General features: G+C 47.7%; 1 protein-coding gene across 5 annotated transcripts; it reads right to left on the bottom strand.

The window, feature by feature from the left end:
* Nucleotides 1–8322: 8322 nt before the first annotated feature.
* Nucleotides 8323–104061, bottom strand: MYT1 (myelin transcription factor 1). Of its 5 annotated transcripts, none has more exons than XM_090065013.1 (24): nucleotides 103932–104061; nucleotides 71372–71469; nucleotides 60007–60061; nucleotides 58099–58129; nucleotides 53659–53721; nucleotides 52612–52859; nucleotides 50979–51842; nucleotides 48499–48633; nucleotides 46953–47043; nucleotides 43977–44090; nucleotides 42217–42431; nucleotides 39403–39608; nucleotides 37280–37549; nucleotides 35280–35434; nucleotides 33428–33526; nucleotides 31417–31479; nucleotides 31146–31214; nucleotides 25211–25273; nucleotides 24580–24663; nucleotides 17143–17364; nucleotides 16464–16555; nucleotides 14248–14351; nucleotides 13135–13278; nucleotides 8323–11321 (listed from the first exon to the last, which is right to left on the bottom strand). In XM_090065013.1, exons 1-24 carry the CDS (start codon nucleotides 103954–103956, stop codon nucleotides 11181–11183), a joined length of 3651 nt encoding a protein of 1216 aa, XP_089921139.1. In that variant the 5' UTR covers nucleotides 103957–104061; the 3' UTR covers nucleotides 8323–11180. The 5 variants fall into 5 exon arrangements, with proteins under 5 accessions (XP_089921139.1, XP_089921143.1, XP_089921141.1 ...); XM_090065017.1 differs by lacking the exon at nucleotides 103932–104061 and adding an exon at nucleotides 98547–98658; XM_090065015.1 differs by lacking the exon at nucleotides 33428–33526.
* Between the last annotated feature and the right edge of the window lie 40118 nt (nucleotides 104062–144179).

Genomic DNA, 144179 nt, shown 5'->3' on the forward strand with positions numbered 1-144179 from the left:
TTGCCGTTGCAATCCATACCAGACATAGACATTTAATAATCTGGCCAGTCCACAGTGAGCATGTTAAGCAATTAAATAACATAAATCTAGAAGCTAGATTAATAAACAGTCTAGTCTGTCTCGAGCAGTCTACGGGGTGGAGAGCTAGAACTGTAAAATATTTATTACTGGCAGGGGGATGGAGTCATTAATTTAATAACTACCCTTGCTTGGGCTCTTGCCGTGGTTAGCAGCCTGAAGGTTACAGAAGATTAGGTGGGAAAACTTACTGCTTCCCTACTGGGAAGTGCCTTTCCCATGAAGACTGGAGTCCAGCTCCCATCTGTCACCCCATTACACTCCTCTTAGCTGCTGAATACATTAGCCCGCTGCTTATCAAAATAAAACACAACCAAATTTCTGCTGTCCACATGGTGACATTCTGAGCAATTTAATGAGGATGCAGTCCTTTGTGTGTGATACCAATCCAAACAGCTGTAGAGATGAATGCAAAAATCTTTGTTAATGCTCTCCGATTTCTCAGAACATCTGTTCCACAATCAACACAGAACCAGTACGAACCAGGAGATCAAGACGAATTCACTCGTCGCCTTTCCGGCTGCTCCGAAAAGTCTTGCCGCAACTTCTTCTGCGATGCCTCCGGGGGAGGGGAGAGGGGGGAGGCATCGCATTTTTGGGAAGAGGAACATGGACATGAGCACGGTCCCCGCTGCGATCAGTTATTGGGGAAGCTTTTAGGATCCGAACCAGGACTTCAAAAAAGAAGCATTTTTTTTTTTTAGATACTCACTATGGACAGGCTCCTCTGATTAGTATTCTTTCCTTCTGACCGCTACAATCTGCAGCTGCGCTGCAATATGTGAGACTGTCTGTAAGCCTGGTGCATATTTCACCGTTATCTCCATCAGGGAACAACACATCTCAGCCAGGCACGAGTAATGTATGTCATGTAGTGCCATCCTAAGCCATGCCGGGGGGGAAAAAAATTACATGCGAGACAAGCAGAAGAGTCAGAGCTGTGACATGGTTGGATGTAAACGCCTGCATAATCTGTTTCCTGCATTTATGGAGTTGTATCCGCTACTTCCCTTTACGAGTCAGGAGTTATTGAACTTGTTATACACCACCTTCTGCTATTGATCCTGCTTTGCAATCTGGACAGACTCCAGGGGCATTTAACCTGTTTCTCTATGATTGAATAGAAGCAGAAGAAACAGCACTTAGTTGCATAGAAGGCGTTAAGCGGTTCAAGCTGCTTCTTGCAAGCGTTGTGCTGAAGGCGCCTCCTGAAAGACGCGGAGTAGGAAGCAGCTGAATCGGCAGCTTCTCCAGGAGGCTGGTTACTCCTGTTTCACGGTGTGGGGAGGCTTCCTATATTCATCCTGCCAGAGGACATCTCTTATATCTTGGGATCCCGAAGGGCATGAGATCAGGCAGCGGTAGTGATCCCCAAGGCCAGAGCGCATGCCGAGTCAAAGCAAAACCCCAAGAGCAAGATTGAGAACAGAGCAAGAGCTGGATTGCACCCCTAGAAGAAAGACCTGGTGGAGTAGGTACTGTGTCCTGTACTCAGCTGCAGGATTTGGGCACACATGGGGTGGGAGCAAGTGCCTGGGATGTGTTTCTCAGTGGCACATCAGGTCTGTGCAGAGGGCAAGGTAGCAAAACCTGTGAAGTGGACCTCCATCTGATGGGCATGGGGTTGAGCCACGACTAGGGGCGTTATTGAAAGGTTGGCAGCTTTCCTGTGGGTTTTCTGAAAATCACAGCTGAGGGACTTGTGGAAAGCAAAAACAAAAAACAACTCCTCAGAGGTGGAAGAAAATCTCATTTGATAGCACTTGGAAAGCACCTCCAGAAGCCCATCACATCCGGTGAAAAATGCTCGGGCTGGGAGCGGCTGAGTAAATATTGACAAATGGAGCATACCAGTTTGGCAGGAGAGTGGAGGGGCGTTCACTCATCATTGCCTTTTAACAATTAGCTGCCTCCATTTGCTCCTCCATCTAACAATGTTGATGGTTAATGGTTTATTGATGTGTGCCGGAGCCCCCGCTTGCTGACACGCACCTTTTCCATTGCATCCTTGCAGCAAAACATCCACTCTCATCGCTGCCTTTCTGCTCTCTCGTCCTAAACATGTTGGGGAAGGCATAAGAGCTCTCCTAAGCACACCTATAAACTTACAGTGTACCATCTTAAACCAATTCAATTCCCTTCCCAGCGATAAAGGAAGCCAGTTCAGAGAAGATAACATCTCACAATGATGGCTCCCAAAGCTGCCATTTAACACAAATCTAACCATTCTATTATGCAGCAGAGCCAATTCGTTAAGAAAGGACAAGCTAGCATGTCTATTAGCTCTATCATCATAATCAAATATTGGCACAATAAACTGCTTGGCAGTGCAAAGTCTGTCTAAAAAAACTGGAAACCCTAAAACAATTATATGCCCTTCAAAAAACAAAAAAAAACAAACCAAAAAAAAGCACCCAGCCAATTTGCATGAACAATTAGATGCTACTTTTTGAAACACGCCACCGTTTACTGACGCAATTAAAACCCAATAAGTCCGGTCCTTGCAGCTCAGCCGCCTCGGGATCCCGGCAACTCCTCACGCGGAAGTGCTCTGCAGAGGTCTTTTCTCAGGAGACGTCGGCATTCAAGATCGTGCCTCGTTGCTACAGACCAGGGATCACCAGAGGGCTAAGCCTGTTTTAAACATCTCGACTAGAGACCGCTGCCTCGTTGGCGGAAAGGCAGTGCATTAGCTTTGTATTGATTGACTTCGCCCCGCACAGCTGTGCAGAAACTTTCCCCTCCGTGTATACACACCAAACCAAAGTATTGCGAGGCATGGCCGGACACAGGAGGTCTGTGCCAACGCCAGCGTAGCGTGGGTACGCCAAAGAGGCAGGCATTATAGCTCAAGAGCTTGGGGTTTTTCCCCCTTCTGCAGAGTCCTGCTTTAGCCCTCAAGGCCAACCAACATGGCCATTATCTTGTCAGGCCCCCTGCCCCGGTAAGATGGTATCCTAAGCCCTTGACGCAACAGCCAGTGCTCCTCTGAGGATTGCCGTTGATGTTTTTGGAAGAAATGAGGCTAGATATATGCACCCAACAACTCACAGATGAGTTATAGCAAGTGGCATGACGGAGGGAAAGGATGTTTTGGGGATCCTGCTTTGCAGAAAACCCGGTTGGTTTTCTTTCACGTAGCTTCACGCAGCCTGCTCCAACGATTGCACCCCAGGCCTTTCGGACAGCGGTGCATCTTGCCTCTCGTAGTGTCCCCCTCTGCGGCTGGGCGAGGAGCTTGGGACGCTCACTCGGATTCCTCTTGAACATCCAGTTTTAGCTCATAACCCATCCCTGAGGGACTCTTACTTCCTGACCGGCTACACATAAGCAAACTTTCTGGGGCTGACAAGCCAAGGACAAGGCAACACCTCCCAGTCCAAGCTCTCTGTGATGCTAAGCCCTCAAAACTGGAAGATTTGTTACCCTTGCACACAACTACGGGGTCACCATAAAGGCGCTGCATCACATCCTCTCCAGTATCTCTGACAGGCTGCGCTGTGTAGTTTAATGGCTCCCAATAGCTCTCCCTATCCCTTTGTCGTTCACTGATTGCGGGAGACTGCAGGCCTCGGGTTCAATGGGCCTTATCAGCCCATGCCTTTCACTTTTAAATGGATCTGACATCTCTGTAACGTGTCTGCCAAGGGGTGCGGGAGCAGGGCAGGAAAGCGAAGCAGCCGCACAGTGTGCGCCTCAAACCTGACCACACCCAAAGCAGAGATTTTGGGAAGCGGATCCGAGCAAAGCAGCCGTGCCAGAAACCTAGACTAGCGCAGTAACACGAGCTAAAAGGCCAGGTTTGACACACCACTGATGGCAGGGCCAACCCTCCCTATGAGGGCTCTCTTTTTTCTCCCCTGGATCCCTTTCTAAACCTCAGGCAGGTTCAGCTAATCCTGGACCATGAGGCTATTTGAATACCCTGTCTGGAAGCAGGCAGCTCGTTCAGCTATGAGCACCTGACACAGAGGATGAAGTTACCTTTAGTGCTGACTGCCTCGTCTCCAGCATTTTTCAAGGAGTCATCATTTATTTTATTTACTTGTCTGCCTTATTCCTGCCGCTTTTGTCGATGCCTGTTTCTCTTCCAGACCAACCCCCGCCTGGGAAGCAAACACTTCAGCAAAAGGCCCCTCCGAGTTTGGCAATACGCTTCCTCTCTAAAATGATCATTTCTCCTCGTGTTTCTCTGCCAAACTCCCTGTGCCGCAGCTGCAATTTAGTCAAGGGTGACGGTGGGGTTCATTCCTATTCCCTGCCCTGTTCTCCACCCAGACGCTCAGGACTGTCCATCTGATTTAAGGCAAGGTGGCTTTAAGGTGGATTAGGTTGCATTAAACATGCGTGGATAGTTATCCGGAATTAAACTGGCCTTGATTTCCTTCTGCTTGCTTCACTTTAGAAGAAGCCTGAAAAACAGGGAGCATAGTATTTTCCACAAACCATTCAAGCACAAAAAATGGGGTCTAAGAATAGGATTTGGGGGGTAAGGGTGGCGGGAAAGTCACTCTATCTTGGTCTAACGCTCTTCACTTGGAACTTACTGGGAGTTTTACCAGCCATTCCAGTGGATTTCAGGTTAAATCAATATTATGAGCTTCATTTGCTTGTTGAAATGTGGGTTTGAAATCCTGGTCTGTTGAAGTCAATGAGAGCTTCTCCTCTGACTTCAGTAGAAGCAGGATCAGAATTGTTACGGACACAAATTTTAATTTTCCATTGCAGAAGGAAATGAGCAGTCACAAAAATGACAGCTTTGTTTGAGGCCCTCTGTAGACGAATTTTTAATTACATTTATTTATTTATTGTCTTTTCTTTCTACATGATGAACCCAAAAGCTATATCTGTGTGTATATGTATATCTATACCTATATCTATATAAATAAATAAGTATTTTTATAAATAAAAGTGTAGGCCACATAAAAAGTATATATAAAAAGTTTAGGCACCCTTGTTCTGTGATACTATAGACCCAAATATATACATGCCTATATATGCATATACATATGTACATATATACATATATATACATACACATACACACGCATATACATACATACATACACATATATACAGACATATACAGATATATATACATATACATTTCTATTTAGATCTACGTATCTATATCTATATCTTGATATCCAGATATCTCTTTCTCTCTCTATATATAAAGAGATATCTAGCTATCTAGATATAGATATATAGATCTAAATATAGATATATATATATATTTGGGTCTATAGTATATATTCCTTCCAAACAAGGTGGCCTAAACTCTTTTCTTGCTTGTTCTGGTTCTTCTACCTGAAATCTGAGGAGCTGTCTACCTTTATTTTGGTAGAGAGTCCTCTGGGCGCAATGGTGATTATGACAAAAGTCTGAAAACAAAGAATAAAGGGCATGGTTGCTCCAGCTATTATAACTTTTTGTTGTTGCTTTATTTAATACCTATTTAACTGAAACATAGGCTTTGGGGAATAATCACTCTGCTAAAGTTTCAAATACCCCAGGTCCCTGGACGTGAAGGATACAACTTCAGTTTTGATTCCCATGACCTTTAAGGCCTTCAGGATAGAGGGAGGGGAAAGCAAAAAATTCTAAAGGTTTAACTCACCTAAAATAACATTTTTTTTCATCTCTTGCAATGCTACAAAACTCCCAAACATGCACATTATTCCAGTTACTTTTAAAGAGAATTATACATGTTAACAATTCTCCAGTCAATGTTTCCAGTCCCAGAAGCCTAAAAGACTTGACAGCCATAATTACAAAACATTTTGCCCATGAAAAGCTTAGTTTTCCCATTAAGACAGTCTGTGAGGACACCAAATCATAAGCAAATGAAGAAGTACTTTAAAACAAACCTCCTCCAACCTCTCAAGATTAACATCAGAGAAGAAACAGCAAGGTTTATTCGAAACCCGACTAGATATTTACCTTTGTTCAAAGGAATCTGGATTTTGGGTATTGCTCTCTGGCTTGCTGTGGATAACCTAAGTGAAGAATCAGGGAATCAGCTTTTCAGTGTTGCATAAGTAGCTCACCTGTGTCCAACAGGAAGAAAAAAACCACGTCCTAGGATGGTTTCCTTCCCAAGCTTGTGTAGAGTATTTGGGATGTAGCTTTTCAGTCAAATCCAGTAAGACTCTTCCCCTTTCAGAGTCCAAAACAATCTTCTGCCCGTCTCCAAATTCAGGCGTTGCTGAAGAATTTGCTCCCCAGATCAGTAGCCTCTCTCTTAATCTCTGCCAATTCAAACACCTATTGTTTCTCCAAAGTCTGTAGTCATCCACCCCTGTTGAAAGAACAGTTAAATGGCTTTCCTCCTACTATCCCCAGGCTCTCTGGCCAGGGTCCTCTAGGAAAGTGCCAGCACCAACATTAGTTCTGCACCCCATATTCCAGTACTTTACAGTACCCCAAAGTTTCTTCCTCTTGCTTGTCCCTCTGCAGACATCCTCTGATCCTCTGTTTGTGAGATTTCTTAGTCACATCACTGAGAAAAAGCTAGCTCAGGTCACCGTGAAGACATGCCACCTGAGCTTGACCCTCAAAGGGTGTGTCTACACGTGCATTTAATTGCAACTAAATTTAATGAGCAGTAAGCTAATGCGCATTATGCGACTTTTGGCAGGTGTCTACATGTGCAAGGACTTGGCAATAAAGTTAGTGCCAAGCCCCTACAGCCCTCTAATGTGCCCATAGTGGCTGGGCAGACCTGGCACTAAAGTTAGTACTGGGTCACATCTACACGTGTGTTAATGTGCTTTAACTAATCACAACCAAATTTGATACCTGCATTTGCAGGTATCAAATGTAGGCATCATTAGCCTAATTTCACCATTTTAATGTGCATTAAAGATGTGCACTTGTAGACACGTCTGTAATGTGCATTAATGCATCTCATGTAGATGTGCCCAAACATGCCGCTCTGGTCCATGTGGGCTGCCTTCTAAATTGGAAGCAAGTGTAGCTGTATCTGTGTGCCACTTCTACTGGGCTTGCACTGCTGAGTGGCAGGGCCAATTAGCCAGCTCCCATACTAATAAGCCTGCCCACATTGCTATGACAACATGGCTATACCATTTCTGAGTTTGGAGGTAACTTGTCTGGTGTGTTTGAGGGCACAGCCTGGCGCAGTTAGTTTGCCAGGTAGACGCGGGTTTGAAGACCCAGGTGGTATCGGGGAACATTAGGAAGAATTCTGGAGTTTTCCTGCCTTAATAAAATCAAGACCTCCAGAGTCATCCATGCATTTTCCTTAAAAATAAAATCCACATGTCAGTTAGGGCCTAATCATGCCAGCTTTCATGCCCATAATTGCTTTACTCTTTCAAATAGATTGCTCTATTCCAATAACTTTGGGCCCAGTATCAGCTGCTTACATCCTGAAGACCTGGACACCCCTGTTTGCTTTCTCTGTGTGGATGGGCTAATGAATGAGGGCATACTCCAGTGCCTGCTGACAGCAGTGAGAGTCCTGGCCTTCACTTTGACAGGCACTGGATAACACCCTGAGTTTCTCTGGGAGAAGATCAACTGCTGTGACAGCAAGTTTTGATCAAATACTAGGGGATCTTTGAGGAAAGTGGACTTCAGGTTTCCGACTAACTGATTCCCTTGGGAGACGGGAGCCTAAGAGTATACTAGTCCGACTGGGGAATTACAGCATCCCATACACTGTTTCTTCATGTCCAGTCAAAAAAAAACCTAGCTCAAGCTGGAAGGACAAGTCAAAACTGCTGTGCCCTTATTCTTGTAACAGGGCTCTTTCACAATGGGATAAATACATGTTTTTGCTTGTGATGCACGCTGTTCCCTTAAGGCAGCTTCAATGCCCATTATTTTTGTGTACCTACCTCCCTGTTAACAAGCAACTGTAATGACTTGGCTTCAGCTCACTGCACTGAAACCATTAACCCTATAGAAGTGACACAGTTGCAATAAGCAGCACTCTTAATAAGCATTACACTAAGGCAATACTTGATTTCAACAGGGAGTCGGGAATCTTACATGCTTGATTACAGTCTGAATCTTCCGGCACCTAAATACCTTTGAAAATCTGAGCCTAATGCCTCTAGCTGGAAGTCAGAACGGACTCCTGCATTCGGTGGACTGGATGCAGAGGGCATACATCATGCACGCTGAATTGGGGGTTTATCCATACATTGGAAGAAAGCAATAGGAAAATGTCAGGGATACTAGCCGTATCTTTAAGAAAGACCATGGGAACTAAAATCACAAACAGAACTGGGTTTTTATTATGAAAGAATCCTGCAGATACATAAAGGAAGTCCTCTCTGCAGAATACATTTCCTGAGGAAAGTAGATCACAGTATTCATTTGTCACAGAATAACATGTAGCCTGCTATAACTTTCAATGTGACTCTTTATTATTTAAATATGAACAGTATTCCTTCACATAAACAAGTACTCAGTCATCACATAATCGACACACAAACGACAAAATAAATATACAACAAGAGCACAGTTCATTTTGACTTAAATATTAAATAAATAATAAATACAGAATTTTCATTTACTGTTATCAGTGCCTGAAACAATGAGTGAAAAAAGGAAAAGAACAAAAGAACAAAAAATGTCTCTTTCCCCCATTTGCCCCCCCTCAAAAAAACAAACAAAAAATTATCAAAACGCCTCAGTTATAAAATATCTTTAAAAAAATTCCCATTGTTAAAAGAATAAATAACAAAATATATAAAAAATAACTCGGTTGCATCAAAATTACAAGTAGGAGTTGTAGATAAGGGTTTTTTCCTCCTCTTTTTTTTTTTTTTTTTTTTTGGAATATCATCTTTATGGTCAAAAGGTGTTGCTTTTTTATTTTTTGCTGCTTTTTTATATATTTTTTTCCCCATGGTGCGGTGTCCAGTTTAAAATAAGTATAAAATTAATAAATAAAAAAGTTAAATAAATAGCAAAAGAGTTAACATAAGGTGTTGTGGATATAAATTACATACATCTTGCCAAAATTAAATAATTTACAGGATAATTAAACTAACTACTTTTTTTCCCCCCTTTTCTCTTCCAGGAAGTGCAATTTCTCTACTTTTAAATACTAACTGAATTGCAGTCACAATCAATTTGGATTCTATTTACATGTTAAGAACATTGTGTTTTTAACACATCAAATTAATCTTTTTCCTCTTTTTTTTTTTTAAAAAAAATTTGCACTTGGAATGGGTTCTAAAAATAAGTGAACTCATAGGGTCTGATCCTGCAAACACTTAAGTCTGTAAATACATTTCCTCACATGAACTTCCCTTTTGACTTGAAAGGGGCTACTCTACAGCAGTAAAACTGCTCATGTCCTTCAAAGCTTTATCCAACATCCACTGGAATCAATGGACATCTTTCCATTGACTTCTCTGGACTTTGGATTGTACCTTTAACGTTTGCAGGACTGGGCTCATCATAAGACCATATTCTTCGCTTTAATCTTGGTCGGCGAAATCCCCTCCAACCTCCCTACCTCAGTGGAAATGATATCGAAAGTAGAGGGGTTGTGCATCCAACACTCGAATTCTAAGGGGCTTTCACCTCTATCACCTCCAGAAGTGTTATCACCAGGCTGATATAAAGGTCCGGATGAGAGTCAATGCTTGAATGAGCTGAGCTAAAGATCTGTATGGTGCTGGGATAGATTGTGGTCATCCTTGTAGTACCTCTTTCTTCCTCCTCACCTTTTCAAAACTACCTTAATTGCCATGCCCTACCATGTTGGCCACGGGGAGGGAAGAGGTGCTAGAGATCAGTTTTTGCAAAGACATTCATGGCGTTGTAATTGGTTTAAGTGCACAGTGGGCCTTCATGTACCGAACTGCTTAAATAAGACTTCTTTGGAAGGATACCCAACCCGAACGCTTTGTGTGTGTGTGTGTGTGTGTGTGTGTGTGTGTGTGTGTGTGTGTGTGTGTGTGTGTGTGTGTGTGTGTGTGTGTGGAATGACACATTGCAGGAAAGAAAAAAATGCAGAAAAAGCAAAATCAAACCAAAAGGAAAGCCCTTTGCCACGTAGACATCTGTAAGAAATCAGCCACGGCTCATGGTAGATAAGCACTTTGCTGGCATCAGTTAATATCATTTCTTGTTTGCTCACGTTACGACCTTTCCACTGGCAGCACTGCACCACTGCAAGGATGACCACAATAACGAAAAGAAACAGAACTGTCAGCAAATAGACTTCCAAAAACTCATAGATACTGGACCATGACACATTTAGAATTCTTCTGTATGAAATATCTGGTATTGGTCTATTCATAATACCTATTCTCATATTTAAGACAGACAAAGGAATACTGTAGTTGCAAACTCCAAAAGCTTCCCTGAGAACCTTTTTTTTTTTCAATGCGCTTTCCACTGGAGATCCAGAACTGCTCTTCAGATTTCTTTCAGAAAATAAAAATAAGCTACTTTATAATACTTAAGAGTTCTCACACCCAGTGCGTGTCTGAATACCATGGGGTGGGAGGCCCAGCAGAGGTTCAGATTTACAGGTAGCCGGCAGCTCCGGCTTCGCACGAATAATAACATATAACATAATTTGTGTGCACGTAGGTGATCTGGACATACGACCACCGACAGCAGGAGGGTTTAAGCCAGTCGTAGTCTAGCCTTGAATCAGACAAGCCCTGTTCCTCTAACCGGTTTAACGCTCAGATTAACTCTGCAAGAGCGCCTTCTTCCTCACCAGCAACACATGGCCACTCAGGAAAGGGCTTGTTCTTCGCAGGCTACCATGCCCCGCAGCCAATTTAACCCTCTCGTCTTTGATCCTCACCTACCCCATGGAACGGGGAGAAAAATCCCGTTCTTCTGCAAGGAGGTCCAAGTAAACGATAACATTTTGAGTTCAGTTCAGTTCTGCTTCTTGTAAATGGCCTCTTGGTTCAATTTTGGTCCTTTTTGTTTTTCATTCATCAAACAAGTTGCACAACTTGCTAAACCTGAATACTCGGAGTGAAAGTTCCATCTTCGTACAGTCTCTTTGCGTGTGGGTGCGTGCGTGCGTGCGTGTCTGTGTGTGTATGAATGTGTACGCGCGTGTGTGGGTGTGTGTATTTTGTCCCACGGCATTAAACCTGGATGCCCTTGACAGCCTGTTTAATGCTTTCTAGCAGGTCCTTGTTCTCAGGGTTCTGGTAGCACTCCTGATTGGTATACATGTCAGTAAGGGTATTCACGTATGCGTCGAAGTTCTGTTCGCTGATTGGCTCCTGGATCCGACAAAAACAAAACAAAACAAAACAAATGCTGTTGTTAATAGCGGGAGACGGGAGGGAAAAAAGCCTGGTATTTGTGGGGCGTGCTGAGGCTGGGAACAGATGTCACGTTTGTCCCTCGGTAAGTTGAGCCTGTGTTTGTTGCAGAACAGAAATAAAGCAGGATTGGCATGCACACACATGACCCTTCTCACCAGGGTTTAGCGAGTTACCACTTTTCTGCCACTGTCAGTGACACAGTCCTGGGATAACTGCACAGCTGTACTTTGCAGTATCCTGGGATAAACCGTTACCACCGCTTAGCTGCGAAACTTTTTTAGGATTTATCCTGGGACAGTGGACACCAATGTCTGCACAATTGCACTCTGTCCTGGGATAAAACTATTGATCTAGGGATAAAGGCAATATCTGTTAGTGCCTTGAGATGCATATCTGGTAGTATTCAGCATGATGTGGAGCTGAATAACATCAGGCAAGACCACAGCCTCATTGTGCCAGGAGGTGTGCATACAGGATAGGTGTACACCTCATCCCCAGCGGGTCTAAAACCCCACATCTCCCACCCATCTAGAGATGCAACAGCTGATGGTGGATAATTAAGCGTGCTCAAATTAAAACCAGGCATAAGCCTTTGCAGGCCTTGCACAAACAAGACAAACAGTAGTTGGATGGAGAGAGACACAGAGAGGCCAAGTGACTGCCTGGAGATTACACAGTGGATGGGGGGCCAAATCAGGACCCCGGTCTCCCAAGTCCCAGTCTCACGCTTTGTCATCCCTTTGATACAGATGTTGAGTGTGGAAGGTAAGCCTCTTAACCCCCTCAATAAAGAGAGCAGGTGAAATACAAGGCGGAGGGAGGGAAAAGAACTGGAATATGACGCGTGTGCAATTCTGCCGGACATTATTTGAATTGGAGCTGGTTGAAGCCTTTAAAAAGACATATATATTTGCCGGCTGGTTTGTTTGAATTCCCCTCTCCTGTCACAAATCTCATACCCTTTCAGGTACTCAGGAGAGCTCAGCAAATGCTGCCAAAAATACTCATCAAAGACATTGTTTGAAGAGCAATTAGTATTATTCAGCCAGCTCAAATTTAAATACAAACCTGGGTGAAATCTGGAAAGTCCACGGTATGTGCAAGTGGACAGCTTTTGTCTCTGCTCCCAACACATGACACGCATGCATGCATGGACACACACACACACACGAACACGCCCCGGTTTAAACAATAGTAATTAAGTTTCTGGGAGTAGAGAGACAGTAATTAAAAGCCCCTTCCGGTTTTCCTATTTTAATGTAGTCTTTTCATTTTGCAGTAATACTATGGCAACATGCTGTGTGCTGTTAGACCTTGTTAAATTAAACAAAATACATGCTCTTTAAGCATGCTATTCTGTGGCTGCCAGCTATTCAAAACTGAATTGAAGCTACCTGCCTTATAATAGGAGCTGTATGATCTCCCTGAATTTGAAATCTAATCCCTCCTGATCTCCACTTGTGCTATCGTAGTCTAAAAGGCACTGTGTGGCCTTGATAAAGTTCCTATTTTCTGATTTAACTACTGGATGTAATGAGACAGAACAATAGATGCAAGGGGAGATCAGCGGAAAATGACAACAAAAGGGAAATACAATATAGGCTTCAGAGATACGATAACGGTCCTGATGTTATAAAAGACAGATGTGTGTAGAGAGAGAAGGTGATCTCTAGGCATTTCTCCTAATTGTGAGCCCCATCAAAAAATGGGTTTTATATTGCTCATCTGATCACAGCGATTGGGATCAAACGCTCGAAAAGCTCCTTACCATGTGTGGAAGGCGAATATTGGCAAGACTTTGGATGAGAGCCTGGCTCAACCCTGAGAGCTCCAAGAACAGGGCTTCGTTTTGTTCCTCGATGATTTTGTTTTCCTCCTCGATGTTCTTGAGGTTCTTCTCCATGGTGGATATCTGCAAGGCAAGACGCACAACTTTGCTATGAACCTTCTCCTTCAACCTCGCTCCCCTTTTTGATATGCACTACTTCGGACAGAAAATGTCAGCCAGCCCTATTTTTATTGATGAAAGATGGGTTTTCAAATCAATGAATGCTTTCATTGAAAGCATCAGCTGCCCAGAAGAAGGTTTGGCTTTTCCAGCAGAAAACGGAAAAGCTATTTTTAGTCAGTTTTCATCTGAAAAGTTTCGGTTTGTGATGAAAAGTCAACATTTTGATTTGAAACATGGCAAGCCTTATAAGAAAAACCATTTCCCAGTCAGTCCTAAAGTGCTCTCTGAAGTCTTCTGATGGGTTACCGTGACCCCTCAGGGTTACTGATGTAGGAGAACCATTCCTTCTCTTCTCATGGACCTAAGAGACGTTACTGTGATTATCTGGGCAAGGTTCTTTGAGTCATGGGCAACTGGTGCTTCCCGAGCCTGGGGGGACGTCACCAGATCATAAACCGGGGGGGATCCCCAGCAGCCAATCATTTGACCAGGGGTCCCCCAGCAGGTGATTGCCAAACCCAAAATCACCAGTGGCAAAACCGGACATGCACTTTCAGTTTCATGGCTAGTGTTTCCAGGGGGTGCAAATGCACCCACGTGCACCCCCTATGCATTGCCAATGCTTTGAGTAAATGTGATATATTTTATTAGACCAACTGAGTAGTTGGGAAAAAGTTCTTAGCAAGCTTTCAGGTGTGGTCATCTTTCTTCAGGCTTTCACATGGCTACAACCAAAAACCCAGTAACGTGTGAATTATTTACACACTTGGGGATCCAGCAGAAGACAATGGAGGGAGATTCTGCCTTCTGTTGAAGTCATGTCAGACTGCTTTTTAAATCTGCTCTGAAGGGTCAACTGAGGATTCCCTCCAGTAATTTTTGGCTAACGCCCTATGGCTCAGAGCTTGGTAAAAGTGCACGCACACAAACCTGCGACTGCAGTTTCACCATGGCTGCTTCCATCTCAGAGTTGGACTCATTCAGTTCACTGATCTCCTTGTTCAACTGCTTAATTTCTTCATCGTTCTCTAGAACTGCAAGAGAGGAGCTGCAGTCAGTCACGGTTTGCTTAGAGTCCTAGGGTGCGTCTACACGTGCACAATTACTGCGCAGTAACCGCAATGACTGTGCAGTACAGGTGCACGCCTACACGTGCACTTGGACTGTGCAGTAAGCATCATGACTTACACCAACATGAGTGTAAATTATATACCCGCATCATGCGGGTATCAAATTTATGCCCGATTAGTTATTGCACAGTAATGCAGGTGTAGATGCCTTACTGTGCAGTAACACTGCGTGTGGACTGATTTGGGACTAACTGTAGTCCCAAATCAGTCCACACGCAGCATTAATGTGCTTTAATGCCTGCATATGTAGATGCCGGCCTACTCCTGCTTAGTGCAAAGTAAATTTAAGCTGGCGTAAATGCACATGTAGACAGGCCCGCAGAAGAGGAAATGGTAATGGCAGTCCAGTCTTTCCTGGTGAGCACAAGGCACTGGCTTTGGGACCCCTTTCTTGTTTGTGGACTCCTCAGTTCTGATAAGGTTCATGCTCTTCCTCATACCACAACCAGTGTGAGTGCACAGATGGTTTTACAAATTCCATATCATCGCATGTACAGATCCGCAACCAAAGAATAGGCCATCTCAGCTGGAGTCTACCACAAATCCTGCAGAGCTGACTGATGTACCAAGCATGTGCATTGGTGAGAAAATGCATGGGGCAGAAAATGAAGCAATTTCTAAACCAGTGCAGAAATGAGTTGCATCCAAATCCTCCCCCATAAAAAACCAAAACCAGAAGTAGTTTAATGTAATAATTGAGCTGAGTTAGATGTTAAAATGAAAAAAAAAAAAACCCCACCCCAAAACATACCACCACTCAACTTCCACCTCATAAATATTTTTGGGAATCCGTATGTGAAAAATCTGCAAGGATTTCATGGAAATGTCAGTGAATTCTTGACATGTTCATGAATTTTGACTTTTTAAATCTGAAAACGCTCTATAGAAGTTCATTATTTATTATTTGACACTTCTCCCCACCCCACTCCCTACTTTCAATAATCTAATCAGAAAACAGCAAAGATACCACAAGATTGGGACAACCAGCTGCATAACAAGAGAATGAATAGTCAGACCGGACAGTTGGCTAGCAGCTGACAGGTGGTAATTATTTGTTGAAGCTCTCTGCTTGCCACTTCTGTTGGGTGTAGAGTCTCAAAACTAAGGATTGGTGTGTTTAAAAACAAAGAGGGATTTAATTCATAACAAATACCATTCACCATATATGCCCCTGGTCATGTATTGAAGAGTCAAATTTGTAGCAAACCCAAGAACCCTTCTAATCTGTGAACAAAACAACTCAAATGAGGCTTGGCAAGTTATTTTTAAATGACATTTTAGGACAATGATCTCTGTAACTTTGACATGGGTATGAAAACAACCCCCGCTTCCCAAATTGGGGTAAAACTCCACTTTTAATCAGATAAAAACATGAGTGGAAATAGAAATAATAGCAGGGGTGAATTTACATATATTGATGAGTGCCTGCTAGCGATGGGACAGTCAATGAAAATAAGAGCTCAACGTGATGCATATGCATAGCTCAGTACAAAGTCTAAATCGGGCAGATATGCAAAGATACGATCAGCATGTGGCAGGGATTATTTGCGAGAGAAGTAGGGCTACTACCAGAGCAAAACAAAAGTTACACGTTGATGGGAAAATTGTATAATTATTGGAGACAGGAAAATGCTAGTTAGTCCATAACGGATATACCAAATGTTCCTGTTATTTGCTAAATAAATTGTATGTCAAATTATGCATCAAATAAGGTTCTGTCAGCCTTGTCTTTACAGGTAGTTCACCTGAGGTCAACAGCATTGCTTGTATGAGAAAGCACTACTCAAGTTAAGAACAAGTGCTAAAAGTGGCACCCAAAGGATTGATGGCTGGTCGAATGCTATTAGTTTACTTCATTTAACTGATAACAAGAACATTTGACAAAAGACCTGGTATTGAGACTCACTGCATTAATCATATGGTAATAATAATAATACAGCATGGATTGAATGCATAAACAATATTCAGTTTATCAATACATCTGTGAGAGAAGATGACCACAGACAAGACCCTTACCATCACTGGTCTTGAATTTAGTGTTGAGAATTTCATCCCCTGAGAGTTTTCCTTTCTTCCCAGCAAAAGTAGCTCTTGGACACCCTGACAAACTAAAAGGCAAGTAAAAATGGGTTTCACAAATGCTCTGTTACCTATAGTTGTTTATGGACCCACCAAGAGTTCACACCATTTAGGAGAGTTGCACTATAATAGCTTCTAAAAGCATTCTCCAGTGCACGTTAAAAGGCGAAGTCGCTTTATGTATAATGCTACTAAAACCCTCATTTGTGACATAAAAAGCTGTTTTCAATGAGCGAAGATTAGGGAATGCCAAAGTCTTAATGGAATGGGCATAACAAGACTGCTGGATAACCGTCTAAAAAAGCCATTTCTCAGTATTAAAACTCTGCCCTGACACATTGATTTAACATCACTGAACAGTCTTTTTTCGTGACCTGCCCCGAGTTGGATTTCACCATTTCCAAGCAAAAGGGCTGCACATTTTTTTGGGAGATGCTTTTCCAGTTGACGGGCAACTGGCCAAGAACCAAGGCCGTAAGTATGAATTTTTGGCCTCTTTTGGTTCCTGGAAAGTCTGAACACTTTTAGCCCACCTGCTCCATGCAGGATGGGAAGGAAAGAAAACACCGAGGCAACACGACAACACAGATTTCCCTGCCATGCACCTGGGTATTACCTTCTGTGAGTGAGGAAGCTTCCATTGGCATGGCCCGAGCCATCACAGCCCGGGGTCGGACAAGTCGGCCCCTCATTCTTCAGCGATTTCCAGGAGAACGACAAACCATTGAGAGATCCTTCCTTCTGCCTGCGGGCTGCGAGCGGGCATCCCGACGCACTGCGGTGTGAAGCATATTTGCCGCTGATGTGTCCCAGCCCGACACAACCTGGAACTGGACACCTGATTGCAGGGAAGCGCAGAGAGTTAGAAGATGGTTTTCTCAGTGGGGGCAGATGACAGGACAAGGAGCAATGGGCTCAAGTTGCAGCAAGGGAAGTTGAGGTTGGATATTAGGAAAAATGTTCTCACTAGGAGGTTAGCAAAACATTGGAGCAGGTGACCCAGAGAGTTTGTGGACTCTCCGTCCTTGGAGGTGTCTAAGACCCAACTAGGCAAAGCCCTGGCTGGGATGATGTAGTTGAGGCTGGTCCTGCTCTGAGCAGGGGGTTGGACTCGATGTACCCTCCCAAGGTCCCTTCCCACCCTCATTGTCTATGACTCTATAAGATGAGAATCGGAGGATTTCCAGGGTGCAAAGCCCTTTGCCAGGAGATCAGCGGTGGGAAAAACCAAGAGAGGGCTGGCAGGGGGCACGCCAAAGCCAGGATTTCTCATCTGAATTGGGTCTTTTAGCTCACGAGAGCTCTGTGCTCATGGCTCCAACCCCATTGATCCCAGCTGAGGATCTGCCCCAGAGCACATACCAATACAACCACTCAGGATGTTTCAAAGGGGCATTGCTGGGTGTCCTTACACCTCACAGCCCAGGTCTGAGACTCCCAAGGCAATTCACCTCCCTCAGAGCTTCTGTTTCAGGCTCTCTGCAGACCCAGGCAGATTTGCCTACATCAGTTCCCTTCAGTCAAGGCTTCTAAACATTTCCCCACAACCGAGGCCTAGACACTGACTTATTCTTTTTGAAGTGAAAGATGAGGTTGTCCCCTAAATATCTGACTCCAGAAGGTGGACCTTTAGGCAGAGGTAGCAAGTGTCTTGGTCTCCCTCTGCCATGCTTAATCCTTTTCTGAGTCCGGGTTCAACACTATTGTGCTTTATGGTCTTCCCCTGTAACCCAGAGCCTGCCTGCGAGTTCAACCGCCCCAGCACATAACACCATAGTGTTTCACTCCTTTTTTCTTCAAGGGGCAAAGAGTAACAGGGGTGGGACCTAAACAAGGCATAAATAAGGGAGGGTTTCCACCCAGCGGGAATGTCGGATAAGAACTGCAATGGATGGTGGGCAAAGGGCGGTGGCGATTGTTTAGCATCACAACTGCAGCAGAAACAACCCCAAATGCAAAGGCTTTGGAAATGGCCTGAAAAACTTGCACACCTGGGCTGAGAAAGGGGGGAACAGGACAGAAAGATGCGTCAGACTGGGATAAAAAAGACTCGTCTGCAATTCATCGGGCTTCTGCTTTTAGTGACCCAGAACTTCAGTTTAAATAAACGTCAGTGTTCGTTTCAATCGGCTGGTCTCGTGTGTTTGTTGAAAGAGAAATGCAAAAGGGCTGGATTATGAAATATCCCCTTAACGACGGTGGGAAATCTTGCCAAGTGCTTTGCAACCGCTCTTGTGTGGATGCAACTACGGAAGCCAGGTGAAATTTTCATCCTTGCATTTTGCTCCTCATTTTTTTTTTTTTATTTAATAAAACTCCTTGTAGACTTTTAGGTGAATCAGGGGCTGCCCCAAGAGCAGTTAAGCTAGCGTGAAAATGGGAGGAAGTTCTGAGTTTAATTATTCAGATCAGCAACATTTTGTTACTGAGACGGTGAGGAAGAGACAAAACGTGGGGCGAAGAGGGACACAGGAAAAAAGGAGCCTTTTTACTCAAGTGGGGGCATGCTCCCCAAATACAGTCACTACCACCTCCAGGCCTCCTCCTTGCTCACTCACGGGTGGGAAGCAGACGACAAAGAGTTACCTGGTATCTTAGCTATCAGTGATGATGCTGACAGGCAGAAATTCAGGATGAAGAGTTTGATTAACAGATACTGAGAAGCTAATATTATGTGCCAAGACCTTTTTAGGTTAGCAGCTTAGCCCTGACTTTCATTTCTGGGCCTCTGTTGCCACGTCCAACTAAATCCCACCTGAGTGCATTCCCATCCCATCCCCCGGTATTATAGTACCGGGGACAAAAGTGTGTAATGTTGGAGAGTGGAAGCCACATTTGTAGATGAGTCTGGCTAGGAGGAGAGTTGTTGGACGGGGAGGAAGAAATGAGTGATATGTGTTGTGCCTCTATGGAGCTTGTAAATGGGCAGATCCCTTGAGAGAACATTAGAAATTTAAGAAAAAAGGAACAGCTGGGAAATTCAAAATTAAAACCGGGGTGGGGGGAGACAAATCAAAAGCTAAACCATGAAGAGATATGGAAATGCACAGCAAAGGGCACATAAATACTCTTGCTCCACTTCTAAAAACAACCAAGAACAAGGTCACGACCTTGCCCTAAACCATGCCTGCATTCATAACTTGAAAGATAGAGAAGGCATCACACTGGAGTAGCTCACTTCTGGGGGAAGACCCGGGCAATTGTTTTACCCAGTGACAGCAAACCAGGCCTGGTGGTGGTTGTCACAAAATCCAGAGCACGAATTCGGGGGGAAACACTACTCTGTGCTTGGGATTTACAGCTTGGCAAACATGAAACATCACTCTTATTTGCTCTGTATAGCAGGAAGGGGGAAAAAAAGGCTTTTCCTTGGAATCAGTCACCTACCCCAACTTCTTGCATGGGGTCTGACTGCAGGATCAGGGCCGGATTGTCCTATGTCTTTATGTTCAGCAGTAAAGATATATTCCATGCGTGCATTTATGCATGCACTTACACACGCACACACATGAACATACGGCCAAAGGTAATAAAGATGGGTGTTTCTGCAGTGTGATTCCATCGGCCATCTCTCAGCCCACGTTTGAGGCCAGCAATCGAGCTCGGGAGGTAGGGTTTTTGGAGTGGAATTGCTGACACAACTGCACTAATTGACGTGTGGATGAGTGCCACCATAAAACAGGAAAAGCTTTCCCTCCCCACCCTCAAGCTCCCTGGCTAATGGCATGCTAAATAAATTCCATCATTCAACAAAACCTGGTGTATCTATTAAGGTTTCTGCTGTGGTTTGCATTTGTTTAAAGATGCTAGTCAATTATAAATACAGTTAAAAGTTTATTACTTGAGGGAGGATGCCCTGTAAAAAAAAATTAAAAAAAAAAAAGGTAAGAAATGGCAGAGCTAACCCTTCCACCTCTATATATTGACGTGAAAGAAATGAGGGAATTCAAGCGTTCCCATCCAAACACCCTCTACGCTGTTCCTGAACATCACAATTTGCACCTCACCAACGACATGATTACCCTTATTATTTCTGTTTTGTGTAGAAAGAAGTTGGCAGCGGAGGGGGGCAGCCACACGCCCAGGTTTTTTCCCCCCGCCTCCCCCAAGATCATTTGAAAAATGCTGATCTCTTATTTTAATCAGCTGCAAATGCAGCACAATTCACTTATAATATCCCTGCCAGCAGGATCCTCACTAAATTCATAACATCATTGCTTTTATATGATCACAAGCAAATTACTAAATCCTCAGGAGTAAAAAGAGGATAAAAAAGAAAGCGAGAGAATGAAACCAACCCCATCATTTAGTATGCAGCCTTTATGTCCCAGCCGTTACATATTTTACACTGTTAATTTAACTTTCATTACACTTTTATTGTAAAAAATAAACCAGAGACTTATTGTGCAAAACAGCTGGCTTGGACTTCCCTCCCCCCCTTTCGCTGAAGGGTTATAATGGCTGATCAATTAGGCAGCGATTCTCTGCTGTTTTCTTTAGACGCCGGGGTTAGGCTGAAGGTTGAGGTGATCTGCTCCATCACATCTGTACTAAATTACTTGAAGGATGAGCAACAAAACAACAGGGACTAAATTACTTTCTCCTCGGTGGCAACGTGAAAAACTCGGACCGGTTCCAAGTGGCTTTTGGTACGCAGATGGAGTAATGGAATTACAGTTAAGCCTCTTTAATGCAAACCTGCTGGGACCTTCACCAGAGCGTACCTTGTTATGGAAGACAAAATGCTAACTTCCCAAGGACTAGGGGAACTCAGCAACAAAGGGATCATTTCATCTCATTGCTGCCTTGCCCTCGAGTCCGCTCAGCTGGGCTTTCTCCAGCCTTAATTGCCGTTCCCACTTGTTAATAATTGAGGGCCTGATATTGCTGGCCGTGCAGCGGGGTAGGGCTGAATCGCACCTTGCTTTACACCTGGCACCGCTGCCTTGGACCTGCCTGGAGGTCGGGTGCTCCCCTTCCCAACCAGATGATGGACAGCGCCTGGGGAAAGCCTCATCTCCCTTCACCTCCTGCAGCATGGCAAGCCTGGGGTAGTACTTTGGTATTGCTCTGAACTAAGTGCAATAGCAACCTGCCTGGAAGAGCAAGGGGTCTGGGGGGCTGAGTTCGGAGGCAGCACCTGGCCCCATTGCTGGAAGGCTATCCATGTTGGCCACCTTGCTGGGAAGAGGAGCTGTCTTACTCAAAAGATGAGTTTGCAGGAGAAGCATGAAGTCCTATGGTGTTATTTCTCAGCAGGCAGGACATAAAACAGTAAAAAAATCAGCACCTGAGCCAAGGGGGAGCAGGAAGGATCCCCGAGCTGCTTTGCAGGGCCTGGCACTAAATCTTTACTCTGCCTCACACCCCTGCCCTGAGAGCATCCCACATACAGCCAAGAGCCAACTTGAAAGGGCCCGCAATTCTGCACAACACACTTTTCTATCGAAAAAAATCAAAGATTGGTCCAGACCAAATCCTTTTGCAAGGATGGACAGGTTTTCAAAGGGGGAAAGAGTTGAAACAAATCATTGCAGCTTCATAGCATCTACAGGGCCAGAACGACTACCATTGCAGCATGTTTTGGAGCCGTTATCAATCACTTCATTTTAACTTTGATGCATCTTAAAATATTCATTTTGGTAAGGAGTCTAGGTATTATAATGCCATTTGTATTGTAATAATATCAATATTGGGAGAAACAAGAATCGTCATATGCAAACTTGAAAAGAAGCATTTTACTTTGTTGAAATGGCATTTTTATCTTAGTGAAGGCAAAAGTGTTGGCCTAGAACAAGGTGGTATTGGTTTTGAGAGTCCAGAATTGACATTTTGGGGACTTTTTGTTTCCCGTGAAAGTTTACCTTTTTTTTTGGCTCAGTTATAGAAGGTTCGTCTCCACCTTCAACCCCTTCCCTGCAAACTCTTATTACTCTTTTTTTTTAAAATGATGTCTGCTGTAGTCTATACAGGTATTTATATCCGCTTTGGATGCACTGGCTAGAGCTGCCTATAGACACATTCTGCTTTGCATCCTGTGCAAACTTTCCACAGCCCTCCTTCATTTAAAGGTCCCATGTCTTTACTCATGCAGCTTCCTCCTTATCTTAGCAGTCCTGGCTCTAACTAAGAGAAAGTCAACATTTAGACCCAGTGGGACACCCAGTTTTCCTGACTGCCAGTTTTGCTAACAGGAACAATACTGAGGAAGCCAGCACTTTGGCAGCACTTTTCACGTCTCTCCCTGTGCCACCGGTTAATGGCACAACATTATGTCTTCCTTCTTTTTCCCCTAGCAATTTAGAACATTTTAGTCCAAAAGGATTTTTTTTCCTGTAGATTCTAGAGGAGGTTGCTTAAATTTTAATAAACTCCGCTAACTCCTGCTAATTACCGCACAGCTCATTTAACACACAGACTTCCCTTCCTGTAGACTGAAGACTAAAAATGGAGCAGATGGCTCAAATATCATCTGGTTGGATTTTTTTTTTTTAAATGTCCTTTCTATCAGTTATTGCATCTCTGTTTAGAGTAGACACCCACTGGCAAGTACCAATGTGCCTTCTCCCCTTCTCATGCTGTAACACTGCAGAGTACTCGAGGTACTTTATGGCCCCATATTTTTGCATGTGCTGCTAAGCAGGGGGTACAAATGGCTAATTTATCTACCCAAATGAAAGGTAAATATCCCCTATTTAGGAGGGGAAAAAAATCACTTGCAATCTGTCAGTCCTCCCCTCAGGGTCAAACTTTGCACCACAAGAGGAGAAACGCTGACACTCAGCCCAACAAACAATAGACCCATTTCGGGAAACTGTTTAGAATTAGACAAATTGTTTTAGTTAATGTACAGAATTAGCAGCCTCAGCTATTCATGAATCATGAATGTGGCCTAAGAGCTAAGAAGCTCGAATAAAATCAGATAAATTAGAAAGCAAAGAAGCAAGATGGAAAGAAAGAAATCGGGTGCTTTTTGTTTGTCTTTGGTTTTGAGGTTCACCCAACGGTGCACCTGGGGGGGTTGGGTTTTTCCAGCCCTTTCGCTGCAAGAAGGTTTTGAACCAAAGGACCCTGTTTCTGGAACAGCCAGTAGTGGAGGCAAAATATCCAACTAGTTTTGAAACACAGCATAATAGAGATGTGAACACGAGATGACACTGCTGCCTGCAACAGCATCACTGATAACCAAGACTCTTCCTTGCAGTCCTGTGACTAGAAATGTCCTTTGAAAAGCAATGACATCTGATAGTCTTCCCTAATCAAATGCATCCAGTTGAAGCTTTAACAAACCCTAAACCAACTACAAGGAAAGCAAATGAATGAGCAACAGCAAAAAAAACCAAAAAAACCACCCCCTTTTCTGCCTTCCAGGGGCATCCTGCTAATAGCTGTGAGCGTTAGTAACCCAAGACTTGAGAAAATAATCTGTGGTGAGGTTTGCAATGTGTTGCAAACTTCCTTGCAATCATGTTTCTCCACCTTTGTACCTCCTGGTTTGAGTGAAAAGACGGGAGGGCTCCGAATGCCAGGTCTGCAGATATGGTACCCACAAGAAAGAGTCAAACTACCGACAGTTCCCATTCAGTGCAGTCATGGGCCCCTGCCCCATTAGCCCCCAGTACAAATCTTGGGAGTTGAAGATACTCAGCCACACACATGGGTTGCTGAGAGCCATGCATGAAGGACACCGAGCACGAGTCCAGAGAAACATCTTCAACAGCAGTTTTAATTCCCTGAAGGATCAAGAGGGCATGCGGCAGGATGCTCAGAGAGCCAGCTGATTTGCTGAGGATGTAACCTTCAGATTTGGAGAATACCAAAAGTACTGCAAATGGCCCATTTCCCCTACAAAATGTTAGCACGCTTACGGATTTGGGGGACGAACAGGCATGAAAAAGGCAAAATTAAAATGGCACGTCAAGCCTTCGCCGCGGTATTTCAATACCAACAAAGGCCTGATCTTGCGAAGTGTAGCCAGGGCAGATCGACTCCGACTGGCAGGGGCCGCGTGGAAAGCAACCCGCACCCTGCAAAGACGGACTCACAAACTTACTTCATGAGCTCCGGGTCTTCTTTGTCGTCTTTCGTGGGGGTTATCTTGATTCCACTTTTCTTGGCACGAGGGCAGCCTGACAGGCTAGGTTGGAAAAGAGAAAAAAGGCCTGTCTCACTTGCAGAAGTACAGCATCGTCGATATATCTCTGTCTTGAATTTACCAGAGTGTTTTGATCTCCCTCATTTTGCAGCCTCACATCATGAGAAGAAGCGGGGGGGGTGGGGGGCATGTTGAGGGAGATGGATAGTAATTAATGGTGTCTAGATAAGAAGGGATCTGCTAACAGACCGCGATGTTTAATGGAATTGTTGAAAAGGAGGCTCAGATCTCCTCTGTTAATGTTCTAAAGTGATAATAGAAGTCATAAATAGGTAGGATTATTAACAGGAACATTGCAGCAGCCCAATTCTGACCCTTTGTCTTTTTATTCTAGTGCAGAGAGCTTCTAATCAGATGCTGGAGACATCAAAAAACGAGTCAGATTAAAGAGATGAAAATAGGCTTTTCGGTTGTCGGTAACAATAATGTTTTATTCAGAACTTTATCATTCTGCCCATTGGAGGGGGGGGGCAGGGGGAGATGTGGGCATGGGGGGCGGGAGGGGGAAGCATTTCAGGCAAGACCTTACCTCCGATGCGATGCATAATTTCCTGTTATGTGACCAGAGCCATCACAACCAGGAGTTGGGCACCTGGGGAGGAACGAGAAACAATGCTAAGCAGGGGCTTGAGGCTGGCAGATTGAAGCATCCAAGTTGGAGAGCAACAAACTGAATAGCGTTTCCTTTCACTCCCCCCCCAACCTACCCCCACCCCCGAGAAAATAGTTCAGTATAATACCCAGTCCAAGTTATTCACACCACAAACCCAAGCAGCAGTGGTTTGAAAAATGACGTCTATTTAAACGCCAGTACAGTGAAAGGCTCTAGCTCGCTGGCAAAAGCAAAGAAAAACCCCTTTCCGCAGGTAAGGGCATGGCCACAAAACACAGATGTCAGCTGAACACATACGTGGATGCGTGCGGTGCAGGGGGGCAGGCAGGGAGGAGGACAAAGAGGGTCAGGTAGATGTTGCAGGATCAAAATGAGGGACCTGGAAGGAGACCGTGGACCTCTTGGGCACCCTCCTCCCACCCTTGGGGGAAAAAATGTCAGGGATCAGCCATAGAAACCCTGCCTGGATGAAGGACCAGCAAGGGACCTTGCAGCCATGGAGAACTGTGCTAGCGAGCTCCTTCCCCAGGGACAGCCGTCCCGGCTAACGTCAGAGGGAGGATGGAGAGAGCACTCCTAGCTGAACCCTAGGAGGGTAGGCCTAAGGGCAAAAGACTTGCGCCTTGCATTCAGGAAGGGGTCATGGAGCTCGGGGATGCACCGAGGTACCAATGGATGATTAATGAAAGAGACGGGGAATGAAAGATTCAAGAGGAGTGACATGCATGAGGATGGGGTGCAGACAACACCCAGGAAGGAATCCAGGGAGTCAGCGGGTGCTGCCCAGAGGAGCCCTAACGAGGAATGACAAGGCCGTCCGGTCACGGAAAAGCACCCGCCAGGGACACCCTCCTCCTGGGTGGGGGTATGACCAGCCGGGCGAGAGCTCGGAGCAGATGGATGAGGTGCTCTCAGCCAAGGACAGACAGCTCTGGAGACCGCAGCCCTCTGGACAGAAAACAGGTCTTGCAAAGGTTTCCCTGTGCAGATTCCCCTGGACCGTCGCATCTGAGCACCTCACTCGAGTCCCCTGCCTTAGCCTCCCAATGCTGCTACAAGGGAGAGAAATAGCTTTCCCCCATTGTACAGATGAGGAATTGAGGCACAAAGGAGTCAAGTGATTTGCCACCAGTAACAAAGGAAGTCTGTGTCAGAGCAAAGACGACTGTCCTTATTCCTAGTTGCAGGGACATTTTGTAGAGATGATTGTGTGGGTCCCTTCCCTCTAGGAGCCAGGACGAGGGCCACCAAATCTTTTCATGCTGGCACCATTTTCTTTTAACGTGCAAAACCCGCAATGCCTTTGTGTTCTCCTGCTCATTATAACGACAAATATTTGGCATATATTTCAGGTCAGTTCATCTCCTGAACGTGCATCATCCTGCATTCTTGTATGCGGATGACATTAAAGCGCAGATGAAATAATATTCCCCACATGTCTGTGATCATTTAAAATGTCACCAAAGCTGGCATTGGTTTAAAATATTCCATTACCAAGCAAGAGAGAAAATAACGGAGCCAGTTGAGCACCGAGTAATTAAGGCCATAGATGCAGAGAAAGGTGCTGGAATATGAAGTATGAGGAGCATAAAGATCTGCTGCGGATGTTGTAAGCAATGCTGCAGAAATAAAAGTTGTCATGGGGACACACATGAGAGATGCGAGGCGAGGTGCTTTCATAGGGCAAGTGCTGTACCTCCAAGCCAGCCTGCAAATTAGCTAACACAGGTTGGGAGTCAAGTGCTGCGTGTCTGCGTGAGGGTTTTGCTGTGACTATGCAAAATGAATGGCAGAAGGTTTGTCATTCATTTCAAGGGGAGGGTGAATACGAGAGGCGGAGAAAGAGGGCATGCCCCTTTGCAAACAGCCGTTCTATTACCCCAAGACTTCAGCTGTCCCTGAGCTGGAAGTCTCTGCCGTTTCTGGCTCCCCAGGGCAGGTGAGCACTATGACACATCTAGATCTGCCTCAAGGAGCCGTAATCCTCATTAGCACTGCTCCATACTCCCCTTACATTAGAAGAAGCTCGTGTGCCGGTTAAATTCAGAGCAGCTCTGCTTGTGCACACAAAGAGCCATCCTTAACAACCAGGTCTAGAAAGGGCTGCCCTCTGGTACAAGGGGTCAGACCTGGTCTTGCAGAGCTGGATGCTGGGCCAAGAGCTCCTTTTCCCTGCAGGGCTAGCAAAGGTAGAGCGTGTTCCCAGGAAATGTGTCTGAGTAAAGGACAGGGCTGCAGCCTATTTAGACCAAAGCCAATTTAGTGCACAATTATTGCACCATATTATTACATTTTTGCATGATTCATAGATTCATAGATGTTAGGGTCAGAAGGGACTTCAATAGATCATCGAGTCCGACCCCCTGCCTAGACAAGTGCATATAATTATCGCACTTATTGTAAGTGGGGTGGGCTCCAAACCCAGCAGCCTCATAAATGTCCCACTGGAAGAGGCGGACAAGGTTCTTGGGGTAAATGTGATCTCTTTTATTAGACCAATTCAGAAGTTGGAAAAAATGTTCGTTGCAAGCTTTGGGGCACAACTAAGCTAGCCTGAAAGCTTGCAAAGAACGTTTTTTCCAACTATTGAGTTGGTCTAATAAAAGAGATCACATTTACCCCAAGAACCTTGTCCGCCTGTGTCCTTAGACCAACACGGCTACAAACAACTTCTCCAACCCTGGGGGAGGGAAAGAGGAGTTACCAGGACCTTGTCAGGTGTCCAAATCCCTTTGACAGCTTTCACACGACCAGCCCCCCATCTAATGCTTAGATCATATACATTTTTTTTAATTCAAAAGCACATCTCTCTCTTTGTAGTTCTGGCATTGCAATGAAAAAGAAAAAAAAAAGAAGAAAACACTAGCTTCTAATTCCTTCCTGTCTTTCAGTACCTTTGAAAGTGGCGGAGGGAAAGATTTGATTTTTATTTTTAATTATCTGTAGACAAATCATCCTGACAGGGACCTTGTAGTGGATGTTCCAGCCTGCAGCAATTTTTTTTTTATATATATATCTGAGATATTAACCCCTGAAATAGAATTTGTAATGGAAGTGCTGACACAGCTTTATCTGGAGTTGGGCAAAAAAGTGCCACTAAAATATCAGCATTACCTCTGAAACCTGTTTCTCAGATATATGCGCAACCAGGCACATCACCAAAGTAAAAGAATTAACATTAGGAGGTTTTGTTCTGGCCAAGATGCTTCTCTTCTATATTATAATTCATTGCACATTGTTAGCATCGTGACCCCTATAATTTTGGAAGCCCAAGGAATAAAAGTGTTTGCAATTAAATGCAGTTTTAAAAACTCCTGTACTCACACATTTGTTAGCTGTGGAGGTATGATCTAGTAGCCAGACCTTGGGCTGGTGTGCAAAGTCCAAGGGGATGTGGCATTAAATAAAAGATGTTGTGAAGAATTCTTGTTCAAAAACTGCCTAGAAGGCACATCTAATTATACTTAGTCCTGATCTTGTATACCGCTTTGCATCTACAGAGCGGTGCATTAACTTTAATCCTTCTCTGTGATGCAGGTATTGCACCCGACGCTTTATATGGCCATTTCCATTTATAGCACCAGCTCAAACTAGAGGGCCAATGTCAGAGGCAAATGTCAAGACAAGAGGAACACATGGAATAAAAGGCAAAAAAAAAAAAGAAAGAAAAGAAACATGCACACACAAAAAAAGGAACAAAACTTTTTGCAAAGTTTGAATCTGATTCAGTTCAATGTTTCAGATCTTATTTTATCCAAACTGCTTCTTGCTCATCCCTATGTCACGACAGAAAAATAGCTTGGTAGGGGAACACATTTCAGTCCAAGGCAGTTCTGCCATAAACAGCTCTGGTTGGAATAGGAAGGACACCTTGCTTCTCTGCTAAAGGGTTTCTGCTAAGACTCAGTATTTTGTCAACTAGCCTGTTCAGAGGTGTTTAGGCAGGTGAGGCACAAAGCTGATGAGAAAGGCAGACCATCCTGCATGAGGGCGGGGAGGAAGAGCCAGGGGCCCTGCCCAAGACGGAATAAGGGGCTTCCAGGGAATTACAAGAACAAGCCTTCACCCCCACTTCTCCTGACTTGTGCAATGCCTGATCTGCAGATGGAGGAGGCGTCACGGGAGAGTGCAGCACAGGAACACACGACCGTGCCAGGCCAGCTCGGGTCTTGAGAGCAGAGGAGTCATGGCAGGAAAACCTTGGCCACAGCATAGGCGCACACAGCCCCACACAGGTGGGTTGAACCCATGCTGAATCCCACCCCGCTGCACCTTCTCTGCTATCAGGAGCCCAGGGACTCTCAGGGCCTTGATGCACGTGCAAGTGATGTATCTAACTGGGGTTTCGACTTAGACATACTCCCTCTCTACAGAGTGGGTAGACACTCCTTCCTTCATGCATGTTATGTACCTCATAGTGAGTTGAAAACTTCACCCTTCCTCCGAAAACCAGGTCTCACTCTTTTGGGAGGTGGGCTGAGATGCGTCCCTGGACTGGGCGTCAGGAAGCCTGGCTTCTCTTCTTCCAGGGCCCGGCTTTGCCACCTTAGTACAAGTGACCGCCACTTTTTTGCTCCCCCTACCACGCCTGCCTCTTCTGTTAGCTCTTCTGAGCCCGTGCAATGGGGCTCTCATGTCAGGTGGGGCTTAAGCTGTCATGAGTCCATTACTTAAATGGAAATGAACTTATTTTTATCAGTCATAGCCAGCAACGTCTCTTGCTTAGTTTGCAGAAAGCTGTTGCTAAGGCTGAATCCGATGTGAAAAATCACCCCATAAGAAAGCACATGTATTGGGTTGTTTCCATGAAACAAATATTAAATCATGATTCAGAAGTCCCTACCCTACCCCTAGCCCAATGGGGGTGTTGGGGGTTTTTTTGGAGGGGGAAGAAAAAAACTCCTGCTACTTTAAAGGAAAATATTTCTCAAGTCTAGCCTAAATTTTCCTGAGGGGAGGGAAATTAGGACAATGAACTGAGAAGCTCTTCTATGACATTAAGAGCCTTATTAAAGGTTACAAGCCAGTCCCTTCGCTGACACAAAATTTGCAGTGGTGCCATCAAGGTTAACGACAAGATGCAGAGAAAACGTATCCAGCGGGGAAGCATACTTGAACGCCAGCTTCAAACTTGGGATGCGTATAGGTAGGCAAAGCCAATCTTAATTCAAATGAAATATTATGGGTCAGTCAATGGACTTGAATGGACCTCGGCTGCTGAAACATGACCCGATGAATGGTCAGACATAGCTTCCCTCACTCGTCTAAATCAAAAACCTGGTGAAATGAATGGACATATCCCCCACTAGATACGGAGCATCACCTGAAATGTAGCATGCAATTAGGTTGCCAGGTTTCTTCCAAAGAGCCAGCTCTCTTTTGATAGTTGTGGGTAACAAGTACTTGATTAGCTGAGTCTCCACACAGCGCATCATTAAGGAATGTGCTTTATCTGGGTCAGTATTAATTGATGGCGCTATATCAATGTTTCATGACAAAGATGATAATGTTACAACACGGGCTATGGGAGGTCAGGAAGAGACACCAAGTGCAAAGAGAACTATAACCAGTAAAAATCTGCCCGGGGTTAAAAAAAAACCCAACCCCAATATCTGGTGATCTACCTAAGATGTCACCTTCCAGAATGAGACTTTCCTAGAATCGGTGCACTTCTATTAACCTTCCTCCTTCCTCCCCACACTCCGGGAATAGGTTTGTCTCCCTTCCTGGTGACCCACACAGGCAGATTTTGACCGGCTTTTTTTCCAAAGGAGGGGACAGGGGGAGAGAAGAGGCATGAGCATAGCACGAGGGGAAAAAAAATGGAGACTGAAGGTTAGCGCAAACATACTTGAGATCAGCAGAGTGGGCAGCCATGAGGTTTCTGAGGCTCTTGTCAGCAAGAGGACAACCAGAAAGGCTGAAAGAGAAGAGATGGAATATCTGGATAAGCCAAAAAAAAAAAAAAAAGAAGAAAAAAGAGAGAAATTGAGAGAGATAGAGGAGGGGATTGGGGATGGGGGAAGGAAGGTAGGGAGGAAATAGAACCAAACCATCCACACCATTAAAAAAAAAAAGAGAGAGTCTTAAGAGTCAGACACTGGCATTTTAGGTCAACAAACCTGCGGTGAGAGGCATAGTTTCCCGTGATGTGTCCGCTGCCATCACAGCCTGGGGTAGGGCAACTGAACAACAAGAACAACAACAAAAAAGATGACAAGAGATGTAAAAGCCAGAAAGAAATGAATTCATCCAAAAGATTCATGCACCTGTCAGGACACTGGAAATCTTCCTCCCTTCAAAAAACTAAATCTGCGGCTGGCGAGGGGGCCAGGCCTCTGCAGGGAAGTCAACCCCTGGCGCCTTCTGGATTTCGGCCACACAACTGGGCCTCGGTCTTGGTATTTGCTTATTGTGTTAGCAGCCAGAAGGGATATGCACAAATAAACCTTTTCTTCCTGTGTTTGGGAAAGGGAGGACTTTTGTGGCTCTCAAGGACATTTTTGGCAAAAATGAGACAGAAGAGTATAAAAGATTGTCTTTGTTTATCCAAAAAAAGAAAGAAAGAAGAAGAAGAAGAAGAAGAAGAAGAAGAAGAAGAAGAAGAACATCCAGAATGGTGGCATCAGTGGGAAGCCAACTTTATGGACCCAGGGCTGTCAACTCTCCTGATATTTTTTCCCCATCTATCTTTCGGTAATTAATCCCAGCTGCTGGAATCAAGTTGTGGCCCAAGAACCTCAGCTCTCATGAGAAAGGGAAGTGTCTAACTTTGGGCAGCAGAGAAGAGTTTGAAACCTGAGCCTGAAATGCTCCAGCACCAAAGAGCAAATAGCTTCGTCGTTCCATGTCATGAGTTTTAACCTAATCTCATGATTTGGGGGGCTGGACTCAGGATTTTTGAACACTTGGTGTCAGAGAGACGGTGGGCTGATGGCTTATCCTAGCATGGTGTTATATCTGTCTCCCTCCCCCTGTTTCCAAGGGAATTTATAGGCAACGGAAAAGGGCGATATCTTCATGGTATTCCAGGGGCACAACCCAGGCTACCATGCTATAGCACAGCAGTGCTGGAATTCAACATCTGGATTCAGGACTTTACATAGGAACGGTTACTACTCTGGACTGAACCCCACGGCAGGGGTTTGCAAGGTGGGGCAGGAGTTGCAAGAAGTTGTTGCCCCCCGTCCCATTGTCCCATAGAAGGGCAAACAGCGCAAGAGCCACACTGCCAAGGCCAGATCCAGATTTGCCAAGGGGGAAGTGAGATGGCCCCGTCCCCTGTCCGCATGATTAGTGCAATGAGGCCAAGCAGCAGGATACAAAAAAACAGTGACTTTGGAAGGGGTAAGAGATCCCTCCCTAGCACACGGCTGGGCGAAGAAGCAGCTGGCTTCCAGGGTGCCACGGGGGAGGAATGCGACTTCTTTCCCCCTGGTCGGTTGAAGCATGGGGGCCTCTAAAGGTCAGCCCGGTTCCTTCAGGGGCATTGTTTTACTTCGTGACCCCCACTGCAAACAATAGAAAGAGCCTTGCAAGGGACTTGGGTGTGGAGTTTGCTTCCTTCCTGAACTAATGGAAAAACTGCCCCTGTGCCTCCAAAGAGAGAGATGCAAGATCTGCTTCCCAGGGCATAACCCTCAGCCATGCCGCGGGCACGGTGCCAGCCTCAGCACTCCTGTAGCGTGGCACCTCTCCCCACCCACCCACAACGTGACTTTTCCAGGCACAGGACGGCTCTCAATTTAGACGCTGGCCTTATGACGTGCTATTCGTCATCGCTCCAAATTTGTGGCCTAATCCAATCCCTCACGCCCAAGTGGAACGGCTCGGGCATCCCCACCCCACCCCGCCGCAGGGACAACGCACCCAGCCCCACGTCTTGCGTCACCGTGGGGGGTCCAACATTGGGGAATGCAGGAAGCAGCAGGAAGGGTCCAGAGAGAGGGTTGCAAAGCATGATATCTCGGGAGGGGTGGTGGAAAGTAGAAATAGCAAGAATGAAAGCTGGGGGAGGAGGGGGCAGAAGGGGGTGTCAGTCCTCCTCCCCCCCGGTATGAAAACACATAACCCACATCAATACACAGTGCACAGGAACTGGAGAGTTTCTTGATACTAGGGCAGGAAAGCTACCTCATAGTTTGTCCATGCGGGTGGTCCTGGAAATCCTGTTTCTGATGCCCCACAAAACAACTTGTTTTATACCCTCTGCTGTTGTTGCCTCCACTCCCTCTGCATTGTGGGACAAGGGGCACATGCAAAGATTACTCACACCAAGATACAGTCAGGAAAGAAAAATATCAACCTCAAGCCCCTCTCACAGTAACAAAAGAAAATAATCCCTGAAACGATCATTAGCTTGCAGATCTTCAAAGGACAATATTTCATAGATTTCATAGGCATTCGGGCTGGAAGGGACCTCGGGAGATCATCGGGTCCAGCCCCCGGCCCAGCTGGGGTCAGATCAGTCCAGCAATCGCTGTTTATTGGGACTTAGCGGTGACTTCGCACACAATGAAACGCGCTGTCGTGTGACACCAGAACTGGCTACGCACAAAGCAGAACGGTGGGGCAGCTCCCCAGATACTGGCCATCGGTACCTGGAGGTGGTACAAGGGCCCCAAGGACTCAGATAGCTCCGATGAGCACGTTTGACCCTGAATTGCCTGCGGCTCATTGAAGATCAAAGTGGATGGGTCAAAAGGGACATGAAGGCCTGGTGTGGGAAGCAAGTCAAGTGCTTCCCAGAACACCTCTCTTTCCAGCTTGGGATTGCCAAAGGTCAGGCAGACCTCAAGTCATCACTGCTGCTCACACCAATTCTGAAAAAAGCCTTCAAAGCTTTGCACAAAAGGGACCGGTTTGTCTCTTGCCCAGCTAGGGAAGATTATTTTACTCTTCCTCTGGCTCGGTGGGGCTCCTGAGCAGCTCTCTATCCCTTCCAGCATCCTACATTCCCCTTCAAGCTTTCCAATTTGCCTAGCCAAACAACAAGCTAGGTCGCAACATGTCAGCAGATCAAAGTCCTGCTACCCATCCGGTGGAAAGGGCAGAATTATGGTTGGAGATACGACGAGGAATAGCAGACCCACTGAGAAGTCAAACTGGCCTTGGGAGGGGGCCTCTACAGCTTGCATTTAAATATTGAACTTTAGCGCTCTATTGATCAAATCTAGGTCCAGTGTGCAAAGTTTGGGTCAGGATAGGAATTTGCTCTTTGATCCAAGGATCACCACAGATCCTGGCTTCTACCTCATCTTATCATTGAAAGGGGATCCAGTTACAAAGCGCTGATCCAGAATTGGGTACAAATTTTGCTTAGGTCTGGAATCGGGTTTGTGTCCCTCGCAAGCTGGGATTGCAATGCAGGGCAGTTGCATTGTGCCGGTACTAGACATTTCAGGGTCTCCTGTGCTTCTTTCAAGGGGGCTGTAGTCAATGAACTGCCTGAAAAGCAAAGCAAAACCGGCCCATTATCTGAGGACGACTGCCAGATTGCCTTCTTACCGGCTTCCCAACTATGGGTTTGGTGTGCCTTGCTTGTGAGCAACCCCTAGGAGGTATCGAACTCCCTTGACCACCACTGGCTTCAAGGGATAAGAGTGCGTCAGGCAGGGGGAGGCAGGAAAACAGGCAATCTCTTTTCCTTTGCACCAGCATTCATTTTAAAGGGAAACACCCTCAAGCATTATATTTTTATGGCTGCTTTCATGATTCCTGGAACTGAACCCGCGAGTGTGTTCTTTTAACCATTGCACTGCTTCAGGAAAACCCTATGGGATGTCATCATAGCCAGCTGAAGTGGGCAGTGGATGAGGCTTTTCTTTAAGCTCTTAAGTGTTTGGAATAAATAAGATCACTGAAGTAAGAAACAATGCTCAACCCTCCATGTTTCCAAAGGACTTCCCCCTGCCCACCCCTCCCGGGTATCCCAAACACAACAGACGTTTTGCTTTGGCTTCCCAGTCAGGGAGAGGGGACTTACGTTAGCAGATCCTTCTTGATGTCCTTGGAGAGGAATTTAAGCTTGAAGTTGGACAAGGTGACTTCCCCGGGGTATTTCCGTTCCTCAAAGTTTTCCTCCGAGACCTCTTGCTCATCTGCTTCGGAGGAGGCGAAAGAGTTGGGTGCAGGCTCTGACTGTAAGAAATCATCAGGGGAAACATTTTAATGGATCCTCAGGCCACAGGCCATGCTACAGGACCAGCACAGCTTATCCTGTCTAAAAACTACTACGGGTCCCATCACTCTGGTATGTGAGTGCCCCCCAGTTTTGAAGGGGTAAAGGTTGTAGCCGTGTCGGTCTAAAAATACAAGCAGTCAGTGTGCTAGAGGCAATATCTTTTATTAGACTACAAGATATCACTTCTAGCACACGGACTCCCAGTCTTGAATGTGTTTATCCTCCCCTCACCCATGGGGTGAAGAATTGCATTGTCCCCCTCATTTTAGAAACAGGGGGCACACAGAGATACAATCCCTTGGCCAACATCACTCTATGGAGTAGGGAGGTGAACCTGAATCCCCTATGGCCCAGACTGGTGATCTAACCACTGAACCACCCTCCTGCTCAGGTGGTCCAGCAACCTGATACCTGGCTCAGGCCCTGGACCCACTGACTGCTCATCAGCAGGGATCCTGGTTTTCTCTGATTTAAAAAAGTCCCTAATTTTCAGTTAAATTATATATACCTATACATATATCTAGATATATCTAAATATATCTATATAGATATCCTAATTTTCAGTTAAATTATATATACCTATACATATATCTAGATAAAGCTAAATATATCTATATAGATATCCTAATTTTCAGTTAAATTATATATACACATACATATATCTAGATATATCTAAATATATCTATATAGATATATCTAGATATACCTAGATAGATATCTATATCTATCTAGATCTAGATACATATCTATCTATCTAGCTCTAGATAAATTATACATACATACATATCTATCTAGATCTAGATCTAGATAGATAGATATGTATGTATGTATAATTTAACATACTACATTGCATAACATGCAACACTGTAGTATACATACGTATATACATACATTTCTCTCTATATATCTATATATATCTCGATATATGTATATGTGTATCTGCTTCTGTTTTCCCAGCTGGACAAATCCTTCTGGGCAGGGCACTGGACCGATGTGAAGAAGAAATAGGGAAAAACAATGGCTTCCAATCTGGGTCCTATAAAATTCTTCCTTGTAGGAAGGTGAAGAGCCACACAGTGGAGGATCTTCCAGTCCTATCTTAACCACCCCCCTCATTTCATCTCTGCCCTGCCATGGAAAGACCTCACACAAAAAAACATTTCTGGGCCATGTATGGGGAGGTCACCTTGGTCGAGCTGCATCCCCCTTCCCTTCCCAGCCCTGCAGAACTGCCCTGCTTTCATCTTGGTAGCCAAGGAAGAAAGAACAGGATCCATCCCCCACCTCCCCAGGGATAGATGCTAATGCTGGGTATTAATAATTCATTACAAACCATCCTGGGTACATGGCAGGGCTGCCATTAATGCAAATGATCTGCAAAGAAGTTGAAAGCAACTGGTAAACACGGAACAATCGAAGGACTGGATCCTCCTTTGAGAGGATGTTCACCAGCTCAAGGAGGTCCAGAGTAACCTGTCCTTGGTATGGGAGTTATTACAGTACAGGGAGGCTCAACCTCTGGCCCATGGGTTTCTCCACAAGTTAAAAAATGTTACAGCGGGGTGTTATAAAGCGTTCCCACTACCTTGGTGAGTGAGGCTAAGTCTAGACTACCTCCAAAGGGTCCCCCACAGCCCCAAACGTAGGAATGAAGCATTGAGGTAGGGACCCCAGGTGCTGCTCCTGGGATGTCCACCTCACTTCCACCATGATGCATGTAGAGCAGAAGAGGGTAGGTGGGCAGGGACCACAGTGGCAGTGCAGACACATCCTAAAAGGGTCAAGTGCGTGGTGCCACTCACCTCTTCCGGCTCCTCCTCTCGCTGGCGATTTGGTTTCGTGTAGTCGATGGGGCCATCCCACTCATCCTGACGGGAGGTCTGACTGGACTGCGGGGAGGTCATGGTGCTGCTTGTGGCACTGGTGCTGTTTTGGCGTTGGGACACATCTGGGGACTTCACGCTGGGACTGCTGCTGCAGCTGCTGCTGCTGGGAAAGGTGCTCTCCCGCTTGCGGTGCTTGTTCATGCTCAAGTCCAGAGTCCCGTTCTCATCCACCTCAATGTCCATAGACTGAAATATTGGAGGCAACATCCCCAGTTAGCCACAGCACTCAGCTCCCTAAGCAAATCTTTTCCTGCTGAGGGTGGGAAGGTCCCTAAGCCATACGGAGCATGTGGCATGAGCATGTCATACTCTTCGCACAATCAGTGGGAAGGTATGGAGCAGAAGGGGATAAGCTTTTGCAAATGCATTCAGCAATGCCCCCTGTGAATACTCCCCTGCACCGAAAGCAACATAAGTGCCTGCTTGGAAGCGACACTGGTCTCAGAGGAGTCGCTTGCAGTCACGTGTCTCCCTGCCATACTCTGCAAACTCCGTGGGGCAATCCTAGAGACTGGCTTCTATTCCAGGTTAAAAAGCAAGGACACTTTTCTTCAGGGGGAAAAAAAGGTCAAAATGCACATCACATACATCAGAGCTGTAGCCAAGCTAAGCATGCACTTTTTCCCTGATTTTCAGTACGGATCTCATCCTGCCAGATGCTGAGTGATTTCTGGTTAGTGCAAAGCACTCTTAATGTCATGCATACAAACACCCATTCCCATTAAGAAGAGACTCTGTGCCTTGTAGTTTCAGGCCCCATGCGATGCCAAGGTCCAACGATATCAATGCCATTTAGGCTGTGGGTAGGCTTGGGTGGGAATTTTCTATCAAACTACTTTGGATAGAAAATGATTTTTTAAAACGGGCATTTTTCCATGGGAGGGAACATTATTTTTGCGGATGACTTCCTGCCACTGTCCCCCACCCCCTCCCATCCCCATTCTGGGAAAACCTACACGAACTGTTTAGGGTTACTCTGACACTCTCTATCCACCTGAGCAGTGGCAGTGCCCCATGGGAGTTGCAGTACAGAAGTCTTGTCTAAATTGGCTGTAGCCCTGGGTTGCACTATATTGCCCACAATGCACCAGACTCTGGTATTTCTGACTTGGGAGTGTTCAAAACGTCTTGCTCGATGAACAGTTCTGATATTTCTTCCCGATTCAGGATGAAACTATCAAGCTACTGACACTGCCAGGAGGGCAGAAATGTCCACATGTGACTAGGTGAGAACTAACCCTGTTTTGTAGCTTGAATCAGAGAATCGTAGAAAATGAGGGCGGGAAGGGACCTCAGGGGTCACATCTAGTGCAGCCCCCTGCTCCAACCAGCCCCAACTACATCATCCCAGCCAAAGCTTTGTCTGCCCCGGTCTTAAAAACCTCCAAGGATGGAGACTCCCCCAGCTCCCTGAGTAACCTGTTCTAGTGCTTTACTACCTCCTGTAGTAAGAAAGTTTTTCCTAATATCTAACCTAAACTTCTCTTGCTGCGACTTGAGCCCATTGCTCCTTCTGTCACCTGCCACCATGGAGGACAGTCCAGCTCCATCCTCTTTGCAACCCCCCTGCAGGGAGCTGAAGGCTGCTATTCAATCCCCCCTCAGCCTTCTCCAGATTAAATAAGCCCAGTTCCCTCCGCCTCTCCTCACAAGTCCTGTCCCCCAGCCCCCAAACTATTTTTGTTGCTCTCCACTGGACTCTGTCCACTGTGTCCACCTCCTCTCTGTAGTGGGGGGCCCAAAACTGGACACAGGACTCCAGAGGTGTCAACTAGAGGGGAGGAATCACTTCCCTCGATCTGCTGGCAATGCTCCTACCAATGCAGCCCAGGATGCCATTAACCTTCTTGGCACCAAGGACACACCACTGGCTCCTGTCCAGCTTCTTGTCCCCTGTCCCCCCAGGTCCTTTTCTGCAAAGCTGCTGCCCAGCCACCTGAAGGGCTTCTCTGAGCATCTCTCCTATTGGTACGGGCTTTCCTGTTGCTTCCTGGCAGTCGATTCCTCCACCCCTTCGCACGTCGAGGCGCTCAGCTCACCTTGCTGGGGGCATCCTGCTGCTTGGTACTGAGGTTTTCTGGCATTTCCCAGCAGCGAGTGGAGAGATTTAGGATGGCAGTGGCGGCCATATGCGCGGCCTCAGCGTCATGGGAGTAGTCGAAGCCTGTCGAGGAAGATGAAGTGCTCTTCACGTAACTACTAGAAGGGCTGTGGCTGGGGGAAGAGGCCTTTGGAAAAGATTTGGCTGCACAAAAAAAAAAGGGGGGGAACAAAACAACCGATATGTAAAACTTCCACAAGCAAGAATCATAGAGGCGTCAGAAGCCATGGACCTCTTTACCTTTGCACATTGCAAGGACGATGGCTAGTCTCGTTAGAAACTTGGAAGCTAATTCAGTGCCCAAGGAAACAAAAGAGATAAAAACAGTGCAGGCTCCAGCCAAAAACTTTAGTGCCCATCTGCTAACTTAAAGGTCTATATAATTATTAACTGGCAGTGCTGCAAAGTTCCCAGGACGCTACACTACCCCTCCTTTATGTTCTGGCGCTATGCTGAGGATGTCAAAGGGGGAAAACACAATGACTCTTCCAAGGTTTTTTGTTGGGTTTTTTTTTAATACATACTCCTTACGAGTTATTTTCAGAGCAGATTAATGTCATGATTTCATGTGTCATAGAGGAAAACCTGCAATTTTTTCAAATTAAATTTTAACAGCCAAAACAGCCATAAAATATGAGTTTCTGATGAGGGCACCAGTGACATATGGCAGTCCTGACAAGTGGCGCAGCGGTTAAACATATAGGAGTAACGGCTATATTAAATCACCTGGAATGGGTGACAGACTGTACGTGACCACTTCACACCGTACTTCACTATACATTGCACCGGACACGGGTCTGATCCTGTCCATGCATAATGAAGGTAGTGAAATGCAAGGAGGTTCAGCGTCTCCCGGTGCAAAATAGGGGCCCAAAGCCTGCAGTCAGATCCACCCCAGAGGACTGCGCTGTATTCACATCATGCGACTCAAAGGGAGCTCATGGTTGTACAGATTCAGCACAGAGCTGAATTGATGGGCCAGGCCTTGAAGTTCTTAGTTAATTTGGGTCCTGCCCTTACTTAGCAAGAAGCCCCATTGACCTGAGGGCTTGTTTTACTCCAGTCACATCCGTTGGACCCCCATGTTGTAAAACCACTTGACAACCTTGGAGGAAGATACTATCGTAAAGTGATTTTGGCATTACCGGGATGAGCTCTAAATAGAAGACATTCTCAACTGCTAATCTTCTCCAGGACTGCTTTCCTCCTCATTGTGGGCACGCATAATGCCTATTGACATTAATGGTGGTTATATGAACACATCCAAGCGAGCATAAATCCCTCCGGATGAAGATCTCTTTAAAGTAAGTTCTCAGTGAAAGGAACAGATTTCCCTACTATGATTGGCAATCATATTAATCTCGTTGCTTTGATTAACTCATTGGAGGCTTGCCCAAATAGTTATTCTTGTGCATTTTATAAAAGGGGGGGGGTCCAGTTTAATCCATGTCCATCAGTGGGGTCCGTGTATTTGCAAGCACAACATGACAATATCTCAAACGGGGAGATGCCAATTTTAATTTCACACTGTAGACTCAGCGATGCTTTTCCATTTCATAAGTATTTCTAGCACTAATGGACTCGCAATCAGCAAATTAGTCAAATAAGTGATGAGAAGAAATAGGAAGGATTATCCTAGTGGGTTTGCTGGAATTATTTTTGTCAGTACAATTACCCTGAAAATTCTTTGCTAATATTGCAAATAACACAATCTATTCAGCAGGAGAATCACTTGTGCTGGGAAACAAATTACTTTTCCATCAACCCTAACCCAGGATGACAGTGGCAGTTGTGCTCTCTGGCCTCCATCCAATTTCATTGTCTGATCCTTTACAGATTTAGTACTGTAATAAAAGGGAGCGTCCATTGTACTGCAACAACCGGGATGCTTTCAAGCATGAGTACTTTTTAGAGAGCAGCTGTGTCAGGATTAACCAGGACTCTGAAAGTGGGATTAGCTACAAAGAGAAAGGCCTCTTGAGGCTGCTGACTTCTGCAAACTGGTTTCCTAAATCTTTTTCTTTTTCTGCCTTTTTTTTTTGGTGCTTTAAAAGATAGATTCATCTTGCATGCGTGCAGGCTAATGGAGTAGGGACATTACACAGCCAAGCTCTATTATTCTCCTCTGGCTGGTAACAGCACAGGTATAATACAGGCTGTCTTCGTTTAGTCCGCCATGCACACTGCAACTCCCACACCTAAAAGTCCATCTGCTGAGGGCTTATTTTATCATTTCATTTTGCTCCTATGTCTAAGTCAGGGGCCTCTTTTTTTGCAGCCACTCTGCTCCATCATAGGAGATGCTCAACAGATAAGAGGGGCAGGTAGATAAGGTATTAGACTGTGCATAGAAGGCATATGATCGATGGATAATATACATGGTGCATAGAAGAGAATAGATAAGCCAAGTAGATAGAACAGGTAATACGTACAATAAAGAAGAGTGAAAACGTAAGCCATTTAGTTGCACAATAGAGTCCTAGAGGTGACCTACAAACGAAGTGGAGCCCATGGAGTAACTTCTAGTTAGAGACATTTCTCAAGAGCATGCACCCAGGCCTGGATGCCATCCATCCTAAAGGGGAAACCAAAGAGGTTGCCCTTTATGCATAGCCACCTATGACCATGCTCTTTCCATTCTCCCCACCCAAACCAACACTCCCAAAGGCCTCCGTCCATATCCCTTGGCAAGCGGTACGGAGGAGAGCACGGAAAGCACTCAGAACCAACGCCCTCACTGGGCCCAACTTACATTTAAAGGCTTTAGGTGAGGTTTCGCTAGTCTGTATCTTTGGGGCAAGCATGCGTTTGCCAAAAACCTGAGCATCAAAACTTGCATAATCGAAGGTGACCTTGGAGTACTTCTCCAGCTCCTTGGCCAGGTTGGCTCGAGGGGTGGCTGGGACCATGTTGGGCCGGTAGCTCCCATACTGAGGAATCTCCAGCTGCTTCACAAAGCACATAGGCCTGGGGACAACAGACACGCACAGATCAGCACGGCTTTCCTTTGCTTTTCTTATCTCATTAAGTGATTCCTAATGAAAGCACAAAGCCATTTTTCCCCCCTCCCTAGAGAGTAGTTTGCAAATATTACCCCAGAAACACAGCAGAAGCCTTCCTTGATAATGCCAATCAGGGATTCTCATAGAGATATACACTTCTTGGGAACATTGTGATCTCTCTCCCTTCAGATGTGCAAGATCAGAATTGGACTCCGTGCTTGCAAAATGGGGCCTGGAGTCTCTTTCCAGGTGCGATCCATGCGTGGGGCACTGTGATATTAATTGCATAAATAAGAAGGCAGCATCTCACTCTGGGAAACCTGTCTTTGCTTGTGCTCTTCCAGCAGAGAGAGAGAGAGAGAAAAAACACCCTTGGTTTCTCCTTTCTTTTGGGAGAGCAGGAAAAAAAACCTGCCAAAACCCATAGGACCCAAGTTCCCCTCAAGTCACCTCTGTGGTTTAACTCTATAGGAAGCATGAAATGTTTGCTTGCCGGGATTAAAAGGAGGGCAGAGTCCTGCCCCGAAAGCCCTACATCTGCTCTGCTGTCTGTAGTGGATCAATTTATCTTGCATACCTATTGTATATAAATTGCTCATTATTATTCTCCTTCTCTTGACCTCCTTGCACTAGATATTTCTAGGAGCGTGAACTCCTTGGAGCATGGATTGTCCTTCTTGTGTGTTTGCAAAGTGCCTAGCACCTAGCAAGCCGGCCCAGAAATGTAATAACTAACAAAACTAAATGGCCTTTTTTTCCCCCCCAAAGGTGCTGAGCTCTCACAACCCCAGTGACTTGGGCACTCAGCAGTTTTGCAAACCTTGAGGCTTTGCCAGCCTGTTGTACATCAAGGTTTGAAGGGCTTGTACCGCTGTCTTGCCCTCATGCTCTCCTTGTAAAATAACTAACCATATTACAAGCCATCTGTAGCCTCATGAATCACCTAAACTGTGTCGGCAAGGATTTATCAGGGACATCCTTAGTATTGGACAGCCCTTATCCCAGGCAGGTCTGACAGAAGCAAAGGGAAGAGAGAAAGAAAAATCATTTGAAAATCATTAGAGTCTAACGAGTCTACTCCTAAAAATCCCGGAAAGAAAAGGAGGTGCACTGGGATAAAACTGCAATGGCGTGATCTTTAAGGGGTTTTAAAAATCCCACCCTCCTACTTATAATGCTAATATAATAGCCTTCATTCTTAGGCAGTTTGCATTGTAGTATAATCAGCACAAGTGCCTTTTGCTGCACTGTTAAAACCCTTTGGCCTGTAGCCTCAGCATTAATTGATGCTACAGAAGCAATTCATTGTCCTGGATGCCCTCCCTGGAATCATCAATTCAATATCTCCCCACCTTAGAGAGACCTATGCTAGTCATAACAGGCATCAGCAGTATCAAGATACAGGCAGACATGGACGGGTTGTGACTGTTTTCTTTATGGCAATAGATTAGGGGAAAAGGAGCTCGGAAGAAGCACTATTGCACATGATTTTATTTCCAATGCAGCTTACCTGAGTATCCGGTCAGAATTGGAGCTGCTTTTAGAGGGGTCTCCAGACTGTGTTTGTTGCTTTTCGTGAGATTTGGCTAATTTTTCAGCAGCGGCAATAGGGCAACCGGATAAACTGTATAATAATTAGAAGAGAAAGAAAGGGAAACTAAGCATGAGGGACTAGCAAGAATGTCTCCATCCACTTCACAGACCAGGCTTTGCACTGAGCCCACAAAAAAAATCACGTCTAGTTATTTTTTTGACTTTTGACAAGTGGCAAAGCCTTGAGGCACCAAAAGCGATAGCGCTCCGAGATGATGGTTCGTCACCATTCAGAGAACTTGGGTATGGAGAAAGCAGCTCGATCCACTGGGCCAAGTTCAGCAAAAGGCTAGCAAGGGAAGGACTGCTCTTTGGTGCTTTGGGAAAGAGCCTAATGAACGTATGACATGTTTGTTCCTTACCCAGTCTTGTTTCTAGCTTTTCTTCTTTAAACCAAACTTATCTATGGGCAATTTCTATGGAAGAATCGCACTTTGGAGATGTGCAGTCACATCATGATTCCCTTGGATGAGGTGGGGCTGGACTGGGACCACAGCTTCAAAATATGGGCCTTTTAAGTCACAGCCCTCAACAGGGCCTGGGGCGGATAGGCATGGAAAAGGGAAGCAGTCTCCCTTTGGGCTGCTCTGGGCACATGAGATGGATGGCACAGCTGTTGCAAAGCGGGTGATGGAGGCAGGATCCTTTCTGGAGTCCTGTTGGCCAAGGGGTGGTAGGAAGAGGAGCAGGACAAGTAGTCCCTGTGCTCCTCACCATGCAGAGACCATAGGGGCTGCTACAAAGGATGCAGAAGAGGGTCTGCTTACTCTCCAGTCTGCCCTTGCAAGGTTTTACAGGGCCCACTGCCCACCTGAGCTATCCAAATTCTTAAATGGACGAAGCAGGGGTCCTGGTTTGGGCAGGCCGAGATGCTAAAGGCTCTTCACTGCTAAATGATCCTAGGCTCCTCTTGTTTGTGGAAGCTCCTAGGCACTTCTGCAAGATCCCTTCTTGGTAGATGTGCAGGTGGGGCCACCATGGGAGAGGGTTGGGACTGGGGTAGACGGCCAGTTGGCTGACACTTGATGACCCCTTCCTTTACAGCTGCAGGGTCAATGGGTGCAATGTACTCCAGAGAGAGTCACACAAGCATAGCTTTGGGGGCCAGCTCCTGTCGAAGCTGTTGTGACCAAGGGGGGGTCGAGTCAGTGGGCCAAGGCACCAGTGTAGAGGCACACGGCCTCCATAAAGATGCTCTCTGTCACTATTTTGAGGGATACCGGGGCTGGGGAGAGGTGGCATCCTGACCTATCGATTGCGGTCTCCCTGCCCCTTCCTAATCTGTGGGACTCTCTGGCAAGGGTTTGTCCCCTCTGAAAGGGGCACTGTATCCTCCACATGCATGTGGTCCTCAGCAGTCAAAACTCCCCGCTGCCTTCTGCCATGTGAGCATTCGTTTAGGAGAGATGCTGATCGCGCTGGCTTGAGCAGGCGTCACACAGTCCGGCACTCCGCCGTTGTCCCCTAACACCGCACCGGGCCCGAGACCCTCAGGCCCAGCCTACGTCACCCCTGCCATTCCCAGCACCGGTCCCTCCGGAGCAGAGGTCATTCTAGGACCCTCAGGTGCATTGCCAGCAAGTCAGCCTTTGCATTCAAGCCACTGGATCCAAAGCTAGTCCATTAACTCGGCTCCAAATCACCTAGCCCCTAGGCTGCACTGCTGCAATCAGTGCAAACAGCACACAACTGGCATTTCCTCGTATTCCCTCTCTGTGACTTGTGGGGAACCTGAACAGGAACTTCTCTCCCACCTGTTGCTGCGTTTTAAAGACACTGGGTTTCTTTTCTGTGCAGCTGTCGGGAACCGTAGATCAGCACACCCTCCTGGTGGCCACTGGCTGCTGCTAGACTTCAGGCCAAATTGGTCTCCTTAATTAAAGCAAGCAGATCTCTCTCATTTGCTCCCACCTATCAGGAGGCATTCATCAGCTCAATTTATTTCATGACTTCCACGCAACGCCTGAATAAGTACTTAAGAAAACTCACCTAGCGCCCGCAAATGAATTATCATTTACGAGTCTGTCACTCTCTGTATGTCCATTACAGTCAAATGATTTGACCAGCATGGTCTTAAGGTTGATCTGGAGAACCACAGCACTCCATCACACAGCCTATATTCTGGGAGGAAACAGCACATGCATTTCTGGCTTCTTGGAGATCCTCCTGCCTGGTTTTAAGTGGCCTGACGGTGGCCTTCCCTCACCCGCCTGTCCCTTCCTTTGCAGGGCTGACTTGCATAGTTAAACTTCTCAATAGAAGAACAAGGAGGTCAAAAACCATTTCAGATCTCCAAACACGCACCAGCACCCCTCCCTTCATTAGGTTTGCTGAGATCCCTCTTCTGGCTGGCTCTATGGGACGGAAAATCCTCATTCCCCGAGGCCCGGGATTGAAGTGAGCAGAGCTGATCTCACAAGACATCTCACGACGTCTGTTCACAAGAGTCCCGGGCCATCGAAACACAACGTAACCCTTGCTTGGCCTCCTATCTCAGCCTCGTATCTTCATCTGGCCCCAAACAACACCTCCACGAACCCCCTCAGCTCAATGCAGTCAACTCAATACCGGTGCCTTGAGCATGAGCAGACAAGGTTCGGGTAAACCCAAAATCTTGTATTAGACCGACTCAAACAGTTGACATGAAGTTGTCGTTCCAAACCTAGAAGCACTGCTCTGCCTTCATGCCCGTCTCCCTTTGATATCTGAGGGGCTCGCCCATTTCCAGATTTTTTTTTTTGTGGTTATAGCCATCCGTAGTTAACCTGTTTTCATTATACCGGATCTCCGTGCAACGTGCATTATGCAAGAATAAAACCAGTGCCATTTTTTGCTGTTTGCCCTGATGACATTTTAGCCCCTGCTGTTACCGATTAGAACGGGAAGTAAGTACCTTCTGTGTGTGTTGCGATTGCTGTTCACGTGACCCTGTCCTGTGCAGCCTGGTGTTGGGCATTTTAACACATTCTCGTGCATAGCCAAGACTTTGTAGCGAGAAGGGGAAGGGAAGAAGGGAGGGAAGTAAAAACAACTTGATAAAAACAGAGTGAAAAAGACAAATAATCAAGTCTCAACACCGGCTCCCTAGAAATCAGTGAATATGAAACACTGTAATTAGAATTTGTCTGCATATAGAAGAGAGCTACAAGCCAGCACTGCTCAGGTCAGCACTTGATTAGCATCTCTGCACACAGCTTGGGCTTTCTGCCTTGCTAGCTGATTGCTATCCACTCCCCCAGCCCGCTCCCTCCCTCCCTTTGGAGCCCTGCCTACCCATTTCAGGTAGTTTTAAGTGATTGGAGTTATCTCTCTGCTTTTATCCTTAGGACTAGTCTTGGTTTGATTTTTTAAAATTTTAATCTTCAGGATTATGGCTTCCTGCAGCGCTGACCTTAAAAGTAAAGAAAAGCATTTGCTTTGCAAGCCTTTAGAAAGCTTGCTTGCTATTTTTTTCTTCTTCTTTTTTTTTGCATTTGAGCTTGTATGACGATAACTAGACTTTCTCCTTGTTTCCTGCAGTTTTGTGTTTATAGCAGGTCTGCAACCTTTGAAATTAGAGATAAGGCAGAGTTTTTCTCCCTTCCCCTCCCCTGTTATCCTAGTATCATTAACACACAATATTGAATTTTTATTTATGTGCACAGAGAAGTCTATTTAAGATGTTGGTACCAATAGGCATAAAATATATATTTTTAAAAACAGTGTCATAATGAAAACTATTTTCTGCAGCGTACATGACTCTTTCCAGAGCATATTGTGATTGTTAAGGCAATGCGTGGTTAAAAAAAAAAGAACATTGACTGTATTATAGGTATCATTTAGCTACTCTTTCTGCTCTACAACAAAAAATTAAATTCTGATCATGGTGGAGAGATTTCCATCCTTTTGCCCTCTTCCCAAGCTGAAAAAAAAAATCCCTATGGAATTTAGTACGGGGTGAAACCAATATGTTAAGTATAAAAAAAAAATAAAACATTCAAAAAACCTGTAGAAGTTAATAGAGAATAAGATCCTTGCTACAGGCTGTATTTTCAAACCACCTTACAGAGTCCAATAGAAGGGGTATAATTCTCTGGAGGATGCTTCCAAAACCTGTTCAAAGGCTTTTATTTTCTATTAAATTCTATACGGTTTTCCTATAACGGCAGTTCTAGCTTTGGTCAATGTAAGGGTAGTGTAGCCAAGACCTCTATGCATAATAAAAGGGGTTGTAACTGTGCCCTGCACTGCTTGAAATTGGACTGTGCTCTTCAAGGGAAAGCCACCCATGTACAGAGGGCCAGTTCATAGCTCATTTCCCCATCCATAGGGCTTCTGTTGGATTTTAGAGGTGCATTGACTTTGCCACGGCTCTTCTGCACAGGCATAACTTTTACCCTGAAAGAAGCCTGCACAGATTAGTCTGGCTAGCCCTCATTGCACAGTGTGGACATACTCACTTTCTGGAGGGATCCTGTCTTTGTGTGGGCAACCGGACAGGCTGCGATGGTGAGGGTAGAGTCCTGTGACGTGACCGGTGCCATCACAGCCCGGAGTTGGACATTTGATCTCTCGTTTCTCAGGTCTCGAGGGGTCTAAGGAATAAAAGGGGAGGAACAAGGGAGACAACATTAGGCCGGCAATTCCAGCAACTGCGTGCAAAATCACAAGGGACTGGGATGTCATCAAGCCATGACATAACAGGCTAAGTAGTAACACCCCATGTCCATTTACCTTGTGACAAATTATTTCTGGATCTATAACCTAGACTACATCTACTTTAGGGATGACTTACTGCTACAGGAAGGCTGGTAAAGTATACCAGCAGAGTCTACTGTGGACACAGCCACACCAGCAAAGTGCGACTGACTCTGGGTTATTGCCCCTTTGCTCCTGTGCAGGTGAACACATGTTTTTGCTGGTATAACCACATTTATGCTAGGCCTTGACTGGGACAGCTGTGTCAGTGAGGGCTCATACTTCTTCAGGCCCCGGACTGACAAAGCTATCCCAGAAGATTACACAGTAAAGAAACAGGAAGCTTATGCCAATTTAATTATATCAGTATGGTTAAAATGAGCAAAACTCTCCCAGCAGGAATGCAGTTATATCAGTAGAAAAAATGGCCAGCCTGGTAGAGCTTGCTCTGGTAAGCTATAACAATATGAAACACGGATATAATGGGCAAGTCTACATGTACACTTTAATGCGCATTACCCTATTTTAATGAGCATTAAAGCATCTAAGAAGTGTGTTTTAGCTAATGCACATTAATATAAGCTCACACTCATCTTTCTAGTACCTCACAATGAAAGGCACTTTTACATATGCTCTGGGGGTGAGGAGCAGCTGCTCTAACTAAAATACTGTCACATCTCATGTATCAGCGTAACCTCACTGAAAAATGGCAGTGGGGGCACTTGAACTAATACTCATTTGACGAGCTTTAGTTCAAGTGCCCCCACCACCGTTGTAAAGCATGGGGACACTGATAGATGAGATGCGGGAAGCTGCTGGAGCACAGTAATTCCAGTGCATTGGACCAGCCTCTGAGCTCGTGTATAGGCACCCGGAGGCACTAGATTTAAAGTGCATTACCTAAAGCGCACCAATTGAACAGGTAGAGGCACCCAATGATACCAGTACAAGATACCATTATAGTTGCATCCACCATAGGGTTGACACAAGCAGGGATGTGATCTGGTACTGATATAGTTATACCTGACTCAGGATTACCAGAATAGCTTTTCTAGTCTAGCTTGGCTCTTGGAAACAATGCAATGGGATACTTCCCCTGCCTTCACATGGGCTGAGATGTTTTAAGCTGACTAAGAGAATCAGCCACAACATTTCTGGCTGAGATAAATAAGCGGAAGGCAGAGTAGATTTGAACTTTATAGACTAATTAATCTCGCTCTCTCTCTTTCTTTCTCTCTCCCTCTCTCTCTATCTCTAGACAGAGGGGATTTAGACACACCATTCTTATTAAGCTTGTGATATGTGTGTGTGAGTGAATCTTACACATGAGCTTTAATGTGCAGTAGCCTATTCTACTGTGCATTAAAGCATCACATCAAAAACAGTGCTAATCCACTAATGCACAGTAAAATGAATCTACTGTGTATTAAGCATCACTAAAAAGGCATTCATTTTTGCTACTGCACATTAGGGTAGTCTAATGTGCCTTTATGTAGTACCTCATATCAGAAGTACTAAACTTAATGTACAGTAGCAAAAGTACATTAATGAACATGTAGAGGTGCCCTGTATGTATTATATATGTGTGTGTATTGCATTTATCTATCTAATTTATATATATATATGGATAAATTAGATAAATAGATAGATGCAATACATACACACACACATACATATATATATGTGTGTGTGCATGTGTGTCTATATCTATCTATCTATCCATCTATCTATCTATCTATCTAGCTATATAAAATGTATCCATTATATATACAAGGGTGCAGGTTGTAGCCGTGTTGGTCTAGGGACATAGGCAGACAAGGTTCTTTGGGTGAATCTGGTATCTTTTATTAGACCAACTTAAATAGTTGGAAAACAATTATTAAGCAAGCTTTCGGGTTCAAAAAAACAACTACTGAAACTTCCTTAGCCTGATGAAGTGTTTTTGAACCCGAAAGCTTGCTTAATAATTGTTTTCCAACTATTTAAGTTGGTCTAATAAAAGATATCAGATTCACCCAAAGAACCTTGTCTCCATTATATATATATATAATATATATAAATAGATAAATGCATATATATCACAACCTTAATAAGAACAGTATGGCTAAAAACCCTCTTTGGGCTCTGAAAAATCCCAGTGTCCAATTTCCTCGGGACGCTCAGCAGTTCCAAAGCCGAGGCTCTTTCACAGACAAAGTCTTTTCTGGAGAGAGATGTATGGAAGGCCATTCACATGCCCCACCTTTGCCGTAGTAGTTTTTTCGGATGGCATCCATAGATTTGTTTTGTTTCTCATCCACCTGGAAGTGCTTCACGTGCTCTCCCGGCAGGCGGCTGGGCTCCCTCACGATCTTCACCTGCTCGGCCTTCAGCGCGATGGCCTGTTCCAGCAGCCCCAGGTTCCCTCTGGTCATCATGTCATACATTTCGGACTCGTCGGTCACCGCTGATTTCTGGGAGCGCGCGTCGTCGTCTTTGTCATCGTCCGACCTGACCTCCACGATGACCGAGTACTCAGGCTTCGGGCTCAGCCGCCCTTCACAGTGGGTTTTCTGGGAGTCCTGAGAAGTGTGAGGCGTTTCTTCGCAGATCACTTCAGGCGCCATCTCCTCCTCCTCCTCCTCTTCCTCGTCCTCCTCCTCTTCCTCCTCCTCCTCTTCCTCCTCATCGTCGTCGTCGTCCTCCTCTTCATCATCATCCTCTTCTGCTTCTGCTTGCATGGCCTTTTGCAACGGGCAGGACTCCTCGCAGTTTCCATCATCCCGATGCTCGGAGCACAGCTCGCTGCTGCGTTCGCTGGTGACCTCGATAACCTCCTCCGCATCCTCCGTCTGGATGATAATCTCCTTGTCACACTCCTCTTCCATCACCTCCTCTCCTGCTCCTTCGCGGACCAGGTGAACTACATTCCCAGGAGGCTTGGAGACCTGCAGGTCCCTTTCAGGCAGCTGTCCTTCTATTGCAAGGGTTTCTTCTGCTATTTGGCCTAGGTTTAGGAGAGAGTTGGCAATTATTTCTTGATAGCTGCTGTAGTTGGCCTTGCTGGGGCCAGATGTACTGGGAGCTGCATTTTGTCCATAGTGAGATGATTTTGCTGGGCTTTTTGCTGGAAGATAAAAAAAAAGGACGGAAATTATATAAACAGCTCTGTCTTCTTTAAGCTTAATTGAAGCCAGACTCTTGATGGCACAGTGTGATTTAATGCATTTGGTAACTGCAAGTAAAAAAAAAAAAAGTGGAGGGTAGGATTTCCATTTGAAATCTATTCCCACCAATGAGATGAACATCACCAGCCCATACTTATTTCTCCCACCGCACCATCCAAAGTCATCGGCTACACATATTTTGCACATTGCCTGCAGGGGTAGTTGTGTGCTCGAGAGTCCCACACGGGATCCTGATGTGAACTCTCTCCATAAAGAGGATCCCAAGATACATAACTAGATTCACAGGGAGCAAAGAGGCTAGGATCCCAGGGCTGACGTTCTGCCCTAGGTTGTATGCACGCTCCTGCCCAAAGAAGATGAGTGAATATGGGTGTAAGGGCCTAATCCTGTGCCAATGAAGCACTCCAAAGTTTTAGGCTGCCTTCCCCTCATGCTGCCAGACAGAGATGCTTGGCTATGCTTTTCATGGTCACTCCCCATTAAGTGCCACTAATAAAAGCACTCTCATTTTGGAAGATGCTGGAGACAATCTGCAAACAGCCCTTCTCAGATGAAACCCCGCTTTCCTGTTGTTCTTCCGCTGAATCTCATAATCGCAGAACCCATCCTGTACATAATTTAGAGCAGCTATAACTCTTGATTATTAACACTGGTTGCCCTTTATCCACCAGTTAAAATACAGCTCTGCAATCAATAATGACAAAGCACCTTCTGTTGGCTCGGGGCTACGGGTCTCCTCCTGTTCGGTTGTCTCTGCCTCTTCCTCCTCCAAAGTCCCCTCTGATTCATCGGTGCCAGACTCTTCCTTCACCTCGGTCTCCTCACTCCCATCACTGTCGACATTGTAGCCTTCGTCGAGGGCCAGTTTGAGGGGATGGGATTTCCTCTTGGACACCAAGTGCTCGGCCTCGGCATCCTGAAGTTTCCTCTTCTTTGCTAGAGGGCAGCTTTGTAAACTACAGGAAGGGCAAAGAGACAAGAATATTGGTGGCGACGTGAGAAACAGGTCTCAAAGCTCTCAGATCCAGGCATTTTAATCAGCAAAGCAAGGCAAGTAATCATGCAAAATGTAGGCAATGCACCAAAAGGCTGCTTTCCCCCATCCTAGCTCCATGGACTGAGCTGAAGACCTGACCTACAATCTCTGCACTGTACTCCTTCTCCCCTGAAGCAACTCCCTTAGCAATGAACCATCTCGTACCACTTTGACCAGCTTTTGCTCTGCTGTCAATGGAAGCCCACCGGACCAGATGAAGCCATTTAGCCCAAGGGCTGCTTGTACCTGCCCTTGCAATTCATGCAAGTCCTGCTTCCTCCTACCCTGGACATTGTTACAAGCTAAAGACCATTCATGGCTTCCCGTTATAAATCTATACCCGGTCTTTAGGGCCAGCCATTGTGACATATATAACCCACTGGCACCTTACATCCAGATTTCTCCAGTACAATACACAGATGAAAGTATTAAAACTGGAATGGACTCCAAGCTGACGTACTGTTATTCATGCCCCCACCCACGTACACACGCATGAAGTATGTGTAGGAATTAATAAGCTCCCATGGAGCAACCCAGTCTCTTCCTTTCTGCATGGCTTGGGATGATGGCGAAGCTTTTTTGAGACTGGATCCTGCTCCCTGTTGTAGTCAAGGAAAGGAGCAGAGCTTGGCCCCCACAAATCAGTTGGCCTGTGCTGTCATGCACACCTTCCTATATTTGGGGTCCATAGGCTGGAAATCTTCCAGAGCAAACCTTACCTTCTGTGCCTTGCATACTTTCCCCGGATATGTCCTGAGCCATTGCAGCCTGGGGTTGGGCAGCTTGAGAGGGAAACAACCAACCGTCAAGAGCAAATTTTAATTGAAAGCACGTAAAACGGTGGAGAGTTAAAAAGAATCTGCGTGGAAGGAACAAACGCTGCACAAGGGAAGATAATTTCCTTTAAATAGTACATCCCCTCCCTTTGAATTCCAACCACGGAGGGCAGGAGGGTGGCTTTGCAGTTTGCTAAAAATTAATGAAATGACTCACCCCATTTAATTAAATGAACGGTTCATTATAGTTTTATGAGTATGTTTAATTAAAGATTTGCATGTGTAAGAGCAAGCTTTTTTTAAAACCAGGCAACTACTGTACTCTGCCTCCCACTGCCAATCTTCAGTAGTTCTTTCTTTATTTTTTATTAGTGCAAAAAAAAATAATATAAACGTGGCTTTTTCTTTCGCTGTCTGGTTTGTTAGACAAATGATGTTTCTTGCTGCAATGAATGGCTGCTCCATTGACAAATCCAGGCTGACACGGACCTGGGAAACCCTGTGTTGGGTGCTGCTAGAGCAGGTTGGAGGGGTTCACTAGCTCCCTGCACTGGCTGCTTGTCAGAAGAATAGGTAATTGTGTTAGCTTTGGGCTTCTCCTAACATCCCTGAGTACCACTCAGGCCTTTTAATGACCTTGTAGCATCACAGCACTTCATTCCTGGGGTGTGATGTTCCCTTGTGTAAGGGTAAAATTCACAGAAATACAAATAATTAGTCCAGTCCCCAGGATAAACACCTGTACATCCAGGCTCAGCAAAGGACCCTGGTTGCTGTTGTTCTCCACCTAGCCTTTAAAGGTTTTGGTGGGAGAGGTGGAGCTATATCACGGAAAACTATTAAAAAACCCATTGTTGCAAGGGATCAGCACGGGAATCAAATCGAAAGTCTGCTTGTAGGGAGGTAAAATGTCAGGATCTTCCTTTGATCGTTTATTTTCTAGATCAAGAAAATGAAGTAGATGCAATGGGTCTGCACTTCAGTAAAGACTTTGATCTGGTGCCACGTGGAAGACCGTCAGCTCAGATGGAGAAGGCAGGATTTGCTACCAAAAACTTATGGTGGGTAAACGATGGGTAATGCTGGAAGGAAAATCACCCAGGGCAGGAACAGGTGCCGGGGTCATATCACCCCAGCCAAATATCTGTCCGGCCTCCTCTTGAAGAGCCCCCAAGGTTGGAGAAAAGTACAAGTTAGAGGGAGGTCGCTAGTGAATTTAAAGAATCGGTCTCGGGAACAATATTATTTAATAATTTTCACCAGTGACCTTTGGCACGAGAAGTCAGGAGTGTGCCGATGAGAGCAGTCGTCAGTTTGGAGAAGGGACAGGAAGAGCAGGGTGACCTTGAGGACCGGAGTAATAGAAACGGGATGAAATTCAATAGCACAAAGCGCAAGGCCATGTTCCTAGTGTCCAATGCGATTTTCTGCTATCAGAAGGGGGCTCATTAGTTGCAAATGGCTGAGGTGGAAAAGGACCTGAGTGTACTAGTCTATCATAAGATGACTGAGACGCTGATCTGATACGGCCATGAAAACAGCAAACACCGGCTTAAGACACATGAAATGGGGTACTTCCATTAAAGACAGGGAAGTACTCTTAGACGCCTGTGATACCTCCTCTACGATGCTACGTGCCATACGGGGCACCTGGTCAAGAAAGATGCAAGCCAGGACAGATGCTGAGAAGGGCAACCGGTGTGCCCAAGGGAATAGAGAGCCTGTCTCATGGGAAGAGGTAAAAGGCCCAGCAAAATGAAGGCTGAGAGGCTGTGACTGCTGGATAACTTCTCAGGGGGTCTGGTCTATCTGGTCCCTTCTAGTCCTATCCCTTGAATGCACGTCTAAGGCACCCCATGGCATGCTGGACCTCACTAGCAAGACCCTATGGTTTTAAAAGATTTGTGCAGGGAGAGTGCAACACTGCCCTGCTGGTATAGGGGGCTGCAAAGAGAAGCTGCAACAAGAGACTCAACCCCTGATGCCTTAAATAACCCTTGGGAGGCCTTGGACCAGCCTCCCATGCCAGCCTTGTGATGCAAAACCCGCAGCATTGCCACGTGCCGTAACCTGCTGCTCACGATCCGCCTCAAAGCCGAGACCCGCTTCTTCCTGCGATCGAGTGGGAGGATGCCCTTTAGTTTCCTCGCTCTTGTGACGTGCACGCTCTCCAGGCAAAACCACACCTATCCTGGCATTCCTCCTCTGAATGAATGGGCCTGCGTCTGAGCGAGAGGCTTGAAGATCATACATAAAAAAGATCTCTTCCCGCTAATGTACATAATTGGAAGAGCGGCTCCCCCCGCTTCTCCTTTTTCTGATGATCTTAAAGTCTATTTAATTTTAATTGCTCTCAGTCATGACTGAGATAGCTCTGTACCGAGCAGCCCCAGACACACTTTAAGTGACTGCACACAGAGATGCAGAGCAGTGTTTACACTAGTAGCAACTTGCATGGAAAAAAAAAGGCTTATTCAGTACAAAACAAGAGCTGCTCTGATGAAGATGTTACAGCCATTTCTAAGCTTTGCTGAATCAATTCCCTTTTTAATGGGGAAAATTGCAACCTATGGTTTAAAACAGAGGGCGTGGAGAAGGTAGAAGGTGGGGGTCTAAAGGAAGGACGGATCCTGGATATTTCCATTTTGCATATAGCCCAAGAGAGATTAAATAGTGCCCATGGTCCAGAGGAGTCCCCAGCACTTTCTAAAATACCTATTCATTGCATCTCGGCTTCAAACTTCTGTTTGCAAAACTTCCCAGGATGGATGTGCCTAATATTTTGGCAGGGGCTGCATATATGGATGGCTTTCATGGTTTATTAATGCTTCCCCTTCCTTGCAATATTCATGGCCACATTTTCTCTCCGCTGCTCCGATACTTGTCTAAAAGGCTTCTGATTGTCATGCAGACGGTGCCCCGCTTCCAATTAGTCGATTAATCGTCCAGTTAATCAGGCAATTAGGTGACAGCTGCAGAGATGGCTTTTGTGGAGCACTCTGTGCTGCCCCTTAAATATGTCACCTGCTTCAATTACCACCTCCGCTCAAGTGTTCAGCAATAAAAGTTGGAGAAGGGGAATGCCCAGTGCTCTCTGCTCCGCGCTCTCAAGAGTAATAGGGGAGCGGAGGAGCAGAGGCGCCATGGGATTGGCAGAGTTCAGGTCCAATTACTCTTTGACACAGCAAGCTTTCCAGCAGAGACCGCGAGGAAATGCAGCCCCTGCCATTAGCACACACCCAGGCTGAAGCAGCCTACCTTTTGCACAAGCCCCTGTGTGTAGGGTTGAAAGGAGAGCTTAGCAATCCAGGAGCCTGTCACGGATAATGAGACGCTTTGCCCCGGTTCCTTCTGCGGCTGCAAGGAGCAGGCCCGTCCCCTTGCAGGAGTGATCACGGGAGGTCCTGAGGCTCGTTGGAGTCCAGGACTAAGAGGCTGAAGAGCGGGGCAGGGACTGTATCTGCAAGAATCGTACCCTGTACCTAAGGGGGATACCTCACATTAAAGCCTTCCCTGTAAAGGCTGCGGGAATGATTAAGGGCCTGGAGGACAAACCTGATGAGGGAAGACTAAGGGACCTGGGACTGCTCAGCCTGGGGAGGAGAAGATGGAGGGGGGACTTGATGGCTGTCTAGAAGTATGTCAAAGTGGGGATACTGGGAGCTGGAAGGAAAAAATGTTCGCTAAGGCACCCCAAGGGAGGACCAGGAGCAATGGCCATAAACTGCTAGAGGATGGTTTCAGGTTGGATGCAAGGAAGAGCTGCTTTATGGTAAGGGGGGGCCAGAATCTGGACTGGACTTCCCAAAGGGGTGGTGCAGTGCCCAACCTTGGAGGTCTTCAAGGAGGAGACTGGACAGACACTTTGATCCCAGCAATATCTCTGCCCAGTGCAGGGGGGCTTGGACTTGATCTTTCAAAGCCCCTTCCAGCCCTTCATTTCTATGCCAAACTCCAGGAACAGGGGCGGGGAGGGAGGAGGGAAGTGGCAAGGCAGGGGAAGGAAACAGAGCAGGGGAAGAGCACACATGATGGGCAACGCTGCTTTTATGGGCAACACCACTTTGGGCAGCAGTCCTTTTGGAGGGCTCGGCCCCCCCTCGATCCTGGGCAGCTGAGACGAAGCAGGCCGCGAGCTGCCGCTTGGGACTTCAGGGGCTGCAGGAGGGGACTGCAACGCAGCTACCGTCCCGTACGGTTTCCTTCCCTTTCCCCGTGTCCACGATGGACAGAAAAGGGGCCTACAGGCCAGGTTTAGGATCCAGCCTGATAATATGTTTGCCCCAACATAGGGCTTCCCATAGCCTGTGTTTCCCTCTGGGAAGAGCCACCTCCCCTGTCCTCCGCCGCCAGGTGATGGGGTTGAGACGAAACTTTTCTTACCTCACCTCCTGTCCGATGAGTTCCGTGGGCACTGAGCGCGGAGGCAGGAGCCGGGAAGGGAAATAAAACACGAGGCAGTCAACACGACACCGCCCAGACACTCCAGAGGCAAGTCACCCATTGTCCCGGACCGTAACACAGGCAAATCTACAGCAAATAGACAAGCACGCCCTCTCTGCTGCCCCGAGCCTGCGGACGCTCATGCCTGTGCCCAATTTCGAACACGTCCAAGCGAAGCACGTATGCACTTAAGCTTCAGGGCAATAACAAAAAAACAGTTGCTTTCCATATGTGCATATTCAGGATCCAGACCACAGGACGCAAGAACTGGATCCTGAATATGCATGTATGGAAAGCAACGATCGAGTTTTCTTCATTTGGGGCAACGTGTCTATGCTTAAATGGGCTAATTTGCATTCTTCCAGTTTCTTTGCAGAGTCCCTTTTGCTCCAATCGCTGTTTTCCCCTCCTAGTGCAAACATAAATACCCTTATTTTTCTCCCCTCTAAGCAGACTGCGCTCATGAGGGAGCTATGCGCCGTGTTCAGCTGCACAATAGTTCGTGGGCTAATTGAATTGTGATGTCGATGCTCTGCAGCTTTCCAGGATGATTTTTCCTATCTGAATAATATGATTCTATGGTAATAACACGGAACAGTATTTTTAGTTTCTTAACTAGAAACTGGTGTCCAGCCAGGAAGCCAAACAATTGGGGAGGAGGAACCACACATGCTAAGTTTGCACAGGCTAAAAGGCATTGCATGTTTGCTCAATTTGTTTGAGCTAATTGGGTTTCTGGGGAACCAGATCTCAATGGAATGACTCACAACTTCAACAAACTGGAGGCAATCGTAAGGAGCGTGGTGTATTCAACAAATTACCTTTTCACATCAGGAGACCTGGATTTAAATGCCGTTAAGGCAGCTTGCAAGTGAGAAAATAAGTAGAATCAGGCTGGTCTGATTATAGTCCTGAGGGGCATTATAGAGACGACAAAAACAAAACAAAATGCAAAAAAAAATAAAATTAAAAAAAGGGGGGAAAAATCCTCACAACCCACATCTTCTGGCACCATTCGGCATTAGTTGACTGTAGCTGGGTTTTGTTTTTTTTTTAAAGAGATGAAAATGATTACAAGGACAAGGAGAGAGGTAGAGGTCAGGACAAAGTGGGGCCCGGTGGCACAGCTGCGTGGATGAAGTTGCATAATACCTGCTCACATCACACTACACTTTAGCTAGTCCTATTAATTCCTCCCTTTCAATGACCTTTAAAATGCATCAGATCCACAGACACCAACAAGGGAGAAAGAAAATAGGGGGGGGGAAGGAAAAAAAAAAACACAACCCGTGATCTGTAATCATTATTCAAGGTGGCGATGGTATATGGGCTAACACCGTGCGCCACGTATTACAGCACCTTTCTTGCACAGAGAAAAGGCAGCTAGAGGATGAAATATAAGTTGTTGTTTTGTTTAAAGATGGAAAATAAATAGCAATCAAGCTTTGAATCAACCAGTCATTTGTCCTCCCGTCCCTGCTGTGAGACAGCCCTGTTTGCTTCTGCAGCATGCACTCACTCTGCCAGGCAGTCTCAGATGTACAACTTCAAAGCCTCTAGCAGAGCATACATGATGAAAGCCTTTGGAGCTGATCTGAGGCTATCACTTTTCTGATGCCTATAAAATGAAGCATGCAAGGTGGGGTTTCTGTGTTGTGGGGGTGGGGAATAAAACACGATGTGGGGCTGCAAGCATTTGTGGTCGGGACTGATCTTTTTGTAGCTGTGCACTGATCTCACGGCGAGGACCGGGCGGCGGCAGGAGAAGGGGAGTCGTGGTTGTGGCTTGGAAGAATGAGATGCTGGACCTGAAGACGGGCCCGCCAGCGCGGATAACAAGCTGCTCACCTCGGATAGATTTCGACCGTGTGCGCGCTCTCTTATCGTCATTTTCTAAACTCATCTGGAAGCAAACAGCAAAAGCGTCAGCGTTAAAAAGTCTCCAGGAAAACGCGGCACTGGGAAAAAAAACAAGTTGCTCAACATAAGTGACCTGGGTTTAGGGAGCCAGGAAGGCTACCACGGTTTCTTTTTGAGAATGATCCACATTGCGGTACTGTTTTAAAATCAGGCCATGCCAGGTTGATTTTCATGGGATGGTGTTTCAGAGCTTCCTTTTTATGACACGAAGGCTTAACGAGAACATAGCCGCTCTCATGCTTTAGCGATGGAAAGGTCGAAATTCTGGCCTTCTTGAAATCAGTCCTAAAATTCCTGTTGGTTTCAATAAGGCCAAAACTTCCTCCGGAGGACTGACAATGTGGCTGAGCTCTTTTGTCAAACGCTTTGGTGCTGCACCAACTCCTAGCCCCACTCCTTCCCCCCCAAAGACAAGACACAAGTGGTGGGTCAGACTAAAACGTGAACGGGGAAGGTGAGCGAGGAGTAAAAACAACGGGATGTTTTAGTGCAGGTGAGCAGTAGTAACAACAGCTCGTTCATCTGCACAGTACTTTCACCCAATGCATCACACAGGGTAGTACAGAGGCACAGACAGGACCAAGGACTTGGTGAAGGTCAGTGGCGAAGCCAGGAACACAAGCCAAGTCTCCCGAGTCCCAGCCCAGTGCGGTAGCCACTAGGCCACATGGCTTCACTAACACCCCACCAGCACAGCAGCCTCCTGCGGCTCCAGCGTGCCTTCCAAATCAGGATCGGCAGGGGCGAGAAGACAACGGCGCTATTTGGACCTGAAAGCTGAAGCTTTCCCTAGCGCACAAGGGGCGCCGGGGGAGGAAGCACAAAAAAAGGTGCTCGCAGGAGAAGCAGGCAATCAACCTGGTTACTGCAGGCAGAGTGCAGGCAGCGGTCAAGCACGCTGCAAGATAATAGGACAGAGAGCTGATTTGTCTAAAACCAGAATCTCTGGAGATTGCGCGGTGTAGCATTTAATGGATTCCATCTGTTATGAAAGTTGTAGACAATAAAAGCAGCATCTGCATATATGAACAGAATTAGGCCCGAGCAGGGGGAGGAAGGGATCTAAATGCCTTTGAGGTTCTGGGCCTTTGCATAGGCAGAGTGCTCTCCATTAGCATGTAAATATAGGGTATGTTTTATTGTTCATAAATCTGCGCGTGCCATAAAGCCGGCTTTGCACACCAGACAGGTAACTTTCTACATGGAGCTCTTTACATCAGCTTCCCACCCCCTCCATGTTTAACACATGGGAAGGTGCATTTTAATAACTGTTAGACTGCAGATGTTATATTCTGCCCAGCAGGGAATAAACACAATGAATAAAGGCGATTTGGTACTCCAAGGTGCTCACCAATAACAGTGGCGGCCTTAGGGTTGTTGGGGCCCCTTAGAGGCTTAATTTTGATGACCTATAACCTGCCACTAGTGTCGTGGATCATTTTAATATTCTTTGGGGGAATTAGATAAATAGTCAAATGTTAAAATGCAAATAGAGCCACTTCCTTGTAAAACGTTACCCCCCCCCCAAAAAAAATTGCTGCAAAATTTTGGGGCACCCTAAAGTGTGGGGTCCTGGGCAGTTGCTTGGTTTGCCCTCCCCTAAGTCCGCTACTGCCAGTAACTAAGCATCACAACAACCTGAATATGAAAAGACCAAAAGGTACCTAGCTCTGGGCTGGACCACCATGCACGTTTCAGGGTGCAGTGCAATCTGCATTTAGGGTAGATGAGTGGGAAAGGGACTTTCTGTGGCAACATGTCTTGCTTGGCTGCACACTGGAGCTGAGGTATGAGTACGGAAAGGCTGAGCGTACACCTGACTGCATATGGAAGTGCATCTCAACAAAATCAGAAATACATGTCATCCTATTCTCCCTACCCCATTACCTTTTTCCTCACCGAAGTGGTGGGTGGAAGCAGGATGGAAAACACTAGGTAAGGGAGAAAACAATTAATTTTCTTAGGGAGGGTTTCACTAGGGGAATAGTGCACCCCCATGATTAGCTTACGTCAGAGGTGGCCTTAGGGTCGCTGGGGCCCTGGGCAAGAGAGTCATTTAGGGGCCCTTAGAGGTATGTACTCCAGTAAATAGTAACCCAGCACAGTTGTATTGTGGATCTTTGTAATATTTTGGGGGGGGGAATTAGATAAATAGTCAAGTGTTAAAATGCAAATACAGCCACTTCCTTGCAAAAACTTCACCCTGCCAAAAAATTGTTGCAAAATGTGGGGGCCCCCTAAAGTGTGGGGCCCTGGGCAGTTGCCTGGTTTGCCCACCCCTAAGGCCTCTAGTGCTTACGTGTCTGCTTCCGAGAGGGAAAAAAACCCAAACCCAACCAGTTCTGTCGCAATAAGGGCAAATCCTTTTCAGCACAAAATGTCCCTGACTAAGCATTCCCAACCAAGTCCCGCTGGCACGGTGCACGAGGAGCATCTTCGACATAAGAAACCAAGGGGGATCAAAACAAAACAAAACAAAACAGGAAAAACTAACGGGGGGAGGGGGGGTCACAAACAAGGAATCCCAGCCTTAGTTCCCTAAAACGAAAAGGGAACAGGACTGGGGAGTGCAGCTGGGGAACGCACCATCACAATCCGCACGGTGCTGCTTCCCTTCTCTGTTGCTCTGCTAGCAGAGTGTATAATGAAAACAAAGCATGCTGGCTCCTCGCTGGAATACAGCCCAGTGCCAGCGCCAGCTTACAACCATGTGACCTGTTCTTCAATGAGGAGCAGGAGAGCCTGTATTTAAATGCACAGCTCTAAATGTCTACTTGAATTCTGCTTGTATCCTAAAGCACACCTCTATTTTTTTTTTTAAAGGGCAGGGGGATGTGGGGGATGTGGGGGAGGGAAGGGGAGTTCTTTTCCATAAGAATTCATAAGGCATGAAACTGGATTTGCACTGCTATTTTTCATAGTAAGGGTTTTACTTCCCCCCACCCACTAAAAACAGATAGATGACAAAGCTGGAGTGCTACCTATAAAGAGAATGCCTCAAATCAGCACGATGAAATTTCCCCGAGTGGCTCTCCCCTTCCCAGCCCTTGGAAACACAGCACTAACATATAATGATTTACAGGGTTTTTTGTAACGGGGGGTTGGAAGAAAATCAAAACCTCAAGTAATTTATGCATCCTGTCAGCAATAGTCTTATGGTGCCATAGTGTTACGCTCCACATTTATTACGATCTTCCCAATAACACAGAAGACAATTACTATAATTTCTATTTTTAAAGCTCTGGTTCCCCACGGACCAATGGCTCACATTTAAAGTGTGGAGAGGAGCAGGTGTCAAAAAGGACTTCATTACATTTATGAGCCTTTCAAATGTGCTGTGCTCTGAGCTAGCTAGCTAATGCCTTCCAATGCACGCTGCACAATAGAACTAATATGTTTGATTGCTAGGAGGCTGTGTTCAGCTGAAATGAAAATCTAGAGCTTTTTTTCCCCCCTCTTTTTTCTGGGTTGTTTTTTTTTTTTGTCAGTTTTCCCAGGGAAATTGGCAAGCATTCTGCTGGTGCCTTGGCAATTTGGATTTCCTGCAGATAAATTATTCAAAGAGCAGAGAATAGAGAGGGTTGCAGGAAGCCTAATGGGCACTGCTTGCAAACTGTTCACTCCTACTGACGGAGAGAACAGCTGTGGCATTCATTTTCCAAAGCACCTTTCCATTTGCAATTTATCGGACTCAGAAATGGTCATCAGGAAGCACTACTTCCGCTCAGCATGGAAAGCTCCAGCTTGCAGGGAAGGACAAGCAAAGCAGTGAAAATCCAGTCTCCCAAAGCCTGACATCTTAGAGAAGGCAGGAAGTGCCTAGAGAGCTTAGTTATAGCCCGGACAGTGCAGGACTTCCAGTGCCCAGATGTTGTTACCCTGCAATACGGTCTATGAGCAAAGCATGTCTGCTTTCCTAGAACTAGTGATGAACAGGTATCCATGTCACCCCCGAACCAGTCTGAATCTACATGGAAGCTGAAAGAGCTGTCACAGGGCACTTGTACACACCATGGGGTTTAATCTTTGTTAAATTAAATAGGTTTATAAAATGTAAACCTGTTTATTGTGGAGAGTCACATCCGTGCTTGCATGAACTAGGTTTTTGAACAAATTAAGCTTTGGAGCATCGTATTAGTGTTTGCACGTACTTGTTTTTCAAACAAATTAAGCCCAGTCCCCGGCTGGTGCCTCAGGAGAATGGGATGGTCCAGTGCTGGCCCCCTGGCCTGGGGCCCCCCCACCCTGTGTCCTGCCATGTAGCTGTGGGAGCACAGCGCCAGCAAATGGCACAAGAAAAAAAAGAGATAGAGCCGTAGTCACAAGGCTCCATGGTTTAGCCACCTTTTGCCAAAAGGGTCCATTTATATGCTACCTATACTGAGCAACATCCATCATTGCAGGATAACATGTCCTTCACTGAAATGGGATAAAAAGGACACTGAAGGACTGAGTTTGGCTTGTGAGCAACATTTCTAGGGGCACCCTTGTCCCACTTGGATTTTCGAAGGGGCCATAACCTAACCACCCTGCTTTCCTGTCCATTAGTGGCCCACACTCCCTGGTATCTCAGTGCCATTTTGGCAGATGTTACAAAGAGCAAGGGAGTAGATGGTAGACAGATCATGCCAGGGGCACAAGTGGAAGAGATGGAAGGATTTTTAACCTCAGCCAGGCATGAGGTGTTAGGTGCCGTGTCTTGAAGTGGAGCAGGGCAACATGGGCTAGCCTCCAGTTTTTCAGGTCCCCATGGTAAAGACCCCCATCTCTCAATTAGGTGAGGATGTGACATGGCCATGCACCAAGAATCTCCTCACACTATGATACACAGGGGCTATGTTTATTTTAATAAGATTTCCTGCGGGATGGGGAGAGGGAAGAAGGAGCTGGGGTGTGAGATGGCAGAGAGGATTTCCGAACTCAAGCCGTCTCCGTTCTTAGCTTTCTAATCGAATCATCTGCAGGAGACAACTGCATTTTTGGAGTGACACTGCTTTGCACCCTAGGTTTATGCAAGTATTTTTCCTTGAATCAGTTTTCACTCCAAAAACCTCTCCCCACCACCCCCAACACACATCTTTTCCCTATCTGGCTTCTAAGCATGAGCTTGACTTTCTGCTGAACTTTTCATCATGAAGTTGTATTTGTCATTTCCTCCACCCTGTGCCCAAAGGTGCAAAGGCCCAAGGAAAAGGTCCCTTCCGAGCCAGTGAGCCCTTTCCCAGGTGACTCACATAAACAGGCAGCACCTACACCGGCTACTCGGAAGTCTCTGTAGTTATCAGGCTCATGTGCATAAGGGTAACATGAGACTAGTGCCCTTTAGTTGCTGCCTTATCAGTGAGAAGCCAACCAGACACATCATTTTAATATGAAATTGCAGGTCACGCTGGGCGCGTTTGCAGTCTTGGAGACTAATGGAATATGTCCATTTGTTCTCTCCCCTGCACTCCTAATAACCAAATTGAAAAGCTACCCAGATGGTATTAGGATTTTGTCTCTTCTACTCCTCACTGCAACCCAGTAGATGATCACTCAACTTATACTCTATTATCTCAAGTGTATTAATAATGCTACAATGACGATATATATAACTGTCTGTGAGTTTTGTACTGCCACCCCTCACCGCAGTATCAGAGCATCTCCCACATAGGGTCACTGGCAGTAGCAAAGCCATTAGTAGATTTACGATGTGTCTGTGCCCTATGTATGTATAATACCTCATTTCATTTGGGGTCCTTTATCACTACTGCAGAAATAAGTTTAACAATCTTGCAATGTATAGGGCTGAAATGAGGTTTTTTTCTTGGCAATAAACTAAGAAAGTTTTTGCTCAAGTAAGACAAGGGTCTTTGGGTAAATCTGACAACTTTTATTAGACCAGCTTAAATAGCTGGAAAAATTTCTCTTAGCAAGCTTTTGGGTATAAATACCCTCCATTGGGCTAAGGAAGTATCTGCAGTCGGTGTGCTCCTCAGCCTGACAAAGGGTATTTATATCTGAAAGCTTGCTAAGAAAAAATTTTCCAACTATTTGTGTTGGTCTAATAAAAGATATCAGATTTACCTAAAAGGCCTTCTTTGCCTATGTCTTTAGACCAACACGGCTACAACCTCTACCCCTGTTTCCTCAAGTAAGGTATAAATCAAACATTGATGGCATACCAGCTCCAGCACTACATCTGAATACTAAGACTACACTCACGCATATTCAGGATGATACTGCATAGATCTGAAGTTTAATTACAGTAATCATGGCCGTTTTTTAAATGTTTTTTTTTGTCCCCAGTGCGAACAACTTTACGCTGGGCGCCAGTGCAAAACCATCACAACTCATTCAGCCTGACGCTCCATTTTCTGGTTCTTTACAATACCCGAGTGCGACTGGCTTTGTACACCGCTCAGCCACTCACGGGGTGGAGCCCGTGTTGTCATTTTGACAGCTCTATGCAAATATATCATTAAGGGCCACGCTGAAATTCCCCAAGGTCAGCGTTAATACGTTATGTATATTCAAGAGCACTGCGGAGCTCAGAAGAAATAAACATACTTAGAAAGCATTCATTTGGACAAAGGCGGGGGGGTGGCGAATGGCGGATGGAATATTTATTTTGCACTGAAAGAATAAGAAAAAAGCACTTCTGCTAATGTTCATTGGTACCAATTCCATCCTACTTTCATCTTAGCAGACAAACAGACAGGGACTATGTCCATCTTTACACACACACACACACATAAATGGACCTAAATTTGCCCCCTGGCAGCAACAGCTAAAGAGAAACTTCGTTTTTTTTTACCTAGCCAAAATGTAGACCTTGACCTTATTGCAGTTGTTCATAATAATAACGATAATGACAAAGTAATGATGATATTACTACTAATTAATAACGTTGCTTTCCCTTTGCAATGCCCAAAAGGGGCTTTTGCACATCCTGCCAACCAAAGACTGTAGGAACGAGGTAGGGCTATTTTGTGCCTGCCAGGGGGTGGGGGCAGAGGAGTTGAGGCCTCTTGCTATGGCTCCAGACACAGAATTTTGAGCCCTGCTCTGGATCTGTGCCATTACCCCATTCCCAGTTGACCCATATATGATGCTGGCCATATAACTCCCTTGTGTGGCTGAACCAGACCGATCAACGGGGTTTTCAGCTCAGGTTGACCAAACAACTTGTACATGGCCAGAAAACAGGACGCTTGCCTGCATGATGCTGACAAGAGATACACAGATAGGTTTTGCATCCACCTACACCTCCATAAGCCAGGGGCTGGGGAGGGTGTGGGAGTTTCCCAAGGACTCGGCCTCTCCCCGCCACCCTCCTCTGACCATCTGAACAGTCTCCTTTCAGTAAGGGATGCAGCTTTCCCTATGCCCCTACCAAGAAAAAGGAGGTTTTGGAGTAATTGCGCCTGTCTCAGGCTCCACCTTTCCTGTTGAGTCCCAGACAAGGCTTGACACCTTGACTTTTGCAAGCCATTCCTGATCCTGCTTAGCTCACGGTCCATCGTTTTCAATGAGACGCCACTGGGATGCATCATCAAGACCTTGGCTTCCCGAGTCCCTGCTTGGTCCCCCTTTATTGCTACTAAGAGCAAAGCCAGGGCTCCAGGGAGCTGCCCAAGTGGCTTTGTGACCATTGGGAAATTCAGTGTCCATCCAGAGGGTGACAATACACCCAGGAACAGCCAGAGTGAGCCCCTTCCTGACCACCATTTGGTTTCCCTTTTACTGGGAGAAGTAGTGGCAAATGGTTAGAGTAGCTTGCTGCAGCTTAAAAGGCCTGAGGTCCAGCCCAACCCTGGACTGTGCCCCCCTGGAACAGGGGACCTGGCCAGTTGGGATTGGGAAGTCCCAAATGGCCCGTGGAGATGCCTTTCCTTGTGTGTCGCTGGCCATAAAGGCTGGTGCACCGTAGCCGTGCTCTCCATGCCGCTGGGACAGACCTCACATGGGATTTTTAATCCTCTGATTGCAAGAGAGCCAGATCTGATTGGCAGCTGGTCCACGTGACCTCATCATCTGACCCGAGCGACATCAGCATCCAGCCCATTCATTTTCTAGCCACCAAACACACGGGGATGCTCAGCCCCGAGCTGCAGGGACTTCTGTTTTCCTCCCCAGTATATTTCTCCTTCAAGGACTCCATAAAACGACGGTGACTTTGGTACACTGGCCCCTCTGTAGCTGCTAATTAAAAGGAAATAAAAAGGTGGTGGGGGCAGGGGAGACGGAGGGAGTTTGCCCCGGGCTTAGAAACCCCTCTCCTTTTACAAAGGCAAAACGTGTCTTGAAGCCAGCATGTCCGTCCTATAGCTCGAAGCTGTTATGCTGTAACCACGCTTGGGTTCCCTCCACCCTCCCCGCACCTCCTTTAGGGTCCTCCCTGCTGCTTGATTTAAACCCTCCTGACATTTCCACCCATTGCAAGTCCTATTTGCAGCTGAATAAATCGTGGTCGCTTTTTTGTGTGTGCTCCCTCGCAGAAAGGACACCCCGCGTGGCACCCTCTGCCTCCGGGTCTTGGGAGGATTCTTCCTTGACATCGTTTACGTGCGAGCTCGCGACTCCCGCCAACCCCCAAATTAAAAATTACAGCTGCGCAATAAACATCCTAATGAAGCTGCCCTGTCACTTTCCATTTGCCAAAACTTCCGGCACCGATGCAACATTTCCCGAGCGCGGCCGCTCTGTAGCGATAACACAGGCGTCCTCGGTGCAAGCGAACCGGACCAGAAAGGATGCTCCACCGCGTCGCATCCTCCGTGCTGGCGTTCAGGGCTGTTTCAGATGCAGTCGTTCAGGTTTATGGAGACTGGCACGTGCCATCCAAACGCTCCTTAGAGCTGAAGTCGCTTAGGATGTACAAACAGTTCTTTCCTCCTGCAAGGTGGGAGAATCGCAGTTCCTCAACCCTGTGGTTTCCAAGCTCTGGAAGACGCTGCCATTCTCATTAGATTATTTCCAAGTGGCATAATCTCAGGAAACCGTCAGCGGGGGCTGCCTCCCAGAGCTGGGCGACGATGGCAGGGTAAGGGTTGTGATGGATCTATCCGTGTAAGCCGTACCTGCTGTAACAGTAAACTAGCCTTCATCAGCACGAGCTTCCTGCTATTCAATAGCCTATTCAACTAGCAGGCAGCCACACGCAAGTGTTGAGAGGGGAGAGGGAGAGAGATTCATTTCCCCGTGCACAGCTCAGGCCCAGGCAATTGTAAACAGAGGCTTCCAGACTGATGGGCTCAGCTGGATCTGTTTAAAAAGCAACTCTACCTATCACTCTTCTGAGATCTCATTTCAAACATGGAAAGAGAAATATTATCCTGCCCCTCGATTTCTTTGTACACACACACAGCCTCTCTCCGCAGATTATAAATCACAACTGGACGGAAAGAGAAAGTTACACGCGCAGGAGCACAACAACAAAGCAGGTCGGCACGCTTGATCCGGGTTCAAAACTATCCTCTCCTGTGCCAATCTTGTGGCAATGCAGGAGCAGGGAATGAGTGTGGCAGTGCATTCCCGTGCAGGGATACACATTTTAAAATGGTCCTGAACAGAGAGAGGAAAGCTGTTTGGAAAGCCCTCTCCCCAAAATATCATCCCATTTGGATTTAATAATGTAGGAGAAGGGTGTTCAATTGTCTGGCTACGTGGGCCAGCGAAGGGATGTGGGGCCAGTCCTCTGTATATCAGACCACATCATCCAGCCTGTAGTGCTTTCCATGGATCTAGATATTTGGCAGCAAGGGAGCTGTAATCACCGCTGCCACCACTTCCCTACCGCTGCATTTTTAAAGCTGTGGGGAGATGCAGAGGCTGGATGACATGGCTTCGCAGGCCAGATGTGGCCTGCAGACTGGAGCTGGAGAACCCACGATGTAGGACAAGGACCTGAAAGGGGAAGCAGCCCATAGCAATGCTATGGGATCCAGGGTAGGCGCATGCTCCGTCAGGTCTTGTGTGCACAGAGGCAGGCACAGGCACGGGCGCATGAATGCAGCGCGTCCTGCCTACAGCGTGAACTCCTGACAACGCAAGCTACTTTCAGTATCTACCCAGGTCACACGCCACTTGTCAATCCTCAGGAAACAAACTCCCAAATCCTAATCCCCATCCTAAAAGCTGACCCCTGGGCCACTCTGCCTCCCTGCCTTACTCTCCTTACCTGTAAAATAGGGGTAATGCAACACGCCATCACAAGAGCGGGGTGAGATCAGTTTTCCCATGCTTTAGAAATGCCAGTGCTACATAAGCACTCAGTGTCAGGAACAAATGCCTTTTTAAATTCATTGTTATTAACATGCAATGGTCTCTTTAAATCCAAACTAAGTGCTTATTTGGCAGGTTCACCACAAAACGTCTTAATGAACCGGTTTTAAATATAGCAACATCTGCTTACTCTGCTTTCTAACAAGGCGTGAGCTTTCCTGGTGACCTTGCCTAGAGCTGACAATTTGTTAAGCAAGGCAAGACAATTTTCTCCCCTGGCATAGAGGCTTAACGTTTGATTTGCAAGGGGAAGTAAGTTAACATGAGTTACAGGATGATAATTTCTTAGCTCTTCCAGTTGACTGATATTCTGTCACAAGATGATGTCTTGTTACCAAGAGGTTTCTTGATAGGGCCCACACAAAGCAGGAAATGTCATTTGTATAGTGAGCAACCCCAGTTTATGTTTAATTAAAGCGTCCTAATCTGCCGGCAGTGAATCTGCCATGAGTTTTGACAGCATTGGCTAGCTCCCTTTCAGCGAGTTACAGCTGCAACAGTTTCTCCTAAATGAACTGCTGTGTTGAGAGCATCTGAGTTGCCTTCCTCTCTCTGTGACTTCTAAGGGCCTGGTTCATGAATGAATGACCCATTTATCTCCTTCCAAAGCACTGATGTTTCACCTGGCGCAGTGGGGGCTTCTTCCGATCAGCCTGCATCCTACAGAAAAGGCCTTTCTTTTTCTTTTTATATATAGAGATTGGCCTGACCCAGCTCTCTAAATCCAAGCATCCTCGAACGACAGGGACAGGAGGAGGGGAAGGATTTTGAAATCCAGATGTGGGTTCAATATATCTGGAGGTCCCCCTGCTTTTTAAACATCGTGTCAGGGATTTGCTACAGCAAGGGGCTTTTGCGACGTCTCCGCTGGGTCCCCTATGCTGCTTGCCATCCTGAGGGGCTGCAGCTTACTTTAGGGTGGCCAATTCCCCCCTCTCACGATGGCAGGGAGGTGGGACTTCAAAGCAGGGGGGCAGCACAGCATCTCCACTGCGTGCCAGCTCGCGTGCGGCACCTGCCTTCTCACCTTGATGCGTCTGCTGTGTAGGCTTTTTGTCTCACAACTGCTGATCTTGTCTCCACAGGTCCACCTTTGATTCAGCAGCTCACCCCGGAACTCATTTTCTGAGGGTTTAAGAGAAACACGGCGTCAGAAAAACACAACCGAGATCACACAGCCGCCAGCTGCACCCAGGCAGCCGAGCAATCTGGGCCAGGAAAGAGAAACCACCACCATGGTTGGTAGCACGGTCACACTAGGCAGCTTCAGTCACTGGAGCCAGGACTGGTTATTAGAAATGGGCCCAGAAGATGGCCCCTACCCCACAGAAATTACAAGCCAAGGAAGTAAGACAGGCAGTGCTATGCCCCTCCAATGGTGAATTAAACTTGAGAAGCCTGGCCTCTCACATGGCAGTGGCATGGTGCTCATAGTATATTTGACAAATATTGCAGGACCGCTGTCAATAAATGCCCTACCATGTATCCAAACCTTGATACCTGGCCTTGGTGCTTGTTCCGCTGCTCTCTTACTCCTTTTGCTATTACTGCAGAACCCATTAGCTTTTAATCCTTCACATAAATTCACATCTAAGCAGAGGATAGGCCATCAGCTGGACCTCAGAAAGAGTCCGGGGCATACCTCTTCTCACAGTAGGTTCCCAAGACAACACCAGCATTTCCAGAGCGGGTCATTAAACCCATCTGCCTTCCATCAGGGCTGGCAAAGTTGAGGATCCTGGAGATAGAGGCACTTGGGAGTGCGGGATGGAGACCAAGAGAGCCCACGGTCTGAGCAGGCTCGGCAAGTCTTGTGCTGAGAAAGGGAAGACGCGGGCTTCCTTATGACCCTTACCTATGGCACTGCACTCCCACCTTGCACGAGAAACACCTTCCCTGCATTCTCAGTCCCGGGGCGAGCTACCATCTCCTCCTTGCTTTGCTCAGGACCCTCAACCCAGAACATTGAGTCCCCTGCAATAAAAACAGCAATATGGAGAGACATCTCGCCCGGCCCTGCTGTGCTAAACAGCACCCCGCAGTTCCTGCAGCCCCGTCACTTTGATCTCCCTGTCCTGCAAAACAGATTAAGGACTTGCAAGAGTTTCACAGCACCAGGTGGAGCAGTGGTCCTCAACCTTTCCAGACTCAAGGCACCCCTGCATAACTTGCATGACTTGAGAAGCACCCTATTTCAAAAGCAAAGGTATTTATTACACAGCTAACCTTGCAGGGGAGAAGGTAGTGGGTATGGGGGAGCTGCTAGGCAGGGACAGTCTGAGCCTGCCCTTATCTGCTGGTCTCTTCATGCTTTGCACATCTTCTCACCCTTCAAAGAATCTCTCAGTGATTCTCAACCAGGGTGCTGGTATAGACAGGCAGCACAGAGCAAGCTCTCTCCACTCCCTACCCAGACCCGCAAGCTATGCTATTCTGTGTCACAATGCTTCAGCATGCAGCTGCACCAGCCCTGCTGCCTTGTCCTGGAAGAGTCACTGCTCCTTCTGCCTTGAACTGCAGCAGCTGCTGCAATTGCACTCCATGAACTAACTCTGGGTGGCAAGCGATCTCATAACCTAGATTGAAGTGGGCAGGACAGAAGTGATAGAAACACGCTATTAGAAGCATCGAGTCCACAGGGAACAGCGAACGTGTAATTATGCCAGAAAACCCCGTCTCCGTGACCCTGACAGAAGCCAGAATCAAGAGCACTAGAGCACCATTAGGAAATGTAACTTCCCTTTACGTTTGCTAAGACTGGGGGAAATTTTGCGTAAGCCTGCAAGCGAAAGCAAGTGAAACGATCCTTCCTCTGCCCTTCTCGGAGCAGAAGGTGAAGGGGTTTTTTACCATGGTCCACAGTGACTGCAAAGCCTTTCATTTTGGGCCATGAGGGCGCACCATCCCTATGGGAATTGTCAGAGTACAGGAGATGGGAGGCTGTCCTGGGAATCATTTGGGAGTCACCCCAATCAAATACCAGATCAGCAGCAGAGCCAGGAATAGTTGTCATTTCGTCCCACCATCCCTATGTGCGAAATGGGGACTGATGCTTCTTGCCTTGTGTAAAAGGTGTTGAGGTCTAGAGATGAAGAGCTAGGTAACAATACAGTCTTGCAGCGCAGAGAATACAAGCCCCCAGGGGCTTTTGAACTGGAGGTTAACAGAGGTGAATTTGGGGCATTTTCCTTAATTTGCTATAACTCTGAACACAGTCCCTCCGGGCTTGGACGTTAGCTGCTGTAAACCGACTGATCCGCACCAAAATGACACCTGCTATGTACATCAGCTTGTAGGTCTGAGTTAGTGTCAGGATATTAAACCTGACTTCGTTCCTCTGTGCTGAGTTATGGCTCAGGATGATAAGATCAGAAGAGCATGCCCCCCACGCTAGCCCACGGACCCCAAATGTCACCTTTGCAAAGTTATGTCACTTTGGACAATCCTGCTATTATCCTTCCCCCAAAATCTTTAACTCTGGTCCCCTGTGGCATTTAGCACTGAGTAATTTACTGCCTGTCCCCCAATCAGGGCTCTGTTTATCTTCTGCCACCAGGAGAAGAGAGAAAGCATCATCCTGCGTGAGAGGAGGAGGAAGAGAGTGCCACGTGGGAAGGCCAAGGCCTCTGCTCCATGCTGGAGCCCATTCATCTCTGTGACATTAGTATGGGGATACTTTAGGTTTGCTTTGGCCACAAGTTTCATTGTTCTCCTGGCTTGGATGCTGCCATGGTCAAGGGAGAGTTTCAAAGATAAAGAGGGCGCAGAAGTGTTAACTCCACTTCCCTTCCACAGCAAGTCAATGGGAGCAAGGCGAGATAACTACGTGGTTCGTTAGTGCTCCTACTTCTAACTCCAGCACTGCAAATCCAGACTTCTCACATGACCTTCAGGCCTCACTGTCCCCCATCTGCAAAATGGGTGCCACAATCCTTCCCCACCTCACAGTGACAGCTGACTGATGCTATGGTGGAGAATAAGTGGGGAGTGGATATAAATAACCATAAGACCACCTTCTCCATTTGTCTTAAGGGAGTACTTGTGGGGCACATGTTGAAGTGGCAAGAAGGAGCAGCTGTTGAAGCCCCGGCATGGCGGAGTCCCTACTTTTGGTCATGCCATGGGCAAGTGATGGAGCAGGTAGCTCATGCTAGCAAAACAGACCTGCCGCCAGTCTGAAGGGCATATGTCTGGGATTTTTGTGTGGACATAGCCTCCTTTATCTCCCCGGCTGGGAAGCAGACAGGTGAGATAATGGTATTAATGCATTTATTCCATTTCCTTTATCCTCACCTCTGAGACATGCACTGTCCCCAAAGGGTATCACTGTCACCTTCCACTTAGGGTGTCGCTGGCTGCCCTGCAAATCCTGGACCTGGCCAAACCACAGATCACGTGGCTCCTGTTATAAAGCATGTGGAGTAAGTCTTCTTCTGCTTGGAAAATTCCCTGGGCCACCCAAGAAAGGAGGCATCTCTCTCCTCCCCCTGAAGGACCACAGGCTCTGAAGAGGCTCTTCCAGATGAGACATTAGTCACCGAACCCCCGTGGTTTTCCTTCCACTTTGCAAGGGCTCTGAATAGAGTCGAGCTGCCTTAGAGCCGGGTGGAAACACCCTGATTTAATCCCTGCCCCGAGCATTATTCTATAACACTAATTGAACCATAAACTCATAGAAAATTAAGGTTGGAAGGGACTTCAGGAGGTCACATTTAGTCCAACCCCATGCTCAAAGTAGGACCATTCCCAACTAGATCATCCCAGCCAAAGCCCTGTCAAGTCGGGCCTTAAAAACCTGCAAGGATGGAGACTCCGCCACCTCTCTAGATAACTAATGCCAGTGCTTCACCATCCTCCTAGTGAGAGTTTTTCCTAATATCCAACCTAAAACTCCCTCGCTGCAACTTGAGCCCATTGCTCCTTGTCCTGACGTCCGGCCCCGCTGAGACCAGCCCAGCTCCGTCCTCTTTGCCACTCCCCTGCAGGGGCAAAGTGCTGCTGGGAGACTACAGAGAGCATCTAACAAGTGCTCGGCACAATTAGCCAAGGGCAGAATGTGCCTTGTAATGAAGAGTAGGTTTCATCCTGGAATTTATCAGCTAAATGCATTCTTCCTCCCCTCCGACCCAGCCCTGAGACATCCCACTCTGGAGAAGAAAAATACAAGAAGTGACTTTATTCGGGACACTGTTAGTCCATGAATAGTACACTCATTTAGTCTGCGCTGAACCAAATGCACTGAAAGACTTGGGAGAGCCCAGCCTTGCATTTCCAGTTTATTCTGAGTGATGCCAGAGTTGGCGTCTGAAGCTCCCATATCCCTCAGGAGACCAAGCGCGTTGAGAAGAAAAGTGGAGAGTGTTTTTGTGATGTAAAAAAACGGCGATGAGAAGGAACCCAACATGTTACCCCAGATGCTTAGGGACTGATCCAGAAAGGTGCTGAGCTCCCACAACTCCAGATGAAATCAATGGATCTTGTGGGGCTTTTAACCCTTTATGGACCATCAGTGGGAGAACTGGGAGGCAGCTGCAGAGCAGTGAAGGCATCTCGCTGTGAATTTACAGGCATAAGGTGGCACCTTGCATGGGGCCAGCACCAAAGGAAAATTGTCCCAGCTCAGCACAGCTCTGAACTGCTGCCTGTATTTTTAGGTCCGGGGGCCAAGGCAGGTGGATGCTCTGATGCAACCCCCATCACTCCTGTGCCCACCACTCCAGCTACAGAAACACCAGGCACATGGCTCAAGGGGACCTTGGACTTCCTTTTGAAGCTGAGGGAAGCTGCTTAATATTCAAATCCCTCCCAGCAAGTTTTAGGACTAGTTTTCCCATCTCTAGTTTCTGCCATCTCAACTACCCCAATCACTGTGTGCTCCCCAGGACTATCTGCAGTGTGCATTTATGACCTGCCCATCACCAAAATGCATTCTCCTCTTAGCAGAGCAACCCTGAATCTAGTCACCTTAGTGAAAAACCTTTAAGGAAGTTCAGCTCTGGCCCATATTCACAGCCTGGGCTCCTCTAACAGAGTCTTGATATTCTGTGATCAGTGCAAAACATTGCATCTTGCCAAAAACACTTCAAATCATGGCTCGGCTTCTTCCTCAGAATCCCTGCAGCAATTCTCATTGCAGTCCAGACCTAAAAAAATCAACCCCAAAGCCTGGGAGAGGAAATGAGTTGTGAGAATAAATAAATGGGGCAGAAAGGATATGCAGTTTCTTTGCTTATGGAGCCTGGTCGGCTGCATTTGGAGCTGTGCTGAACACTTGCAGTGAAAACCAAGTTAAGCAAAACTTAGACTCAAAGCCAGTTCCTCATAACTTAGAACAACTGGTGATTTTTTTTAAAAAAAATTATTTGCAAAATATTCAGGTTCCTGAGTTTCTATTACGGAGATGGGAGGGGAGGGATATTTGAGTGCAAACTTGGAAGCCAAGCCAAGCCTAACCCTCCCCCTGCCCAAACCTGTGGGAGGAACATGGCAGGGTCTCCCGCAGACCTGGCAATGCGCCACCCTCCATCTCCCAGTGCACTGGCCACACTGGCTGGTCCAGAGGCTACTACCAAAGGCTGCAAACAACTTGCAAACCGGCAGAGCCCTTGCAAGGCATTTGTGCTCTGCAAAGCTATACTGGCCCAGAGCACCAGTGGCCAGGTGCCTTCTTTGGCACTAGATGGAGCACTCCTAGAGGAAGCTTTTCATTTCCTCAGCTCCAGCCCTGGGCAGAAGGGAATGAGGGACGGGTCTCGGCTTCATCAGACAGCCACGTCCTCTATCCAAAATGGGCTGCATCTGGCTAAACTAATATGCAGTGTTCCCCATCAGCAGCAGATTCTTGGGTAGGCACATAACATTAGACACTAATGCTTAAAGAAAAAAAAGCAGGTATCAAACTCATGAGCCCTAGCCCTAAAGCCGGCTCTGGTTCTGGACTGGTCTAGCTCCAGTCCTTCCAGATGCATTCAAAAGCTTGCAATTGTGACGTGGGGCCAAGCCCAGCTAGTGCAAACCCCCGCTTAAGATCCCGCCTGGCCTAGACCCAGAGTCCTCTGTGTTGGGGAACCCGATGTAATGCAGAAACTCTCCTGTGATTAACAGTGCAATAGGTTTTCCTACGCCGCCACGTAGTGACACGGTTCTGCGCTTGTGAAACCAGTTTGAAAGCAGATCAGGATCCCCAGTACAAGGCTGCAAAGGGCATCAAACATTTTTTATTTAAACAAGGTGCCACCACCGGCCACCCTCCGGGTAGATCCTGTCACAGCAAAGCACTTGGCTTTTGGGGCCATGTTGCACCTGATTTGCTAGGAGATGTGCTAGCTGCCCTTTGGAAGCGCCGTCTTGCTGGTGTCAGCCGAGTGGCTGGAGATGTGCTTGCCTTTCAGGATGTCATAAAAAGATATTAGTAATAAATTCCTGGAGGGAAAGCGCTGTAAGGGCACTGTTATAAAGCAGATTACATTATAGCTCCTCTGAGACAGGATTTTTAAGCAACGACAAACAGAGGTGAATGTGTCTGGCGGGGTTAATACGGGCTAGGGGGTGTCTGAGCAAGCAGCTCCTCATACTGGGAAGCAGCTCAGCATTAATGCCAGCCTAACACATTCAGGCCGTATCAAAATTAAGGTTTTTAAAAATCCTTGTGGCATCAAAGAGGGGCAAGCAGGCCACCGCACGATACATTGCTGCAGCAAAGAGCTGGAAGGAGTCGCTCCAGCAAAGAGGCCGACCTGGAAACCTACTAACCAAGGCAAGAGGAGAGCAGGGTGGGAAGAAAGCTTTTCCTACTTAACGCAAGAGAAAAGACGAATAAGGTTGCGATCCCATTCACAGCTCACAGCCAGCGGCCCCTGCTCAGCACAGGGACCCTCTGAGATGGCCACACCATCCCCTTCACGGTGTGTTTTTGGTGCCGAGGGATCTTGAGAAAGGACGTGTGTCACGGAGTGTTTGTTCCCATAAGCACAAGAAAAAAGAAAGGGGAAAAAGGGGAAAGGCACGAGCTTTTTCTTCCCTGCTGTTCGAGGAGGATGCTGCCTTTTCTCGTGGAAAGCTGATGTCCTATGTTAGCAGGGCTGGAGGATGTTGCTCCAAGGTTCAGCCAAGGCAAGAAGGAGCTCCTCAAGGAAGTATCACAATGCACAAGAAGCGTGGCCAAGGACTGAAGGCTGCGTTGGGCATGGGGGGCAAGGTATTTGTGCCTCTTTCTCCAAGGGCTATGCAAGCTAGTTTGGGAGACTACTAAACTTGAGGATAGCAAGCTCTGTGCTTTGAAAGGAGAAGGGGAATGCACAACACGCCCCGACTAATACAGTAACTGAGAGCCAGCTAACTGAAGCCAATACAAATCTTTCTTCTGACATCCATGAGCCGCAAACCAAGCCGTCTGTGGCCGGCATACCTCAACAGAGAGGATCTGTGCTCTCCTGGCACATCCCATGGAGATGCTCTAGATGTTGTTCTTTGACAATGGGTGGAGAGAAAAAGGAGCAGCTTTGTATTTCATTACATTGCACTTATCTGAATTCGCCTTTGCCATTTCAGTCCTTCATTGCTGCTGTCCCGTTCCACACCAGAGCCAGCTGCATCGCAGCGGTGAGCAATACTGCAGATGGAAAAGCACCCATGCATGCATCACCGTGTAAAGGAAAGGAGCAATGCTGGTTGTTTTCTTAGCCTACGCTGCTATTTCCAGCAAACCCTCCAGTTATTAATTCACTTTCCTTCTTTTTTATAGAAAGGAGGAGCATGAAACGTTAATGAAAAAGCCGCTACCAAAGAAAAGCGACAGGGAAGCACCTCACTGCCCTTCACAGCCAGGGGGAGGTTTGTGCTCAGCAGTACATCCAGCTACGGGGAAGCATGGAGGACCAGACTTGGTTGGGTTTTTTAAATTTCTGAGTGGTCAAAACCATGGCGTGGTGGGGGGCTGGCCTTTCTGCGGGCACCAGGAGCGAGCCTTTCACCTCCGCGGCATGGCTTTGGTCACTGGGCTCCTAACACTAGCACTGAACCCCAGCCCACAGCCGGCACAACAAAAACCCAGCCTGAAATGTGACTAATTGCTCCGTGCCCCTGCTTAATCCCGACACGCAGAGTACACAGATTTGCTTGAATTGATACGCTGTGTGAGTACGTATCAGCTTAGCCTTCAAGCATGTGGGAGCGGAGCAGCTATACACCAGGGTGCTTTTTCATGGGAGCTGAATTAACACCTCTCTGGGGATCACCATGAACTGAAAAGGTACGGCCAGGCCAGCTAAGTCATTCTTGCCCTTCTCTTTGGGCTCAGAAATGTCTCATCTAATAGGACGACCGCCCAGTTTACCACAGCAAGGCAGTGTAGGGAGCTTAGAAGTGAGCCTCCCCAACATGCTTTTAATTTAATAGCTAATATAGGCAGTTAATTGTATATTGCACAGTTAACAACCAATCATTAAGGCACATTAATTGAAGTTTAACAGCTGTGTAAGAGAGACACATCTCTTACTTTATCCATAAATATGACTTAATAAATCAACTGAAATGGGATGTATTGATAGGAGGGTTTGGCGCTACCTTCCCGGAGGCCCCAAGAACAGCGTTCACGTGAAGAACTTCTCTTTGGCTTGCCTGGAGAGGACCCTCCCCAGTTATTTAGGGAAGCTGAGCCTTGCACACAAAAATACTTGTTTAAGGCTAGCAAAAAACTTCTCCTTGAAGTAGATGAGACAAGCAAGACATTGCACCTTCTGGGAGGTAATGGGGAAGCATTTGCCTGCCTGATACAGTGACATCCTTGCTGCCAATCCATACCTGGCCATGTCCTAAGAAGAAACTATCCTTCTCATTGAATTATGAAAAACAGCCCGTCAGTTTGTTACTTTCAGACACCTGCTGAATGCGAGACTTCTGCCAACGAACTCATTTCACTTAACATCTGTTGACTCCGCTGCTCCAGCAAGGAAATAATATCACGTTAACCCCCCGAGCTCCTATTCGCCGGGACATCAAAGCTGCTGAAACCCGTGATGCATACACCTGTCTCTCCTTTCCTCACAGGAAGGAAAGGTTTGGGATTGCAGTAGGATCAGATCATTTTAGGGCTTTCCCTGTTGAATGGATGCTCTCAGCATCGCCTGCATTGCTAACCAACTAAGCAACCGGCTCAGCAGAAGCCTGGCTCAGAGGTGCTTAGGCTGATGGCGAGGCATAATCTGCTTCAGCTCTGTAGGCACTGGGGTGAGAAGATAGGAAGAGGAGCACAAGGCCTGCGATCTTGCCATGTAAAGGGATAGGGAATCAGTTGTTGCTGCCAGGGTACTGCTGTTTCTTTAGCATGAAAAGCCTCATCCTGCTGTTTTCTGTTTAGCAGTGCCAATCTCTCTTCCCAGACCAGCTCACACTCAACGTGGCCAAAACACAGCTCATCTTTCTCCCCTGCCCCCTCCAGCAAAGCTTTCCTTATGCTCTGTGGATGGCACCATCCCCTCTGTCACCAATGCCTGTATCATGGATATTGTCTTCTACTTGGAGCCCTCGCAGGTCCTATTATCCATCCAGCCTGTGCCTTTCTGCATAAAGCCTCTCAGATGGGTCCTTTTTTAGCCAACTGCATAGCCAAGAATACTCACCCTCTTGCAAATCTGCTAATGCGACCACCTCGTCTCTAGCCTGGACAAATGCAGCTTGGCCCCCCTCGCACCTACACAAAATGCTGCGACTAGGACCCTTCGCCCAGCCCATCACTTGGGCCAATTCATCCCTCTCTCTGCATCCCTCAATAGGCTTCCCATTTCCCCATCACAAACACTGTCTACCTGTCTTTGCTTTCAAGACCTTTCACAGCTCTTTCACAGCCTTCCCCATCTCTCCTTCATGATTGCAAGACCATCAACTCCCACCTCCGGTCAGCCAGTAGTGCCGGCCGTGGTAACCCGCTTCCACATTTATACAAACATTGGCTCCATTCTCCCCCAAGTGTTCCCTCTCAAAACTCACTTTTGCCATGACTTTTGCCACAACCATAGTTAGGCAGCTGGTGTGCTGAGATGGTAACTCACACCGCTCTATCATCGCTTCTCCATCTGCACCTCTCTTTACATTCAAATGGGGAGCTCTTTGGGGGCAAGGGCCACCTTTTTACAGTGCCCAGCACCATAGGATTTGCCCAGTCAGAAGCACTGCTGCAATACGCACCGAACAAACAAGGAGACAAACTATTCTCGTCAAAAGAGGACATCCTCCGGCGCTCTTGGACAGTTAAATAGACAACTCCCCTGCAGTGTGACAGAGAGATGCTATAAATTGCTATATAAGGTTGAAAAAAAACACATCCTTCTCCTGCTCCCTGATGTTCATGTCACTCATGTGTTCTTCAAGAGGAGAACACATGCTCCGCTCATATGGCGCCGGATCTATTTCTGTGTCATTCCCCAAAATATATCGATTAAAAAAGGAAGATCATTTTGCACAGGGAACAGCACCCGGCATGTCTATCTTGCACCTGGTTTGGCGAGTGTCAGCCCGGGATGCTGATCTTCCCCGAGCGGGGAAAGCCAAGGCAGAGAGAGCAGGGAAAATACCAGGCACGGGGTTTGAGAGTGGGGCACACGCAAGAGAAAGCAAAGCTATAGCTGCCCTGAGCTGTGACCGAGCAGCATTGGGCTCCCCTTTGGGCAAGCTCCTCATCCTCAAACACTTAAACACAGGCTTTAATTTACTTCTGCATTGAGTGCTACAGTGCAGGCATTCGTGGGTTTGCTCGCTGAATCAGGACCCTCCCAGTGAAAATATAGCCCACCTGGAGAGACAATTAAAGTGACTACCATATTTCACACCTATTCCACATAGCCCATTTTTGCAGCAATTTCTCTGCTGCCACTTACATCTGAGCACGTTTATAGGGAAGGAGGCGGATATCTTTGTGGGTGTCACAGGACAGGGCTGAGTAACCATACCGGAGACGGCAAGCGAGGATGGGAATCCTAAACCTACCTAGATGCTTTTTGTAGGGTCTGTAGGACAATGAAGGGGCAACAAGGGCCACCAGTTGTTTCTGACCCTTCATTGCTCTCCAGGGAAAAACTAGCTCTGCTGCCCTGGGATGTCTACCTGGGGCACTTGCTCGCTACCCTGGGGGCAGCCAACGACTACCTCGATGACCCATCTGTTTCTCTGCAGCACAATAGCTGGAACCTTATCCAAGCTCATGGATAATCCCCATTTGAAGAGATTTGAGCATGAACAAAAATGAAACAAGTCCTGGCTTTATCGTTCTCAAACAATCGCTCCCTTCTCCCACCAGGCGTAGAAAAACATAACCCAGGCCCTCCTTGCAATCTGTTCTGCCTTCCATTGCCCTTGGGGTGGGTGCGTGGGGGTGTGCGAGTGCGAGTGTGTGAGATGGGGGGAGCTATTTGTTTACACTGGTGTGTGCGCACTATGTGTGTGCATGCACACTATGCAACATGCTTGTTTACACACACGTATGTCGAGCGGAGAATAATGGGATGGCGCCACTTTCTTTTTGCACATTTGCCTCATTATTTCACTCTAATTTGGCTTTCCTGGTGCCTTCGCTATTCAATAAAAGCCAAATTCAAGCCGCGTCCCTTAATCTCCGAAACAGCAGCTCACTGCTGAGAAAATAATATAGATGTAACTTCCAGCATCATACACTTTCTTTTCCATTTATATGCAAATACCGACCTTTCACCCAAGCTGTCTCCAAGAAGTATTTCCTTAAAAATGCAAATAGCATGTTGCAGGCAGTTACTCTGGCTGAGTCTTTCTTATATTATTATTATTATTATTTCTTTTAACCTTACCAGCACTGTAAAAAACAACTGCTAAACTGCACCGCGGTAATAATTACTTTTCATACCAAATCGAAAGCCTCTGTGGAGCCAATGTGTCGAAACAGCAGCAGGAGAATTTGTTGCAGATGGATTTTTAGAAACAATTCAGGGCAACCGTGCTTTGCACATGTGTGGAGGGAGGCAACGCCGAGTGTTTGCATTTAAGGGGCAGAAATTGAGAGCTCAATGTAAAGCTCTACCTAGAGCTTCTGCTTTCTAAGCTGTATCATGCATCATGTTGGGATGATATTATCGGGTACCTAGCTGGCCCTTTTCATCTAACACCCTCTGGCTTCTTACTCAGACGAGGACGCTTGTTTTATCTGCTTAACAGAGGGGGAAACTGAGGCACAGAGAAAGGAAGCAGCTTGGGCACCTGGCAGAGCTCAGACTAGCTCTCTCCACTCATATTTATTACAGAAATCCTCATTTCAGTAATGTATATCACAAAACATGATATGTGGCCAAGAGATGTGGGAAAAGCATCACCGATGTGACCTGTGTTGCAATAGGGACCTGGGAGCCCACCCAGCTGGAGCTCCCCAGAGCTGCCTTCAAAGGTGCAGATGCTGGGGGTGGGGAGAAAAATCCCACGCAAGGATGAAAGTTACTCCTGGCGGGTTGTCCGCACGAGCGGAGGGAATCAGGTTGGAGCAAACACCTGCACGTGCATGTGCATGTGCATGTGCATGTGCATGTGCACACCACGTTGTGCCGATGCCTGGCATCAGGCTGTCTTGGCCCTTGACCAGGGCTTTTAGGTGCGGCAGTGATAAGGGTGGGGAGAGGAAGAGCAAGAGGAAAAAGAGAGAGTGGGAATCAGAGAAATGAAAGGCAGAAGACACGGAGAGAGGAGGCAGGGAAGGAGGAGTGGGTAGAAGGAAAAAGGGGGATAAGGGAAGAAGAGAGGGGTTGGTGGGGAGAGATGTGACAGCGAGGATCAGGGCAAAGACAGAGACAAACATCGGCCCAGCCACCCAGAGCCAGGCCGAGGGGCTGCTTCCAGCACCGGGAACACGGCTCCAACAAAGGAGGGCCGAGTCCTCTGAGCCAGGGTCCAAAGTGGGGTGGGAGGGGAGTGGGAAATTCAAGTCCGGAAAAGAAGAAGCCAGGAGAGTGAAATTACTTCCGGCATTCAAACCCTTCCCCGTGGGGTCTGTGTCTCTCAGGATTTCTGCACAGGGAGAACCTCCCCTCCCACCGCCAGCTCCTTTGACATAACCAGCATACTGGGCTGGGGGGGAGGCAGCACACATCGACTCACGGGGGGCCTTTTCTACCAGTTTTATATAGGGGCAGCTCCTCCGACTTCCCTGGAGCTAGTCCTGATTTGAATGCCTGTTTGCAAGCCAGTGTTAGGCTCTTGCCTTCCCTCTGAATGGGGCACGGAGCGTCCCCGCTGCCCTGTTCCCAAAGACAGCGCAGGGGAAAGGAGAGGGCCACACTCACAGCCACCACACGGATGGGTGTGCATGCACACACATTCAGCCACGAAATCCCTAGCACACGGGACCGGGAGTGTAAAGACAGACTGCGGCTTGTCGGCCCACTCCAGCATCCTCCTCTGGGATCTGCAAACCCTTGTCCATGCCCAGAGGCCGGTTATTTAAGAGCGGCTCTTTAGCTCTCTTTCCCTTTGAAATGCATGGCTTTGGAAAGAGAGGGCACTGCCAACTACCTGAGGCAGACTTTGAATTTGGGCGAGATTCTGCATTCCCACCCCAGATGAGGTGGGCAGAAGAGGTCTTAGGCCACTGCTGGGTCGTCCATGGACCCTGCGGTTGAACAGGCAGCCGTGGGCCTCTGCAGCATTATGTGCAGGACTCCCATGCCCATCACACCCTGCTAGCCTCAGCCCCATCCTCAGCGCACCCTTGGCCTACGGCTTGCAGTGGCATCTGCACGAGGCAAACATCCAGCTGCCTCCTGCAGGTCCTGCCTAGGCAAAAGCCTCCACATCTGGATCTGGAGAGGGGGCTCCCCTCCACCGCTCCAGCTGGGTTACCCAGGGCACAGGCCCAGTGGGGGATGAGGAACTGGCCCCTTCTCCATGCTGAAGAAGACTAGGAAAACATCTCCAGAAACTAGTGCTTTACTAGCAGAGAGAAATACATACCCCATATTAGGGACTTGTACAAAAAGTTACTCCTGTCCTGCAAAAAACAAAGCCAACCAACCTCCCCTCCCATCCCTGTTTCCCAGATTTGCAAACCCCTGATGACTTGGGGCAATTTAAGCCTTGATTTCCTAAAGCAAACGGGTTTTTAAGGAGAGGTTTTTAAGGGGAGGGAATTTTTAAGGGGTTTTTAAGGGAAGGGAGGGAACCCATTTCAAACTAAGGGACATGGCTTGTAAGCAAGTCTATCTTGGTGGACTTTAGGGGAACAACACCAGCCGATACCAGCTGAAAGCGGGGCACCTCATGCAGAAATAGGACCATATCTCAGCGACGCTTCACCGACTCCTAAACCTGACTTGTTTCCCCTGAGTTCAAACCCCAAATCTGGGGGCAGATTTCTCCCATTTCTGTCCCCCCCTCCCCCCCCCCAAAAAAAACTTTTTGCCAAGGACACGGGGGAATAAGCTTCACCCTTGCTCAAACCCGCCACATCCCGTAAGAATAAAATTTGCAATACGTGGCAGTTCAATCTGCTTTTGCAGCACGGGTTTCTGCTTGTTAGAGGCAGCTGCTGAAAGGATGAAGAAGAGGGGCTGGCTTTGAAGCAGGCTGCTAAACACCCAGCAAACAGACTGGCTGCTAGTGCCGGTGACGTAAAGTTAGATGACTAAGTGGTCTTCTTCCCAACTGCCGGCTTGTCTGTATGATATTAAGCCTTTTCTCTCCCTTGTCATATGAGAAGTGAAAACTTGACACAGAAGTGTGTGTCATGCGGAGTCAAATAGACAGGAGCAATAAGGCATAATAGGAGGTGAGATCATCATGGAATAATCACTCCCTTGGGGTAATGTGGAGCGTTATTCAGCACCCTATGACTCTCAGCCTCTCGAGCGGTAGATCATCCCTCAGCAACGGCCCCCACCAACGCGGTACGTCAGCGGAAGCACAGTTCGGGTTACGCACGCCCTCGTCCCCTGCCCCGGTACACACAAAGGAAGGAAACGTCTATCACGATTGCCTCCAGCCAGCGTTATAACGCCTGGACAGCCACGCACACGCTGCAAGCTGCGCTCCCAGCCATTAAACGAGGCCATTAAACCCTCGAACATGTGTACGGCGGGGGTAAAAACACCAGTCTGGAAGTGGGAGCCTCAGACAAAGGATACCAAGCTGCCAGTTGGCCTAGCGTCTCTGCCCACCCAAGCCATCGTGTGCCAAGCAGGACTTCTGCCGTGCTTGGCTGACTTAAATCAAAGGACAATCATCAACGACGTTCGTCGCATCGTCCTGGCGGTGCCGTTTTTAGCGCTCCCGGAGACCCCACTTAATTAAAACTAAATAGAAACGAGCGCTACCTTTATTGCTTTCATATTGAAATGGAGAGTCCGTGATGGCTCTTCCGACGCAGATAATAGGCTAAGAGCCGCGCGTTCACAGAAGGAGCCAGAGGCATTGTGCCTGCGCAGCGCTGAAGCGGACAGACTGCCTCCAGGGCGCTATGAGGCGCGCTACTAGAGACGGCTTTTATCCCTCCCTTAGCGTCAGAGGCAATAAGAGCTCAAAGAAGCGCATTAAGGGTTCGGATCCCAAGGTACTGGCAGAATCGGGCCCTTTGGAAGAGGCAGCACGAACTTTGGCTAGGGCAGGCCTCCATCCATCGGCTGGTTTATATCACCAAGTCCTCCTCCTGCCCACCTAGCCCTCTGCCTGTGCAGGATATCAAGCCCCAAGTGATCCTCCAGTCGCCCTGGCTGTAGGAACCAAAAATGGGGACGTGCTTCGCATCTCAGAAGCAGCCAGTAGTAGAAAAGTTGTTCACAGGCAGGAATCAGAAATGGGCTCAGCGAGCAGTAGCGGCCTTAGGGGAGGGCAAACCGGGTGGCTGCCTGGCACCCGACACTTTAGGGGGGCCTGCATTTATTTATTTTTTTGGGGGGGTGAAATTTTTGCAAGGAAGTGGCTCTATTTGCATTTCAAGACTCAACCATTTATCTAATTCCCCCAAAGAATATTAAAAAGATGCACGATACAGCTATGGTGGGTTCATTTTTACCTGAGTACATACCTCTAATGGCCCCCAAATGACGCTCTTGCCCAGGGCCCCAACAACCCTAAGGCCACCACTGCAGCAAGGGAAGTCAGTGTGTCTGGAGAGATGGGAGGAGGCAGGCAAAAAGGAGGTCCAAGGTGTTTCCATGCATCTTGGGCCCCTAAAATAACCGACTCAGAACCCTTGTACTCCCAAACACAAGGGCCATTGTCTCTAGCATTCATCTCCCTAACAAGGTACAAAAGGAACCAGGACCATTGTACATCCTAGAGAGGCTCCAGTCTGAAATATACTCAGTGTCTTCCAGGAGGTTATGGGGAACAGTTTCCATCTGGGAGTATACCGTCTGCTGGGACCATGCAACTCTGCATCCCTCCCCAACATGGGCTCTGAGTCTCCATTGCACCCAAACCTATATTATCATCCCGTCTGCAGGATGTGTTCTCAGCAGCTCCTAGAAGGCATCTCGGCGTGACTTCCCCGGGCTTGCACGCTCCTCTGCTGGGAAGGACATTGCCACAAACCCTGCAGGGAGCAGCTCTGCAATACTCCACCTTTGGGGAACATTTCCCCCTGACCCCACTAATTAGGGACTGGCCTGACCAATGCAGAGGTATACCTTGTCCATCCTGCCCCTTTTCCAGTCATTAACATCATGCCTGGATGTTCTTGCTCTCCATATGCATCCAGTTCTTTTTCTGATCTCTTGCTCAGGAAGTGAGGGATGAAGGATAGAGGCTAACACCGTTTGGCCATCCCATTAGCAATCTAATTTCCTGCCAGCCAAAAAAACCCCTCCATCCTTCACAACAGCATGAAGTTGAAATTTTCTAGGGGGATGGGTGGGAAGAGATGGCAACTCCCAGTTGTGGTCTGATGAGATACTCGAGGCAAAGTTGACTGTTTAGATTGTCATTTTTTTCCCCCTACATGAACCATGCCGCTTTCAGGCACTTCTTAACAAAGCGGCTGTTTCTACAGGGCTACTAATCCTCGCCTGTCACTTATGTTATTGGAGGGAGCATTTCTCTGGGCAAAAGCAGCTGACTAATTAAATCAGAACATTGGGCCAACAAACAAGCCTTTAACTCTGCTTGCCGGAAGCTAGCGAGAGACACGGCTTCCAAATCGTGGAAGTCAGCTGCATGCATCAGCAGTAAAAGTTAGGAACCTAGAATCGATGCGATCCACTAGACAGCAGACGCTCTTGCTCGCTCTCATAGTCGGGCATGCTGGCGATGGTCTGGCAGATCAGAAGGGAGTGCTAGGAAGGGGTGGGAGAGATCCAGCACAGAAAAAAAACAACGGTGAGCTGCAAGGTTAGGCCCAGGCAAGAGCTGATGACATGCCATCGCGAGAGCTGAGGCTGGGCAGTCTGGGATGTCCCACCCACCACCCATGACTTATTTTGTGTCTTCCAAAGTGCTTTTTAACTATTTGGGGGTTTTTTGCCGCTTCCCCACAAGACACAACACCGTTTCCCTGTTCAGTTCCACTATTTAAGCCAACATTTTTCTTTTTTTTATTCATTGCATTATTCCTAGCCAGGCCCCAATATGCCTGTCTGCTATCTACACTGTTAACACTGCCCCGCTCTTACTCACTGTTTACCATCAGTGGCCAGGTGACTTTACTCATCATTTAAACTCTCAATCCCCTAATAATTTCCCTTGATCTTTTGTAAGTTCCTAATCATCTTTCAATATGTTCCTTTCTTGTCTTTGCGTTTTCCAGGCTACAGCATCCTTAGACTAGACTTCTGGCTATTGCAGAACTGCTCCATGCAGGCTTTGGGGCAATGTCCTTCCCAGCAGAGGAGAGCGCAAGCCTGGGGAAGTCATGCTGAGATGCCTTCCAGGAACTGCTGAAAACACGACTGCAGACAGGATGACAATATAGGTTTGGGTGCATTGAGGAGTCAGAGCCCGTGTTGGGGAGGGATGCAGAGTTGCATGATCCCAGCAGGAGCTGTGGGAGGCAATATGCTCCCAAAAGCAAAGTGTTTCCCATAACCTCCTGGAAGACATCAAGTGTTGTTCAGACTGGAGCCTCTCTGGGATAGACAACGGCCCTGGTTTCTTTCTGATCTTGCTTATTGGGCTTCTCTTTCAAGGAAAAAATAAAAGAAAGGTACCAACAGAGGGAACATTGGGCCTGTAACATTGTGGTTGAGGCATGTCTACATCCAAGCATGCCAATAGGATATATAAACAGTGGGGGCAATTCTCCAGTAAGCAGATAGCTTCCCAACAGGCTCCAAAGCCTCTCCCCACCCAGCAGCTAACTGGAGCCCACTACCTCCTGGCTACCTTTGCCCAGCAGAAACATAGGAAGAAGAGCATCTGTCCCAGCTATGCAGCTGGTCTGATGGTCTGAACTGAAACCTCAGATCCAAACAACTATGAATACTAGCTGGGGAAGTATATCCATGCTCTGCGGTGCGAGTCCATCTCTAGAATAAGTGACCGTGAGTCAGCCGGGCATCAAATAGGTAATCGCAGGTTATATGGAGGACCCCCTGTTTGAAATGCAAGTGCCTGAACAGGAAAGAAATGTTCTGCTTTGATGCTTAGGGTATCTGAACACTTGAGCATCTATATAAAACAGGAACTTTTGCTTACTTGGAAACTGGGTCCACAATACAGGGTTTACCAAAACCTTTCCTTCTCTCCTAGCACAGCTCCCCTTCCTCAAGTTTGAGAAAAACAAAATCACAAGCACCCGAATGACAGCAAATTCAGATCCTAACTCACTTCAGGCAGTTGTGTTGCATGATCTTACCCACACCACATAGGCATTTATGTGCAAGAGTATTTAGCAAGCCTGGCCTAGAAATCCTGGGGACAAGCAGATAGAGCAGCTATTCAATCTGAAATTGTTGTTTTTGAGGGATTTTTTAAAATCATCAAAAGCACACGAAGGGCTGCCTGCAGATTAAGCCAGTGATACCTTGGGTTTTAAACAGCATATATATGAAAGCTCCCCCAGAGACATCTCATGTACCTTATAATAACATTCAGCATGGGAGCTTCCTAATGTAGAGTTTGAATTCATTCTTGTGAACACACCTGACTTCTGCGCTGGCAGAGAGTCCTTGTTTACTCGAGTGCTCTGCCGTCAGAGAGAGACCCTTGCCTTTCTCATTTCTTGCTCTCAACTGGGCTCTGAGCTCTGGCACGTTTGATCCAAGCCGCAGGAATAACGAGCCCTCCTCCGAAAAGACAAATGCTCTGGGCAGGGGTCTCGCCCGCTTCCGCTTCCAAACGGTTTTGGGCAGGTGGACGAAACAAGAAACCCAAATCCCACTGCAGTTATATTTAATTGGACAACAGGCAGCTTATGCAGCAGTTTCGGAAGCGTATTGTCTTACAGCATATTGGATATTTGTATCTTAACAGCTCGACATTGATTTCTTTTATGTAAAAGAAAAGGGAAGGGGGGCGCGAGGGGGAGAGAATTGCATGCCCTAAAGTTGTGTCTGTTCCAAGGAGATGCCTGTACCACTTGGACTAATGTTTAGAGTAATCAAAGGCGTAAACTCATGTATTATGTATAGCAACCAGAGTTTTCAGTCTTCTGCAAAAAAGGAATCTCCAATGTTTGGTATTTTGTTAGCATGCTGGCACCATATGGCTCTCCCCTGCTGATATTCTTTCACACCAGAACTTTATGTTCAGATGCTTTAGTTAATATTTTACCCAGCAAGCATAAACAAGATGCAAAGATTGCCGTCGACAGCAACCTTCTTCATAAACTCTATGCCCGTGTTAATAATGAAGGATTCTTTCAGCCAGTCGTTTGCTGAACACATGTCGGTTTTCTCCTTGGGGGCTACGCTGCGTTATCATCAAACAAGACACAGGTAATAAACCCCCGGAGGACTTTTTTGGCCGGACAAAAGCAACGCTGGGTTCGTTTGTATGCGCGCCGTTAGGGCCAGAGCTCTTTTATCTCAAGTTAGGACCTGAGTTAGTTGCTCTGAGCTGGTACAAAAGTCAATATGGAGCATCTCCCAGGATCAATCTTCCCCCTTGAAAACTCATTGGGATTGTGCCCTTTTACAGGCAGCGCCCATTATCAATAGTGACAGGTGATAATTAAATGAGCCTAGAAGTGAAGCACCGAGGACGGCCACCGCTACGGCACGTCTCGTGCTGGCTAGCCCGTGTCTTTCCCTTGCACGCTAGTCTGCGTATACCGCTATGATCAGAGCCACGGGGAAGCGCCTTCCCCAAACCGCAGACTCTTGCTTTCGACAGGCAATAGTCTTTACAAACCATCCACCTTGGAAGCAAGGCCAGCATGCAACTTCAGTGCAGGTGGACAACTGAGGCTGCTAAGGGGTGACTAAGGATTTGGGTTCTCCCATCTTGAACCAACGAAAGGATCCTGGTTTTCACAGGTATTTCAGGCTCCCGCCCACAGCCACCAGCACTCGCTTTTGACAACTGCGACTGCCATCGAGAAGTCTGCTTTTCCTGTAATACTTCCGGACACAAATCTAATTGTCTTAAAACAAGGAGGCCCTGACAGATGTCTTGCAGCCTCCACTCTTATGAGAATATCGTAAGAATGGAAAATCAGGTCACAAATGTTTAATACTTTGTTTAAAAAAAAAAAGTCTTCAGCTTCTTTAAAGAGTTCTACTAATCCCAAACATGACAGATGTACAAGGCAGTTTTGCTTAGGGCAGATTAAAATTCTCACTCTGATTTGCTCTTTCATTTTGTCTGATTAAAATAACATTGCATTTTTTTTAATGTGCCAGCTTCAAAATTAAAGGGGGGAAAAAAAAAGAAAAGACAAGAAAAAGAAGAATAAAAAATGACCAGGCAAGGCCAATCTGATCACAATAAAAGCAAACTTACTGTTGTTAACATAAAAAAGGCAAGACAAAAGAAAATGAGGGTTAGAGATCATATACAGGTTAGCACTAAAGCTTTTTTGTCAGAGATAAAAAGGGATCGTTTCAAAACTCTATTTTTCCATTTGAAAGTGTTTATTAATCTATTCTCTCTGAAGCAAAAAAGTTCAATGAAAGACAAAGATCAAAGGTATTTTAATTCAGGTGAAAAATTATAGTTTTCGGGTTTTTTGTGCGTGTTTTGTTTTTTTTTTCAAAAAAAAAAGATAAAGAGGAGCGTTGCAGAGATGTGTCACTTCATTATTTCGTTTTAAAATTCTGTCAGTTCTTGAAACAGCCGAACCCAAGAGATAAGGTGCTCTCAGCCCCTCCACTTAGCAACACAAAAGTGGCTGGATGGTCAGCTGGGCTGGCGGCTATCTTTCTCAGACTACCCTGGACCTTGCTTCAAGACCTGCGCTATCTGGCCTCTCGACTTCAAGTTTCCCTTTGCTGCTATTTTCCCTCGCAGGTGTAGCACAAACAGCTTTAAGCTAGATACAACAGCATGGGGTGGAATTACTATTTTAATAGGAGAAGATGGGGACTGGGTGGGAAGGGCATATTTAGGGTCATGCCTGGCCCATGCTCTCATCTCCAAATGTGCACAAGTCATTTGTAAAGGACCTAAATCCTGGGTGCACTTGCTTTCAAGCCCTCTGGGTCTCACCAGTGACTGGTCCTGAATCTCCTTTATGTTACCAAGCGCCAACCTTGTGCCCGATGCCCTTCTGAAGCAGCGGGACCCCAGCCCAGTTGCCTTGGGCCCTGAGACTGCCCGCAGTCCTGGCAGCAGACAACAGCAGCCCCTGCCAAGCGACCAGAGTGCGCACACGTCTACGTGGTTTTGGCAACCCAGAGCAGCCCCGCCAGGGTGCAGTGCACCCCCTGGAAAGGCGCGGGGGGGCGGGGGTTGGCAGGAGCCTCACACCACTCAGCGGAAGTGGTTTCAGTCCAATGGCAGAAAGTGCTGGCACCACAGCAGAGGGGTGCGTGTGTGCGCGCGTGCATGTGTGCGTGTGTGTGGAGGTGCTCAGGACCTGCCCACAGCCCTCCAGGACCTCAGGCTGCAGGCCGGGCCTCTGACAGCCCCCCCCCCCACCCGTGCCCATCTTGCGGGGGTTTCTAACCTTTCAACAGGAGCCCAAGCTTTTAGCCAAGGAGTTTCCCTTCCCCACAGACACTTCACTCATAAAATAAAGGGGGGGGGGGGGCTTGCAGAACAGACACTCCCCCTCCAACCCCTACCCCAGCAGCAAAGTCCTGGGCCCACCAAGTTAAATAGCCAGAAACTCCCACTGACTTTAAAAGGAACCAAAACATCACACCTAGAGTTCCCAGCTGTCACCTCTCTGCCTCTGGGGTCTCAGCCAAGCCTAGACTCTCCCCTGCCTCAGTTTCCCCATCTGTGAAATGGCAGCAATTCCTACCTCACACGGGCATGGCAGGGTCTCCTTGTCTTGCTGTGAAGAGCAGACGCCCTTAAAAAGATCTATTTAGCCCCGTGGCTTTTAAACCCCCCAGCCTGTGACCACCCACCGAGACTCCATGCCAGGGACCGTGTTTCCATGGGAGCAGGTTTCAAACTCAAGGCATCGTCTGGCCAAGGTGACAAGCGGAGAGGTTTACATGCACTTGAAATATTGGTCCATAAAGTTGTCCCCTCAGGAAAGACCGGGGCCCAACCTTGCAGCAGCTTGTCACTCTGCACTGCCTGATACTTAGAGAGGAACAGCTGGGTTTTAAACCCAGCTTTGCCCTCCGCTCCAAGCACTGAACCTCTGTGCCTCAGTTTCCTCGTGGCAGCACTGACTGCTGAAATCCTTGGGCAAAATCATTCATTGCTCATGTTAGTGTGTTGAATTTAGTCACAGCCTGATGAGGCTTTGAATGAGCAAGAGATAAACAGCTGACTAGGCCAGTGGATTTTTTTAGTCTCAAGGCACCCCACATTAGACTCAAGGCACCCCTTGGAAAACACCAGCTCTTGGCTTTAATTCTCGGAGCGTGGGCAAGCCGACAACAACCCCAAACCATAAAAACAGAGCTATTCTGCTGTTGCAGTGAACCCAGCCCTCAGAACAGGGCAGGAGGTTTTTCTAACCCTGTGGGTTCCTAAAGGAAATCTCTGGGTTTAACATTTCAGCAGACCTAATGGGGTTAACGTTGTATGGCACCCCTGAAAAAAATCTCAAGGCACCCCAGGGTGCTGCAGTGCCCTGGTCAAAAATCAAAGGTTCAGAGGGAGTGCACCAAGAATGAAAACCCTGAGTGGAGCACACTGGACAGTGCCCACAAGGCCTTGAATGGAGGCCAGAGAGTCCGTGGACACTGCCCGGTAAAACTGCTCGGAGATGTGAAGGGACCAGGGACAGGAAAATGGCCCTGCAAGTCCCCCCAGCCAGTGCCTCCTCCCTGGTCAGCGTGGCTAGGGCCAGGGGGAGGTTGGCCAGGAGGTCCCAGGACTTGATGGGGCCGTGGATGGGGAGCATGGAAACAAAAAGGTGCGGGAGCCTCAACAGGAGGAGGTGGGGATAGGGCTGCAGCCTGGCAGATGTGTGCCAGGGTTTCCGCCTGCTCAATCAAGGGCAGGTGTTGGGGGCATGCATGAAGCATGCCAGGGGCATGCCCATGGTGATGGCTCCGTGGAAGAGCCACCAGCTGAGATTCCCCGGTGGGATGAGCGTGGAGCACAGACTTGCCCACTGGGTATCCTTGTCCTTGCAGAGGATGTCCCACCTGAACATGAGGATGGGATGGAGGAGGGCGTGGACCGCAAGCCTCTACAACTGGCAGCAAGGGGCTGTCTGGAAGCGGACTGACTTGGTATCCCCCCACCTGCCTAGACAGTGCAGGGGGGAGGCCAGAGAGCTGTGGGATACCGGGAGGTGGAGCCTGAGGTCCAGTGCAGGACAGGGCAGTGTGTAGCAGGGCGGCCTTGGCCTCCTGGAGCAGGCCACATGGGCAGCTCCATGCACCAGGCCAGCACGGAGGGATCTGCCGCCCCTGGCTTGGCACAGCCCTTCAGTGTCTGCTCTCTGCCCCGGTGCCACACAGGAGACTGGACCTAGGGCTTGACCCGGTCCATGGCAGCTCTTAGGAGTGCCTCTCTCTTGCCCTCCACCCTCCCCACCTCTAGCAACCAGCCGTCCCCCATGGCTTCAAACCAAGCCAGCCCAGCCCAGCCCAGCCCAGCGTGGGATCGGATCGCAGCACCTCCTCCCACCGTACAAGAAGAGGGGAAGGGGGGGTGGGTTGCACATGCATCCAAAGCCCTGATCTTGCAATGCTGGGGAAGGGGAGTGGGGACTTGCTCCCTCACCCCCCCAAACGAGCCTCAGGGGAGTGGGGCCTGGACCTCAGGAGGTGGCGGGGGCAGAGCTGTGCCACCCCAGACGGCAGCACATGCACGTGCCAGTGGGGCATCCAGGAGCAGCCTCCGGGGAGATCCAATGCCCCCAGGGGCATGGGCGATGCCTGGAGGCATCTGCAAGGAGCATCCTAGCACGCAGAGCCTGGAGTCTGGCAGGACTCCCAGCCCCCGGGCCCCAGGGCAGGCATCTGCTCCACGCCCGCCTCCGAGGCCGGGGTCCTGCCCTCCCCGGCCCTCCCCTCCCCGGCCAGCCCCAGCCAGCCCTCCCCCCTTGCAGCCCCGCGCTCTTCAGGACCTTGCGCAGCTCCCGGCCCAGCCTGGCCCAGCCCGACGGGCACAAGTGCAGGGCATGGCCCCTTGCAAGGGCCCAAGAGCCCTGATCCTCACCACCACTCCCCCCACTGGATCCTCATGACCCCCCGGATCCTCACCCCCTAGCCCCCGCAGGCTCTGGTTTTGGGCAGCCCAGGAGGAGTGGGCTGAGGATGCCCCAAGCCGTTTACACAGGAGCGGACTGCCCAGGCCCCCGGAGACCTGCTGGGGCTCTAAAATGCCCTGATTTGGCACCTTCCCCGAAAGGCAAAGGGGGCTTAATCCTCCCTCCTCATACAAACCCCCCCTCGGGAAGGAGGGGCGGCCGCGCACTACAGCCCAGTCCTGGCTCCCTCCGGGACCCCTATGAAGTTAAAAGGGGACAAGCATCTCCCACCCCACGCCTGTCCCTAGCAAGGTAAAGAGGCTTCCCACGTGTGCACGGATAAAAGCAAGCCCCCAGCTGGCTCCTAGCAGAGCCAAGGCAAAGACATCCCCCCATCCCAGCTGTGCATGGATACAAGCAGCCTCCTAGCAGAGCTGAGGCAAAGACCCCCATCCCAGCTGGGCTTGCCCGGTTGCAACTCCAGGGGAAGCCCACCCTGGCCCCTTGGCCTCTGACCGCAGCCGTCCAGCAAAGCCACAGGAGCCAGCGGGCAGGGGGCACCGCAGCTGCCTCCATCCCTGGAGCCGGGCAACTTCGGGTGGGAGCTGGTCCAGGGCCCAGGCGCAGAGAGGTGCCCTCCCCGGGACAGATCCGGAGGAGGAGAGGACTTCAGGGCCGACCAGGGAACAATAACCCCAGCGTACAAAGAGAAGCAGAGGCGGCATCTTGGCTTCTGGTTTCTATGACAGCCGCGGAGACAAACCAACTCCAAACTCCAGTTTCTCTCTTTCTCTCCCCCTCCAAAGCCCAGCTTTTGTCTGCCATTAATTAAAGTGGCCATATGGAAAAAGCTGATAATAACAGCAGAGGAGCTGGAGAGTGAGCCAGTTGAGGGATAGCAAGGAGTTTGCCCGACTCGGCTTTCCGGATCAGAACAAGAGGCAGAGAGGGGGCAACAACAGGCAGGGGAGGGGGCTGGTTGGGACTGCCCTCTGGCCCCAGGAGGGTGCCCAGGCGCCTCCATGCTCGGGGAGGCTTGGAAATGGCTGTCCTGCGAAACCCAGCTAAGTCGGAGGGACAAGTCCGGGCGAGCCAGCAACAAGGGGGCAGGGGGGACCATTTCCAAAGCCCCTGTGGTGCCTGGAGGACGGCAAGGGAAATAGCCTGATGACTCACAGCACAAAGGCCTCCTGCCATCAGGATCCACTCGGCTCTGGGGTTATTCCCGGCGTATTGGGAGTTGCTTTTTTGTCTGTACAACTCACCCCAGCCCCCTGGACGTGCAGCCAGGGAAGAGGTCCCTGCTGCTCTCCTCCCGGATGGATGCATAGACAGGTAGATAGACAGCTAGACAGACAGACAGACAGACAGACAGACAGACAGAGAGATAGGAAAGAGGGATGGACAGACAGACAATCTGGACTCCAACAGAAACAGACCAGAGCTGGGGCAGAGGAGCTGGACTCACTTGCTGTACAAACAGTTCTCAACTTTTCCACCCCCTCTTTGGAAATGGTTAAAGGGATTATCGACCTCAAGCCTCTTTCTACCTCCCAAGCTAGCTAAAAATAAAACATTTTCAAGTCTGCAAGCCAAACGCACCGGGTTTTAATTCTTTCAGCCCTGAACACTTACTTGGTATTAAAGTGCGTGCTATTTTAAAACACTCCTCCCCCTCCCCCCCCCCCCCCCTTAGGAAAGAAAAGAAAAGCATCTCGACTTAGTTGCACTGAAAATTTAAAAGCTCTTCAATCATTAAAGAGCAGGAAACTGCAAACCGCTGAAGTCCTGGCCTGTAGCTTTTTACATGATACCAACAAGCAAAACTGCCTCCTCCCCAAACATCCCCACAGCAGCAATTGCAAAGACCCCCCCCCGGGATTATTATTATTATTATTATTATTTTAAAGGAAAGCAAGCAGGACGGGCAGGGCGCATCACTGCAGCCCCTTCCCCTACCTCGGAGCGAAGTTGCAACGCCAGATATCCCAGGGAAAAATGAACTCTGAATCCCGGCTTCCCCCCGGGCTCTTTAAGCCGCTTCTTCTGCTACAGACACCCCAGGTTTGCTCCTGGTCCACATCCACCGATCTCCAGATCCACAAGCATCGCATCAGCTCTTCCTCCTCCAGAAATATTCAGAAAGTTTCCCCGCTGAATAGGATGCCGGGGTGTTGTCCCCCCCCCACTTTCTTGTTCAACCTCTGCTCAGCCAGAAGCATAACAACATGTCCACTAGCATCTCGGAGAGAGAGGCGGCAGGATGAACCTAGTCTTCATCGCCCCCATCTCATCCCCTCCGGGTCTCCAGGGCGATGCGAGAGCCCCCACCTCCCTGCCTCCACGAACAAGCCGAGCCCGCATCTGCTTGCACGCACCGAGAGCCCTTTGCACGGTATCAATCCAAGGTGAAAGGGAAGAAAAAAACACTGGGGGGGGGGAACCACCCAGCTTGATCTGCCTTTGTCAGGCAAAGAACATAATATTGACTTACCTTTCCCCACAGCTATTGTCTGCCCCTTTTCAACATGACATCACGGAAAGCAATCATGAAATTTCCATGGGGAGGGGGCAGAGAAGAGTTGTTGGAGGGCGGCCCACTTCCCCGCACCGGGAACGTGCGTGCGCGATGGTTTGTTGCTTTCAATTAAATCGCGGATACTCCTTCGTGTGCGAACTCTTAAGCCTGCTAAAGGCAATGTCTCATTTACTTAATGACCGCTCTCATTAATGGAAATGGCACAGAGGGGGGCTTAGCGAGCCTTCCCTTTGTACAGGCGCTACCCATGAACCCTTGAGGTTGCAATATATCTGTTTACTCTCGGAGGTGAAATAAATTTACAGTATAGCATCCAAAAAAAAAAAAAAGATGGAAGTGCTGACTTAGAGAGTGTGGAGAGATGTGGGACTGTGCTGCCCCCTTTGCCCACCCCGCTGCCCCCCGTGGGAGCGGGCGCGCGGCGCCCGGGTTTGCCCCGGCTGAGCCGTAATTAACTGCGCAGCAAACTGGGGACTCCGCGCCCGCAAAGGACACAAAAGGGGCTGCAAATGTTACAACTGCCATCCGACCCCCCCGCTCCCTACGCCCTCCTTCTCCCCCCCGTGCATTGCCTCCGTGTGGTACAGTCCAATAATTTCTAATAGCAACAACCAGGGAATGACAGATGCCCTAGGTTAGCATAGCTACAGCGAAAGTACTTTACAATATTTATGGGTGGTTACGAAGATGACCCATCATCATAAAGCACGGGCTGGGGAATTTATCGCCGAGGTGAGCCGGGAAGGATGGCATATTAGCCGATCTGCATATGCAAAGGCCAGTGCTGAAAGGGTGCATAAATATGTATTTTTCCTTTAAAGAAAAAGAAAATACCACCGCCCCCCCACCACCCCAACCCCTCCTCCCAGAGGAGACTAAGGAGCGGTGCCCACCCGTCTCACCGAGGTCTCTGCCATGGAAATGGCAAGCAGGATGAGTCCATTAACAGGAATTAAAGACATCCCGTGAACTAGTTAAGTGAAGCAGAAGTCCAGGTTCTTCCTCCAGGAAAGAGGCAGCCCAAGAGCCTGCAAGCTCGCAGCCCTCTGGCACCCCGGGGGGGGGGGAGGTGCCATGAAGCTGATGCGGGCAGGGGTCCTCCTAACCTCACCCCAGCCCCAAGAAGCAGAGCATGGGGGGGGGGGGGCAGCACCCCTCGGCCGGGGCAGGCTGCAGCCCTCGCAAGAGGGTGCATTGCAACCTGGGGGCGTGGGGGTGGGCGGGGGGCACCCAGCCCGGGCAGGAGCCTGCTGCCCATGGCAAGCACCCCTGGGAGGCCGGTCAAGTGCCTGGGAAAGCGCGTCCTTCCCCCTCCCACGGCGAGGACAAACTCGCCTTCCTCTGCAGCTGTGGCCCGACCCCTGCCCTAAACCCACCCCGCCCCGACTCAACCACCTGCCCCCCACAGCAACCCCACCCCCCAGCTCAGTGCCCTCTCCCAGAGCGGGAGCGTCACAGCCTGGCTGCACATTCAGCATGAACTGAGAGCAGTTTGCAACACCCCCCCCCCCAACCTCCAAACAAAAGCTCCGGGGGGGGGGGAATAAAGTCAGACCATTTTGGAAATTCTCGCAATGCCCATTTCCACGGCTTCACGCTTGGTTACTGCCTCTTGCGAGATTCCCAAAGCCATTAACATAAAAGGACGTATTCAGCTGAGAGTACTCCTGAAAAGCCATTTTCTCTCTCCTTTGGACATGCTGAGAGGACAGGGATATTTTACATCCGAAACCTTTGGCATTCAGAAATTCTATTAAACTCTTATCTGCAGGCAGCAGGCCCAGTGCTGCGCCGCATCTCCATTGTTCTGCATTCAAGATAGGATCGGAGGGAGGGACCAGGCGGGATAAGCTGCATGCTGGCAACAATACTGGATGGTGCTCCTGACTGCTCTTTAATTCCGATATGCAATGCGAAAACTTGGGAAACAAAGGCACGGGAGACGGGGAAGGGAGGCAGCGTTGGCTTGCCTGCGGTCCCTGCTGCGGGAGAGGGGGCCTGGGAGATTCTCCGCCTCGCTAGACAGTCTACATTAGACTAATTAGTATATTGATTATCGGCGGGGCTATGCAAACCCACGCCTAGCAGGACCTATCCCGGCATCCCAAATGGCCGCTCCAATAATATTTCCGCCATTATACAAAACTTGATACGAAGATTTGATTTTGGTCCTCTCTTCCCAGAGGTCTGAACACGAACCAGCCGGGGTGAATTGAGAGAGGCAATATATGGCAGAGCTAGAAGTTGTCCCTTTAAGAAGAGTTGATTTTCTTCCCCTGTTTCCAAACACGAACCAACCGGGGCAAACGCAGGGGGCAGGGCATTGTAGGGCAGGAAGTCGTAGCATCGCTAGGAAGCATCATTATACCAAGTGTGATTTTCTTCCTCTTTCCTAACTTCTAAACAAGAACCAACCGGGGTAAACTTAGAGAGGTGGGACACTGTAAAAGTTGTAGCAGCACTAGAAAGTTGAAAGAGAGGGGGAGGGGGGAGACATGGTGGAAGTGTCGCTAGTAATTAATTAATTCAAGGGGCTGGTTGTAGCCGGGGTGATCCAAGGACATGGGCAGACAAGGTTCTTTGGGTGAATGTGATCTCTTTGATTTCAACAAATAGTTGGGGTGGGGGGAAAGTGTTATTTGCTTGTGCCTGAAAGCTTGCAAGGAACTTTTCCCCAACTATTTCGTTGGCCCAGTCAAAGAGACTGACCGAAAGACCCTTGTCTGCCACGAGCCATTCACGAGCAGACATTGTTGGACCTTATCATCCCCCTTCCAGTCTCGTATGGAAAACAGCTTGAAAGAAGGGGGGGGGGATGGCTCCAGTTAAACAAGTTGGGAACGCTGCCCCCGGGGCCTGGCGGCGGGGACGGAGGGATCAGCACCAGGCACGCGGACAGCTCCGCCCGCCGCGCAGCTGAACTCCCCCGACAGCGCCTCAAATTCGGATCCCGGCTAAGCAAAGCCTTGACCTACCTGCCTTCTGGCTCCTTTTAGGGGCTAAATGCCAGATCTCTGCGCTACTTACAGCACAGCACGTTAATAGTTAAAAATACGTCTGAAAAAAATGGTTAAAAACACACACACACAAAGCAAAAAGCATCTTTTTCCTGCTCAATTTAAGTGCCCCCTTTTCGTAGGGGGAGAATCGGCACGTGCACCAGGTCTCAACATAGCTTCCCTTTCTCCAAGGTGGTGGAGGAAAATGAGAATTATTTGGAAGGCTTCAGTGTTTAAGGGTTGCAAATCAACACAGACACTTTAAACGTCATTGATTTTGTGTATCCTATAAAAATATGGGGGGGGGCATAGGGCTCTAAAATGGATTCTCGTGTTTTGATTTTAAAAATATTGCAGGGGAATTTTTTTTTTGTATAAATACATTAAAATGTATGTATGTGTGTATACCTATGCACACACACACACTCAGTTATGTGCATACCTATATGCATATTGTGGGTGTGCATGTAAATCTGTGTGTACATATACATACATACACACATTTACATACACATCCATGATATCATATAGATACATATAACTGTGTGCACGTATGCATACATATCCCAAGTATGTGTGTATAGATGTGTGTGTATATCTATATAGGGGGGGGGGTGTACATACACACACACACATATCTATATAGGTATACATATATATGTGTGTGTGTGTGTACACACACACACATATCTATATAGGTATACATATATATATAGGTATATAGGTACATATATGTATATATAAGTATATAGGTATATACGCATATGCATATAGATATCTATATATAGATATATATGTGCATATAGATAGATATATCTATATAGACACACACAGATACACAAACTCACACACATCTATCTATATATAGATATACAGAGAGTGTGCATGTTACAAACTTACGATAGGTTATAGATATATGCATATCATAAGCTTTAAATATAGTTTTAAATGGTTGCTGTTCCAGAGGATTTCAAGTCCAGCTACAATTGCTAAATGTAAGCGCTGATATTAATATCTATAGCTATATGTATAGATGGAGCAATAGCTATATCTCTAGATAAATACATCTATAGATGAATAAAAGCTAGCTTTGCTGCATGTCATTCACCTTCTCCCAGCTCTTTCCAAGTCATTCAGGCCCCCAAGTTTATGCATTTGTAATTGCCATCAACTTCTACGGTTACCAGCTGGGGGTGAAAGATTTTTTTTTTTTTCCTTGTTTCCTTCTGAAAGCTTCTATGCAGATGGGCCGGCTGCCTTAATGCCTCAGACTACAATTAGTGCTGTTGTATGGAGAATAGAAATGGCCAGCATTAATATTGTATATGGAACAGCTGAAAGGGCCGGGGACTGGCCTGCCCACTACCGGCCCTGGCAGATGGAAGCACACACACACACAGTCACACTCACACTCACACACACACACACACACACACACACACCACTTTTAATAACCCTTCCGGAGCTCTCAGATTTATGCACTTCTCCCCCAGGAGCAAACCCCTTTGTCTGGAAGAAATTTACAGTTGGAAAAGTGCTCCCCCAAGACAGCAGCTCGCTTTGCACCCTCGTGCAAACCTGCCTTGCCCACAGCGCCCGAGCCCAACCCGCCCAGGCGCTCGCAGGCTTTGTGTCCTCCGCAGCCAACTTTCCAAGCACCTTGCCTGCGAGGGCTGAGAGACCTCGGGACAAGAGCTCGCCTGAGAAACCCATGGGAGAGAAAGCAAGCAGCCTCCTCTCCCCATTCACCCCCAGCCCCTGCCAGGCGCGGAGAGGCTGCTCCCAACAACAAAGCATTCCTCCGAGCCCGAGTCCAGCAACTACAGTCAAAGAGGCACATGCACATTTTTAAACTACTCCTGGAGAGGAAGCAGGACCAGGTCCTGGCAGCTGATGGCAAGCGCTGCCAGCAGCTCTCAGGCACACAAGCGAGCAAACTAGCAAGCAAGAAAGCCACTGGCTCAGTGCACATCCTACACCCCTTCCCTCCCCCTCTTCACTCTCTTTGAAAGCTGCGAAGTCTTGAGCATCACATGCAGGCAAGACAGGAGGACACCAGGACTTGATTTTTTTTTTTTTAATTTTTTGCAGTATGTTTGGTGCTCCAATTCCCTTTTGGGACTGCACCCATGCCAAGGGCGGATGCTCAATGCCTGCCTGGAGCTCCAAGCATGGTTGGTTGGTTTTAGTGCCTTGAATTTGATCCGGAGTAAAAAAAAAGGGGGGGTGGGGAGCACCTGAAGGAAGGAAAACTACAGGGTTAGAGAGATCTAGTCTTTAGGGATGGGAAGGGGGGAGATCACACAAGCCACGAAAAGAGTGGAGAGAGACTTTTACGAACCAAGGAAAGTGCCACACAGCTTCATTCTCGCAGGCGATTTGCTTCACTGCTTGCCCTTCAAAACAAAACAAAACAAAAAAAACCCCAAAAAGCCAAAAATAAAGCACCCCACCAAGAGCTCAAGTCAGAAGTGACTTCATCCCAGGGAAAAGTTAGAGTCCAGAGCAAAAACTTATGTGCCCAAGAGGCTCCCCGAGCCGGGCAGGGCAGCCAATGGGAGCTCGCCGAGCTGCTAATTGCAAATCAATGCTGGCCAATCCGGGGAGGGAGCTGGGGGGGAAGCAGCTCACAACTGCTATTGAGGCTGGAGACAATGGGAAGTTGCCTCCCAGGGTTGAGCCTATGCCTGGCAGAGGCTGCTGCTGCTCTGGGAGCTCCCCTGGAGCTGAAGGCTGCAGCCTGAGCGGGGTCCGAGCTGGAAGCCCAGGCCAGCGGGGAAAGCAGAAGCTGGTGGAGAGCTTGCACAGCCCAGCCAGGTGTAGAAGTGGCAAGGTTGCTTGTTTGGGGAGTGATGAAGTGTGCGCATGTGGAGGCAGAGCGAGCGGGGGAGCTCTCATCTGGAGTCCCTTGCTTTGGTCGCGGTGGTCCTGCCGGCAGTCAGGGCTCAGAATCAGTGCACAGGCCGGTCTGACCTGTATAGAGTTGGGGGGAAGTCTCCATTCACCTCTCCTCTGCTGCCTGCTTTGTTGCTGGAAATGGGAGGGGGGAAGTGGCTCTCAAAAGCTGATCCCCATGCTGAGAAATGGAAATACAGTGGCCCTTTTCCCCCCAGAAGTACCTACTCTGGAGACCTTAAAGAAACCACCGGGTACTTATCTTGCTGGGGTGATCTGACCCCTGCGGACTTGCAGCCCCTGGACCCAAGGGTCTTGCGAGGTCCCATGCAGCCCTAATGTCGATGAAATCTGTAATATCGCAAGCCACTCACTCAGCAGACTACAGTCTGTGCCGGGTGATGGGCCAGCCCTGCATTCCCATCAGCAGCAAAACTCACTTCAGGCTTTGTTAAAGCGCAGGGCTGAGGCAGGGGGGTGGTGAGTTGGGAAGGGGGAAGTGCACCATGGATACTTCCAAGCCCTGCATGTCACAGGACAGATGGCAACACTACACTGAACTGATCCCAGCTGGGGGAAAACTGGCGAACGGCCAGTGAGGAGCACTCTGGCCGGCCTCGCAGATGGAGGTGGGGGGGGGCTGAGTTGCCGCGACCTCCACAGAAGAAAAGAGGGAGGTGTTTAATATGCACGGCAGCAGTGAACTTTATGGCCCAGTTGGCTTTTCGGGGCAAGGCCAGGGGACCCGTTGCACAGAGCGTGGCATCGCAGGGAGGTGGGGAACGGGCCACTTTTCCCCCTTCTGCGCGTGATGGGTTTGTCTCGCGGTGGCCCCGCCACCCCGGGAGAGCGGTTTGCAAAAGTGGGGAGAGGCGATTGCGTTACACAAAGCCTGATTGTAAGCCGGCAAATGCTGTAGGCTGACCCCCGCGAGCGAATGCACCAAGATGCAGAAGCAGAGTGACAGCCCGGGCCCACCCAAGCCCCTCTCTTCGCATCCTGGGTAATTTGGGAAATGGAAGCCTGCACTTTGAGGGACAGGTGGCAACAGTAATAAGGCGCATGGACAAAGCTGATATTAGCTGAAGGGGAATTTAAAGCAATTGAGCCCAGCAGGGCACGCCTCTGGGTTGTTTTCTTTTTTTGATGGGGAGCGGTAGGGAGGAGCAAATGCAGGTCAGGAAAGAATGAAGAACAAGAGACTAATTCCCTCTTTGGCCCAGGATCTAAAGCCAAATTCTGTTGAAAGCATCTCAACTTCTGATTTCTTTGAAGGGGGTGAGATGGGGACGGGGGTGCAAACAGTTTTGTTGACTTTCACAGACTCAAAAAAAAAAGTGTATTGTGTCTTCCTTGCATCTTGCGTGATCCTCCCTTTGCCTCAGCGGGGCTGAGAGAGACACACACACAGCTACTTGAACTGGAAAATAAAGATTTGGGTGGAAAAATCTAGGGTCTGGGTTTGTAACTAGGGGGCCCGACCCCCTGCAACCTGTGCTCACCTTGTATAGCAAGTAATTCCAGCAGCAGCTCCATTCATTTTCAAGAGGTACCGGCACAGTTGCGTGGGGCTGGGGGTTAATAACTGCGGCAGAATTAGGCCCCAAATAGCTGCCTTAGTTGGACGAATGTGATTCATACACCTATTCGACGAACTGAAAACTACTTGCTTTCATGCTGCAGAATATTCCTTCCTTTATTGTCTTTCCAATTGCACCTCCTCCCTCCCCCCCTTTGGGAAGATGAGAGGTGACATTGTGAAGGGCTCCGTGCTTGGAAAATGACTTTCACAATTATATCCTGGCAATTTGAAACTTTTGTTCTCCTGTTTTCAGCTTCCTGGTGCTTTAATGGAAGACAGCAAAGTCTCGCTGCCACTCCTGAGCACCCCTACTCTTCCTCCTCGGCAGCTGCAGTGGCTGGAGATTCAACAAGGTCACTTACTTCTCCTTCGCACGTGTCCTTCATGCATGGAGATTTCAAAGGAGGTGGGTTGTGAGGAGCACGGTTCAAATGAAAGAGGTTTTATATGTTATCTGAGGAAGTTAAACAGATATTTGAGGGCCTCGAAATAGCTGCCTTGCATAGGAACGACAACAAAAAAGGAGTAAGGAACAAGGGAAACTGCAATAGATTAAAGGAGATAAAAGCTGGAAAGTCCTTGACACAAATACTGCCGTCTTCGCACTAGCACGAGTGGAGAGTGCATGACCCAAATCCCATTGTCCTTCCCCTTTCCTTTTGACTGTTGTTCTAGGACAGTGGGGTTGGACTCTGCAAATGAAAGATGAACAAATGATAAAAGAAAAAAAACTCACAGAAACTCTGGCGGTAAAGAGCGATCCACCCCCGGACATGGGACACCCGTACTGTTCACACGGAGTGAGGATTGGCAAAGGCTCCATGAACATTTCACCAATTTTTTGTTTCTGTGGAAATGCAAGTTTGGGAGGAAACACCCTGAAAAATCGATCTATTGAAGACTGGAGAGAGTGCAAGTTGGTTTTTTTGCCTCCCAATATCAAAGTAAGCATAAGGTCAGCATTAGCGAAAGTGCAGTCAATACACTATAATGCTTTAGTGTGCGGAAACAGCCCGAGATGTTCATTATTTTTTTCTCGGTAATCAGAGTTTCACTGTATTCATGCCTTCTATTTGTAGGCGTGCAGCAACATGTCCAGATGAGATGCCCCTGAGACTCTGAGAGGAATCATCCAGGGAACAGTCAGCACTTTTGGAAATAAGTTTTAATAAATCATGGGTGTCACAGAATCATAGAAAACGAGGGCTGGAAGGGAGCTCAGGAGGTCACATCTAGTCCAACCCCCTGCTCCAAGCAGGACCAGCCCCAACTACATCATCCCAGCCAAGGCTTTGTCTACCCGGGTCTTAAACACCTCCAAGGATGGAGGCTGCACCACCTCTCTGGGTAACCTATTCCAATGCTTTGCTATCCTCCAGTGATAAAGTTTTTCCTACTATCCAACCTCAACTTCCCTTGCTGCAACTTGAGCCCATTGCTCCTTGTCCTGTCACCTGCCCCCACTGAGAGCATAGAGCAAAGAGCAACAAGAAGCCTGTATCTCTATCTTCCTCCAGCTGAATTCAGCATCAGGTTGAACCTTAGTTTGCCAATGCCTAGACCAACCTAAAAGACGGGGGTTAGCGCTGGGAGAAAGGAGAAAGCAAAGTAGGTCTTAGTTCTCTGGGTCCAGTTTCAGCATTCAAGTCACAGGGTCTGACTTCCTGCAGGGAAGACTGTTCCTCTCAAAACACAGGCCTGTGCCTCCCATGAAACTTGTCTCTAATCTTCAAAGAAGAGCCCACACTATCCCCCGAATACTATGATGGTAAAACAAACATTATGGTCCATTTAATCTGGCATATACCCTCCACTCTGCTCAGATAGTCATCTGAATAGGATTGGATATCTCCGTCTATGACAACAAAGGTAAGAACTCATTTGGGGGGGGTACATTCATTTTTTTAATAAAGAAGCACAGCCCTAAGGTATGCGGCTGTGCCTCTTTTCTCCCTCTCCCCGTCTGGCTGCACCACCGCTAACCTCATCACAAACAATTCCCCATGTCCACAGCAAACCCGGCTCCTCCATGAGGGAGGGTTTAGCTCCAATTACCTGTGGACTGGTTGCTTCTGCATTAAAACACTTAGCCCTAACCAACCTCCTCTCATCCCTTTCACAAGGCAAAGACGGAGAAGCAGCATGCATCGATTGTCAAGCTCAACTTGATAGGTACTGTCAAAACTGCCAGAGCGCGGTGACAATAAACATTTTCGCTGGCTAACAATTTGCTGCAAAAAGGTTTGACCCTGAAATCAAGTTCTGCTGTAATGAACGCTTTGTTCTCCAAATATTTGCATGTTAGCTGACAAGGTTCACTTTCCAGGGGATTTAATACGCCCATGAACAATCTGCCTTCAAACTAGATTGCTAGGAACTCGGAGCATGAGCTAGGCTTCCGGCGCCAGCACATAATTTAACAGTGATGGTTGTGGGGGGATCACACACGCCCAAAATAAATACCGCTCTTGGGATTGGGGAGGTGGGGGTTGCTTGCCAGGGAAAAAACATCTCAAATGAATCACAGCATTTTGAAACAGCTGTCCCCACCCCGCCACATCTTCACAACTCAGGATGCACGAGCTGAGCTCCCTCCCCTTCTGGAGCAAGGCTTGGGAACGGGGCAGCAGCTTGAGGCCAGAGGACCTGTTTCTACCTGTGTTTCTGCCTCTGCCACCAACTTTGTGGGTGCCATCAGTCATCTCACCTGTTTCCACTTCCGCCTTTGCCTGTTTATAGTAGGAGGCGCTTGGGGCTTTGTCTCTGACTAGGTTTATCACCAATGCCTATCGCAAGCAGGACCCAGTCTCTGCGGGGGTCACTAATCCCAGTTCAGCTCCTCCCTGCTGGGGAAACAAGAAATAGAAAAATGATCATGCCACAGATGCGAAGGGGAGAAAGCAAAGGTTGTTTCATTTTTATTTCGACCCATCCCATTCGAATAAGCGACAGTTTGCACTAGCAGAGTTTTGCCTTGTTGCCGAAGTAAAATTCACAGCAGCCAGTGGGCAGGCTTTACCCTTGGGGTTACACAAAAGCTACGCGTTGCTGGCAGCAGTGGTAAAAATCCCACCTTGGATTGAAGCCACACACACTCATGAACATGGGACATGGATGCGCATGTGGCAGTGCTGTCTGCTCCTTGCAGCTCTGCAAGAAAATAGAGGGAGGAAAAACAGCCAGAAGGGCAATGCAAAGTGAGGCAACGCAAGGAAATTTCACTGATTGGATGGTGCCACAAGAGAGATGGCTTCTCGTTTAGTGAATGTCAGGGTGACATTTCCAAAAGTGTCACCTCCAGGTGTACATGGAGACACCGTGCTCAGCACTGCCCAGTGACTGAGGAGGGGATACCTCCAGCAGTGAGTAAACTGGCCTTGATCATCAGTGGCATACCCCACATGCATCCCTCATCTCTCATATCTTCTGGCATCATCCAAATGCAACTTGTTTTTTACCCTTGTTGCCGTATTGCAGTAGCACACTTGAATCCCAGGCGTGGGCTGTTGTGTTAGGAGCTGTACAGAGTTTGCATGGTCACTGGAAGTCACAAGTGATATGCATTTGGTGGCTCTGACACGGTCCCTAGGAACATTTATCCATGACAAGGGTAGCACGCAGGGAGGGACAGCTGGGCAAGACTGTCGGTCTCTGAGGTCAGGACAGAGGGGGGAAACTCCCGATAGGAACAGCATTGAGAGCAGCAGTTCAGGATGGAGGTACACTAGCCGACCTTTTGCACTGCCTGGCTATAAATTATCTGACTTTCCCTGACATCTGAAGCCTTCGTTTTTACAGGTGTGACAATTCACCTAATACATCTTAACCTATGTTCAAAGACAACAAGAAACACTGCAATCCCTCACCTGCTAGGAATACTTTAACTCTCCAGCTCTTGGGTGGGGGGCCTTTCCAAAGGCTCATTTCATGGTTATTGAGGAACTTGGAAAGCAATGGTGCAAACAAGAAGCAGTTGGCTAAGGTGATATTCAGAGACTACTGCTCCCAGCTGTTTCCTCCTCAGTCCAGTGGTTCAGATTTCTCTGCCTGGAGGCAGACATGGGCAGGCTGGGTATGAGAAGCATTACAAGGAGCCACCCGATCGCCTGGGAATGGCACTTTTATTTCTGCACCAAAACAGAACAGAGTTTTAATGCAATCATCCTTGGGGCCTAGACGCTGCTGAGCTCAGGAGGGGTGAGCCAGCCACAGATCAGGGCAGAAACACACATTTAAAATAGCCTGTTGGAAATACTGCCTGACGTGCCTCCAGTAAGTGACCGTGAGCACTAGAGAGACCTAACGATTGTCTGGATAAAGGATCCAGTTGTGCCCTCCGTGTGATGCCGGAGCCCAAACTGCTCCAGCTTCAACTATGTTTCATCCAGGATCAAACTGAGTGATTTCACTGCCTCGTGTCACGCCTAAATGAAGCAGAGGTGAAGCAGGTGAGCAGCTTTCCCTGCCTCATGAAAGCAGTTTAAAGACACACTTGTCCATAGTCTAGGAATTTCACTGGGGAGCTTTCATCCGGCCCTTTAAACTGGATGAATAACAGGGGGAAAAGCTATCCAGTTATCCAGCATATATAGTCCAAGCTACTGGAAACTAGTTGGCTAAATTATCTGACTAATTTTACATCAGCAAGGTCAAAGCAGATGCAACGAAGACTGCATCTCAACATTTAGATGTTCCTTTCACAGACTGTCCTTGTAGCACTGTTTGCCCCACACCTATGCACACAAGCAGATGCAGGTCTCAGCATCCTTATACACCACCTTTAGTTAATGGCACACGTATGACACCAAGCAATAACATGCCCTGTAACCACTAAGCTGTGGTTTCTTCTGGTCACTGACTGCGACTTTCCCCGCATGGCCCTCCTGGGAATTGCCATGCACGTCTTGCTACGTGGGAATTTATTAGCATGGAAAAACAGGACCATCATTTCCCTCCAGCCTCCGTGGACTGGCCTGAATCTCTACGGGTTCCCAAAGGTTACTTCCATTTTCCCTTTTCCACCCGACCCGTGGCACAGCTGGACTCTTTGAAGAGCCAGCCTCTCTTCATGGTTGGCATTTAGCAACGTGACCTTTCTTCAGCCTTGGAGATCTGTGATGCTGCCCGTACAACACACGGTTCCCCCCGCAGCCCGGGCAATCAGAGACTGTGATCAGGAGTCAAATGAAGGTCTCCCACGTGGCTCTGAAGGCCCCTGCAATTAGGCCACGAGGTTCCTCCATTATCGTGTTTTTGAACAAACAACACCATTTACATTCTCCTGGGCCTGATTCAGTGAACTCATGTAAGCAAGTTTGCTCCGGGAAGGCTCCAGCCGTTGGGCTGAGGTCACCATCGGGGAATGCGTTTCTCCTAAGGCTACAGGCCAGATTCCCCAAATTGCTTTGGTCCACAGTGGTGCAACTCTACGGAAAACAAAGGGGCTCCCATGGGTGCCGCGTGGAGCAGTGCTGGGAGAAAGCAGGGCCTGTGTTTTCGAAAGCAGCATCCAGAATTGCACACACACGTCTGCCTGTCACACATATGAGCCCGTACAAATGTCCTCACTTTGCCTGAATACAGGAGCCGTGCACTGAACGGGAAAAGCCACCACTTCTGAGGCTCGTGTGGACTATTGGCTCTTCCTGGTCCGTACAAAGCCACCCAGAAATAAAGCTGCAGAAAGTCGCTTCCTTCCAGCATCTGCAAAAGTCTGAGCTTCTCCTGCAAAAAGTGAACACTTTGTAGTTCCCCTAAAACAATCCAGGGCAGACAGCTCCTCTCGAGGATCTAGGGGCTACCTCACCCCGTGGCTGTCAGAGCAGCACAGACCCCCAAACTCAAGTCTTTGCAAGTAAACAAGCATTTTGGTTCACCTCTGGACCTGCAGCGTGCTGGGGCTTCTTACATCCAAACACAGACACGTCATCCCAAAGAGACAATTTTCTTCCCCTTCCTTCGGTTCCAGCCTCCTTGGAGCAGGACAATTATCACAGTTCCATGGGAGGGAGGGAAAAAAAACACATGTTATTTGCCCAAGCTGCCAGCTGAGCCATTTCGCTCCATCCTCATTGTGCTCTGTGCTGGGAAGTCCAGAAAGCACGAGGGAGGGATAATTACCAGTCCCAGCACTGAGAAGATAATTAATACTCTGATAAAAAGGAGCGCTTGTCAGGTCAGGGATGTAAAGCAAAGCAGGAGAAGAGTTGGGGGAGAAAAAATAAAACCGGAGTACAGAAGTGGTCTCTTAAACTCCAGGTGTCAGGGGCAGGCGATGGGGATGGAAAGGGGTCTGTGGGAGCTGGGGAAAAGCCTGTCCTCGCTCTTGGCTAAGGGACTAGCAAAATAAATGAGGGGAAGGTCATTTGGGGCTGCTGAGATGGGAGGAGGGTGTTTCCCAGGCGGTGTGAGGGTATTCTCCCAGGGCACAACCCTCCCTGGGAACGGGGGGAGGCTGCAACTTAGCAATCGTCTGCGGCACGTGCTGCAAAAGAAACCAGCCTCCAGCAGACCCTGAGTGTACTGGCCCGAGTGCTCAGAGGTGGTGCATAAGGAAAGCCCTTATATAATCCTCAGTGTCACCCATGAAAAATTAGGCCTGGTAGCTAGGGTCTCGCTGCAGCTGATGTCCCCCGGTCAGGAGTTTGCCACAACTGAGGTTATCCGAGGTAAGGATGTTGCATCCTTCCAACGGCGATGGCTCCTATCTGCTCCTTTGGCATGCACCCGATGCCGAATATCCTACAAGCTGTGTGTGCAGATACACCCCTGCCCTCGGGTCAGACCGGAAACTCTTCCCGCTCTCCTGTTGCTCTTGTTCAACTAAAGGATATTTTTGTCCAGGAAAAGCTGCCTGATCATCGCAGCCTTCTAAAAATACCTGTTATTTAGCCAACAATGTGGTTTCTCAACCAAAATAGCTCAACCTCTGAGCAAACTTCCCTTTGAGTTCCCGTCAAAGACTATTCTCCTGTGCTGGCATAGGTACCTCTGTGCTGTTGCTACAGGGAACCTCTTCCCTCCACCTTGGCAAGTCTTGTCTTCTTGTCTACACGACACACACATTCACAGGTATATAATTGTGATCCCACGCCAGTCACATCCCCAGCTCTAATATGGTCTCCTCCTCAGCCCGTGTAAAGAAACATCGCTGCATAATGACACCAGCTCAGTATCTGGCCTTTGACTTTTATCCAGTTCACAGGAAGCATCAAAGACATGTTCGGTGGCACGTGCCATGGGATGGGGTCTGATGCCATTACTGATACATAGGAAGCATCCTGATCCTGCAATCAGTTCTGGGTGGGGGGATCTTTACATTTGCATGGAGCTATGTAATGGTCAGTAGTGTCTAGAGTCATTTTCCGGCAGGGGGGAGAGGCAGCCAGTTCATTTTCTTCTTTCCAAGGCAAGGATTTTATGATTCATGGATAGCGAGTTAAGAAAAGACAAGGATGGCACAGTAGCTGGAGTGTCATCCTACACACAAGGTCTGTATTCAACACCCAGCTCTGCCACAGCTTTCCTGTATGGCCCTGGTCACCTCTTCTAGCCATGTTTCCATGTCACCCTGCACAAAGGGATGACAACTCTTCTCTCCCATGCAAGATAGATACAGTCAAGAATGAGAGGCTTTGAGAAGCAATGGTGATGGGAGCTCATTCATGTACTGCAGAGGCCATCCCCTTTCTCAGAGGGTGTACTACTGAGAACTGTCCTTCATGCAACTTATCACATATAATCCTTTTGTTTCAAGGCATAGTTGCCATGGAAGAGTCTTTCTTTCCCAACACAAGCCACGGTGGGCCCGAGGCACCATGGCTAGCTTCCATTTTCAAAACAGGAGGAAACCTAAGTATCTCAGATACCGCTGTGTTGTGAGTGGTAGTAAATGCTGACTTGTTAGTGGCGACTGCTCCAGAAGTGTTGACCCTGTTGAGTCTCTGAGTGGGAGCTGAGAGTACTCAGTGCACTGCAGGAATGGGCAATACTGTCATGCACATTTTGCATATCAAGCCATTCACAATTACAGGACTAAATCACAAATACCATAGGAAGAGGTGGAAGGTAGCAGAGAGGTGCCTAGAAGGGAGAAAAATAAGTTTCTGTGAGAGATTAAAAAAAAAAGGAAGATATGCTAATATAATAGTTTGGCATCATACTGTCATATCACCATCAAAACAATTCAGACTCATTCTCATCACTGGTATGACTGCTTAGGGAATAAGCAATGTGAACAAAAAAGCAATTCAAACAGAAACACACTGAGATTACTTTATATTCTAATAAAGCAACAAATATGCAACTACCTAACTGAGGACTGGGGAATTCGACCCTGGTTTCGGGTGGCATCACTGTGTCATCAGACCTCCTGGACAAAATTAGACCCAGACCTCGATGTGCTATGAATACTTCACTTCCTTCTCACACCACTTCTTGCCTGAGAATAGTTTTAGGACAGATGTTCTGCCGTCGATTAAGTAACCCTGGAGTAACGAGGACCTCTCTTTCTTGCTTGCTTTCTAGCTTCGTTTTAAATACCCGTCCTAATTAACACCACCGCTGGAATGCATAACCTCGGATGAGTGAAAAAGCAGGTGTTTTTAAGGCACCTGGATCTGAAGATGTGCATGCAGAACAGAGCTGGGCTTCTGTGCTTGAGGCAGTGTGAAAATCCGAGGACTTTCTCCTTTTCCTGATGTCTCTGATCATTAGAGAGCCAAGCTACCAGATTTGACGGTGCAGTTCCAAATGTGAGATCAAACTGCACCCTCGCGATGGATGTCTGGCCTCGTGCCCTCAGGGAACTTAAAAGAATAGCTATGGAAACAAACCATCCAATACCAGGGAAGGTGCCATGTTGACCACCAGAGTTTTGGCCCAAACCTGTGCATACAAACCATAGCGACAGGCTGGCATCATGGCGACAACAGCTGTTACACAAAATAAAACCTAGAAACCGATCATTAAAAACATGGCCTCCAAAGACCCTCTAGCTTTTATTATTCTGCAGAAAGAGAGAAAATAGATAAAAATGTAACTGCAAGCAGAAAATATCCCAGCAAATCAGGTACCTGTTTAAGCAACTCAGCAATATCTATTAGACTTAAAACAAAGCTTCTTGCTGCATAGAATAGGGGCCAGCAACCTTTCAGGGGCAGCAGGCCAAAATCCGGCTGGGAGACCACAGGTCCCTGACCCTGGTATAGAGCAATGGGCTGTCATGCATTTGTGGATGTAGCGATGTGCAAACATGCCCACAGGCAGATGCAACCATTTTGGCCCATACACAAGCAGGATTCTCTCTTTGAACAGGGCTATGAATAGTTTTGAGGCATGAATCAGGTCTCACTATCTGGAGCTAGAAAAACAGTCCTCCAAGACTGCATCCAGACAGTCAGATTGACATCTGAGGTTCAAACAACCGCAATATGTCGAGCTGGTCAGCCACACTTGGCTGGGATGCTTTAGGCAGGGGACTGGCCTAGATGAGCTCCTGAGGTCCCACCCAGCTGTATTTTACATGAAACGCAAGGCTTGCTATGGTGCCAAGATCTGACAACGAGCCTTTTGCCTGGCTCAATACATGTCCCCGTTTTCCTTGCACAAGCAGAAAAACTTTCTCAGAAGCAAAGCTGTGCACTTTCCGATCATCCAGGTCTGTGCATTTAATTCCAAGCTGAAAGATGGTTTTGCTCTTTCCAGCCTATTGCCAGCAGAGATCATCAGTCAGTTTTTTGGGTGTTCCCCCACCCCCCGAGGAAAACCTACAAATCATTTTGTACTGTGGATTTTCCCCTTGGTTCTGCTGGCTGATCTGTTCACACCACTCACTGCTAGACTCCACATTCCCCTTCGCACCGGGGCTGCGGGGACTCCTTTCTCCAAGAGGAGCATTCGCTTTAAGTGCTGCTGTTTCCTCACAGGGCCAGCACTTCAAAGGTGAGAAACCTGCTACAGACAGCTGTACGTTTTACTCCACTTCCCGGCTACCTACGTTGCTCAACACACCCCACGCTGCTGAGTTCGTTGCATACGGAGCAGGTCAAATCTTTTTCACAGATGCTAATTTTTGAAAGAAAACTGGATCTTCTGTGAAGAAAACAGCTCCTTGGAAATGGCTCATCCTGGGAAAGGTTGTCTTTCCATCCAAAAAGAAAGCTCAAGCTGGTGATGAAAAAAACCTTTCCAGCTTCTCCAGAATAAAAGAGGTCTGACCCGTTCCAACAGCAAACAAAACAGAGGGTCGCCATCCTCCTCTCCGTGCCAATCTGGAGTTGCTCTGCTGACCTCTGTGCAATTGGTCCTGCCTGGTTTTCCTCAGCTTGGCCCCAGGTGTAATCCTGCAGAGCGACTCTTGACGTGCCACGGTGCATGGGAGAGGAGAGGCAGACCCTTGTATGTAAGTGCAATCGGAAGAGTGGCCTGGCGCATTGCCGGAGAGCGGCTCTAACGGTAATTTCATACCTCCTGTCAGGACGTTTTGATGGGCCGTCTGATGAGCGGCAGAGCAAGCAAGCAGAAAACCACCTGTCTGTGGTTAACCTAGGAAGCCAAATCTATCCCTGGTGCAAGTCCAAGGAAGCAAATAGAATTAGCAAGGGGATTTGGTCTGTGCCCTGCAGCGGTGTTAGCAGAGGCAGGGGATCATGATTAAGAAGTGGCTTATGGAAGAAGGAGAACCTGCTCCATTCAGCCTGTTTCTTCCTATTATCATGCCAAGCCCCCCCAAGGTAAGGCAGAGACAGACTCTCTCACGCTTGGTGCCACAAATGACAGCGGATTGCTCTGCAGACATGCCCAGCAAGCTCTGCGTGTGCTGCTCCTGGACAGCTACCAGAGCTGGGTGATATCTCCGCTGGGGCGGGCAGAGTTGTCCTGGAGGCTATGTTTGCCCTGCCGCCCTGGAGAGGCCACCATCTGGGTGCACCTAATGCCACAGGCCCCAACACAAGGGAGTCTTGTAATGCAAGGCTGTTCCCAAGTTGCTTCTATCCTTTCCTTACATTGTGGCTCCACTTCTGATCACTGCATCCTCCGCCCCAGGACTTGTAGGGATGCTGGAGTCCTTTTTCTGCTTCCCCATAGACTCCCGCGCCATCCCCACTGTTCAGAATAAATGTGTGTTGGAAAGAAAGCCACCAGGCAGGGGGCACGATGTTGATTTTTCCTCCTAGAGATTGCACCTGTCCTGGCACTGCTTGAAGGGAAATGGGCTTCCTTAAATCAGGTCGAGGTAGAACCTGGTGTTTTGCATTTTGACTCTGATGCTTTCCCTGCTAAATAATTGAATGCAGGTGCTTAGCGGAGGGGCATGAATCCATGCTGGAAGGTGAAAGGGAAATGAAGAGCCTCAGATTTCCCTGTGATCATCACAGGGGTAAGGTAGCCATGTCAGCGTGTCTGTCACAATTGTGTCTTGCCAACCATTGCGATACAACACACTTTGTGCATCTAGCAACATCAATTATGGTATGAAATACCAGACAACCAAAGAAATCGCAGGCTCTCTGAAACCCGCAGCACAGTCACATGCACAGTACATTTTTAGAGTGGCCCATGGAGAAACACAAAAGAAGCAATAAAAAGATTGCTTTTTTTTTTTTTTATTAGGAAAAAATAGAAGTAGTCAGCTAGGATGGTTGGAGGTAGAGCTCCAGGATGATTCCTGTAGGAGACAGGAGCCGAAGAGATTTTCACCCTGTGAGTGTCCCGACGGAGGGAGAGGAAAGGGTAAGAGAGAAGAGAGGAAGCAAGTTTTGCACAAGCAAAGAGCTGCTGAAGATACGCCAGGTTAAGGCATGATGATCACTCCTGGTCGCTGAAGTCTCGCTCTTACAACCCTTCCCCACGAGGAGTACGTACTAGGTTATCTGCACTTTGGGACAGGAGCTGCCTGGTGTGGTGCAGGGGCCCAATGGAGACTGGACCTCTGCTTGTGGCATGCAGCAGGTAATCCAGTAGAAATCATCAGTCATAACACGAACTAGTCCCACTGAGCTCAGAAGTGCTGCTCGAAGGAGCCCGAGCTAGTCAGCAGGGATAAGGGCTGTTCAACCTGCCTGTGCAACACAACAGGGATGGGATAGCAGGGCGCCCAAAGTGCAGGCTGTGTCATTCAAGTTCCCCTGGGGTGACAAGCACAGGCATGTGTCATTTCCCAGCCCTTCCTTCATCACTTCCCCTCCACAACAGTTGCACAGGGTTTTTGGCTGCCTCCCACATGTTGTCCCAGAGGTGGCTGCCTACCAGTGATAGTATGCACAGCTTGGTAAGCGAGGCGTCAAATAACAGTATCAATGCAATGAATGCACATTATTGCAGCGCCCCAGCCATACCTGGGCTCCTTCCTTTCATCTCAACAACTTCTCTCTGATTTACTGGGCCTAAGGCACATGAGGTCCACATATCACACAGTGAAGCCATGAGACTCGGCAAGTATGATTGCTGGCTGAAGAGGCCAATGCACTGTTCGCATATGCGTGAACTGGGAAAGTCATACCTCTCCGTGCACAGATGCCCTGAAAGTTAAAAAGGGCTGATGCTTTCCATTATATCCATACAGCGGACACTGCTGCCCGCATGACAGTCATGAGCCCCAGTGCATACCACATGCACGCGGTCCTGGAAGTGTGCAGCTGCAGCTAGGCGAGCAGGGGTAGCACCAACACGACAGCAAGGACAAGCCTTTTTCTAAGCACGTGGTGTGTCCGTGGTACTCGGGGAGCGCTCCCGAACAGACGCTGATTCCAGCAAGGATTCTGCTCCGTCAAGAGTTGCTCGCGTGAGGTGCCAAGAGCAGGTCACAAAACCCTGACGGGACAGCGGTGGGAAAGGAAACCTTCCCCAAGAAGCTCTTTTTTCAAGCCTCTCTAAAACGTGACCATCAATCCTTCCCATCCTGATGATTGCTTCTTCCATATGAAGCTTTGGCTTTGGAGACAAGGGTAATTAGATGACAGATAGACAGCTCGGCAAAGGCCACTCAGTGACTCAGTACACGGAGTGCTTTCTGCCTTTATTATATATCATCTCACATTTATAGCCTCAAGTGCTTCATGGGCTTGGTCCAGCTACTCAGAAATACAATTTCCAAACACCCCTTCTTCTATTGCTCCCTGCCCTCGATGCCAGTCTCTCCTGAGAGCCTTCGAGCAGCGAGTTTCATTTTAAAGTAACACATCTGCATTAAACAGGAGTTAATTAAGAAGGGCACGAGCGCTGCACCTCTGCGTGATCGTAGCTGTCAAACCTGACCCCATCCTTCTACTTTCTGTCCCTATCCTGACTTGAGAGGTCATGTCTGAGCTCTTAAACACTAAGCTCTTAAGGGCAGGGACTTAGCTAGCAGTCTGGTTGATGAATATTTTTAGTGTGAATAGTAACCCTCGATCATAGTACACCCAGGGCCAAACGGGGTAAATTGTCACCACTCCGCAGACTTCACTGAAGCGACAACAATTTACATCTGGGGGTAGATCCCCCGCTGATTTTTTTTTTCCACAGGTCAGTGGCTTTGTGGACCATCCCACCACTGTTACATAGGCAAAGAGCTGATGCGTCTGGAAGCACGCAGTAATTCAGTGTCTCCAGTTCTGATGAAGAAGGTGGGCCAGAAGTCACAAAGAAATGTCTGAAGCTGAGCTCAGTTCAGTTCAGTTCAGTGCACCCCTTAGGCAGGGGTGAGTTTCCATCCCTGCCTAATTGTTGCAAGGAGGCCAACTTCTGGGGAGGTGATGAATCACTGTTTATGAAACATTTCTTCCAAGACGACGGAATGATCTGAAAAATACATTTATTATTTATTGCAACCCCTGGCTCGCTGGGGAAAGCAGGCAACAGAGGGATTTCCCCCCTACCCCCCCCCCCACTTCTTTCTCTTTTCTCCAATGTTATTAATTTTTATAAGCTTGCCTTCTCCCACCCCCCCCACTTCTTTCTTTTTTTTCTCCCTATTCTGAATGCTTGTATGCATGCGTGCACGTGTGCGCGTGTGTGTGCGCGCGTGTGTGCAAGCGGCGAGGGGGATCGAGGGGGGGAGGGAGATTTGGAAAAGTCGTCATATTTCAGGCTGGCTCTATTTAAATGAGTTTGGGATTGTGCTTCTCTAGAGCAGATGGCCCTGGAGATAATGATGCCTGAGCAATGGAGGCTGTAGCCCCCTCTCTCCTGTTGCCATGGCAGGCCACAGGGCTGAAATGGATTCTGCTTATTAAATTTGCGAGCTCTTGTGTACTCAGGATGAATGGCGCTCAGTCATAAGGAGGCCCAGCCTCCTAATGTCACTGGATAGTTTTATCTTGGAAAGCCAGGCACTCTAACTCAGTCAGACGAGGGTGTCATTAACCTATTAACAGCAGCCTTGGAGGGGTTCAAACCATAGGGACTTTTAATGTTGAGTGTTAGGTGTTTCCAGGAACAAGCCAAATGCTAACATTCCCGATGGCATAAAACCATAATGAAAGCAGTTAGTATCCTGTTTATTGGCTCATAAAGAATAATAATAATAAAAAAAAAACCCTCGTGCGCCTGTCAATATGGAATCAAATGCAGGGCACGTGTGCGTTCACGGTGGCAAGAGCAAGTTCTGTTCTTGCTGCGGTTGGCGCACGGTCTTGCTATGGGTTTGTATAGGACTGAGCACAAAGGAGCTCTGATGCTGATTGGTACCCTTGATCACCCCTGTTATTTAAATAATGAATATTAATAAGGCTCACAGACTCATTGATTCCAACTGGAGTTGTATCAGTGTATTCTTCCGCCGTCTCTGATGCACAACGCTCACCCAATAACATGATCAAAAAATTGCATGTAAATATATATGGCGTAGCTCTCGGTATATTAGAAATATAGGGCTGCTTTAACAGATTACTGCTGTCAGGTTACAGGATAAAGACTGTAGGGTGAAAACAAATGTTGACGGCTTCCTGCTTGGTTGGCATATCCCCAACAGATCCCGGTTTCATAGTTTCATCGTTTTTAGGGGCTGGAAGGGAATTTACAGATCATCAGGACAAGCCCCCCTGTACACAGGCAGGAAAGACCGTTGGGATCAGATGACCCCAGCTTTCCTCTAAGATTTCACTGCACGAATGAATTGTGCTGTCTACTGCATATTTGCTGGATGTTTCTGTATCACCCCCAAAATACAATGTATTAAAATTAAGCTTGCTGAAAGTTTTGTCAGTGTGTGTGTGAGAAAAGTGGCTTGTTCATTAAACAAAATGTTCCCCCCCCCATGAATATATTTCTAGTTTTGTCCAACATTTTCTCACAAACCTGAAAACACATTTTTCAATTCTTCTCTCCCGCAGAACTCCAAGAAAAAAATGGGATAAAAACAAAAATGTTTTCTTGACAAGAATAAAACCTCAGTGATTTCCAGATGAGCTCTGCCACCAGGACAGGATGGCCTGAAAGTCTACATTTAAGTGCCAGGAAGTCTCCCCTTGTATAACTGGATTTCAAAGCCATGCAAAAGGTCCAGAAGACTGGAAATTTGATAGGCGGCAGGATGCTGCATGTTACATTTCAGTGCACTTAACTTTGATTAGCCAAAGTTTCATTTGTGCAGTTCTGTATTTCGTTTCACATCGCTACATTATGACTGCTACTATTATTTACATTTTGCACAAATATTATTCCACATGCTACACAAGTATGTTCTCCCCTCCCCAAACTGGAACAACTGTGCAATACTCGTGTGCCAAATAAAAAAAAAATTCTGATATTGCTGCAAATGTATATACAGATTTTTATTATAATATTGGACACAGGATTGTCCCCCTGCACATATGCTTGATACATGAGATAATCCCTCAGGAATGTGTCATCACTTCTGAAAACAAGGTGAAGACAGTGAACATCTAATTTGGTATAAGCATTCCCACTTCCTCAATGGCAGGCAAAATTCAGGTGCCTACGTTGTAGTGAGACACCTACGTGGTCTGTCCCCTACAGATAGCAGGAAAATGCTAGATCTCAATGACTTGTGCAGGAGAGGTTGGATGATAATTTTTTTTAATACAGCTGGCTATGTATTTAGGCCACTGGCTATGGATTCACCTCACTTTAGGAGGCCATTTTAGCAGAATCTCAGCCTGGTTTACCCCAGGAATGAAAAATGGTGGGAAATTATCAGAATGGGATCTTTTTTCCATGGGAAAATGCTGATTTGGATCTCCACAGAGTGATCCAATGTCCTGGGAAGGACGCCAAGGAGACAGAACTGCACAATTTCTAGGTAGCTTGAGCACCGTGTCCATCTATGTTGGATACCTTGAAAATAGCGGGGTTGAGCCACTTAAGGTACCCATCATTTGTGCAGTGTCATGGTACCTGCCTATTTTGGATACTGTGAGAGTAGCAGGGTTGAGCCACTCAAGATACCCATCATTTGTGTAGTGTCAAGGTACCCATCTATGCTGGGTACCTTGAGAGTAGCAGGGCTTCTTTGGTGCCCTGAGCTCCAGGGCAGAGTCAGCATGGAGCAGCTCTCCCCCAAAAAGGATCCTGTGCTAGATTTTCCTTTGAAATCTTTCAGGAGGAAAGCTTTTTCGTAGGCCCAAAGATATAGCTGCCTATCCATGAGCTCTTGTAACTAAATGCTATACGAGCAACTTGGACTGAAAAACCCAATGGATAATTCTGGCTTCTTGAAGGCTGGAAACAGCATGGGGAAGGGTAAAAAAAATCAACCTCTCCTTCCAAATTCAGGAAGCATTGGAAAGCCTGTGTCAGAAATGTAGCCTGGTTTCTAAATGGAACAGCAGCACTATTCACATTCCTCCCTCCTGGCTTCAGGCGATTTCTTGAAGTTAATATTCCTCAGGAAATCTCAGATGGTAAACAGCGGCGTTCTCGAGAATCTTTATCACTCGACGGTAAGATTTTCAAAGCCAGCTGGGGCTTTAAACATACACTGCTCTGTAATTTCAATGAGTGCTGTGTGCCTGAATCCCATGGCTGGCTTTGAAAATCACAGCCTAATCCCAGAACGACCTCGATATCTCGCACATTCGCTGGTGGGGTCCGAGCAGCACCTCTACGGTTTGCTCGTCTCTAATCAGAGCTGACGTGGAACATAATCCTTTGTTGTTGTTGTTATTATTTAATACTCAGCCACCTCGAGAGGCTAACCTGGGTATAAGCATATGCCTGCGTTTTCATAGGGGCTTTCAAAAATAGAGCCGGAAAAAAGTCTATATATATGTTGCTCTAATCATATTTTTAATGGCTCGTTGAGAGTCTGTGAAAGATGCTTTTCCTTCCCCCCAGTCATCACAGACTTGGAGCACCTTGCAATTTAATGAATTTAGCCTTACAAGACCTCTGGGAGGTACTGTCGTCCCAGGGAAGGAGCTGGCGACCAAAGAAACTAGCATCATATCTCTACCTTGCCTCCGCGTTAAGCTGCTGAAAAACACCCCCTGCTCACTCATTCCCACTCAGCCTGGCCCAAAGCCTGTAAGTTAGGCCATATAGCTAGCCGAGCGTGCCTTTGAGCTCACAACCAGCACTGCTCAGGGGCTCTCTGCCCTGGGCACACGCTAAGCCACCTCCACTGCCTAATGTCTATGGGCTCAGCACAAAGGCTGAGTATAGCCCTGTCCCCGACAAGCCTTTATTGCAGCAGGGAAGCAAACTCACATATCCTAAATTGCAGGATAGAGCCCTAAACAATGAAGAAAGACCCTCATTTAGGAAAGATCCTAAGCGAAGTTCATTTTTCTGGCCGTGCCAAGAGCCGAGGGGGGAGCTGAGTATTGGCCCGGCCCATAGACAAGGCATTGGTTCTACCTGGAAAGTGCAAATCCGTTTACCTGAGCCCTGTTTGCTTCAGATCAGGGGGCAGGTTGCCCAGTCCTAACGGCTGGCTTTCCCATGCGCCTGGGCTTCCCATAGAGGCATGCACAGCAGGGGATTAATGGAGCCGACAAACAGAAAGCCGATTAGCAGATAGTAGGAGGACACCGAGATGAACACGTCACAGCCCTGGAGGAATCCTCCACCTGGTTACTGATTGAAGGGAAGCCCAGCTTCCTGCAGCTTTGTGCAAGTGCACCCCCCTGCCGTGTCACAACTCTCGTGCTCACAAGACCTGCTTGGAGGGAACGTGTCAAATCAGGACCGACTCAGTTCTACCAATTTCTGGGATAAAAAAAAAAACCCTGAAAAACCATGGAACCCACTTAAATCGTGGGAGAAGCTCAGTCTTAGGATACATCTAGACAGAGACAGCAAAGCTAGAGGTGTATCATGAGTGGTATGGTGTCCAGGTTGTAGCCGTGTTGGTTTAGAGGCAAAAGCAATCAGGACTTGGGGTCGAGGTGATATCTTTTATTAGACCAACTGGAGTTCTGCAAAAAAAGACTTTTTTTTTCTTTGCAAAAATCGAGTTGGTCCAGTAAAGGATTTCACCTCTACCCCGAGTCCTGATTGCTCATGAGTGGTATGGCATTCAAACCAGAGGGGCAGCTTTCAGCATCAGAGTTCATATAACCAAGGATATAACCAAGGTGCCGATATCTGAACTCCAACCAACCTTGCAGCCCTTTTCCCCTCCCTTACCAAGGGACAGAGGGTCCCAAAATAGACATGGCTGTAGCTGCCTGCTCCATGAGACTGTCTAGGCTACTGCAAGATAGGTGGTCTCCGCTTTGTCTCCCAAAAGTTTTGACAGTGAATAACGGAGCCTGGGACAAAGCCTTGACGCTTGTCTCAGTTAAAGCCATTGGAGGCCCAAAAGGTTGCCCTCCCCCCTCAAAATGGCCTGGAAGTCAGAAAGGTCAAAAGAAGGATCTTCATTGACTGGGAGGAAAGCACTTGACAGGGTCATAGCAACTTTGCTTTTTTCCTCTCTCTCCGATTCTACTTCATTGCCTGCCTCCAACACCAGCCAGCACAACCGCATAGCAGCATAGGAAGACATCCCATGCATTACAGAGATTTTGGCAGAAGCAGGTGGGATGACCAGCATTTGCTTATAGAGCGACTTAGTGAATCAAGGCTCTGGAGCCCACCCCTTCCCGTGCAAAAAAGGAAAATTTTACCCAAAAGAAAATGCCCAACTGCTTAGAAACCGGCCAATGGGAGGATTGAAAAGAAGCACCCCCAGTTTCATCGGCCCATGTAGGAGTTTGTGTCCAGGGCTCGAACTGTAAACAAAGACAGAAAGGCACTCTCTTACCTCCCACCCACAAACTGGCCTTTGTCTTACATGGGTCACAAAAGCCAATTACGACCCATGGGAGAATGTGAAAAGCTCCTCCTGAGCTTTGAGAGGCCCTGTGGAAAGTGAAGACTAATGGGGATGTATGTGTCCGCACTATAAGAGTCGACATCCCAAGTGAATGGACCGTTCGCACCTCTCGGGACCGTGGTTTCAGAGGCTGCCTGCCGACTCAGCCCCCGTGGCGGTTCTTGAACTCGTCAGAGCTACTCACTAAACCAAAGCTCAGTTTTGGCAGCTTTTATCCCGCCAATTTATCCACATCCAATTTATCCCATCTCATCCCATCCAATTTGTCCCTTTTGAGCTGCAAAGAGAGCCGTTGCCCCCCTTCCCCTGCTCCACGCCCGCTGTGCTCTTGGCACTCGAGAGAAAGCAGGGCATCGCAGGAACACCCCCGCAGCGCTTTCTTTCCGGAGGCTGTGAATACAGCCTGTCCTCTCCATTGCACTCCTTCCCCAGCCAAAGCACACAGTAGTGATGGGATCGCAGCAAGAGAGCCTTTTTTTTTTTTAAAAAATTTTTTTATATAAGTTACTTTAATCAGAACTAAGCAGGCACCATCTTTGTGTGAAACTATAGGACTGCATAGTGGGTGGCATCTCTGAATGTTAGTAGTGGATTTAACCACTTAGTTTGTTATAAGAAACATATTACTAGAGAGCCTTTTTTTTTTTTGCACCGGTCCTGGAAACACTGCAATACCAGGTCAATACATGGAGTGGATGGAGCATGCTCCGGTTCCACCAACCAATACCAAAAAGAATCTGCTCAACCACATGGATAAGTTAGTGCAGTCTAGGTCATATTGGCCAACCACAAGAACAGATTAATACAGTTCAATTACTAGAGAGCCAAGCAGGGAACCGTGCTCCCCAGTCTTCGGGATGCACATTTTTAACTAAGTTACAACGTGCATCCTGAAGACCAGGGTGCACGGTGCACGCACAGGGAGGGAGCGACGTGCGTGCACGGGAGGTAAGTGGGCACGAAGGCAAAAGGGCGTGGGGCCGGCGCACGCCGGCCTGCGGACAGGCATCTCCGTGCGCGCGCTCTCTGCGGCGCGCGGACAAGGCCTGGCTTTTGTGTCCTGTGTAAATAGAAAAGCAGAGCTGGCAGGAGGGAGAAAGGCCGCGGCCACTCTCCGACAAACCGTGCCCATTTGAATGACAAAGGGCCCTGCCACACTTCTGGGAGGAGATTTTTTTTTTCTTCCTTCCAGGCTTCAGGCCTCATTAAGTGAGTGGGCACAGCTAATAGGCTTTGTGTGAGCCAGGCCCTGGCCTCGCCGGGCCCAGCTGTCACTGGGGCGAACGTCAGAAATGACAGGGGGCTGCGCCATTCTCTCCCGCGCGCCCTTTCTCAAATGTTTTTTAAAAAGGAGGAGGAGCCCAGCGGTGAAAAGTAGCCAGCAATTAATGAGAAACAAAAGCAAATAAACCCAGATTTATGCACGAGGCAAAAATGGCCCCAAACCGGGATGGGGGACGGGGGACGGGCGAAGGGTAGAAAACAACAGGAAGGAAAAAATAAATCAACTGTTGTGGGTGAATGCACACGCATGCCTTGCAGAGAGACAAGCCTGCAGGAGAGGGAGGGTTGGCACCTCTCAGCCCAAGTGGGACTGGATCTGAAGACCCCACCCCAGCACCAGGCGCTTTTTGCTTGCCCCGGGTTGGCTGTTTATGCATAAATGAGGGATCCAAAACCTCTTCTCTTCAACGAGCAGGAGTCTGAGCAGCCTCCTTGGAAGTTCAGTCCCCCTTTGCTGGCAGTCCTGCAATAAGAACCAAGGAAAAAATGGCCACATCTGGCAAAATTCAGTACTATTTTTTTTTTCCAAATCCCCACTCCTTTATTCCTCCCAGCCCCATGGTAACTGTGACCTTCGGCCCCGGCAGATCTCAGGGCTGAAGTGACACAAGTGGATGGCTCATTTCTATGAGTCCAGCAGGTGTCTGGGGTGGGGACGAGGGATGGTCACCCTTTCTCTCTGGGGGAGGCTCAAATCCTACAACAAGTCAAGAGGGAGGGTAGCTTCTGGGCTGAGCTCTGAAGAGTTTTGCATGTTTTAAAATGCAAGAGCCTCTGGAAGTCGCCTAGCTAGAGTCCCATGTTGCTTGAAGATCACTTCTGATTCGGTTTAGGAATGTTTGTAAGCAGTTGAACCTCTGGCCCTATCCCTCCCTTTCAAGGGATGCCAACTATTTCAATCCAAAGTTACCTGCGGTCCAAACACTATGGTGGGAGAGGGCAGGGCTCCCCTTCAGTTTTATGCTTACAGTTCGTTCGCCAAAGACCGTGTCTCCCACATGAGTTCCCATTCATGCTAACAGCAAATCCTGCAGCATCCAGTGGCATTGCACCAATCATTTTTTGTACTTCCCCATGCCCGGCCTTCTCACGTGCATGTTATCCTTCATTTGGGTCTCGCCAGGCAAAAAATGGTAGGGTGCAGAAGGCCACATTTATCAATGGATCCACACAGTTTTAAGGGCAATAGCTGTGGATGCAGTTTTGCTTCACAATGACCAATGGGTGTAAACTTTTATGTTTCTAATTTCCTAGTGCATGACTCCAGACTACTCTCTCTGGCACCATGAGGATGGAGGAAAGGTAGAGCCATAACATCACTGGTGCAGCAGTTGGAGATGTACCTCAATAGCTACAGGATGGTACGTTATGTATAAGGATGCCCAAACCACTTTCCATCCTGTGGTTTCTCAGATTAACAGTGTTGTAATGTTTATTCATATGTCCATAGAGTTAAGGACCAGAAGGGAACATTTTGAACATCCAGTCAGGCCTCCTGGATGACACCACCCTTAGACTTTCCCCAAATGCATTGCTGCTTCAGGACCAATAGCTGTAATTGAAGTTCAGCATATCTTTTGGGGGATTATCACAGTGTTGTCCTATGTGCAGCTCTTCTGGCACACAACACTGATAGACACACCAGAGGGAAGTTGCTGGTTACTTCAGGGCTCAAAATACAGTCTTCAAAGCCCTCAGTTGTGCCTGGGAACATTAACAGTGGAGACATTTTTCTTGGATGAGTCACATTGGTGAGCAATGGGAAGGTTGGAGAAGAAAATGCACCTTGATTAGAAGAGGAAAGAAAAAGCCTACTCCAAACACATCTGCTCAGATCCAGGGCTCACCGTATTGCACTTGTAAAGGGAAATCTATGCAAATAAATAGCAGCTGAATGAGTTGACTTGACAGAGCCAATGAAGAGGTGTAACAATTGCATGGCTTATTCAGTTAATGTATGCCAAGGCTATATACATGGCAAGCATCTCTTAAAAGTACACGTGATGAGGGGAGTCAATGCACTGTTTGCCAAGGTTACACATTTGGGAGGTTGTGTATGATATTCGATAACAATAATGGCAGCCACATCTACAAGGACATGGAACAAGCAAATTCATTTTCATTGGCTTGTTGTTGTTGTTGTTCCTTTTTTAATTACACATGGGTTGTTTTTGCTGAGCTCTTAATTAACACATAATGTCTGTGGTGCCTTTGTCTTACCTCACTGAGCACAATTCAAAACTAGCAGAATCAATGCCACCGCTTGTGCATTTCTCCCATGTCAAGTGGGATTTGAATTCCAGCAGCAAAGATAATAGAGTACCACTGGGACTTCAAGAGCTGCCCACGAAAGTGTGTGGTGAATGTAGTGTTTCATGCATATGTGAGATCAGGTTCTTTAATTCTACAAAATGGTCCAGGGGACAGCTGTGCAAATAAGAGTAGTTGACAAATTCTTCCTCTTCTGTTGCTGGGGGGAAAAAAAAGTCACAATTTTCCTGCATTTATTCATTATTCAAATATAGTTAATGGAGATAGTTTCTCTCTCTCTCTTTTTGTTGTTAACTCTATGAATTAGTCATGAAGGTTCAAAATTTCATCTTTCTTCTTGTGTCACATGGCATGCTTTCTGGTTTCTGTTTGCTGATTGGATGTGCTGGCCCCCCTCTCCCAACAGGAATATCTGCACATGTGAATTTATAGTTTGCGCTTCCCCTAAATATTAGCTATTGTGAAACCTAGTTCATGGAGAGAAAGCACAAAAGTGGGGTAGAACAAGAGCATTTATTTATTTCAAATTCAAACAAACGTTTGGGAGATGTATCATTGCTACAATTTTTTCCACTTCTTCTCACAGTGCAGTCGAGAGGGGATTTTTCAGGCCATAGCTCAGACTAAGTGTTGCGTGCTGATGAGGATAGGAAAGAACAGGGTTTGTGCTATTTGAATGCAAGTGGGAAAACAGATGCATTCAACCAGCCACATAGGCAGATACATGGGATAATTTGAGAAGACGATCCAAGGTTTGTCTTAAAATAGTTAGCCAACCCTTTGAGAAAATGGAGTGGAACGGAGAAAGAGAAAAGCAGGGAATGACAGTGAGATGAAGAAGGAAAAAGCATAGGGTGGAAAAGTGAAGGAGTGAAGGAGGCAGGAGAGAGAGGGGGAATGAGGTAAGGCAAAGAGAAGGAAGAAAGCAGTGGGAAAAAGTAGACAGATTGTCCACGTCCTTTGTACAGGATCAAATCAAATGACGCTCTCAGCCCTGACGCTGGGAGAAAAAGTGAAAACCCACAAATGCAGGGAGAACGGGGGGATGCTCAAGTGCAAACACACAGACAAAAGCTCTGCTTTCCCCTGCCCACCCCTACTGAAGAAGAAAAGCAAGGCGAGTGCTCAAGGGCAGCTAGGAGTGAATGCCACACCATGTGTTCCTGTAGGGCCTGGGGATGGCTCTGCTCTTGAAGCAAGAGGGGCTGGAGGAGGGGAAGAGGCTGAAACTCCAGGGGAAATAATAGCCCACTCTGAATAGCCATTGTCCAGCCACCTGGGCTCTGGGAGTTAGCAGACTTGCTCAAGACTACTAGACAGAGATTTTAGGTGGTCACACATTGGCCAGCCTCACCTCCTTCCCAGCCCCCTCTCCCTCCACTCCCCTCCAATCAACTTTGGTCGTGGCAAGGATTTCAGAAGCATCTGTATGCAAATTGAAGGCTGCCAAAGTCGGGAGAAGTGCTGGGGGAAAAGTACTTTGTTTGGAAATTTCCAGTCAACCTACGGTACAGCTGCTTTGTTTCCCCAGCCTGGGCTGGGGCAGGAAGCCTGAAAACGAGCTTTTTAAGTCACACACTAGATAGTGTTGGGTGCTGCCAGGCTTGAATATGGAAAAGAGAAACACACACACTGGAAGGGGGTGCTAAGAAGACCAAAGTGTTGTCTCTTCCTCTGGGAAAGGCCACTTCTTCGGCACATCACCATGCTATGGGCCCAACCTTGCACATCCAGAAGAGACCCCATTCCCTGTTGCCGATACAAACTAAATGAAACTGGATCTTGAGTATATTCCCAAGAGTTTCAGCCAACAGCAGAGCAAAGGCTTTTTGAGGCATTTGGGAAGAAGAAAGGCGGGGGAAAAATAACAGGCTTTGGGAAATGTGTGCTAACTCCCCAGGCAGTTTATGAGATCCTCTTACTAGATTGGTTTCTTCTCAGCCAAGTGGAGCTGGCGACCGACAGTCCAGCAAGAGTTGTACAGCTCAGCTGAGATGTTAATAGCAAAAGGCACTGAGATACCAAACTACTGAAGAAAACAAAATGAAGTTGCTCCTGCTGCCGCCTTTGGTCTATGCCACCGTCTATCCTTACTCAGGGAGTGTCTGATCAGCTGTGAAATCCTGATCTGAATTCAGGATAGACAATGAACTCTTAGAATACGGGGATGGACCCAGGGCTTAAATCCATCTCCCCCTTTTAATGAGTCATCTCCCTCCTAGAGAATAGCCATGCTTCAGTAGTGTCCTGCAGTGTTTCTTTTTGCCCATGGCTCACCATGACTATGCACATATACAATCATATACATACAATTCTGTGAATTCAGACAGAGATAGCAATATAAACAGGTCTGACCTCTCTCCAGAATTAATTTCTGACTTAGAAGTGGAAGTCTGTGTGCACATGTGGTATACAGATAACAGGTTTGTTCACATGCCTGAAGTTTTATATCACTTTTGTCATGCATAGGGAATGTTTAATGGGACAGCATTTCCTTTTGTCTCCTGTATCACCACTTTCAGGCTCAAAATGGTACACAGGCACGTAGAGTTTATCACAGCTGATCAAAGCATTGGCAACCACCTTTGACATCCTGTGGCTGGCTATTTTAGTTAAACTCCATGGCCCAAGTTCATCCTTGATCTAATTCCACCAGCTTCAATAACATTATAGTAAGAATGAATATGAGCAATGAGTAGCACCCTCACCACAGAAAAACTATGAATTCACTCACCGCCTTTCTACTACGTTTTTCTTTTCCACTGATTCTCCCAACAGCAATTTGAGTCTTTGCATTTTAAATAAATGCTTACGATCCATTCCAGGGCAAAGCAGCAGAGGAGGGAGGCATGCAGAGCTTGTCCAGATCATCTATTCCAACTTCTTTTGGCAAAAAATGGCTCAGTCATCAAAAAGGAAATTGTGGGAAATAGCGATTTGCACAAACTATTTTGTGCAAACTAAAGAAACACTGGGGGGGGAAATTAGTTTTCAGCAACCCAGGCCATATTTTGACTAAAACCTGAATATTAAACTGGGGGGGGGGGGGGAAGGGATCACTTCTTGGACATTAGAAACAACATTTCAAGCCAAATTTTTTTATTATTTTTTTTAAAGATGGAAGCCCAAAAACATTTGGGAAAAGAATGTCAATTTTTACTGAAACTCCTCCCCCGCATCAATAATTATCCTGGGAACATGAAATATTTTCTGATCGCTTCTAAAGACAAAGGAACTCAAATCTGCTGGTTAAGTGTTTTTTTTTCCTCCAACTAATAGCACTTTCTGTTAGATGCTATGAAACCGATGTTTTGTTCCTCATAATGAAGAGTTACAAGTAAGGGATGCTCAAAACAAGTGAGCGCATGAGAAATCAGTGTGGAAGGATTACTCATAGACAGGGGCAAACATGGATAACTGCAGGCAAGCTGCAGAAGCTCCACGTCTCATCCTGTGTACAGGGAAAAGGCTTTGTCAACTCCACACCAGACGCGAGATCTCCTGCTATTTCAGTTGGAAATTTGTGACAGGTGTTTATAATGCAATGGCAAAAGTTCACCCTGACACATGTTAATGCCTGTATGCTGTCGCATGATAAGTGTGCCAATAATGCATTTGGTCACAGTGCACAATTCTGTACTACGGGCAGGGTGAATAACCCTGCGTGTGAATTCCTAGCACCTCTTACTGAATCTGAGGTGTTACCCATTTTCCAACTGAGTTGTCATTTGCAACTCAGACAGTGGCTGCCTCAACTGATGCATTTCTTTCTCTTTTCTTTTTTTTCTTTTTTATTTTTTTTGTACAGGAGCCTCTTGTTCAAGGTTTCTTAAAAGCAAAATTTGCCCCCTCCCCTCCCCTCCCCACTCTGGTCCCTCTATCCTATGTGCCATGAATGCAAATGGAAACAGTAGGATGCCAGCTTATCTTTTATTTGTGTTTTCAGGTTATAATTGCTGTCTGAATCACTGACTTTTAAGTTATTCTCAGAAGCAAGGGAAAGGAAAGAAGTGGATGCAGCCACAAGTCCTTTATGTTCTAGCCAGTGAGCAGAATTTTGTGCAGACAAAACAGCATTTGCAAGCCCGTTTGTTAAAGGCCCAAACAATTTCCATGATGAAATAATGAAGAGAGTTAATTGGGATGTGTGGGGAAGGAGTGGGGGTGGGACAAACAAGGAATGATGCCTTGGCTTGTGTGCGATCATGTGTGGCTGGGTAAGCTTCCAGCTTGCTAGGTCCTGTGCTTTCTGGTCCTAATCCAGCGGGTGCATTTCATTAAGTCGTGTTTTCCCAGTGTTTCCCCCACACACTGCATGTCCTTGCAGGTTAAAAGAAATCTTTGTCCTGCTCATAGCATCCTCAGCACCCAGCTCCTTTCATCTCTGTGTTGCTCTTGGATGTCACCATGCGCGGGACGTGTGCGACCCTCTGTCAATGCAGGGAAAACTAATTGTGTTATACACCTCACTAACACAGATTGAAAGATCACATCCAATAAGAAGTCTAGCTAATGCTATATAATAAGAAGTCCAGGTAATGCAATATAATATGTCTAGGTAATGCTATATAGTAAGTCTAGGTCATGCTAAGATGCTAGGTGATGCTTTCTTGTCTTTGGGAATCTTCTGGTTTGCACCTGAACGGAGCATGTAATGTTATGTTAGGTCTGGAAGGGACAATGCTCGGGACAGATCCGTGGGTATTTTCTCTCTGTGGCTTGTTTCAACCTAGCATGCCAAATTGTTTTCTGGACCTTAGTCAGTCAAGCTTTATAATACCACTTTGAGGGCAGCGATGTGCTGTAAGAGCCCTTGTGCCAATCACTGGATGGCGAGACGGGGGAGTGTAAATGCCAAAAGAGTGGTGAGAAGAGCTGGCTTCTGGCCCCGAGCACATCTGAATGCCTGTTGTAATCAGGGTTAGACAACACAACCTACCGATGAAGCGTTCCCTTTGTCCCACTGCCTTAGGGGGTTTAATAGGTTTCTGTCCAGTACATTAAGGAGAGTAACCCCGGGAGCTGGGAACGTTCGGACAGCTTTTTCTTTGCCTTTCTTTCCACTGAAAAGCCTCTCCCAAGAGTCCCAAGCACACAATAACCTCCCATTCTGCTCAGAGGATGACCTCCACCGTGAGCTGCCAGGACCACCCTCCCTGAGGTTGAAAGGTAAGTCAGGCACCCTGCTAAATCAGCACGCTCGGCCTTTCGGAGACAAAGACTGGCCTCCAAACTCCGGGGTGGGTGGCAGGGGCAGAGAGGGAGTGTCTGGCAGGGAGCAGAGTTTGGGAGCCGGAGTCACGGAGCAGCGCGAGCTTTGCACTTGAACGGAAAGCTCAGAGGTGAAAGGCCAAGCCGTCATTCACAGAGACCTTCCCTAGGCCTGTTTTGCTCCCTGCATTGACCTCTGGGTTTCAGCGTCGCTGCTTCTTGACTCAACTTCCTTCAGTACGGCCCAGCCTGATGAATGGGACAATACCGCACCCCAGCACGACTTACGACGATAGCATCTGTCAGATACGTTTCCCTGCAGGTTCAGCGGAGACCCGTGCATCAGAACCATATTTCTCAATGTCTTGATCCATGTTGCAAGGGGAGTTGTGCAGGGAGAGAGATTTGAGAAGGGATTTGTGGGGCTGTGTCAGACCACTGGAGAGAGCCAGAGACGGAGGTCTGCTTATCCACGAACCAGGCCTATTTGCACAGGGATACCACAAACTTCCCTCCATGACCTTCCTGCCCATCTTCAGCTCTCAGGGAAGATCCCAGCCGCTGCCCCTTTCTGCTGGGTATGCGATGTGGTCTACATGCCTCAGATCCAACTAGGGGGCAGTTCCCCTAGAGAGGGTACTATGCAATATAGCCATAAACCCCCAAGGTCCAGTACTGAATGACATCTAACGACTCTGCTTCCTGGAGGAGGGAAATAGAAAGGTGGCATCAACCGCGCCCTCCCCGCATACCCGCTTTTATGTCAAGCATAGCTCAAACAGGGCACCCCATCTGCCCCCCTGAGCACCACGGAGCAGTGACTGCATAGGGTCTATGTTGGAAGTGGTAGGGGTTTTATTAAAATGGGTCCTGAGTCTTGCCTGGAGCCTCTGGGCACTAATGCAATCGGTCCAGGTAAGGTCTTCTTACTGCTGGGATAGCAAGAAATATTGGTCCGGGTAAAATCTTTTTGCTGGCAGAGCAATTTAAAGGGAACTTTCATCTGCTTAATCCATCAAAGCCAGCCTCGCGACCTGGGATCCTGGTTTTCTCTGATCAAAAAAAACCCCAACAACCCAATTTTCAGGTGAAATAAAGTAACCCAAAATCCACATTTTTCCATGATTAAAATGAAATGCCACTAATATAAAGATATAGATACAGTGGCGTTTCATTTTAATCATGGAAAAATGTGGATTTTGGGTTATTTCTTTCAATCTGAAAATTGGGGATTTTTTTTTTTTTTGTTATCAGGATCCCTGCTCAGGGCACCTGCTTCTCATCAGAGGTAGAAAAGTGGCACAATAGGAGCAGAAGGGGAGATTTCTGGTAGAGCGGTACCTGGGGGAAACTGCTGCAGCTGGTGTGAGTTAGAGCAGCCCTGCAGATGCTCTTGCTTGGTGCCAAGGCAAATTGCATCGCTGAAAGGCACCAGTCCCTGGCTCGTCTCCACGAGCCCCTTCAATGAAACAGCAGAGCTGGAGATGAAAAACGGGGAGGCCGTGGCAGAGCTCTGACAGCCTTGCTCCCAGCAGGCTGGGCTCTGAACAGGACGGTAGGGTGAATGGCCCATAGGTGTATGGCAAACTGGGAAGAAGAGCAGCAAGGGGGGTGGGAGGAAAGGGACAGGAGTTTGGTTCATTTTGTGAGAAATTAAAAGGAAAGAAGTGGAAACTCTCCAGCCAAAGAGAGAAACTCTCACCCTGTTCACATGTGCCAGCCAGAAAGGATCACACCTGCAGCCGATGCTCCATTTCCTATTACTGTGGAGACCGCGCATGCCGGTTACCGGACAGGTGATTTCATCTTTTACCATTTGACATTGCACCAGGCAGGTTTTGAAGCTCTCTGTTTAACCCCAGCAAATTGAAACTACTATGCTCTCCTTATAATGCGTGTGCCTCCCCTCCTTCATGCGTGCGTGTGCCTATTCACACATGTACATGCCGGCATAGCTGTGTGCACATCAGGATGCACACGCTGGTTTCCGTGAAGGCCGGGCGCATACTTTCATATGTGCTCACTAATGGACTTTCAGGTATCATGGTATTATTTTCCTCTAATGGCTTGCTTTTCTCGCTCGCTCGTAAAAGGCACATCATAACTATGGGGGGGGAGGGGAAAGGGAAAAGCTTTGCAAATTACAGCAATCAGAGAGCCTGGACCATTAGGAGCATCTGGGACTGCATTTTACATAACAGTGGACACTTTCTTTGAAACAATTACAGCTAATAATGAATTAGGATTGACTGGACTATGAACGTTTCAAATTGCAATTCAGAGGCTGTCACTGAATGCCATCCCCTTTGCTCAGGAAAAAGGCCTCTTAATGCTACCCAGAAGTTTTATTACCCCAGCCCTTCTAAAGAAAGGGGCTCTCTTTGGCACTGCCACAGGGGTTTGCTCTGAAGATGCTGGAGATCTTCGATTATTTCATTCAAAAGTTTGGCACCTGCTCTCTCCCGACATACTTGTGGTGTTTTCTGATGGGCTCCCATTGATGGGTTCAGCATCATGTCATCTCAGCCTGCTGAATTGCTACGGGAGGATTTATCTGCTCTGCTTTCCTTTTCTGCCTGGGCAGCATCCACGTTTTGCCACCACTCATCAGCAAAGCCTTTCAGCAGGTCCACGCAGGACCATTTTTTGGATTTTTGTGAGTGTTCAGCATCCATAAATGAAGCCAGATTTTTCCAAGCCCCTCCACAACCAACATGAGTCCAATACGCTCTGCTCTTCTGAGACGTTCATATGGTTCGGTTTGGGGGGCAAATACCAATGGATCAGGAGTTAAATCCCTTTTGCGCTAAACCTGGGAAAGGAGAAACGAGATCAGAGGGGCCCGTGCTGAACTAGGACCTAGGTCTTTCAAATGCCAAAGGGCACGAAAGCCAAGCGATCTGATTAAACCTTCACTTTGGCCACAACAGATTGAATTCACAAGCCATGGGGAGCTTGACATGTATTATAGCGTCTGTCTGGCTTAAATCTCTGCATATGGTGCGCAGACCTTGTAGCCTCAGACACCTGGATCAAATATGTGATAAATATTAAGTATCAGTGGTCTGTCCTCTTTTTGCCTTTTATCTGACATTTCTGATGGTTCTTCCTAAGATGCGATTATTATACAGATAACCGCTTTGTCAAGCTGTGAAGATGCATCGTGGAGAAACGGAAGGTAATTGAAAGCGAGACAGACGGTACTTACTATAATCGGAGCGCACCCCTTGCAAAATAATAGCTGGGAATTACCTACGTGCAGCTTATGTGCTGCCCCTTTGCTGTCACATCCTGTCATCGTGAAAGGTTTAGGTTAGAAGGTTTCCCAAGCGGCAGGAAAAAAGCCCAGTATGAAAAGCTCCACCTGTAGTTTCAAAGCTTAGGACTCCCTCCGTTGTCCACAGAGCGCAAGGGCTGCGTTTCGGGGTTATGGTGGGAGAATTTGCTTTTATTTCCAGGCAGGAGGCCTGCATAAGTTGCAGCTGATGTCAGCCGTCGCTCGCTTCTGTGCACACTTGTATCTGTGAGCACTCACGCTGCAGCTGCCGTGGTGGTACAGGTAGCTGGATCTGCATTAAGACAGACCAGTCTCTTCACTCTTACTGGAACAAAATCTTGGTTTAAAAGAAAACGCAGCTAGAGAGGCTGAGAAAGGGGAACATTTCCTTCTCCTCTGCTGGGAATGCAGATGTGCAGGGACAAAGTACTGGCTTTTACAAATGGCTCGATCTCTACTGTCTCAAAGCCCCCTTCTCTCGCAAGTTGGCAATTCCATAAAAGCCCGCTTGTTTGAGAAGTTGGCTTGCGATTTGCACATCTTCTCCTGGGCAGACATGGTGTCAAAGCAGGTTTCAAAGATCACTCCTGCTCCCATTATAAATCCTCGCCCTGTTTCCAGCCAGTCAGACCAATGCTGCCGCGGGCCAAAGACTTCCCTTGCAAACCTCAAGTCTGGCATGGGCCAGTCTGAATCCGCAACCTGGAAGGAGGCGAACCCAAACCTGAGAAAAGGAAATCCTATTTCCCACAATGGATAGCTATTCTGGGGAACTCACTGCTGTAGGGTGTGACTGAGACCAGGAACTCAACCTGATTCAGAGGGAGGGAGGCAGACAGACGGGATGGCAACAGCATCCATGTACCAAAGACAGAGTTTTAATAAGGCTACAAAATCATATGCTTCATGGTTTTAGCCAGTCCCTATTTATAAGAAAGAAGAACGTCATGAAGAACATTTCACATTCCTCGGGGTTTTCTTACCCTTTCCTCTGAAACATCTGTGACCTGCCACTGCATGACAATGCTGGGCCAGGAGGACCTGGTTTTGACCCAGTTGGTGGCTCACATTAATCTGTATAGACAGTGACACATCCTGACTTCAGCTCCACATGTCAAAAGCTCTGAGTGACTTATATGGGAATCATATACAATGAAATCTCTCTTGTTAGGAATCTAAAAAGTCAGGCCCCTGGATCCGGGGAGGCCCCTGGATTTCCAGTTAAGCAGGCACCCGTTAGTTTGAGAGCATGCCCATCACAACTGAGCGCGAGGTCCCCACGACTGTATGGACAACCAACTGCTTGCACTTTCCGCTGATCGTTGGCACACCCCCCCCCCCACTACAATTCAGTCTGCAGCCAGGGTAAATCCACTTGTTAACTGGCAGACACACGGATGCACGGATATTTGGTGTGCACAAGCACGTGCATGCGTTCTGAGTTGAGGGGGCTAAATTAGCAATGCCTTGATTAATGCAAAAAACCTTCAGCTTTACTCAGCCAAGTCTGAACCATGCGAAAAAGCTCTCTTTCCATTTTTCTGACGTTTCCCCCAGGATACAGCTACCTCTGGCGGTGGTCATAGACTTCATAGACATCAGGGGCTGGAAGGGACCTCGTGAGATCGTCGGGTCCAGCCCCCCTGCCATAGGCAGGAAGTCAGCTGGGATCAAGTGACCCCAGCAAGAAATATATCCACCTGTTTTGTGAAAGAGTCCAGAGTAGTTCGATCTTTACAGCTGTGTCACAGTATTGTAATATGCTGTAGTGCCCCTGCACTGCAAGCACGGGAATGTCTGTAGTGCATATGTCTGCAAGCACGGGAATGCGCGCACACACAGTCCCAGTGGGTTTGGAGGGCATGCCCACAGCCCACAATTGTTCAAAGGCATGGAGATTTGAATGGCACCCCTGGATCTGTAAAGATGCCTCATACTACAAGTGTGGAGTGCAGCCACCGGCTTCATTTTCCCGGTAGCAGCCTTGACCAATGTGCCATGTCTGCTGAATTGCACTGGAAGTTTCCGCTGCTACCAAACAGATGTGACTTCATGCACCTTGCAACACCTCTACTCTCCCTGACAAACCTCTGTCATCATCATCTTTTTCTGCAGAAAGCTTCCATTTCCTTCTTTTTCTTTTCCTTAAGATGAACCTGACAAGTGTTGTTTGGATTCACAGGGGATGTTAAGATTCTGGGCTAGATCCCAAAATGGTATAAATAAGCATACGGTATAGCCTGCCATACCATGAAGTCCTGGTCCATTGCTTCTTATATCTTTTGATTCATGTTATTTCAGCAGCTTCTTGGACTGGAGGCAGATATTCTAATTTACAATCTGCAGGAAACATGAAGCATCCGGACAAATGCCTGGGAAGCAGCTATGTTATTTTGCCTCTATCCCCTCGCACCAGCTTTCAAACTCTAATTAGAGGAGAAGTTCTGCAGCACGGAAGCGCTTCGATATTCTTTCAAGCCAACCAATGAGAAAGTTACAGCTGCCGTAATTAAACATGACATGGAGAAGTCAAGCATTAAACACAGGTTCATTAAGAAAGTGCAAGGGCTCGGTGATCCATAAAAGCAGGACCCTGTAGTGCTGTGCCAACCTGGGGGAAGATCAGAGATGGGAAAGTCCGCCAGCCAGCTTAGAAAAAGCAGCAATGAAACTGCTAATTGTGTTTGCAAAGCTTAGCTCACCTGCTGTCAGGGTAACTTTTTTCTCCAGGTGATGCCGCAGCCGCCAGGCTGCTATGACACATCGCCAGCACCTGTCACCCACACTTTCGCCCGGGGCTCCCCTTTGTTTGCCTTAGCCTGTGCAAACAAGGCCTTTTACTGACTTGCCAAAAGATAAAAGACCGTTCCCCTGCCATTTCTCTGCTTCCTTCCTGTCCTCCCAAAGCCTTCTTCAGCAAACAGGCCAGCTTCCCTCTGCCCTCACCTGTTGCCACTTGTGTGTGTGTTAGCTCAGGTGTTGCATTTCACAGATGGGCCAGGCCCTCACCAGCATGTTTGACCCCATCTCCCTGTTGCTTTGCTTGGCCAAAAAGGCTGGTGGGGAAGGAAGCGGCCGGTTGCTGCATCTGCTACTGCACCCTGCTTTCACAGAAGTCGGGTCGATCCACGGCTCGGTCCCCCTCTCCGCTCTCATCAGAGACATGGCTCGCATCAGACCCTTGAGATGGGCGTGAGACGTGATCTCTGGGCCAGCGACGTTTAAGAGCTGTTTTGATCTGGGGTCAGGGTTTGGCTTCATTTCAAACGACAGTGACAGCGGGCGCATCTACACAGTCATGAATGTGCCTGAGTTACTGTGCATTTAGTTTAGTACCTCCAGTAAGAGGAACTAGAGTTACTTCACCGTAGCACCAGCCCATGGTTTTTTTAGTGACGCTTACTGTGCGTTAGCCTAATAACACTGCGCAGTGGGCTACTGGCACGGTTAACAAACGCTACGCTACTGTAGTGTTAATAAACAGTTAATAAATGCCATGCTCCAGTGTCTGGTGTAGATGTGCCCAATGACAACCCCTGATTATCTCTGTTATTGCTAGTGCTAATCAGCCCTCTTTGTGGGTACCTACGGCTTCTCTCTTTGCATGTAGCATTACTCGAGCTGGTAGGGGGATAGGCATGGGAACCGACTGAAACTGTGCTTCAGATGTTGCACTCGCAGGGCTTTGGCCATTGATTTCAGGGGCAGAGAGCCCATGCCTCATGTAAAGGCTGCATCATCTGGGACGACAAGTCAGGTGAACTGGTTGTCCCCAAGAAGCCTCCAATGTGACCGACATCTCAGAGGGGTACCGATAAATGTGCTCTCTTTAAGTCCTTGGGCTCAGTGCAGGAGGCCCAAAGTGAAATTATCTGTCCAGGGTTAGGCAGGGGCTCAAACTAGATACTTCTAATTTTAAAATATATGGGCCGTGAGTAGCGCCACGGTGGGCTGGTGGCAATGTGGCAGAAGGCGGCAGAGCTGCATGCAGCAGCTGAGGGTTGCATGTGTTTTCCAACCTCCATCTTCTGCAGCAAAACTGTTCCAGATGGAAAGCTACAGCCATGGCTAGCAAAGATCGGGCAAATTAAGTGCCGTGGCATCCAGCTCCTCCTGTAGCACAGCCTGGGCAGCTGCTCCATGCAGGGGAGCACCGGGTACGCAGCAATAACCCTGGATTCCTGGCTGCAGGTGCAGAGGGGCCAGACTAGATACTCAACATGGTGTCTTGGCCACAAAATTAGTGGCCACATGAAACCAGAGGCCACCCAGCACCCAGGGTGCCGATTCTGCACCGTTCTCCCCGAGTCCAACTTCTCTACCACCTCTCAGCTCCTGAAAGGAGACCTGGACCCTGCACAGCCTCTAGCAAGGAGTAAAAAGCAAACCCAGTGCATCCCAAAGTGAAGAGAAACAGCATTGCTGTTAAGAGGGAAAGATTGCCGAGAAGAAAGGGAGAATGCAAGGCCTGACCCCTCCTGACCTGGGAGCGTGCAGGCCCACAGCCTCAGCCTTTGTCTCCCTTCCCTTCCCCCCTGTCTGAATGTACAATAAAGGCAGCTGCTTGGAACAGGGCCGGCTGCTATAGAAAAGAGGGCAAGAGGGCAGAGAGTAATTTATTTACTCCTCACAATGTGCTGTTTGAACAGACTCCTAAGAAAATGTAGAAGGAAGCAGGACTCTGCCAGGGAGAGGAGGCGGCTGAGAAGCGGGGACAGGAGAAAGGGTCGCCCTAAATGGATTAGAAACTTACCCTGCAACTCTGGGGCCTTTAATTGATGCAGGGGAGAGCGGGGGGGGAGAGCAGTGATATTTCTCTGTAATTGCATTAAAGATACACTAATTAGGTTGATTAAAAACAGAGAGGCTCTTTCTCTCTTTCTTTCTCTCTTTCTTCCCCAGAGGGCTCCAGGGGTGGCACAAAGAGGGCGAGAGGGAAGAAGAAAGAACCGACCAGCAGATTTGAAAGAAAAGAAAGTTTTCAGTCCAAGGGAAAGAGGGAGCTGGTCACTGGTATGGCTGCGTGTCGGTGCCAAAGGACAGCCCAGCCCTCATGCCTGCTCCCCAGGGGTGAGTGTGGAGACCCTGCCTTAGCAATCACAAACTTTTAAAGATCCAGGTAGCCAATCTTTTTTCCAATGCCCGAAAGCTTGCAATTAAAGATTTGCTTTTGCAAAAATCTAGTTGGTCTGATAAAAGATATCACCTCTGCTATGAGTCCTGAAACATTTAAAGAAACATTTAAGCCACTTTGTCTTCCTGGAAAAGCTCATGACTAGTAAATACCAGGGGTATTGGTCCTTTTTTTATTGAGACTTAGGAAATACATAGACTCCAATTACCTGATTTAGCCAGAAAACACTTAATTTTCTGCCAACAGTATGTAGAGCAAGTGCATGATCTGCCCAGCTGGGTCGGAGACACTCAACCAAAGCTCTGTCCTCTGCATTAGCTGTGCTGAAGACTCGCCGTCTTGGAAAAAGCACCTTGCTGGAAACATGCTGCCCTTTTATACGGTGACTGCTTCTGGCTGTGGCATTTCCTGCCCCTGCTTCATGTAAGGAAGTTGAGGGAAACTGGGCCTTTGGGAGTGAGGAAAAGCTGATTTTACATAGCGTCTTTCTTACATAGGACACCTCCGCTTACCTTGCAAAGAGAAATACTAGACACTAGGAGCAAACCGCATCACTTCTGCTTTTTTGCAGTTGGGCTGGGCAGTTAGGTGTGCAATTTTCTGATTCCCGTGCACAAAGTTTGGATTTGTACATAGAGAAAGGGAGTTCCTGGACATATTACTAGCACAGGCTGGAAACCTGCCGAAATGTTTGCCCTGGAACTGCAGTGGCTATTGCAGACAATGCAGTAGCTCGTACATCCATATGTTGCACAATTGTTTGCTTATGTGCGAGCCTAAAATATGCAACTTGGTCTGGCATATATTCAGATGGGAACGTGATCTCGCTGTGCTGAATATTTGCTGAAATCGGCCGTTACATTGCCAAACATGCCGTCTTGCACTAAAAATGAATGCAAGTCTGGACCTAATTTATACAATGGACCTCAGTTGTGCACTAATGCGAGAAAAAAGCCCACACAAATGACCTCAGTTATTTATAAAGGTAGTTATCCTATTTCCATGTGCAACATGGGTATGTAAATTAATTCTGCAAATACACCCACATATTCCCTGCTTATAACTTAATTTTTTGAAACTCCTGCTCATATGATTACACTCTCTCCTCTCTCAGCTCTCAGCAAAGTAACCCAATGGAAGGAAGGAAGGAAGGAAACCATTAACACTTATTTTCTCCCTAATGCACTTTCTAAACCAAATGCTGGGAGCCTCTGTTGCTGCCATACAGATTATATGCATCTTTCCCATTTTTTATACTTGCTTCCTTCTGGTAAATAATATACTGGTTTATATTTCTCGGGCCAGTTTTTCTGTGCTTTCAAATAACGTTGACCCATACCTAAAACTTTCCCTTTCAGAAAAATGTCGAGGACTGAAACAAAGCTATACCTGCCAATCCCAGGGAAGGTTTTATGGTTAATATGTAAGAAGCCTGCTAATCTGTCTTCAAATTACTATGCAGTAAAATGGAGAAGGCAAATAAGGGGCTGTGACTTTAAAAGAACATTAGCATTTGTTTTTCTCTCTCTCTCTTCCAAATGACCATTTTCTCCTTAGCATGAAACTGGTGACTGAAGGGCAAGTTTCCAATTTAGCAAGGAAAACCTTGATGATTTTCTCAATGCTTCTATTACTGTACAATCAAGAGACTGACACTGCAATCAAGAGAACTAG

The sequence above is a fragment of the Crocodylus siamensis genome, chromosome 10 (genome assembly GCF_052110815.1).
Source record: "Crocodylus siamensis isolate JL-2025a chromosome 10, ASM5211081v1, whole genome shotgun sequence".
NCBI lineage: Eukaryota > Metazoa > Chordata > Crocodylia > Crocodylidae > Crocodylus > Crocodylus siamensis.

Bases quoted from the DNA above. Each gene is read 5' to 3' on its own strand.
- MYT1 (XM_090065013.1), bottom strand. From the start codon at position 103,956: ATGAAGCTGTGTGGCACTTTCCTTG. The intron at 31,215-31,416 runs GTTTGTTGACCT...CTTCTCTTTCAG, and splicing joins AACTATGCCTCTCACCGCAG to CCTTTCTGGTTGTCCTCTTG. The intron at 25,274-31,145 runs GTATGTTTGCGC...GTTCCTCCCCAG, and splicing joins GCCCACTCTGCTGATCTCAA to GTGCCCAACTCCTGGTTGTG.